This window comes from Oryctolagus cuniculus, chromosome 2 (assembly GCF_051225735.1).
Source record: "Oryctolagus cuniculus isolate XC-2025 breed Fujian yellow rabbit chromosome 2, ASM5122573v1, whole genome shotgun sequence".
In the NCBI taxonomy this organism is placed as follows: domain Eukaryota; kingdom Metazoa; phylum Chordata; class Mammalia; order Lagomorpha; family Leporidae; genus Oryctolagus; species Oryctolagus cuniculus.
Window position 1 is genome coordinate 140,290,540 of NC_142868.1, and position 121,896 is coordinate 140,412,435.

General features: G+C 39.1%; 1 protein-coding gene across 10 annotated transcripts; it reads right to left on the reverse strand.

Annotated features, from left to right (window-relative positions):
• Positions 1 to 59,160: 59,160 nt before the first annotated feature.
• Positions 59,161 to 121,084, reverse strand: ETAA1 (ETAA1 activator of ATR kinase). Of its 10 annotated transcripts, XR_011386606.2 has the most exons (10): positions 120,715 to 121,084; positions 119,178 to 119,303; positions 118,839 to 118,915; positions 113,943 to 114,055; positions 111,748 to 113,699; positions 106,811 to 106,908; positions 104,700 to 104,724; positions 70,681 to 71,019; positions 69,400 to 69,558; positions 59,161 to 59,589 (listed from the first exon to the last, which is right to left on the reverse strand). XR_011386606.2 is itself a non-coding variant. In XM_070069032.2 (8 exons), the coding sequence occupies exons 1-7, from the start codon at positions 120,935 to 120,937 to the stop codon at positions 104,704 to 104,706; spliced, it is 2,610 nt and encodes an 869-aa protein (XP_069925133.2). In that variant the 5' UTR covers positions 120,938 to 121,084; the 3' UTR covers positions 70,141 to 71,019; positions 104,700 to 104,703. The 10 variants fall into 10 exon arrangements, 6 of the variants coding, with proteins under 6 accessions (XP_069925133.2, XP_089182485.1, XP_051693681.3 ...); XR_016229318.1 differs by lacking the exon at positions 106,811 to 106,908; XM_070069032.2 differs by lacking the exons at positions 59,161 to 59,589; positions 69,400 to 69,558 and having other exon boundaries at positions 70,141 to 71,019.
• Between the last annotated feature and the right edge of the window lie 812 nt (positions 121,085 to 121,896).

Consider the following 121,896-nt stretch of genomic DNA (forward strand, 5'->3'; position numbering starts at 1 on the left):
TACGTGTAAAACTAAACACTACGGGTAAAGAGAAACCAGAGGAAGTAGAGGAAAGACTTGTATCAATGTGCATTTATGGATATAATGAGGAATAAAATGGAAAATGCACAAGAAAGTAAAACTCAATATTTCAGGGAAATTTCACCTGCCTGTAGACCTAGAACTGTCTGTATTCAGAGTGCTTCTAAGGACAGTGTTCTGGAAATTCATGAGAGATGTCTCCTAAGGAAAAATCTCCCTTTCCACAGATGACCTGAAATCTTCGGAACTTTCTGAAGTTTTCATCTCTAGTCCCTCTCACTTCAGCCCAGTAATTGCACATTGAAAGAAGGACACACTTCAAATCGCAACCTTACCAATCCAAGTCATTCTGGTAGAACTGTGCTTTCTCATGCATGATCAAAGCAAATACGCTGGGGCTGGTGCCATAGTGCAGGTTAATCCTCCACCCTGCGGCACTGGCATCCCATATGGGTGCCGGTTCTAGTCCCAGTTGCACCTCTTCCAGTCCAGCTCTCTATTATGGGCCCCTGCACCCACATGGGAGACTGGGAAGAAGTACCTGGCTCCTGGCTTTGTATCAGCGCAGCTCCAGCCATTGCAGCCATTTGGGGAGTGAACCAACGGAAGGAAGACCTTTCTCTCTGTCTTTCCCTCTCACTGTCTGTAATTCTATATCTCAAATAAATAAATAAAATCTTAAAAAAAAGTAAATACCCCAAGTTGCCCTTTCCTATGTGACTGAAGACACCAACTCTTCCCAGGGTTTTTGAAGCCTGATGGTGGTAGCAAGGGCAGGGGGCAGAGGGGGAATGCTCCTGTGAGGGGAGCTCGGAGTGATGGGAGCATCGCATCAGTGGGGACATCAGGATGCAAGGTGTGTGACTTTGCATCTGGCTCCTTTTATCATCCACCGTCACAGGCCCATGGGGAGGATGCTTTGTCTTACCAAAGCATACTCACTGCTTTTAGCTAGGTGATGCATTTCATAAAGAAGTACCAGTGGTTCGTTCTCTCTCTCTCTTCCCTCCTTCCCTTCTTCCTTTCCCTTTACCTCTCTCTCCTTGTCTCTGTAACGCTGCTATCAACTAACTAACTAAATAAATCTGAAAGCAAGAATAGACTATGGAAAGGAAAGACCAATTTCTTTCTGTCTAGCAAATTTTTTTTTTTTTTTTGACAGGCAGAGTGGACAGTGAGAGAGAGAGACAGAGAGAGAAAGGTCTTCCTTTTTGCCGCTGGTTCACCCTCCAATGGCCGCCGCTGCAGCCGGTGCACCGCGCTGATCCTGGCAGGAGCCAGGATCCAGGTGCTTTTCCTGGTCTCCCATGGGGTGCAGGGCCCAAGCACCTGGGCCATCCTCCACTGCACTCCCTGGCCATAGCAGAGAGCTGGCCTGGAAGAGGGGCAACCGGGACAGAATCCGGCGCCCCGACCGGGACTAGAACCCGGTGTGCCGGCGCCGCAAGGTGGAGGATTAGCCTATTGAGCCACAGCGCCGGCCCTCTAGCAAATATTTCCTGGATTTGATCTTTGCAATCTTTAAAGAGCCATCAGGAGCCTCCAAGCTCTTCTCTCTTACATCCCATTTGACAACATAGTTAATTTAACACATAGTTTTCAGTTTCTAAAGTGTATGCTGCACCAGGCACAATAGATGCAAAGATAACTAAAACAACCTCTGCCTACTGGCAACTTCTAACTTAATAAGGAATATAGCTATATTGTCAGACAGTTGGAATGGTTTCTTCAGTTTGTGGCTGTAAGCATCCGCCTAAGGGATGTGTTAACAGAGCTCTCACACATCTTACTTATTTTTATGAGAGCAAGCGTACTTGTGCTCCTGTCTACTGGTTCACTCCCCAGATCTTCGCAATCGCTTGAGCTGAGACAAGGTGAATCAAGGAACTGGGAACTTGATCCTGGTTTCCATGGCAGGAACCCAATCACTTAATCCATCATCTGATGCTCCCCAGGGTCTGCATTCACAAGAAACTGGATTCGGGAACTGATCCAAGAACTAAACCCAGTTACTCTGATGCAGGATATAGGTGTCATAACCTGCATCCTAACCACCAGGCAAAATGCCCATCCCTCTCATATAATTTTTCTTTTCTCCCCAGTTGTTTTCAAATTCCTTGAAGGTGGTGTCTGGGTTTGTGCTCCCCTATGTCTCTCCTAGATGATGTCCTCAATAGCTGATAATTGAAATGTGTCTAGTTACATAGTTTACAATGAATTCACTTAATTATTGTTTTTTAAATATATGTTTTATAGTTTAAACCTGAAATCACTAGAAGAAAGGAAAGGGGATCGTGAATTCAGACTGAATGGCAAATTTATTACCTGGCATGAACATTGCCTCTTCTCTGAAAGACCAAAAATACTTAATTGCTTCAGTAAAAAGACCTCCATGTTGTCCTAATTTGGAAATACAACTGACTATTCATTACAACAATGTTGTCGAGTGGCCAAAAATGTGTGTGGCATTTATTGTGATCTTACACATTACCATCTATGGTAAATCAGAAAAGGGGCACAAGTGCTGCCATCAATGTTTAATGATGTATGAAATAGCTGCCACTAAAATGTACCATTAAGAAAAGCTGAAACCGGTGCCCAACAAAGACCTGATGAAATATCGAGATCTTTGTGGTCAAGGCAATGTCTCCCAGTTTGGAAACGGATGAGCATCAAGCACCCTTACAGCATAAAGAAACTAAGATAAATTCATGGAGGTGGAGAAATGGCGGGAATGCCGCTTTTGGAAAAGGAAGTGATTGGTGGAACAATTAAGGCTTGCATCTGTGTGAGTTCATGAAGCCTCTTGCTACCTAGTACAGTCATGGCTTGTTTTTAAATCTTCAGTTTCGTTAATCCATTGAAACAAAAGCTAAAATTTAGATAACAATCAAAAATCCTCATCATCCAAAGTCATCTTTATTAGTTGGAATTGCAATAAGCAGATCTTGGATCCTTGAAAGAAACGCCAACAGCAAAACTCCTATTACTATTATTTCTCTGCTTTTATAAACATAAGCTGGGAACCACAATGATATCTTTGGTTTAAAATGCTTAGTGCTATGGCATCAAACTTCTCAGGATCATTCTAATGAGTTCCTTATAGTAAACTATTTAGAAACTACAAAGGATTTTATATCCTCCCAGGAAGATTATATTGTTCTTAAAAAGAAAAATGATGTGAAAGGATTATAAAAGTCTGTTTATGCTTGCTTAGTAAAAGGAGAGTTTTAAGGTCTATTTCTTCATAGTTTTCACCAAATTGATCACACATCTTGTCTTGGTGTATTATGGTCCTGTGGACTGCCACTTCTGTTACATGATACGGTTGGAGTAAAAGTCTAAGATAAAGTGTCTAGGTAATATAAGAATATCTCTTAATCTTGTTCTGTTGCTTTGTGTGGATGCTGTTAATCAGCAAGGGACACAGTCCCTTTCCCTGAGCTTTTAAAAAAGTTTGGTGAGATGGGGAGATGGGGCACAACCACACAAGTTCAGAGAGGCAGATCCAGAAAGGAAATACCTCGTTCTCTTTTCCTTTTCCAAATGACTTACACATATCAAAAGTACCCTAGTGTGGAAGAAAGGAGGACTATATGTTGAGTCATTCAGGAAAGTTAGTGGATGTGAAATTGATAGTAGCTCTGAAGGAGCCAGCTTTTGCAACCAGAGAAGGAAGCAGAAGGACGTGAGAATGGAGAGAATTCTGAGCCAAGGGGCAGGGGGCTGTGTCTGACATGGGCTCAGTTTCAGATGGAAAGGGGAACAGTACAGCAATCTAACGTTCTGGAGCGGGTGATGGTGGAGCATGGGGTGGGATTGTTTACAACACAAGCATAAATTAGGATAGATAGAGATCACCTTTCTTGTCAGGCTAAGGATTTAGCATTTTATCCAAAGTCCAAGGTATTATCTTTTGCTAAGGTATTTCAAGATTCCATTGGTCAATAGCAAAAGAATGTTTAAAACTGTTTATCCCAGAGGTTAAAATGTTGGCTGCTATTTCAAATATTTCTCCACCAGACAAATGGAACATTTGAATCTGTAAAGGAGGTACTTTCAAAAAGTTTATGGAAAATGGAATTAAAAGATAAGTCTATTTTGCTGTAAAAATTCTTTGAAATTCAAGCATATGAGGGCCTTCTCAAAAGTTCCTGGAAAATGTGTGTTATGAAGAAACTATGCATGGATTTCAAACTTTTTACACCAAAATAAACTGATCTTTTAATTCCACTTCCCCATGAACTTTTTGAAGTACCTTTGTTCTTTTTTGTCACTGTTTATATCAAGTGCACTCTAATTTATTTATTATTTCATTTGGTTGATTTTTAAGTAGGGCTGGTGTATATTAACTCTAGTCAAATTGGTTGGTGAGATGGAAAAGATGTCTGAATGTTTTCGTGACAAAAAATATATTTGGAGACTTGGGTAGATATCCCAAGTGGAAAGCACACAGGGTATTACTGGTTTTTATTTTCTATTTAGGTTCTCTATCACAATTAAGTACCCATTAAAGAGTGAACCACTAAAAGGAAAGCTCTGATTGTAAATTATTTTATGGGAGAGTCAGTTCTGGCCCAGGTGAAAGTACCAGAAAATACAGTGTCCTTTGCTTGTGACTAACAAATGCTATAAACCCCCTCTTCTCTTTATTCTACTCTTCAGTTTTCCCTGTGAGGAAGTTCACTTTAAAGAAATATTTATTTTACTAGGAGTATCTGAATTGAGCCAAATTGTTAAGGCAAAGTATGTTAGAAAGTAATTGATGGACATCAGGCCGGCGCCGCGGCTCACTAGGCTAATCCTCCGCCTAGCGGCGCCAGCACACCGGGTTCTAGTCCCGGTCGGGGCACCGGATTCTGTCCCGGTTGCCCCTCTTCCAGGCCAGCCCTCTGCTGTGGCCAGGGAGTGCAGTGGAGGATGGCCCAGGTGCTTGGGCCCTGCACCCCATGGGAGACCAGGAAAAGCACCTGGCTCCTGGCTCCTGCCATCGGATCAGCGCGGTGCGCCGGCCGCAGCGCGCCGGCCGCGGCGGCCATTGGAGGGTGAACCAACGGCAAAGGAAGACCTTTCTCTCTGTCTCTCTCTCTCACTGTCCACTCTGCCTGTCAAAAAAAAAAAAAAAAAAAGAAAAAAAAAAGAAAGTAATTGATGGACATCAAAGGATATATATTATCAGGTTATCAAAGGGCTTGAATGATTTCATGGTTAGCACTAACTGGAAGTTTTTCATTTTTGCCCCATACAAAGGGAATCCAGGTGTTCACAGCTGCATGTAGGTAAGTGCTCAAGGGCTATAAATCTGGCCAGTATTAGACAGAGTTAGCCTTGCAGGTTTTGCTGGTGGTTGCCACCCAGCTCAGCGTCTTTTTTTTTTTTTTTTTTTTTAAGATGTATTTATTTATTTGAAAGTCAGAGTTACACAGAGAGGGAGAGGCACAGAGAGAGAGGTCTTCCATCTGCTGGTTCACTCCCTGGCTGGCCGCAACAACCGGAGCTGCATGGCTCCAAAGCCAGGAGCTTCCTCCCAGGTCTTCCCACATGGGTGCAGGGGCCCAAGAACTTGGGCCATCTTCCACTGCTTTCCCAGGCCACAGCAGAGAGCTGGATCAGAAGAGGAGCAGCCATGATTCAAACCGGCACCCATATGGGATGCCAGCACCACAGGCAGCGGCCCCAGGTCAGCATCTTTTATCTACACAGATCTAAAGTATCTGATATTTGTTCCCTGTGCAATAGTTAATTCAGAATTAAGGCTATTTCTGTGTTTTCTTCAGAATTCAATTAAAGTTAAAAACAGAGGCAAGTTTGTACGCTTTAAAGTTCAGATCTATGAACCCGACATCCATGTTCTTCCTATTCTACATTCCTTGCTTGATTCATTTCTCTCACCCCTCTCCTCCAGTTTTCTCCCTCTCTTTTATTTTTAAATTTTTCATCATTAATTACATTTATTTGAAAGACAGAGAGACAGCATGCTCCTATCCACAGCTTACTCTTCAAATGCCCCCAACAGCCGAGATTGAGCCAGTCTGAAGCCAAGAGCCAGGAACTCTATCCAGGTCTCCCATAAGGATAGCAGGAATGCGCAGCTTGAGTTAACGTTAATTAACTTGAGTTAATGTGCTCCTGCCTCCCAGGGTGCACAGTAGCAGAAATTTGGAACTGGAAATGGAGTAGGGACTGGAAATCAGGATTCCAGTCATCTTATCTGGTGTTCCTAAGCCCACCCCTCACCGCTTTTCATTCTACTGGTTTTCCACTCTTCCTTATCCTAACCTCTTGATGTAGCCACCTGAGAGAAGAGAGAAAATAAGCCTAAACTTTTCTTCTTAAATTTTGGGAGTCAGTTGTTAGCAGTCTGGTATAGAATCACCAAAAGGGAAGACTGCAACTTTTTCTCCACCCATAGAATTCCTCGTATCTGACAATTTTCACATTGCTAAAGTTGCCATTTAATGCTTTCTTGCCTCCTGACTCTATCTAAATCTGTGGAGCTCATAAGCCAACATATTACTTTGAACAAAAGAGCTTTATTATCTTCCATAAAATCCTTAACTCCCTAAATTCCTAAACTATATCTGGATTCAGCCAACATGTCCATAAACTCCTGAAGTTTTACTGAGCTGTAGTTCAGTGTTTTCACATCTTCTGCCAATCTTTAGCAATCTTTAGCCAATTTTTTGTAGCCTCCAGGTCAGCATACATATTCCAATATTTTCTGCTTTACCAACTGGCACAAACTCAAGGAGGGTGAGGTAGCATTCAATAGCTACCTCTACTAGTTACGTTTCTTTTCACTTAGTGGTGCCAAATGTTTTAAAAATCAGACTTTAAAATGCTGATAAGGGGAACCTATGGTCCTTAGATGATCTCCAAACACGAAATCCTTACACTTGGAGCTCTCTGCCTGTTACTCCCATGTCATTTCTTGTGGATGTTGCAGAGAGCACACAGCAGGGAAATTGAGAGAGTGCTTGCCAAGGTTCGCCCATGCCTGAGACCTCAGCTGCCGACCAAGTGTTCAGGTACCCTGGGGATATGAGTACATGCCTTTGGGGATCATTTGGTATTTCCTATCCATATTTGGTATAGTCTGCTCTCCAGAAATCCCTTTAATATGTGTAATTAAATGTATATGAGTGTTTTCTTCCTCTTCAGTTGAATTCTTTTTATTTAAGATTTATTTATTTATTTATTTGAAAGGCAAAGTTACAGAGAGAGAAGCAGAGAGAGAGAGAGAGGCAGAGAGAGAGCGAGCTTCCATCTGCTGTTTCACTCCCCAGATAGCCACAACATCAAGGGCTGGGCCAGGTTGAAACCAGGAGTCAGGGGCTTTATCCAGGCCTCCCACGTGTGTGCTTTGGCCATCCCCTGCTGCTTTCCCAGGTGCATCAGTAGAATTTCACTCCTGAAGTTTTGTTACACAGATGAGTAAATTATAAAAGAAACCCATGTCCATGTAATCTCTTTAATGGACAATATACCTTTTCACTCTTAAATCTTAATCTCTGAACTACATGCTCTTCTCCTTTTAATTTTTTTCTCTACTTCCTCAGCCTCCCACAAGCATAGAAAGAACTTAGCGTCAGAGATGGGGACAGGAAGGTTGGTCAGTAAGCTTGATTCCCCTCTGTGTTCTCACCCAAGAATGGGGGAACAAGGCCATGCCCAGGCCTTTAAGAAAATGAGAAGCACTTTGGGAAAGAGCTCCCTACCCAGAACTAAAAGACAACATTAAAGTTCATGGGCACAGACGCCAGCTTTCTCTTCTAATCCACAAACACAGACCATCAGGGCGAGGACTGAAGTCCTGACACCCTGAGAGGAGTTGTGCAGAACCTGGCACCACACACCATGGCCCCTCTCCCTACCTCTCTGAATCCTTCAAGGAGGATCACCTCATTCCATTTTCTGAAGAATGGTCAGAAAGGTGCTCCAGTTTCCACCAATTCATGCATAAAGAAACCTGGTTTTAACAAACAGGTAATCTGTTCAGGACTCCCCTAGTAACCAGAGTAGAGATGATGGAATTAGGGAACCCAACTGTGAGACATTGACGTCCTAGGATACAGCACAATCCTGGCACACTGGTCGTCTTAGGACGGACACTGGTTCTGCTTGACACCAACCTCTTTGCTTAACCTTCATGTGGTACTGGCCCAACTGTTAGCTCAAAGTTGTGATAGTATTTGACTTGTCAGCATAAGGACAAGCACATCATAGTTCCAGAAAGGCTCTTGCTGTGGTGGGTCTGTGAGTCCTTGCTCCTCTGTTTTGCAACTCTTTCCCTTCCTGCTGTGCTCATAATCTGTTATTCCATGAGTAGCCAGCAGCTGAAGGCAGGTTGATTCTCTTTCTTGGGCTGCTGTGAGTGTTGGATGCCTTAAGGCCTTGTGGGGTGTTCTGCATGAGGAGAAGAAGCCAGGTTGCATTAGGAGTCAGGTCTCTATCTTATTTCTGGTAATTAGCTTAGGAAGAAAAGGATTCAAATCTCTAAACCTACCATCACATCTTATGATTTCTTTTTCATGCTAAATATATATCCTATTCCTTAACTGAATTTATATCCATAATTTCACATGCTTTTCATAAAAAGGGACTGCAAAGTGGTATAAGCTTCATGCTCAACAAGCCCACATCTGCCTCTGTGAGTCCCTTTCTTGCTACCCACGTTTCTTTCTCCCTGCCCTGGATGGGGCTTCCATTTATCTCTCTCTCTATATATATATATATACATATACTCTCAGTAATAAGTTTTGAGCAATCCCTTAACACTTGTGTATTTGTTTATAAGTATAAGCATAAAGAAGTTACATGCAGAACATAATAAATGAAAATTCAAAATACAGTACTAATAACCAATGGTAGAAATTTTAATGGTCTTTTTTTTCTTCAATAGACAATCATAGGAACAGTCATTGGTCCGCACTACTAGTAAGGCAGATTTGGTCTAAGTGGTTTCTTGATCTGCCATTTCTCTTTTTTTTTTTTTTTTTAATTTATTTGAAAGGCCGAGTTACAAAGAGGGGGCTGTGAGAGAGAGAGAGAGAGAGAAATCCTCCATCTGCTAGTTCACTCCCCAAATACCTGAAACAGTCAGGGTTGGGCCTGGCCAAAGCCAGGAGCCAGAAACTGCATTCGGATCTCCCAGATGGGTGTCAGGGACCCACATACTTGAGTCATCACCTGCTAGCTCCCAAGGTACACATTAGCAGGAAGCTGAATCAGAAACAAAACTGAGACTCAAACTCAGGCACTTCAATAAGGAATGGAGCATCCCAAGTGACAGTTTAACTCATTGTACCACAATGCCTATTTACCCTCATCTCTTTTTTTTTTTCCAAAGATTTATTTATTTGAAAGAGTTACACAGAGAGAGGAGAGGCAGAGAGAGAGAGAGAGAGAGAGAGAGCGAGCTTCCCATCTGATTGTTCACTCCCCAAGAGCCAGGAGCTTCTTCTGGGTCTCCCAAGCGGGTGCAGGGGCCCAAGGAGTTGGGCCATCTTCTACTGCTTTCCCAGGCCATAGCAGAGAGCTGGATCAGAAGTGGAACAGCTGGGACACGAACTGGCACCCATATGGGATGCCAGCGCTTCAGGCCAAGGCTTTAACCTGCTGCGCCACACACAGCTCTGGTCCCACCCTCATCTTTTTAAAAAGTTTATTTTAGACCAGGCTTTTCTAGAACTAGATATACAGTGATACTGCAGGGATTATTCAGAAATCTATTGAATGTTATACCTTCTTAAAATTGTAGCTCTTCTTCCCAGCCCCCAATTAAAATTTCCTTGCAGCAACCTCATTGATCTAATTGATGAAATTTGTAATAAATTAATATTACTAAGGTAGAATTTCAGAATATATTTTTGAAAGTAGACTATTATTAAAATATTTAAAATTTGCTTCTATATTTATTACACTTATTACCTATTAGAAACCACTACAAAAATAGCTGATGGGCTCAGCTATTCTAAGGGGCTAAGAGCCAATAATTACCTAACACGTTATCCCTCCAGAGGCATATGAATCTTAGCCAACATTTCTTGAGAACTTTCAGGAATACTGTAGAAATCACTAGGGTGGTAGGATCAAACAAGGTATACTGGTAGGATCAAATAAGGGTATGGAAGGAGAGAGCTTTTGAAGACAGTACCAAGACTCCATTTCCATGTGCTTCTGGAGCATGCTACTCTTTAAGGGTCCTCTCTTTCAGATACAGTGGGATGAACTCAAACTTTCACTTAAGACAAGCAGGAGATGCGACTGTTGAAGTAGAAAGATGGCTACTATATAACATTACAAACTCAGGTCTCATCCCAGTTCTGCCACTTACAATGTGTGCTTTGGCAAGTCACTGTCAGGACCTCAGTCCCTACAGTAGGAATCTCAGATCTCTTTGAAACACAGTGGGGCAATGTAGCCTTGAGCTCCATTTCAGCTCTGTGGGCTGTTCTTTTGGTGGTACAGTGTTTCTACAGGATGCTAGAGAGGTCTGTGGACAGGGTTAGTGCCTGAGTTATAACTCACTTTGTCTACGCCCATGTGGGGTTTAGGCCAAATGATTCCACCTTCAATTTGTGTTTAATCTCACAAACAATTTCCTTGTTATTTAATGACTCTGATGCACATGTGTCTCTACATGGGAAGTTTTAAAGCCTTTCACATGGGCAAGTTCTAGTCTGCCTGCCTAGCCCTGAATTAAATTAATAATTAGCCATACATAATGATCTAGGTATTAATCCCTGAATCATAAGATTGAAAAACTCCTTGAGAGGATTTCTATTGTCTCTGTGTACTCTTGTTTTCCCCTGCTCATATTAAGATGCTCATTATTGAGTGTGTGCTCTCTAGCTTCACCTGTAAACACCCTCCCCATCTTCCACAGCAACTTAAGTGAGGTGTTCGCCACACAATCTTCTTGCATTTACCTGATCACACCCAACTTTGCTGTGCATTGCACCTCTCACAGGCTGCCCAGCTCCTCCCTTGTGGTCTCATGATTCTTGGACATCACTGTCCCTACGTTGATACCAAATGCCTTTACTCTTAAGAATGCTTTCCTTTTCTGCCTTTCACTTCTTTCTACTTCTCCCATGTAAAAGGGCATCTAGGATCTTTCTAGTCTTAGAATCACTGCACCTTCTTAGAATCATTTTCAGTGACACAGTTAATGTATTATTCTTGAGATGCATCAAGTTCTCCTTATAAATTGATAATGCATGCCACTAAAGGCTTCTTCAGTGTTCTGCCTCTAAGAAAACGACCTATTGTGCCAAAACATTCTTGCCTGACCTCTGAATCACTGAACACCAAACCACAACCCATTCTTTCTCCTAAACCAGGGTATCCAAGTACCTTTCCTGCATAAAGGTATGTTGACATGATGTGAGGTTGGAGTTTAACTTCCACTAGTAAATATTCTGAAGATGAATAATAAAATGGATTATTGAGATAATTGCAGCTGCATGGGACTGTGTAGAAAGGCCCCAAAGGAAAGTCAGAAGGCTGCCAGCTACCTATGATGGTAATTAACTTACAAAGTGCTGGTGATGGGAGGGCCTGCCCATGGCTCTTCCTCTCCTGTGCTTAGAGAAAGGGAAGCTAGAGGAATGGGTCAGGAGTCTGGGACAGGTATAATTCTCCTTCCCTAGAACAGCCACAGAAGATGAAGCCACTGCATAGTTGAGATCCCTGCTTCTTTGAATCTACCCAGCACATGCACTGGGAAGTCAGCAGTGGGAGCTTGAGCCTGGTTATTAATTTTAGTAGAAGCAGGTATTTATCGTTTTAAATGAAATCTATGGAAAAGCAACAGAGGGATAATCATTTGTTTCTAATCATCGTCCTTAATTTGTTTTAACCACTAGAACAGGCCCAAGTAAAACTGAGGCAGAGATTTCAGGACCCAGTGGGAAGCCACCTTGGTGTCAGCTACTATTTATTGAGTACCTACTATGTACCAGTACTCCAATATTTAATCAGTCCTCAGCAAAGTGCAGGTTCCAATACTTGCCCTCAAAGAGTTGTTCTGAGTGCTTCAATGATGTGACATATCACACAATATTGGACACTTGATCTGCCCTCAAAATTGGCAGTAATTACTTTGTTCTTATTTCATCATCACAAAAAAGCCAGTGAGGTAACAGGCATCCAACCTACAATGTCATTTGGCTCCTCTGCCTAATACCTTCAAGGTCTCATGCACAGAAAATAATAATAATGCTACTGAATTTGCAACAGGCTACAATTTACATAATGCATTTACATATGTTATCTTCTTTAATATTCAAACGCTACTTTTGAAGTAAGAATTAGTTTCTACATTTCAGAAATGAATATTTGAGTTGGAGAGCACTCAAATGACTTGTTCAAGGTCACACAATTAACACAGGCCTCAAACCTATCAGAATTCACTGGTGAAAAGACTATGTTCTCAAAGTTATGGCTGTGATGGCATTAAGTTTGCCTTCCATTCCTAATCCAAAATATTTCTCCCTCATTTAAATAGTCCTAGAATCTTCCCACTAAGAGCACACATTTGATATCTTGGACTTCCAAAAGGTTCTTGTATACATGATAATATTCCCCGAGGGATAGGTGACATAATAAGCCATACTTCAAACTTTTCTAAATAACGCATTCACATATTTGTGATTGTATTAGGTTCCTGTGGCTATTGTAAAAGACTACTACAAACTTCGTGTCTTAGAATCAACAAATTCATTATCTCACAATTCCAGAGGCCAGAAATCCCAAATCAGTATGACTATATTAGGGGTGGGGATGTCAGGGATCCAGATTCTTATCTCTGAACACAAAAGAATTGGAGGATAAGACATGGTTAGCAGAAAAATAAGATTTATTAGCAAATCAAAAGAACATAGTTAAGAGGAAGTATGGGCACACTTTAAAGTGAGTTGCAATCCATGATGTTCAGGGTCATCCCTTTATGTGATCTGTGTCTGGGCAGAGTTTTCCAGGAGAGGATAGATACTTCAAGGAATTTGGTGACAGCCCTACTTCTGGCTTTTTTAGGAACTGTTGGAAGTATCATGACATCAGGTGCATGACTGGAGTGGGAATAACAGCCATAGTAACTTATTATAGTGGTATTATAATTGGCTATAGGTCATCAAGGGGACACAGTCAGCAGCCATGTTGGAAATTTTCAGCAGGTACTGGCTGTGGGAGGCAGCTTTGCTGCAGTTAGGTTTTCAGGCTGCCAGCCATTGGAGGAATTTTAGAGTTGGCCCGGGTGGTGAGGGTATGCTGACGTCTTTCCTCCAGCTCTCTGTCTGCTCTCTTTCTATAACCTTACCTGGACAACTGAACCAAAATCAGGGCCTGGCCCTCTGAGATTGTCAGGAAGAAACTGCTCTTCCCTCTTTCAGCTTCTGATGGCTGCTACAACTCATAGGCTTGTAGTCCTGTAGGGTTAGGGAGAAATGAGAAGTGCTTGCTCATGGATATGTTTTTTGGGAGAGGGGGCTGCAGTGATGAAAATGGTTTAAAATCGACAGGTGTGATGACTATACAACTCTGCATATTAAAAAAAACCCCGTATTGAATCGCACACTTTAAATGGGTAGATTGTATGCTGTGTAAATTTTATCTTAATAAAGCTATTTAAAGTGAATATGATAGAGCTATATGAACCAATAAAGATAGCTGTTTTTGTCTTTTTAAATAAAAGTTATAGAATGAACAGTTTAAATAAATATATGATACATTTCAGTGTTTAGAATACAAGGCATATAAAGATGTGCACATCTAATAACATATATACACGTGTGTGTGTGTGTGTGTGTGTGTGTAGAGGAAGAGGCAGAGTGAGAGAAAGAGAAATGGGAGGTGAACATGCCATCCTGGATAGTCAACTCTTGACAGTTGGATTGGTGGAAGGGTGGAAAGGGGATTTCACTTATTATTCCCAATCATTAGGAAGATGCAAGTACTGAAAAACTAAAGGAAAAAAGAGAGAGATTACTTTGTCTGCACATAACAAGATGTCTTTGGCTTTCCCTTACGGCTGCTGCAAACGTGATGGAGCAGCTGGGACTCGAACCCATGCCCACATGGGATGCCGGCACCACAGGCAGTAGCTACCCCAGTGTACTATGCAGTGACAGCCTTTGCATGTCTTCAAGAAGTACTTCTAGGGCCGGCTCTGTGGTGTAGCGGGTAAAGCCACCACCTGTGGTGCCAGCATCCCATATGGGCATGGGTTCGAGTCCCAGCTGCTCCATTTCTGATCCATCTCTCTGCTATGGCCTAGGAAGGCAACAGAAGATGGCCTAAATCCGTGGGTCTCTGCACCCATGTGGGAGGCCTGGAAGAATCTCCTGGCTTCCGGCTTCGGATTGGCCCAGCTCCGCCTAGTGCAGCCATTTGGGGAGTGAACCAGCAAATGGAAGATAGCTCTCTCTCTCTGCTTCTGCCTCTCTGTAACTCCACCTTTTAAATAAATAAATACATTTTTTAAAAAAGAAAAACACTTATTCATTTAGTGGCTAAATAATAACAATAATAAATTAAACCCTATCACCCAAAGATAGGCATTGTTCCCATTTTGGTGTCTAATACCTCTTTAATTTTTTTTCTCTTTCTCTATCTCTCTCTCTACACACACAAACACACACACATATGTAAGAGTATATATGCAGAGGTGTATATGTAGTATGTATCAATAGGATGATATTGTATTTCTTTTCTTCTAACCTGCTCTCTCAAAATCATGGAGATGCAGTGTCAATGGATATGGATAAAATCTTTCTTTTAATGGCTACATTGCTATTTCATTCTTTTTATTGAACCAGTTCCCTGTTTACAGACACTCATGTTTTCCCCTATTGTAAACGGTGCTGCAGTGACCCTTGCTCTCCCTGTGTTCTGACACCATGGTAAGAGAGCATCCATCTCTGTGAGATAAAGTGACATTGCCAGTCAAGCAAAAAGATCCACCAATGCTATGAGACATTTACAATTATCATAAATAAAAATCAGAATTGCTCTTGCTTTTTTCTCCATGAATATTTTTTCTCTTTCTCAAAAAAGTAACATTTTTTAAATGTTTAAATTTATTTTTTAAAATGTTTTTTAAATGTTTTAAACATGTTTTAAAATGTTTAAATTTTTAAAGGAAAAAAAATTTCAAAAGGAATCCTTTCAGGTAAGGGAAAAACTGAAACCATGAATTCAAAAGACATATTAAAGGGAAAAAAAACCTCTCCTTCCTGATATTAATTTCCTGCATTTAAAAATAAAAGTCCATTTCTTCAGTTGTTTTAAAAGGGAGACTACCATGTTATTTATCCTGAAAAGAACAGATTACATTAAGGCCTGACACAAATTGACAAAAGCCAGAGGATTCAAACTGAGCACTGTCCCTGTATCCCTAACTCAAGCATTTTAAAGAAAAAAAAAAAGTTTTAAGGAAAAGATTGTGCTCCAATCAAAGCATGCCTTTAAAGAATATAGTAGTAACTCAGTAGGAAAGTTAAAACTGTATCTAGCCTTTCATGCTTTCATTGTGAGAACTGAAAACATTTCTTTATGAACACACTAAAAAAGCATAATGGGAGAGACCTCGCTGAATTAGTGGCTGGGGAGAGTAAGAATCCAGCCAGCCTGACACACAGAACAACCCTGCATCTGCAAAGGCAGAGAGGAAGGCATAAACTACCTTGTAATTAACCTGCACGGAAGTGACTGCCTATATCCCAGGAGTGGAAGAGAGCTAGGAGGGAATACACTGTAGGGAATCTGTGCATGTCCTTATCCTAATGACCATTAAATATAACAGAAGCCATTTATTCTCCAAGCCAGTCTTTCTGAATGATCATTTGTACTTGAACTTGCCGTTACCCAATGCTGTCTTCTGCCAGTTGTCTAATCTTTGCCAATTGCCTTCTAACACATCATTTGTAAAGGGCCCACTCAGATTTACCATACTTTCCTTCTTTCAATCTTCACCACCTTCTTGTGCTTCCCACCCCTTCTCAGCTTCCCACCCACACCCACAGCTGAAACTGCTAGGTCCCCTGGGAATCCTGTCAACACAGCAGATTGTAAAGAGTGGTGGAAGAGCCCTCTTATCACACATGATAAGACCACTTGTTAATCAGTTAATCCAAAGTTACTTCAAGTGGGGACTGATTTAAAATGAGGCTATACTTAAACATTTATTTTAATGCATATCCACTTGGCATCTGTTGATGAAGGGATGAGGGTGCTTCCTGCTGTCTGGACCCTCTGGAGTTTCATGGCATCTTGTATAAACCATATCCACATTGCATTTCTACAATTTCCAGCCAGGGGTTTCTTCGAGAAAACTTAATGATATTTGCAAAGCAATTTCACTGCCAAAAAGCTGTCCACATTCTTTACAGCTTTTTCTAAAAGATTTTATGGTTGTCTTACCCACCCCTATTTCTACTGCCTACTTTCTAAAAACTTTACCCCTTAGGGCCTGCATTATGATGCAGCAGGTTAAGCCACTGAGATGCCAGTTCTTGTCCCAGCTGCTCCACTTCCGATCCAACTCCTTGCTAATGGCCTCTGAAAGCAGTGGATGAGGGCCCAAGTATAAGAGCCTCAGCCACCCACGTTTGAGACTGGAACAAGCTCCTGGCTCCTGGCTTTGGCCCAGCCCAGAGCTGACCATCACAGCCATCTGGGGAAGCGAACCAGCAGATGGAAAATCTCTCTCTCTTTCTCTAACTCTGACTTTCAAAATAAATAACTAAATCTCAAAAAAAAAAAAAAAAAAAAACAAAAATAAAGTTCATCCCATCAAGTCTTTCCAAAGCACTTAGCTTTGCCTTTCATAGATTCATAAAAAAGACATTCATATTTTGACTGATAAATGGCATCACCCTATTTAAAAGGGCAATGACAAACAGGTTTGGAAACAAACTAAAAATACCACTGGTTCTTGGTGTGTACTACGTTCACCTGGTAGGGAGCCACTAGCAATCATCTTATAGTGGGTTTTATGGAGAGAGCAGTTGCTAATCAGTTTGGTGGGTCTGATTTGGCCAAGCAACTAAATGGATACTAATTAAAAACACTTCTCCAGCGGGACAGGCATTCAGCATAGCAGTTAAGAAGCCTCAGGCATGCCCATATCCAATATTGAATGCCTGGTTTAAGTCCTTGCTCCTCTTCTCATTCCAGCTTCCTGCTACTGGACACCCTAGGAAAAAGGAGATGATGGGTCAAATTGTTGGGTCCCTGCCACCCATGTGGGAGACCCAATTTGAGTTCTGGGCTCCTGACTTCAGTTTGGCCCAGCCCTGGCTGTTATGAGCATTTAGTTAGTGAACAAGTAGATGGAAAAATCTCTCTCTCTCTGCCTTTCAAATTAAAAAAAGAAAATGTATCTTTTAATTGAGAAAGAATATGGTAAAAGTTACAATATCTTTTTAAAAATAACCTTCTACAGATCCCCCAAGCTATATATTTTGGCATCTGAGCAATTTATGATAACCGCTAAAGAAACCCGTGACATAGTTGATTGCCATAAACTTACTTTGTGACCAAAGTAAGGGTACTATTGAAAGGCACCAAGATAGCTTGGATGCTGTCCAATTAAAACACCTACTAGTCATTAAGCACCTGGAAGATGTGCTGTGTCCTCAATGACTGCTAGTTCTGACCATTGAGAGCTCACGTTCTGGACTTTACTCACAAGTGATCAAGCAATGTTCTGCTGTTTCTTCCAACTTGGAAAGTTTTTATGAAGCCATACATGTGCCTAGAACTTCCTCTCATGGGGTCCATGAGAGATTCAAGTGTTTGTGCTTTCCCTCGATAGGAGTCATCACAGAATTATCATTGACACACAGACTCTCATGGGCAATAGCAAGAAGACAACAGTAAGGGAGGCCGGCATGATAAGCTATACATTAAGTATGAATATATGACATATAGTATACATTTTTATATGCTACATTAAAAAACAGGTTTACTGCACATAACTTTCAACCACATATATTCTCTTGTCTTTTTCTCCAAGCGTCCTGCATGTTTTAATTTTTAAACCTGAGGATGATGCTTACTTTTATGCTTTGCTTAGTTTATATAAACCAGAGCATGCTTTTCACATGCAGCTTCTTGTTTGCAAATAAACCCAGCTGTTGGAGGGCACCGCATATCATCTAATTACAGAAAATAATCGTGAATATCTTTTAGTATCCTCCTGTCCTACCCTGGTTTCCAACTGATTGGATTTTAAGGGCCTCTTTCATTTCAGGAAACATTTATTCCGTATTACTTTCTTTCTTTCTTTTTTTCTTTCCAACTCATTCTAAAAGAGTGTGCCATTGGCAGCTGGAGAGCCCTTTTCAGTTCTCCTCTGACAGACCACAGGGAGGCCACGGCTGAAGGAAGGGAAGCCGTGGCCATCTGAACAGATGAGCGCAGACTTTTATTTTGAACTCCCTCTAAAGGGAGACAGGACCCAACAGATTCAAACACTTGCTTGGAAAAAAAGAAAAAAGAAAGCTCCAAACTACTTTACAGTGTTAGCCCAAGCTCCCGAATGCCAAGTCCCAACCCATAATAAATTTTATTGCAATGTTATAAACTCCTGAAAAGAGGAACTTGGAATAAAGTGCTGACACAAGCCGTGAGATCCGTGCCACTTCATTCTTGTGGGCTCTGTCCTGACATCAGCACACGTCTAGGGTAAAACCCCAAAAACTAAAAAATTGTTTTGCCCATCAGACAGATTCTTTGATTTTTCTCTTAAGCTAATTTTAATAAAAAGAACTGGGGTGGGGGAGGCCTCATCAAAGACGAATCAGGACTCTTGCAAACAATATATGACTGGGTGTGGATGCTCATGGTTTGGACCTCAAAGACTTATTTAGCCAAAGTTAAATTCATCTTGCAAATAAAGCAGACCTATGGGGGGAGGGTTGTGGGATGTGATTATTCATTTAAATGACAGTTTTATGTACTATAATTATAGTCATTAATGTAGGCACAATTACTTTATCATACATTACCCGGATCAAAGAAGACTTCTCAAGAATCAGTTGTCAGCATATAGAGTCAATACAGAAATTAAACTAAATAGCAACTGGAAAATTTTGCTTAAATGATGCCCTAGAGGTTAAAGCAACAATAAGTGGAAGTTGCAGAGTGAGAAAATTAAAAAGACACACTAGAGGTCACTGTTGCTGCTTGAGCAGAAGTTGTATCCATATATACATGTGTTCATATGTAATAACACTTTATATATGTGTAAAAGAATATACTTATGTTATGTACTCTGTGTGAATGTTGGCAAAACACTAAAAAGGTTGGTTCCTTCATTAAGCTAAAAAAGTATGTCATGGTATTTTATTTTCTGGAGGGTATGTAAACAAATATTTACAGGTAGAATATAAAAGCAAGTCAATTTTCATATCATATCAAATACTTCATTTCTGGTGAAAAAAGTCTTGTAACTAGTTTGTACATTTTTAAAACACCTTTCATCTCTATATTCACTTAGATCCAAAAGCAGAAGTAATTGAGAAATCCCGGTTGCCATGCTGTTTCTTATTAGGGGAAGTGATCCCACCTCTTAGCACTGTACAAAACTGTGAGATTGTTAAATAGGGATAATATATTTAGTCCCACCTTTGAAGCTGTATGGGGAAAAAGTTTTTTAGGTACAGTAAGTCTGAAAAATGTTGGGACAGGCATGGGAATTGTTAGTAAAAGATTTCAACTCTACATACATAAAAGGAAATTATTTTAGGAAAATAACTGTTCTCCCTGGTGGGCCATTGTAAATGTAATGAATCTAACAGAAAGAATTCCCTTCTTTGTAGCTCCCGCAGGAGACTCAGGATCTGTCTGCCTCCCACCAAGACTTCAGGTGCTCAAAGGTGCTCAATGATGCATTTTGTTCATAGAGAAGCAGCAGATCCTTCCCAAAAACTCACAACTAGCCCTGAGTGAATTAACAGAAAAAATTAAATGCTGAAAGGTGTACCCCAAGAAGAGCATCATCTATTCGCAAAGAAGGAAATCCATAAGTGCATTAATGCCCATCAGTGTTCTTGTTAAAGTGTTAGGGTATAGGAATTGGTACGAGAAACAGCAGCCCAGAGTCTGAGGTTCCAGCGTAGGTCTTGACATTGTGTTTGCAGAACTTTCTTGCTTTCTGTCCCTTGCACAGAAAACATGCACTTGTTTGATCGCGCCAAGCCTACCAAAAATGAAAAACGGAGTGAGGGGCAGGAAACTGCTCTGTACTTTTCTTTGCTGAATTTGTACAGGACTCTCCATTGTGTTTTTGGTTTTGTCCACATAGATGATCACAGTCCTGGAAATGATTAAAGTTCAAAGAGTTGGGTAATAACTTCAGTAACTGGGTGCTTTCTACAAGTTCCCCAGGCATGGGCAAAATAGATTTTGAATTTAATTTGAGTATTTCAATGGAGAACTCCATATTTCTAAGAGTAGTTTCCAAGTATCCTTTGTTAAATTAGTGGTTGCAGTGACAGAAGGCCATTAGGCGGCTCACAGCCCTAACAGGCATCAGAAGTGCGTGCTGTGCCAGTGCGACACTTGGTGTGGAGAACAGTGTATATGATGGACTGGGTGCCTTTACTGTCCAGCGTGGGTGAAATGGGAAAGGTCTTGAGTGTTCCAAGGCTGATTTTCTCCTTGTTAAAAGGATATAATAATTTCTGCCTCTCCAGGAAAGATGATACAAGTTACTGGTTGTAAAGTGGTTGGCAACCAGGCTGAGCATGGGAAAAGCTTTAAGTAAATGTCAATGGTCATTGTTGTCACAGAGGAAGTCCATGGAACTCCTGTTGGCCTCTCAAAGAGGGACCAGTGCTGTGTTTACATTTACAAGCAGTTTTGCAACAACAACAGCAACATAAGAAAACAGCAGTTGAAGACAGCAGCTTGTTGTTTGAGGCAGGGCAGGAGCAGAGGCAGAGAGGCTGAAACAGGTCTTAATTAACAGTTGTGTTTCTGTTTTCCAGTTTTGGTATACAAAGTTAAACTTGGACTTTAGGGAAAATAGGACACTTTACTATTATAACATAAAACTATTACCATACATTCTTTAGTTAAGAAAATTGAATACATTTTGTTAACCAAAAAAAAAAAAAAAAAAAAAAGACGCTAAATATGTTTGAGTTTTGCGCCTTGTAACAATTTTTTGAAAATGCCCTATTATCCACAGCCTGGTTGGAGGATTGGGTGTTCATTGAAGTCAGCCACATTTAAGAGCAGCCGCACAGCTCTTACAAGGTTGAAAACCACTGCCCTCACTGGCTCTGGTTGCAATTATAATATGCAATACATTTTGTTTTAAATGGAAGCTTTTATAATGAAATTTGGAAGCCAGCGTCATTTCCCTTCCTTTGCTTACTACAAAAAAGAGGATTTGAGGGTAGACAATAAAGAAAATAGCAAGGAACTATTATGTGACCTTGGGCAAATCTCTACAGTGGCTGAGCCTTGTACGCACACACACACACACACACACATACACACCCGCATTCTTAGTTTTTAAATTCTTTTGCAAAACTATGTAAGCAAAAAGTAGAATGGAGAGTTGGCAGTTCCTTGATTATTTTGAATAATGGTTATATTGACCAAATTGAATAATTGTTACCAAATTTTCTCATTAGCCAAATTGCTAAGTCTTCAATGGAATCTTACTTAAGAAGTACTGCCTAGAGTGGGAGAAATGAAGAATTTCTTTCCCACGTGGGTATACAAAAGAGCTATGAGCAGTTCAACCAGGAAAGGATTCTGGGGTAGAGAATGCCATAGTTTCATGTTCTCCTCTTACTGCAATGGAAGCACTGGAATTGCCTTTTAGACTAGATTAAAACATTTTTAAAGCCCTTGTTCTCAGCCACACCCTGGAACACTGCTTCTGAGTTGCTTTTATTTTATTAACATTCTGGGTCAACAAAACAAGGGTTGGGCAGAAATACAGTAAATGTCTACCACTTAACAAAAAAAAAAAAAAAAAAGAGGTTTCCCCAAATGGATTTTTTAAAAAGTTCCCTCAGTCAGTAATTCCGCTATGCTGTCCATAGGCAGTTGTTTGACTCTGGAGTGTTCATTAGGTGCTGGTTGTGGAGGCAAACTGGTTACGCTTCCATAACATGGAAGGTAAATGTTGTGCAAGTATAGCTGAGGAGATAACCAGGGTCCTGCCTGTTGTGTTGGGTATGCTATGAATGACTTCCGTCCGATACTTGTTTTTTCCCTTTGTTGACAACAATGTTGCCACATTAGGGACTTTCATGGCACAATTAGACTTTAATAATAAATGCAATGTTGCAGCTCTCCAGGCAGCTCTGCAGAAGAGAGACACTGAGTGACAAAGAGGTAGTGAGGAGGAGAGGTCAGTGCAGGGAACTCCTTCATAAGGGCTCGGGGATAAAGAAACACTGGCAGTCTCAGAGTGAAGAGAGAGCAACAGAAAGGACTAGAGAGCTGACATCCACTGTTACGTTTTTTGCCTAATTTATTAATTTAGTGTTTTCCTTTGCATGGAGAATTCACTGCCAAAACACTTCCCACCAGAGGGAGATGTCTGTGGCTTCGTATAGAGGAAGGGATTCCTTCAATGCCTCTGACCCTTTCTTTCTTTTTTTTTTCAGATAGTATTTAATTGATAAATTGAATAATATTTTATGCTTTTTATTCTACTATGGTAACTTCTTTTTTGCTTTTATTTTTACAATTTTTTTATTTATATAAGGTGAACAAATTTCATTTATTTCATATATATGTGTATACACACACACACACTTAAGAGCATAGTGACGTTTCCCACTCTACCCTCCCTTCCTGCCCACACTCCCACCCTCCTTCCTTCTTCCTTTCTTATCTTTTCTTTTAATTTTTACAATGACATACTTTCAGTTTATTTTATAATCATAAGATTAACCCTCCACTAAGAATTCAACAAATAGAAGAAGAAAAAAAAAAAAAAAACACTGTTCCTCCACAGTAGAAACAAGAGCTATAAACAATAATGAACTCTCAAAATGTCAGTTTTGCTAATCTACACTACATTATTTGTACTCTATTACTTACCACAGGTCAGGAAAAACACAGTATTTGTCTTTTTTGGACTTTCTTATTTCACTAATTATAATAGTTTCCAATTGCATCCATTTTGTTGCAAAAGACCATTTCATTTTTTGTAATGGCTGAGTCATGTTCCATAGTGTATAAAACTACATATTCTTTATCCAATCATTGGTTGATGGGCATCTAGGTTGATTCCATATCTCAGCTATTGTGAATTTAGCTGGTATAAATGTACTCTTCCTTTGGGCAGATTTCATTTCTTTTGAGTTGATTCCCAGGAGTGGAATGGCTGGGTCTGTGGTGGATCTGTTTTCAGATTTCTGAGCAGTCTCCACACCGTCTTCCACCATGGCTGTTCCAGTTTACATTCCCAGCAACAGTGTATTAGGGTACCTTTTCCCCCACATCCTCATCAGCATTTATTGCTTTTTGATTTCTATATGAGAGTTATTCTAACTGGGGTGAGGTGAAACATTGTGATTTTAATTAGCATTTCCCTGATGGCTATTGGTCCTGAGCATTTTTTATCATGTGTCTGTTGGCCATTTGTATTTCATCTTTTGAAAAATGCCTACTCAATGCTCCTTTGCCCATTTCTTAGCTGCACTGTTTGTTTTGTTAATGTCCAGTTTCTTGAGCTCTTTATTAGATTCTGGATATTAATCCTTTATCAGTTGCTTAGATTGCAAATATTTTCTCCCTTTCTGTCAGTTGACTCGAACTGGCACCCATATGAATGCTGGCACTGCAGGCTGAGACTTTACCCACTACACTGCAGTGCCAGCCCCTCTTGTGTTTCCATATTAATTTTAGCATCGTTTTTTCTTGACTCAATCCCTTTCTATTTCATGATTTCAAACAAGTCACTTCTCTCCAGACATTAGAAGTTTATAGTGCAATAAGGAAAATGTATTGGAATGTCCTTGAGAGTCTTGTGCTGAAAGAGAAATGGGGTCTCTGGACTCAAGCAGTGATGTAGTTGCAGGACTACTTTGCCAAAGTGCAACCTCTTTCACCAGAGGTTGAAGGAAAGCTCAGTCTTCTCCAGTGCTTCTCAAAACTTTGGCCACTGGCACAATGTTGTCATCAGAACCACTGGGAAGCCTATTTGGAAAGTTGCACTGCCTGGGGTCCTACCCAAGACCTGCTGAATTGTCATCTCGGGCTTGGAACCTTGGAATCTGATTTCAATCAACTCCCTGGTTAGTTTTTATTTTTCTGGTACAATATCTTTGTGAGAAACATTGCCAGTTCACTACCAGCACTTAGTTTTAACAAGAGCTCAGTTCTTGGTTTAGTGTGGACTTTCTTGGCATATGGATAGAGCAGATCTAGGTCCCACTCTTGTTAAAGGACATTGAGAGAAAGCAGGTATTTTATGGTTTACTCCACAAACCTCATTTTGAAACAATGGAGTAAGAGTATCAGCGATGATCTAGGAAGTTTTAATTAATTGGGCAAAATACAGGGAGACATCCATTGACCACATCTGCCATAGCAGTCAGCAATTAGAGGTACAATCCTAACAGTCAGTGAAATAAAATGATAAGGTAGATTGTTATCAGCTTGTTGATTTTCTTCAGGTTATCTGTACACTCTGAATAATTATTTGAAAGCATTATTTTCAAGTCCTAAGTTTTAGCTGTTTTTACTGCCATTGTAGTTCTCATTGCAAGAGACACAGAACTTTCCACTCTCTTAAGATTGTTAAAAATCCTCATATAGCACCCGGCATCATGGCATACCAGGTTAAGCCACTGCCTGTGGTGCTAGCTTCCCATATGGGTGCCAGTTCATGTTCCAACTACTCCACTTCTGATTCAGCTCCCTGCTAATGGCCTGGACAAGCACTGGAGGATGGTCCAAATGATTGTGCCTCTGCAAACACAAGGGAGAACTGGAACAAGTTCCTGTCTTTTGGCTTGGGCTTGGCCCAGCCCCAGCCATTGTGGACATTTGGGGAGTTACAACAAGATCTCTCTCTCTCTCTCTCTCTCTCTCTCTCTCTCTCTCTGTGTGTGTGTTTGTCTGTCTATAACTCTGCCTTTTGAATAAATTTTTAAAAAATCTTGACATAGGAAGCACTAGGATACTATATTTATGTGTGCCAAAGGGCACAAAGTAGGATGCATCAAAAATCAAATATTAAGTTGCTCACTTCATACTCTATACCCTGTCAGATAAATGTGTAAGAAGACTAAAATTTTTTCAACTTTTATTTAATAAATATAAATTCCAAAGTACAACTTTTGAATTATAGCAGCTTTTCCTCCCAAAACCTCCCTCCCACCCACAACCATCCCATCTCCCACTTCCTCTCCCATCCCACTCTTCATCAAGATTCATTTTCAATTATCTTTAAATACAGAAGATCAACTTAGTATATACTAAGTAAAGATTTCAATAGACTGCACCCACAAAGACACACAAAGTATAGAGTACTGTTGGGGTAGTTTTACTATTAATTCGCATAGTATAACACATTAAGGACAGAGGTCCTACATGGGAAGCAGGTGCACAGTGACTCCCATTGTTGATTTAACAATTGACACTCTTGGGGCTGATACTGTGGCTCACTTGGTTAATCCTCCGCCTGCGGCGCTGGCATCCCATATGGGCACTGAGTTCTAGTCCCAGTTCTCCTCTTCCAGTCCAGCTCTCTGCTGTGGCCTGGGAGGGCAGTGGAGGATGGCTCAAGGTCTTGGGCCTCTGCACCTGCATGGGAGACCAGGAGGAAGGACCTGGCTCTTGGCTTCAGATCGGTGCAGTGCCGGCCATGGCGGCCATTGGGGGGGGTGAACCAATGGAAGGAAGACCTTTCTCTCTGTCTCTCTCTCTCTCTCATTGTCTATAACTCTACCGGTCAAATAAATTTTAAAAATTGACCCTCTTATTTATGACGTCAGTAATCACCTGAGGCTCTTGTCATGAGCTGCCAAGGCTATAGAAGCCTCTTGAGTTCACCAACTCTGATCTTATTTAGACAAGGCCATATTCAAAGTGGAAGGCATTTGGATCTGGCTGAAGAGCCCACGAGAGTATTTTAGGCATGGAAAGCCAAGACACTCTGGCAAAACAAACAAACAAACAAACAAAAAACAACTAAATGAAAGATCTCTGTGAGTGAGATCCCAGTGGAAAGAACAGGCCATCAAAGAAGGAGGTACCTTTCTCTGAAGGGAGGAGAGAACTTCCACTTTGACAATGAGCTCAAAGAGGGCTTTCAAGGCCTTGGCAACTCATGACTTGAGCCTGGGGAGATTGCTGACGCCTTAAACAAGAGTGTCAATTTGTTAAGTCAACAACAGGAGTCACTGTGCACTTACTCCCCATGTAGAATCTCTGTCCTTAATGTGTAGTTCAATGGGAATTAATGATATGACTAGTGCTCAAACAGTATTTGGCACTTTGTGTTCTGTGTGGGGGCAAACTGATGAAATCTTTACTTAATATATACTAAATCAATCTTCTGTATATAAAGATAATTGAAAATGAATCTTGATGTGAATGGAATGGGAGAGGGAACGGGTGGGAGGGAGGTTATGGGGGGGGAAGCCATTGTAATCCATAAACTGTACTTTGGAAATTTTTATCTACTAAATAAAAATTTAAAACAAAGTGGAAGTTCTCTCCTCCCTTAAGAAAAAGGTACCTCCTTCTTTGATGGCCTGTTCTTTCTGCTGGGATCTCACTCACAGAGATCTTTCATTTAGGTCATTTTTTTTTTTTTTGCCACAATGTCTTGGCTTTCCATGTCTGAGAAATTCTCATGGGCTTTTTAGCCAGATCCAAATGCCTTAAGGGCTAATTGTGAGGCCAGAGTGCTATTTAGGGCATTTGCCATTCTATGAGTCTGCTGTGTATCCTGCTTCCCATGTTGGATCATTCTCTCCTTTTTAATTCTATCAATTATTATTTGCAGACACTGGTCTTATTTATGTAATCCCTTTGACACTTCATCCTATCTTTTTGATCAATTATGAACTTAAACTGATCACTTTAACAAGTTAAGATGGCATTGGTACCTGCCACCTTGATGGGATTGAATTGGAATCCCCTGGCACGTTTCTAGCTCTACCATTAGGGGTAAGTCTAAGTGAGCATGTGCCGAACTGTACATCTCTTCCTTTTTTATTCTCACTCTTATATTTATGTGTGCCAAAGGGCACAAAGGAAGATGCATCAAAATTCAAGTATTAAGTTGCTCACTTCATACTCTATACCCTTTCTGTCACATAAATGTGTAAGAAGACTAAAAATTTTAAATAAATATATATCTAGGTTAAGGAAAAAGCATACTGCACAAAAATTTCATTTTTGTAATGCTCAATGAGATAGGAGAGAGGGATATTTATAGTTCTGCAGATGACTTAATAATCACTGCAAAAGGAACTCATCCATCCTTCCAACTGGCTTGAAAGGAGTTTGAAACCAATAAAATATATTTGTGTCCAAGCCTAGAGTGGAGTGCAGGCCCCATATAACAGACCTGAGACATACTGGCCCAAGGAGCTTAACTGATGTCAAATGTAAACCACTTTTCAAAAGCATGTTATCAGGTCCACATCAGACTATCCATTTTGATAATCTCATCCCATTTTTCATTTTATTGCTGAAAGGAGAAATAGATTAATGAGAATCCAAATCCCCTTAGAAAGAAAACCTTCCTTATAAGGCATGCCTGAAGAGAGACTTGGAAAACTGACTTACTCTGCCTTTGTTTTGCCAAATAACATTTAGATCATTTATACTTGAAAAATTCTTAACCCAGGTCAGTGTGGCCTACCAGATTAAATATGGATGGGAAAAAAGAAACAAGATGATGATGATGATAAGGATGATGATAATAATGCATTTTAGGTAAGCTACAAATCTCCAAACCCTGATTTACTTGTGTGTATGATGGACATTGGGGCAAACTCCTCTGATCCAGCTCAGATACAACAATAACAAAATGGCTTCACGTTGCATTTGCAAATGGCGTACCACATAAAAGAAGCTTTTGTTGAAGGAGCATTTAAAATGTTCAGCTCCTAACTATACAAGATACATTCTTCCAAGTACCCCAGAAAAATAAGAGAAAGCATTCACATAGAATGATCACTGAAATAATTGAGTGGTTTGTGTCAGCACAGGAGGAGACATAATATTGACATCATTTTACAGAAGAAGAAATGAGAGCCTAAAAGAAGTATTCTTTGTAATTTCAAAATAAGCTGCCTCCATTAGTTCTTCAGCACAGATATGACACTGCAACATCTTCAGGACGAAACTCTTTAGATGTCCAAAGTTGAAATAAGAACACAGCTCTCCAGATAATCAGGCCAAAAGATTTCATTTTAAAGAATGGGAAGTTCTGCTTTGAAAAATTCTATTTTTATAATCAATTGGGTTCTCAGTTGAGGTGGAGTGAAATGTTGTTGTTTCTTTCCAAATGTTACTGCCCTCTGGGAAAAGGTAAACTGTACTTCTTTCTAAACAAGTTTATTACCCAAAGGTTAACTTAATCTACCCCAGGCACCAAAGTCATTTTCAGAGACTGTCACTGCCACCAAAAGCCCAAGTTTTCAACAAGAAGCCCAATTTGGATGATTCCAGGGTTGCAACACCAGCTCATCGCTGTCACATTCCACCTCCAGGTCATCACAGTGCCAGGCTCCTCTCTATCCAGTGAGGAACCACTTAGGTCATCAATATCACAGGAGTTCCTAAAAGACTTCATTGCCTTCAGTGGAGAGATTGGATATAACTTCATTGTTTACCATAAATAATTGGGGCAAAAGATGCATGGTTCAAGAGCTGCACAAATTTGCTGGATTATGCTCTATGGATGTTATTAGCAATGCTGTTTTTGGGCATTCTGATGTCTGCAGCTAGAACCATAGAATAGATGTCTTTCAGCGACATTTCCATAGTACATGGGGAGGCAGGTCATCAGGCATACAGAAGATGGTCCATAGGCTTTCACACTTTGTCCCCATCTTGGATTGCTTTAAGCACATACCAAAAAGCAGTCTTGGCCAAGCAGACTCCTTCAAACAAGTTATGAATCCTCTTCTGTACCCTAAAGAATGGGTTGTGAGGCTGAACTCTGGCTCACCTGGAGGGCAGGGGCTTGGACGCTTTGGCAGGAGGGGTCATGTGTGCTCTCTGCAGGGTGAGCTCTTTGCCCTGTAGTTTGGTAAGTCAAGGTGTTGTGCAGGTAAAGCCCTCCTCACTAAGCTGCTTCACAGCAAATTCAAAACCACTACGACACAGTCACCAGGGCAGAAGGAAATTAATTAAGACTTTGTACTGACATTTCCCTTGGAGCTCACACCACCCTCTAGGAAGGGCCACACATCACTCTGTGAGAGCAGACACAGCTGTGGGAGCTGTCTAGACCTGCTGTGATTAAAAAGCACTCAGCTGCCTTAGCGTTAGTTGAGTGTGTTTTCTTATGTCAGTATTGTCTCCTAATTTTAACATGACTGACTTGTCAAAGTTTTTTTTTCCTGTCCTGCTTATGAAATCATATATCTTCTTTTTCTGGTTTCCTATTATATTCCATTGTATGGCCATGCACAGAATCAATTTTCTTTATTAGGTTTGTATGTTTTCTTTCCCATACCATGCAATAGCTATAATGCATAAACATATGTTTAGGCACTCTGAAAAAATATTTTTAAAATTAAAATGCCTTACGTCCATCAGAGGCATGCAGTGCTGAGATGTGCCTGAAGCTCCACATGGGGGTTATGTATTATGTGGAAGACATCCCTGTGGTTATTATCCACGCTCCATACTTACTTTTGAGAGTGAAGCATCTTTGCCACTAAAATAGCATTTTAATTTTGTCAAGACACTACAAGCTATTAGTGACCAGAGTCACAGATCACTTGCCAATTTTGAAATTTTAAATTAAAGTTATTTTGTAATTACTATTCATGTGCTTCCCAAATGACCAAAGTTACTCTATTGGAATATCTACTTAATGCCTCAAAGAAATATTTGCTCTCAGGATGAAAAATATTATATTGCAGAGCAATATGTTATAGCTGAATGATGGTCCCCTTGATATAATTAATAATGCTTAATGAAAATTGTGGGGTCTCTTCAGCTCTCTGGATTTTAGGGAGTTGGGTGTGCAGGACATGGAGTCCCACGGCAACAATAAGAACAACACAAGCCTTGCAGATATTCCTGGCTTGAGAGGGGATGACAAGTACTTGTTATCCAGTCCTCAAAGCTCCTTCCTTAATTAATTTAGATATTCTCCCCTTAGTAATTGGTTTGGATGTTTTATTCCTTTCTAAAATAACAAGAAAAGTCACTTGCACACAAAATAAACAATATTACAAAAGGATAGAACTACAGTAACATGCCAACATTAAGCACCAAGCCACTTAAGGCTGCAAAACTCAAGGGGTCTTCCTCTCTCTCTCTCTCTCTCTTTTTTTTTTTTTTTGACAGGCAGAGTTAGACAGTGAGAGAGAGAGAGAGAAAGGTCTTCCTTCTATTGGTTCATGCCCCAGATGGCCGCCACGGCTGGTGCGCTGCACTGATCGGAAGCCAGGAGCCAGGTGCTTCCTCCTGGTCTCCCATGCGGGTGCAGGGCCCAAAGACCTGGGCCATCCTCCACTGCACTCCCATGCCATAGCAGAGAGCTGGACTGGCAGAGGAGCAACTGGGACAGAACCGGCACCCCAACAGGGACTAGAACCCGGAGTGCCGGCGCCGCAGGCAGAGGATTAGCCAAGTGAGCCGCGGCACTGGCTGGGGTCTTCCTCTCTTAAAGCTCCCTCCTGGCTGCTGTGGCAAAAGGTTTCTGACTTAAATAAGCTTTGTTTCACTCAAAAACAAGACTGCAATACTCTGAGTATATAATTCTTTTAAAATTTTTATTAATAAAAGAGAACAGATTTCATGTGTTTTATATAGTTCTAAGAAGATAACCAAAATACCTTCCTTCTCGTCCTCTTTTTCTAACTCCCTCCATCCCCCTCTTTATTTCTTCCTATTTTTTCCTTTAATTTTTGCAAATACATAATTTCAGTCCACTCTATAATCACAGGCTTAATGCACCACTAATCATAATATTCAACAAGTAAAAAGTATAAAGAGCATAGTTCCACAGGAGTCTAAACAAGGACTGAAAACAACAATCAAATCACAAGATGTTTGTTTTGTTCCTATATATTTTGGTATTCTATTAGTTGCCACAAATTAAGGCAAACATAAGGTATTTGTCTTTGAGATTGGCTTATTTCACTAAGTATGATCGTTTCCAGTTGCATCCATTATGGTTTTTTTTTTTTTTTTTTTTTTTGGACAGGCAGAGTGGACAGTGATAGAGAGAGACAGAGAGAAAGGTCTTCCTTTTCTGTTGGTTCACCCCTAAATGGCCACTGCGGCTGGTGCACCGCACTGATCCGAAGCCAGGAGCCAGGTGCTTCTCCTGGTCTCCCATGTGAGTGCAGGGCCCAAGGACCTGGGCCATCCTCCACTGCACTCCCAGGCCATAGCAGAGAGCTGGACTGGAAGAGGAGCAACCGGGACAGAATCTGGCGCCCCGACTGGGACTAGAACCCAGTGTGCCAGTGCCACAGGTGGAGGATTAGCCTATTGAGCCACAGCACCAGCCTCCATTTTGCTCTAAAAGACACGATCTCATTCTTTTTTATGGCTGATTAGTACTCCTATATATATATATATATACATACATATATATATAGGAGTGTATGCATATATATATACACACACTATATAGTAGTGTATATGTACTATATAGTATATATAGTACATATATATAGTAGTACTATATAGTATATATAGTATATATATAGTATATATAGTATATATATAGTATATATAGTAGTACTCCATTATATATGTTATTATATATTATATTATAAGTATATTAATGGAGTACAACTCTGCATATACATATATATGTATATGTATATATGTATATATATATATATACACCACAATTTTTTATGTAGTCATCAGTTGATATACATCTGGATTGATTCCATATCTTAACTATTGTGAATTGAGCTGGTATAAATATGAAGGCACAAATAACTCTTTCATATACTGATTTCATTTCTTTTGGGTAGATTCCCAGGAGTGGAATGGCTGGGTCTGTGGTGGCTCTGTTTTCAGATTTCTGAGCAGTCTCCACACCGTCTTCCACAATAGCTGTTCCAGTTTACATTCCCAGCAACAGTGGATTAGGGTACCTTTTCCCCCACATCCTTAACATCATTTATTGCTTTTTGATTTCTATATGAGAGTTATTCTAACTGGGGTGAGGTGAAATCTCATTGTGGTTTTGAATTGCATTTCCCTGATGGCTATTGATCCTGAGCATTTTTTATCATGTGTCTGTTGGCCATTTGTATTTCATCCTTTGAAAAATGCATTTTCAAGTCATTTGCCCATTTATTAACTGCATTATTTGTTTTGTTGTTGAGTTTCTTGAGTTCTTTATGAGATTCTGGATATTAATTCTTTATCAGTTGCTTAGATTGCAAATATTTTCTCCCATTCTGTCAGTTGCCTCTTCACTTTGTTGAGTGTTTCCTTTACTGTGCAGAAGATTTCTTAGCTTGATGTAACCCCATTTGTCCATTTTTGCTTTTATTGCATGTGCCTGTGAGATCTTGTCCAAGAAGTCTTTGCCTTTGCCAATGTCTTGCAGAGTTTACCCAATGTTCTCTTCCAGTAATTTGGTGATACTGGTTGGAAATTTCAATCTTTCATCCACTGTATTTGATTTTTGCATAAAGTGTAAGGTACAATTCTTGTTTCATACTTGTGCATGCATAGATTCAATTCTCCCAACACTATTTGTTGAAGAGATTGTCATTTCTCCGGGTATTTATTTTAGCTCATTTGTCTAAGATTAGTTTTTGTGGCTTCGTGGATTAATTTCTGGGGTTTCTATTCTGTTCCATTGGTCTCCATGTCTGTTTCTGTGCCAGTACCAGGCTGTTTTGATTATTACTTCCCTGTAATATGTCTTGAAATCTTGTGATTTGTGATGCCTCTGGCTTTGTTTTTGTTGTTTAAGATTGATTTAGCTATTCAGGAGCTCTTGTTTTTCCATATTAATTGTAGCATTGTTTTTTCTAGATCTGAGAAGAGTATCCTCACTATTTTTATTGGGATTGCATGGAATCTGTAAATTGCTTTGGGTAGTATGAACATTTTAATGATATTAATTCTTCCAATACATGAACATGGATGATTCATTTTTGTTTATGTGTTTGTGTATGTGTGTGTGTGTGTGTGTGTGTGTCTTAAACTCTTTCGTTAATGTTTTGTAATTTTCATTGTAGAGTTCCTTCACTTCCTTGGTTAAATTTATTCCAAGGTATTTAAATTTTTGTCACTATTGTGACTAGTACTGATCTTACAAGTTCTTTCTCAGTCATAGCATTGTTTGTGTATATAAAGGCTACTGATTTTTGAGTGTTGATATTGTACTCTGTGACTCTACAAAACTTTCAGTAGTCTCTTAGTAGAGTCTTTTGGTTCCTCTATATATAAAATCATGTCATCTGCAAAAAGGGATAATTTGACTTTTCCCTTTTCATTTTCTATCCTTTTGATTTAATTTTCTTGTGTAATAGCTCTGGCTAAAAACTTTCAGAGCTATATTGAATAACAATTGTGGAAGTTGGTATCCTTGTCCAGTTTTGGATCTTAGTGGAAATGCTTTCAACTTCCCATTCAGTATGATTCTGGCTGTGCATTTGTCATATATTGCCTTGATCATGTTGAGGAATGTTCCTTCTAAACACAATTTGTGTAACATTTTTACAAGGAAAGAATGTAGTATTTTAATAAATGCTTTCTCTGCATCTATTGAGTAAATCATACAGTTTTCATTCTTCAGTTTGTTAATATGATGTATCACATTTATTGATTTGTGTACGTTGAACAATCCCTGCATACCAGAGATAAATCCCACTTGGTCGAGCTGAATGATTTTTCTGATGTGTTGTTGGATTCAGTTAGGTAGGGATTTTTGCAACTATGTTCATCAGGGATACTTGTCTATAGTTCTCTTTCTTTTTTGTATATTTTTCTGGGTTTGGAATTAAGCTGATTCTGAATTCATAGAAAGGGTTTGGGAGGATTCCCTCCCTTTCAATTGTTTTGAATAGCTTGAGAAGAATTGGAATTAGTTCTTCTTTAAAGATTTGGTATAATTCAGCAGTGAATTCTGTTCCTGTGCTGTTTCTTTGTTGGGAGGGTTTTTATTACTGATTCAAGCTCCATCTTGGTTATTGGTCTATTTAGTTTTCTGTGTTTTCATGACTCAATTTTGGTAGATTGTATGTGTCTAGAAATCTCTCCCTTTCTTCTAGGTTTTCCAGTTTGTTAGCATATAGCTGTTTATTATAATTCCTGATGATGCTTTTTATTTCTGTGGTATCTACTGTTACATCTCCTTATCTCTCATTTTATTAATTTTTGTCTTCTCCCTTTTTTGTTATTTATGCCAATGTAGTATCAATTTTTTTTTTATTTTTCCAAAAAGCTAGCTCTTCATTTACTGATTGTTTTTAAGATTTAATTTTTAAAATTTACTTGAAAGGTAGTTAGAGAGGAGGAGAGACAGATAGAGAGAAAATCTCCTATTTGGTGGTTCACTCCCCAAATGGCTACAACAAATGGGGCTGGGCCAGGCTGAAGCTAGGAGCCCCAAGCTTCTTCCTGGTTATCCCAAATAGGTGTAGAGTCCCAAACACTTGTGCTATCTTCCACTGCTTTCCCAAGTGCATTATCAGGGAACTGGATTGTAAGCTGAGCAGCCAGGTCTGGAACTAGTACCCTTATTGGATGCTAGTGTTGTAGTTGGAGGCTTAACCTACTATGACACACCAGCCCCCATTTAATTTTTTTTGTGTGTTTCAATTTTGTTTATTTCTTCTCTAATTTTAATTATTTGATTCCTCCTACTAATTTTGGGTTTGTTCTTGTTTTCCTTGGTCCTTGAAATGCATTGTTAGATCCTTATTTGATGCTTATGAAATTTCTTGATGAAGGCATTAATTGCTATAAAGTTTCCTCTTAATACTGCTTTTGCAGTATTAAGTTTTGATGTTGTCATCTTCATTCAAATTTAAGAATTTTTTGATTTCCCTTCTGATTTCTTTCTTTGTTTTCCCCAAAGAAACCATTTATTTAGTGAGTACTGTCGCTCCCCCTCTTCGTGGAGGAACGACGCAGGACCCTGCGCTGTTCTTTCGTCTGCTCGGCCCTCCCCGGGTTTGCTGCTGGTTCTTCCCGGGTTGGCTACTGTCCCTTCCACCTCCGTGGAAGGGCAGTTCCCCCTGGCCACCTTCCCCACTTCCGCAGGGGAGCGGCACACCGCCGGCCGGCTCTTCTCGGGGGCTGCACAGGTGTTCCTTCAGCTAGATGTTCCCCTTAGATGTTCCCCATAGATGTTCCTGGTGCATGCCGTCTCTCTCCTCCTCCATAGTCCTCCTCCGCCAATCCCAACTCGGCTGCCCACACGCCGAGCACGCCGCTCTCCTCCAATCAGTAGCAAGTCCTACAGTTCATTGGTTGAACTGGAGGCAGCTGTGCGGAAGCCGTTCACTTCTCTCCCAGCGCCACACTGTGGGAGAGCAGATGCATAGAACAAGTCTTAATTCCAGCAACTCAGTCTAGTCCGGTCTGCTCCCCACAGAGTACAAATTTCAAAAGCACAACTTTAGGGAGCTCTGATTTCTTTTTTGACACACTGTTCATTCAGGAGCATGTTCTTCATTCTCCATGTGTATGCATATTTTCTAGAGTTTCTTAAGTTGTTAACTTCCAGCATCCTGCCATTGAGGTCAGAAAAGATGCATGGTATGACTCCAATTTTGTTTAATTTGTTGGAAGGTCTTAATTTCACCTTCTTTTAGAATTGAAATCTGTGATGAGTACAATGTTCTGGGTTGACAGGTTTTATTTTTCTTCTTTTAGGACTTGGACTATGTTTCCCCATTCTCTCCTAGCCTGTAGAGATTCTGATGAGAAAACAGCTGTCAGTCTGTTGGAGATCCTCTGAAGGTAATCTGCTGTTTCTCTCATGCACATTTTAGAATCTTTTCTTTATTAAGTCTTAATGCTGAAGCTTCACTATAATGTGTTGTAGTGAAGATCTTTTCTGGTTATGTCTAATAGTAGTTCTATGTGCTTCTTGTACTTGGATGTTCTTATCTTTCTCCAAATTAGATAAGTTTTCTTCTATCATTTCCCTGAATAGGCCTTTTAAAAAATATTTATTTATTTGAAAGGTAGAGAGTTACAGAGAGGCAGAGGCAGAGAGAGAGAGAGAGGGAGAGAGAGAGAGATCTTCCATTCACTGGTTCACTCTGCAGATGGCTGCAATGCTGGAGCTGAGCCAATCTGAACCCAGGAGACAGAAGCTTCTTCCAGGTCTCCCACGTGCGTACAGGGGCCCAAGGACTTGGGCCATCTTCTACTGCTTTCCATTCTACAGCAGAGAGCTGGATCAGAAGTGGAGCACGCCGGCACTGTGGTGTAACGGGTAAAGCTGCCACCTGCAGTGCCAGCATCCCATATGGGCGCCAGTTTGAATCCTGGTTGCTCCACTTCCAATCCAGCTCTCTGCTATGGCCTAGGAAAGCAGAAGATGGCCCAAGTGCTTGGGCCCCTGCACCTGTGTGGGAGACCCAGAAGAAGCTCCTGGCTCCTGGCTTCAAATTGGTGCAGCTCCAATAGATGTGGCCAGTTGGGGAGTGAACCAGTGGATGGAAGACCTCTCTCTCTCTCGTCTCTCCTCTCTCTGTGTAATTCTGACTTTCAAATTAATAAATAAATATTTAAAAAAAAGTGGAGCAGCCTGGACTTGAACCAGAGCCTATTTGGGATGCTGGCACTGCATGCGGTGGCTTTACCCACTACACCTCAGTGCCACCCCCACTGAATAGGTCTTTTAATCAATTTTCTCTCCCATATCTTCAGGAACTCCAAAGACATATTTGTTCTTTTGATCATATACTAAAAATCTCAATCACTATTTTCAAGTTGTCTAATTTTTCTTCTTTTTTGTCCAATTGAGATATTTCTAGAGATTTGTCTTCCAGCTTGGATATTCTTTCTTCTGTCTCATCAAGTCTGTTGTTAAGGCTTTCCACTGTATTTGCTACTTGCCATTTTGAATTCTTCACTCTAATATTTCAGTTTGATTTCTCTTCATATCTCTATCTTCCAGCATAATTTTTCACCCATGTCATGTATGGATTTCTTTATCTCACTGAATAGGCCTTCTAATCCATTTTCTCTTCCCACATCCTCAAGAACTAAAAAGACACATTTATTTGTTCATTTGATAGTGTACCATAAATGGTATGACCAGCTGCCTAACCGATAGGAGTTGGTCAGTGCTCTACCTTGGAAAGTTGACTCTGGACACCATGATAGAGAGAGGGGAAGGAAAGAGCTTCATAGACCTGAGTGTGTGCCCTGCCCTCCTTCAACTCTCCAGGCCATACTTAGAGTCAATGGGGACCATGGATTTATCCCTCCAATAAACTCCCCCAAGTTGTGCATGGGTTGCAGCAGCCTATACCTGCCTTACCAAGATGATGTTTCCTTTCTGCTGGTGCCAGCTGCATTGCTCCAAGATGATGTTCCTCTAGCTACTAGCTACATGAGGCACTGGTGGTTTCCTACTCACTGCTGTGTGATTGTAATGGCCTTGCTGCTCCACACAGCATCTCTTGTCTTTATTTAGTATTTCCACCGTAAATTTCTCTCCAACTGTCCTCTGGAAATGCAATTCCTCTCCCTTTCTTCTGTTATCTCCCTGAGGTCAGAATTACAACTTCCCTTTTTTTTAAAATTTTTTTTTTTGACAGGCAGAGTGGACAGTGAAAAAGAGAGAGACAGAGAGAAAGGTCTTCCTTTTGCTGCTGGTTCACCCTCCAATGGCCACCGCGGCCGGTGTGTTGCGGTCAGCGCATCGCACTGATCTGAAGCCAGGAGCCAGGTGCTTCTCCTGGTCTCCCATGCGGGTGGAGGGCCCAAGCACTTGGGCCACCCTCCACTGCCCTCCCAGGCCATAGCAGAGAGCTGGCCTGGAAGATGGTCAACCGGGACAGAATCTGGTGTCCCAACCAGGACTAGAACCCGGTGTGCCGGCGCCGCAAGGCAGAGGATTGGCCTATTGAGCTGCAGCGCCGGCGCACTTCCCTTTTTTTAAACATTATTATTCTGCCGTCTTGAATCTGCAACATTATTTTTCAAGTTTTCAAGTGTGAGCAGTAATTAAACAACAAAGACTTATTTAATTAGCTTTATGACTTACAGAACTTGTTCAAATGATAAGCAAATATTGCTTGGGTTATACTGTCAAAGGCATTAGATGAAGATTTATCTCAATTTAAGGCATGTTTCTCAATAAGTGCTTCATTTGCCCCAACTAGAGCATTTAATTCCCTTATGTTTGTTGATTATATATAGTTGTTTAGATGAATCCTTGGTAACTACAAAATCATTAAGAATTTTTTTTCATAATACAGATTGGATATCTATCTTGTATCCAAAGGCCATGAAAATGGTTGGGGTATGAAGAACAACAAAATGGTCTTGCTTTCAAAGACTTACTGTCTATTAATGGAAATAGATGTAAAAATAATTGTAGAGGAAATACCATATATGGGCTGGCCTTATGACATAATGGATTAAGCAGCTGCCTGCAGTGCCTAGTATGCCATATAGGCACAGGTTGCTCCACTTCTGATCCAGCTCCCTGCCAACGTGCCTGGGAAAGCAGTGGAAGATGGACCGATTCCTTGGGCCTGTGCACCCACGTGGGAGACTCCTAGCTTCTGGCTTTGGCCTGGCCCAGCTCTGGTAGTTGCAGTTATTTGAGGAGTGAACCAGTGGACGGAAAATATAGATAGATAGATTGAATGATTTAAGGCATGTATCTATCTATTTACCTATATAGATAGATAGATTTAAGAGATGTTTATATATATATATATATTTATATATATAATCTAACTTTGCCTTTCAACTAAATAAACTAATTTTTAAAAAACACCATACTGTGTGTTGTAATATATATGTCTCACATGCAACTGTATAAAAATAGCCTATATGAAATAATGAATGATTTCTTTTTTTGAGAGAGTTCAAGGAAGAAGGAAACTTAAGTAGGAACTCAAAATATGGATAGAAGCATGCTAGGGTCACAAGAGGAAGATGATGTGCATATATGGAATAACAGAGGACTGTGGAAGAATGAAACCAGAAAGAGAAAAAGGAAGTGGGGGAAACCCCACACACACACATTGCGGGGAGAGAAAGACCCCCCCCCACACACACACACCTACACACAGGGAGGGGGGGCGAGAGAGAGAGAGAGAGAGAGAGAGAAAGAGACTTCCAGCTTTTTCAGTGTTACCAGAACACAGGCAGGGGGATGAGGCTGTCTGTGCTGTCAAAGGGTAAATCATGAAAAATCTTTTATGCAATACTAAGAAATGTGCCTTTTATTCTATAGGCAGTGGAGAACCATGAAAGAGGTTTAGGCTTCAAGAAAGATTATTGCTGTGGTATTCTGGAAGCAGGATTATGGATTTGAAGGGAGAGAGACTAGGATCAGAAAGACTATTTGGGAGGTCTTATCGAGTCCAAACAGAAAATAATGTAGCCCTTAACTAGGAAAACGGAGACAGAGGAGAAAAAAGATATGAAAAGCAGACTTGATAGACTGATTTTGGAGAACCAGGATGACTTAGCAAAGAATCTCAATGCAAGATTTAAGGGAAGGCAGCATACAAAAAGCAAGGAGCAGAGATAGTTTTCCAATTTTTTTTTTAAATTACTCATCACCAGAAATAGCAAGTTTTTTCAACTAATACTCAGATAATGATTTCATGTTCTGCTTTATTCTAAAGATAGGGAAGTGACATGCTCCATCATGCATCACTGCACTAGGCAGTTTCCTGGGGGAAAAGTCTGTATTCTCTGCTGGATGCCCCATAATGGCAGTCAGAAATTACAGTTGATAGAGTTGGGTCACAACTGGCCCAGCCAAAACAATGGGCTACAAAGAGGAATATTCAGTAATCATTCGGTCTATGTGATACTGTCCCTATACTCTCTAAGCCTACAAGAAAGTCATACACACACATACACACACATAAATATACAAAGAGATATGCACAAACACATCAGAGCAATTCAAGGAGTAACTTCATAGATATGATTGGTCATTTCATCTGTAAATGTCATGTCCATAGGAACTAAGATGTCTCAACACTGGGAAACCGTTCACCTCCAGCACATATTTTGTTACAGATATGTTCTTTTAAGACAACATTTGTTAGGGGAAAATTTTCTCCTAGATATATCTCTAATGTCTGTCTTTCCTGCTAATGCTGTTCCAAAAGTCTTAAACTTTTGCAATGCAAATATTCCCTGAAAATAAGAGCATATATAAATGTATATTATATATAGCTATAACTAGATATTATAATGTATTTTACATAATTTACCTCATTTAATCTTCACAGTCATCTACAGGCATATACTGCTATCACTCTCAATTTTCAGCTAAAGAAACAAACACAGAGAGGTTAAATAACTTACCCAAGGACACATAGCTAGTCCTGACATGGTTAAAATCCTGGGAGTCTGGCTGTTTACCCAAATGACCCTAATACTTTCTTGTTTGGTTCATTTGGATTTACCTACGGCCTTTTACACAAAATCACAACTCATTTAACTGTAATTGCCAACTCTGTCACTGGTTCAAATCTACAATTGAGTGATTCTATGCAAATATAGAAAAGCCTAAAACAATGAGATTGTGCATTCCCTGTCTGATGACTTTACACCAGATCTAGCTAAACTGCATGAATTATCATGGCTACAATCATCCTTCTTCTGTGGATGCTGAAATATAATTAATTGCTCTTTCTGGAAGAGATTTTAAACTGAAAACAATTAAACAAAAAGAGAGACAGAAGATTTTCTAGCAGAAAATAAAAACTACTCGGAAAACCAATAAGATAGATACATATTCCCATGGAACAAACTCAGAGGTAAAGCGCACCATCCTTGCTTTGTAATAATCTCCTGAGTCAAATGGTCATGAGCATAGCCTTGTGCATATGCTTGGGACTCCACCCGTGTTCACTGGTGCTCATAAAATGTTTGGGTTTGAATTAGGACATTTACAGGACAGCCATGGGTTTCTGTTGTGGAGGACCACATTAAACACGTGATGTGTGCCAACCAGTCCTGTGGAAATATCCCTTACATGCCATGGTGAGTCTTGGGTTCTTGTAGAGGCTCCTGCGCTAGCTAAAGTTGTGTGATGGGACCAGCTGCTTGGTTTCTCTTGGTCCAGTTTCTCTCTCTCTTTTTTTAAAAGATTTATTTATTATTTATTTGAAAGTCAGAATTACACACAGAGAAAAGGAGAGACAGAGAGAGGTCTTCCATCTGCTAGATCACTCCCCAGTTGACTGCAACAGCTGGAGCTGCCCTGATCTGAAGCCGGGAGTTTCTTCCAGGTCTCCCACGCGGGTGCAAGGGCCCAAGGATTTGGGCCATCTTTTACTGCTTTCCTAGGCCAAAGTAGAGAGCTGGATGGAAAGTGAAGCTGGTGCCCATATGGAATGCTGGCACTGCAGGTGGTAGCTTTACCTGCCAAGCCATAGAGCTGGCCCTGGTCCAATTTCTGTAACCATGAAATGACAACACTGATGTTGATACCTGCTCTATTTTCCCAGAAGAATATGGCGAGACTTAGAGCTAAAAACAAATGGTTTTTTAATTCAGATATGGTTAATATAATGCCTATAATACAATCATTTATAGAAATAAGTTAATAAGTGGTTGCAGGAATAATGATCCCAGAGTAAGACTTTATAGGAAGACCTCATTTCTTAGCACAATGACCCATTGTGATATCGACCTGGGTTCTTTGCCTCACTTGCAAATAGAAATTGACAAGAAGCCAATGTTGAACCCAGACAAGGTTTACTGGGGATCTTACAGAAGGAAAACAGCACAGCAGGAAGAGCTCCCATGGTTGGCTCCCTAGTGGGAGCCAAATAGATGTTTTTAATGGATTGGGAAGGTGTGGCCATGTCTTCGTTTTCTCTGGCTCGTCCCCTCCAGCAAATGGAACTTAATTTTGAACCTAACTTGATGTTTTGAGCAGTCAAGATTGCTTCACACGATGTGCTGGAAATGGTGGTGGCTCACCACCACCACCCCAGGAAGGTCATGTATCAGTCACAAGGGGCTATTCTGGGCCAGTGTGAGGGTTGGGGACATCCCTATCAGGGCAATGGTTGGGGTGGGAGGGAGAGGGGAGTCTTTTGTGATTAGGGTGTGGAAGTACCTTGCCCTAATTGGTTTGGAGTTGGAGATGGACACATGTTCAGGTGGGAAATAGATACACATGGGTTGGGAGGGTCTTTATTCAGTGAGTTTTGTTTCTATTCTGTCTCAATTGCTTCCCTAGATTGGATATAAGAACTGCCACTGTCCAAAAGGTGGACACACACTAAAAACCCATGATGCAGTCACAGGCCATGAAAATGTTTGTAAGCACATCAGAGAAGATCAAAACTTAATTGCAGAAAAAAATAGTCAACACAGATTTGTACTGAAAAACACTGCAGCGGGGGACAGGGACTTTGGAGAGAAGAAACAAGAAGAAATTTTAAACTAAGCATTAGCTTCATACTAGAACACACCAATCCAGAGACACTGTGAGCCACTTTATTGAACAGTGTTTATTTTGAAAGGTTTGTGATGCCAATGCTCTTTCCAGTGCACCCCATTTCTGATGTGCTTTTATGTACCTGACACCCACTATGGGCTGACAAACATCCAGATATGGAAATGGACATTAGCCATTTGTATGCACTGTAGATTTATTTCTTGGCAACTTTTTTTGCTCCCTTAATTGAAAATAAACTTAACTGGGGTTGGTGTTGTGTTGTAACTGGTCAAGCTGCTGGCTGAAACACCAGCATCCCATATGGGCACCAGTTCAAGTCCTAGATGATCCACTTCCAGTCCAGCTCCTTGCTAATGAACCTGGGAAAACAGTGGAAGATGGTCCAAGGTCCAAGTGTTTGGGCACCTGCAGCCTTGTGGGAGACTTGGATGAAGCGCCTGTCCCCCGGCTTTGGCCTGGCCCAGCTCTAGCTGTTGCAGCCATTTGGGGGTGAACCAGGATGGAAGATCTCTCTCTCTCTATCTCTTCTTCTCTCTCTCTGTAACTCTGCCTTTCAGATAAATAAAATAGATCTTTATTTCTTTAAAAAAAAGCAAGCTTTACTTTTTCAAAGCTTAAGTAGTCCCCTAGACATCAGAGTGTTATTAATAACTACAAATATAGCTCCTTTAGTATACCTCTTCCTTACATCACAGCTTTCAAATGTAACATGTATTTGAACTAAGATTCGGAGAAATGTAAGAACATGAAAACAAACATACTCACAAAAGAACATAACAAGCAGGAAAAAGGAAAGAGAATTTTGAAATCTTCCTAGGGTATACTGAATCCCCCATGCTCTATTTTCGCAGGTTAACAAAAACCTGGTCTCTTGTAGGTGTTCTGATCTAGATGACTGACTTGCCATCAGTAGCAGACCCGCTCCTGGATGTCATGCCCATTAATGAAATCTGGGCGTGCACTCTTAAACAGACCTGGTCCCTTGCGTGATGGGCAATCATCAATCATCCATTGTCAGTTATTTCTGTCCCAGTGAGTAAGCCTTTATTTAAAGCATAAAGTAAGAATGTTGCCAGACCACAGGAACAAGCCCTGAGCTGTTTGCAGGTGCTGCTAGTCACAGCTGCCAATTAAGCCCCTGACATTTCCATATTGGCCATGAGGCACAGAATGTGCTCTTAACATACCAATTCTGTAAAAAGAAAATCATAAATCTGAGATTATCAATATATGTGTCTTTTCCTTTCCCCCATAGTTGCAAAATTAAGCTCTAAAAAAAGGGTTGCTTTAGACATGGAAGAAAAAGAACCAGAAAAATTCTAGTGAACGGAATTATTAAGATGCACACATTGTTTTTTGTAACTGGGAAAGTGGCTGGCATTTCAGATGTGGAAGTCTTCCCTGATGCCTAAATCTACATGGCACACTCCTTTCAGGATTTTGTCTTTTAAAAATCATTTTCCTACCTTTCATGCTTACAGTTTTTTTCTTACTATGTGACTCTGAAATTCTACTTCTTTTCTCATGTAATGTAGTATTAAAACTAGCTATTACCATCACATTGTGTTCCTTTCACTGATTGGGATTCAAAATGATTCCAGTTCACAAGTGTGTCTTGTGTTTGAAGAATTTCATGAAATCTTCCAGAGACTTTTTATTTAGTCTCAAATGTAAAAACATGAAAGAGTGTCTTCCAAGGCAGAGGTCGTATTGTACTTTTTGCATTCCCACATTTCCACGTTAGAGGATAAAAGTATTGAACCACTCTCAGAGGATTACAGATATGGTGGCTGTGTCCACATACTAGACATAAGCAGGAGAAAAACAAGAAAAAGCTGCATGTAACTCCAGAAATGTTTCATCATTTTTAATTGATTTTCCAGTTCCTCTAGATACAGGTAGCTCTTGATAAGAAATGAAATGTGGGAGCAGATGTTGTGGTGTTAACAGGTTAAGTTGCTGCTTGGGATGCCTGCATCCCACATTGAATGCCAGTTGGAGTCCCAGATACTCAGCTTTGGTCCAACTGCCAGCTAATGCATTCTGGCAGGCAGCATAGGATGCCTCAAGTGCTTGGTTCCTGCCACTCATATGGGAGAACTGGTTGGCGTTTCTGGGCTCCTGACTTCAGCCTGGTCCAGCCCTGGTTGTTATGGGCACTTAGGGAATGAACAAGTGGATGGAAGACCTCTTTCTCTCTGTCTTTCAAGTGCATGAAATCCAATAAGTAAATATTTTAAAAGAAAATAATGAAGTGTGACAATCACAGAAATCTTGGCTAAATTACTCTTTCTCATCAGACTTTAGAAAAGGAAAAACATGTTCTATATAGTTTTTAGGTTGTTTTGACAAGAATTAGATCAAAATCATCTATGATTATGAGTCTTTGTTTAACAGGTCGAGCAACACACTTTGATATGAGACTCTAGGTCTTCTTTTTTGTCCTCTGTCCATCTGGCTAATGAAACAGAGTTACTTCCATGTTCTTTGGAATCCCACATTCCCACTAATTTCAGAGACATCTGCTGAGGAAGGCAAAGTTGACAAAGCCAAGGTATCTTTCAAATAAACTTAGCTGATGACTCTGGCAGTGACCTTCTCCACACCCCCCCACCCCAGGCATGGTAATAATTTTACATTATTTTCATGCTTCTGAGAAGAGAGAAACATTGCCATTGTTTTTGAGAGAAGTTCAGTAGATTTCCATTTTTTAAAAGGAGAGAAAATGTGTTCCTTCCATCTACCTAATGAAAAACTACAAGAGTTCTTTTAATAAAAATATACTTTTCCTCTATAAATTATATTTTTTTAAAATTTACTTTATTTATTTGAAAGGCAGAGTACAGAGAGAGAGGGAGAGAAAGATAGAGATCTTTCATTTGTTGGTTCACTGCTCAAATGGCTGCAATGGCCAGTGCTGGGCCCAACTGAAGCCAGGAAACAGGAGCTTCTTCTGGGTCTTCTACATGAGTGCAAGGGACCTAAGCACTTGGGCCACCTTCCACTGCTTTTCCCAGGTCATTAGCATGGAGCTGGATCAGAAGTAGAACAGCCTGGTCTCGAACGGGCATCCACATGGGATGCTGGCATTGCAGGCAGCAGCTTTACACTCTAGGCCACAATGGCATCCTAGTACATTACGTTTATAGTAAAAGCCACCCTATCAACATACTGAATGGTCAAGATCTCAAAAAAAGTGAAAAATTTTAACATTAATTAAGAACACATGTGTTTGAAATGAGGACAAGATGATATGATGGCACAGAGTGGCCCCGAGCCCTTGGGCTACATGAACATTTATCATTTAATAGAGCTGAGTATGCTGTGCTGTGGCACTGGCCTTGGACTGCTCATTTGGTTCCGCGTCTGTCCACAGGCTTCAGGATAAAAGGGTGAGAAGGAAGGGCTGGCCTCACCTCAGTAATGCTCTGTCTCAATCCCCACTTGGCCCCTAGTCTTCCCTGTGCTCTGAGTGTAGTCACAGTGGCAGTAATCGTGATGAGGACAGTTGCAATGATAGCAATGGCAATCACCATTATGTAGGCAGACTTTGATAATTGTTGAGGACAATAGATTCTGCAGCCAGTCTGACTAGGTTTTAATCCTGGCTCTGGCACTTGCTAGCTATGTGATCCTGGTCAAGTCACTGAATACTTTTGTGCTTCTATAAAATGGGGATAGTAATTAACAGCAGATACCTCACAAGTACTTCAAATGCTTAGACCAGTACTTGGTGTGTTAAAGAAATGTTAAAAACAAACAAAAAACAAAAAAACAAAAAAAAAACTGGGGCCAGCGCCATGGCTCACTTGGTTAATCCTCCGATGCAGCGCTGGCATCCCATATGGACACTGGATTCTAGTCCCGGTTGCTCCTCTTCCAGTCCAGCTCTCTGCCGTGGCCCAGGAAGGCAGTGGAGAATGGCCCAAGTGCTTGGGCCCCTGCACCCACATGGGAGACCAGGAAGAAGCACCTGGCTCCTGGCTTTGGATTGGCGCAGTGCCGGCCATAGTGGCCATTTGGGGGGATGAACCAACAGAAGGAATACTTTTCTCTCTGTCTCTCTTTCTCACTATCTAACTCTACCTGTCAAATTAAAAAAACAAACAAACAAACAAGTATTCATAGTACATGCTATGTACACAGACAATCTTATTTAATTCTAATAACATTTTGCTGCATATAAACTATTGTTGGTTTTATTTGGGTAAGTAAACAGGCTGTGCATGGTTAAGTTAACCTTCCCAGAGCTTCCAGCCAGCAATTTTGCCAAATGGTGATTTTTTTTAACCCAGGTTTATATGACTTTAAAACCTTTTTTTTTTTTTTTCATCTTTTCCCCAGGCTTCCTATCCTAGGTAGTCATTTCACAAATACATTCCATGGATCAAAAGAAAAGGCAAAGGGATGAAGGTAATAGAGAGAACATCAGACATGTCACACAATGCAAGAATTCCAGAGTGTAAAGGCCTCAAGAAATCGTATAAGGACAGGGCGAGATAAACATTTCCCAAAGTCACTGGGCCAATTAAGTCATCACACATTAGCTCTTGAAATGATTAGCCACTCATTTATTTAATAGATGTGTACATCTCTCATATCTCTGCACGAGGGTAAGCAGCATCCTGGGTAGCCACTTAATAACAGGCTAGTTTTGGGGCTGGCACCATGGTGTAGCGGGTTAACACCCTGGCCTGAAGCGCTGGCATTCCATATATGCGCCGGATCGAGACCCCACTGCTCCACTTCCAATCCAGCTCTCTGCTGTAGCCTGGGAAAGCAGTAGAAGATGGCCCAAGTCCTTGGGCCCCTGCACCCACATGGGAGACCCGGAAGAAGCTCCTGGCTCCTGGCTTTGGATCAGCCCAGCTCCAGCCATTGCTGCCAATTGGGGAGTGAACCAGCGGGTGGAAGATCTCTCTCTGCCTCTCCTCTCTGTATAACTCTCATTTTCAAATAAATAAAATAAATCTTAAAAAAAATAAGAGGCTAGTTTTACATAAATTTTGTCAAAAAAAGAGGTACATGACAGCATTGGGAAAAGATCAGTGAGAAGAAGGCCAGTGTTTTCATGGTGGTTAAAAGTTTTGTGGTAAATTCTGGTGCTTCTTTCTCTCACTTGCCTAGATCTCTCAAACCAGAGAAAGTTGGTCATGGAACAAGGCAAGGGCTGATTGTCCCAGGCTGGGTCTCATCAGAATAACTGTGTCTCTTGTGGTTGTTTTATCCAGGATATCTGGCATTGCTGGTGCTGTTAAAATTATGATGTTACGTTTCAAATGTTTCTAAAGCCGAACCACACAAGGCCTTTCATTTCCTTTCTGCCTACTAAGATTATTTTGGCTCCAAACATGCAAAGCAAGGCATTATGCAAGAAATTAATCATTTCAGAGCAAAGTAGCTACTGAAAAATTGCCAAACACCATAAACATTGGTCAAAATGGAATCAACCATTTGCACTGAGAATAATTGAAGCTATGGATTCACTTGGGGTAACTAAGCAACTTTTCATTATGAATTATAAAGCTTTTCAAACATAAAATTATATCTGAGAGCAGTGCATTACCTAAAAGGTTTCGATAAGCAATGAAGGGAGCTTTAAAATATGCAGTAGGGATCAATCACCCAGCTGTATAGCGTTACGTATACTTTGTGGCATCACCTACATTCCTTGATAAACAATGTCCCATAACCTCTGAGCATTCCCATTATTTTCGTCAGCATCCAGACATAAGAAGTGACAAAAATGTCAGATGATGTTTTATTTACAATATAAAACAAGTTCTTGTGGAAGTAGACATTCTACGACAATGGAGGTTTATGAAGCACATTTCCCAGCACCAAAAATGATTCACATGTTCCAAGGAAGATATAAAGCTTGCTGTTCATGATGAATTTTAATTGGAACGGGCATGAATTTCTTTCATTTGGAAAATGACATGGCCTGCTTCTATGGCTGAAGGACAGTTGACTCTCCCTGACAAAATAGAGAAAAGTGTGTAGTTGAAACAGACCTTTTTGACTCCCAAAAGATGCTTTCTAGTTATCTTGGTGTCATCTGCCAGAACAAGTACTCTGATGTTTTTACTGTCATCATTTTGTGGGAGACATTTTCATCAGGTTCATGAGAAATGAAACCCTGGATTTAGACTCAGATGCAGGACAGTTCTGCCTTCCTATATTCTGTCACTGAAAAACATTTTAAACTTTTTTTGAAAAAGGAAATGAGAATAGCAATTGGGAAAATAACCCGATGATAGGGAAGAACTCTCTACCTTGAATTAGCTTCAGACTTCTATTCAAGATGCTGCAGGATAGGCAGAAAGCAGCAAAAAAGTTCACTGACAATTACAGATTCTCTCCTCTTTGACAGAAGAGAGCCTGAAATGGGGTCCATCAATGCTGACGAATGTTAGGTAGAAGGGAAAGGGAACTAAAAATAGAAAAGTTAGAAAAGAGCAGTTAAAGGCAGCAAGGTACATGGAGACTGGAAAGGTTAAAAAAAAAGAGAGAAAGCTGGATATATGAAAATGGAGTTTCAGGACTTCATGTCATTTGCAAAAGAAAACCACTTACCAACCTTAAGGTGATTCTAGAAATAGTTTGCTTTAGTAAGGTTTAACCTAGAACAATGGACATCCATCCTGTGCCTATGGAGTAAATTACCTCTCTCAGCTAGGAGAAATAGAGTGGCTGTAGCAAGCCACTTTGGAACTTGATATGAAAACATCAATTTGCATCATAGAATGTTGGCCAGTCTACCTTGTAGGGGTGGATGCTTTATAGATATACAAATTGATTACCTCAATTACCAAAATCAATTTTCCAGAATAGAGTGAAATATGGAAATGTATCTCAAAAGGTCATTTAAAATTAGCCTAAATGACTCAGTCAGTCCTGCATTCAGATAGCACCTATATAACTCCCTCTCCTGTATCTGCTTATAGCAGATCTGTGGCTCAAAGCACCCAACTGGAACTTGGTAAAACAACAATAAAATTGCATTGCTCCCTGTGCTCTCATGAATCTCTTAATAAGCTCACCTGGTACAGTTCTTAGTACAGAACCAAGGTCTGATCTGGCAAGTAAAAGGCTGGAAAATTCATGTTTGCTTATTTTTTTTTTTGAATTGAATAGGTGTTAATTGTGGCTGCCCCTTTTTTGACTGGCTTGCCAGGTACGTTTTTGCATATGTTGTGTATGTCATATAAACATATAAACTATTCTCCAGAGATGATATCCATTTACACACGACACAATTATGTGTGTGTGTGTGTGTGTGTATCACCAAACACAAAAAATATACACAGACTTTTTGCTGTCTTAAAATCCTTTCAGATTCCTTAGATAATTTTCTTTACATGTTTCCATCTTACCTGATGGCAAACCTCACTTCATTCTACACCAGTCTAATTAATTTGACAGGACTGGAAACTTGTTCTTCCTGTTTACACTTATTATTCATCTCTTCAGAATGCCCTGTAGGGAGGACAAAGCACGATAAAGCAGTATTTACCAAATGCCTCAATGCTGAATGCCCTTTTAGGCTGATGTAGCATAATGCCAGCAGTGAGAAGATCTGACTTGAGGGCAGCCTAAGAAAAATGACATGGTCTAGAACATCATCAATTGATACAGGTCTTGAAAAAGTGAACAATGTCCATTTTCTCCTGCAATATTGCAGTTGGCTCTGGGGACTCCAATTTATCCCTACTAAATCTGAAATCTTTGCTAAAGGAATGGCAGAGATACCGTATTTTGCAAGAAAAGCCCTCAGTCTACAAAGGCAAATGTGGAGATAATCTCAGGATTTTGAAGCACTGCAGATATAACCTAAAACACATAAGAAGGGGTGAGTTGAAATGCAGAATGGATCCATGCAAAAGGAAGAGCTTTTCTTTTAGGGTTAACTTTGAAAATTTCCTTAGAGAGCAAACTTTTGATAGGGGCAAAGATTCTTACAAGATTGGTACAGGTGGGTAATTAAAAAAATAAGAGTGAATTTATCTGCATACATTATTTAAATACCTAAAGCATTTCTCTGCTTTAATGATAAATTACGATCAGTAAAATCTGTTGGCTGCCTTCAAGCTAACTAATGGATCGCTAATCAGCAACAGTCGAATCATCCTAGCTGAGGTGGAATAAATATCTCCAAGGATGCTGCGGCTCTTTTTTATGGTTTAAACCATAAAGATGCCTGTACATATATTTGCATTCCTCCACTACATGAATGTATGTGGATATATGCACACATGCGCAAATGCATGTGTTAAAAACCCTAGTCTTAGACACCTTCTTGTCTGACCAGGATGGCTCTATTCCCTTTGCCTCTTGTATAAGAAAGATTGTTTCTGGAACTAATTAATCCTTAAAGAGATCAGCTGATACATCTCATTGTTAGTGATACATTTTTAATTGTTCATTTTACTCAAGCACCATTTGAACACAAGTCAATTTGCAATTTCATTAGAGAACCAAAAAGGCCTGGGGTCTATTCTTGGGTTTTTAAAAAAGATATAAAAAGCAGGCAAAATTTCGCAAAGGATGTTAATGCTCTAATTAATTTTATATATCAAGCAAGAATTAATGCATCCTGCTATTTGAGCAGAAGTCTTCTTGCCAAGAAATGCATTTTGTCATAGCTTCCCCTGCAAAGCTTTACAAGCTTTGCAGCCAAATACTCTGGCAACTAATGACGAGCTTTGAAGCAACATTCACAGACCATTTGCTTTGATGACATTTGGAGGCCTTTCTCCCCTCGTTCCAATTCTATTGTAAGTAGAGTACACATGCCAACAGCCTTTGAAAACTAATCAATATGGTAAGATTTGTCAGGTTGCAGCTGACTAGTATCACATCTTTTAACTCTTTTCTTAGCTGACTTATAGGCATTTTTAAGTTAAACCTTATGAAGGGAGTTGGGTAGATTATCCTTACCACATTCACAGGCGTGCTAGTGTGACATGGCTCTTTCTTCCATATTTTAACATCAAAAGCTCATAATCTGTGTAAGTTAACCTTCCATAAAACTAAAATTATATGGTCATCATCCATAATCTGATGATTGATTACAGCTGTCATAAAGTCACAAATTGTGAATGTTTACTACAGTTGTACCATGAAAATTATTGCACAGTTTTTAAAAATCCATCTAGAGAAACAGACAGTTTACATGCATAGGTTGCAGAACTGAAGCATACATGTTTTCTTTGTGACTTTTAGCTCTCTTAAAATCAATGTTAAAACCCTTAGGTCTGATTTTTCATTTTAGTGTCTTTGTGTAATGTGCCTCAACCATACCTCATCTAATTTAATAAGATGCAAGCTGAGGAAGTACTTAAGTTACTTATCAAGGGTTTCAGATGACACATTATTATTGTATTCAAAAGTCAATATTTGCTAATCATGTTAGTACAGGAACTGTTCCAGGCCTACAATTCTTAAATTGCAGAGATATTTAAGATTAATTAAACCTATCTCCCCTGGTCCTCTCTTTGTACCTCCAAGGAATGAGTAAATCAATGACATCCTTAACAAGCACAAAGAGTCAAAGCTTCCAGTATAGAAACCACTAACATATTTTAAGCCTCTGGTCGCATCTGTATACAATGGTTGAGACTTGCCATTTCTCCACAGTTTAAGGAATATTTACATGTTTTGAGAGCAAAGTTCATGGATTCGCTAATGTAATTAGAGAAGAACAACCAGTTCTGAGCATAGAGCATGGAATGTTTTATTTTTTAAAGCCAGGAGATGCTGAAATAACATATGGCCTAGTTTCTTTTTTCTTGTTATATTACAACTTGGGAGTAAATTTGTGGCAGCCAAAGTTGAAAGGCCACTCTCCCCTTATCAAGCTGGCATGATGAGAACAGGTGAGTAGGCCCACACCCCTAAACAGGTTATATTCTTGGAAGCTTTTCCAGTGATCTCCTGGTCCCTTTTTTTTTAATCCTGGAGCTGAGAGAGCCAACGTTCAAAGGCCAGGATTCCCTTTTCTTTTAGACAGTAAATCCATTCGTTATACAAGAGCTATTTCTAACCTAATGTAATGTACGGAGCCCAGGACTTAAAGTTTGAAGTCTCATTAACATATATTGACTAGGAGAAAACTGAAAAATATAGAACTTCCATAATGACTTATAGCAGCTGCTAATTCAGTCCCTCAGGCAGAAAGACTAGTGCATTAACCCAATATGCCACCTACGATATATTTACAGGTAGTTAGTGAAAACAATAATGCTATGCAAACTGAATATCTGGAACATGAATCAATATAGACCAACTAATTAGATTATAAATGCATCGATTTTATTTTGAATATGTCCTCAAATAGAGTCTGCAAGTAAGCATACTGAAATGGGGCTCTTAAAACTGAGAGAAGTGACAATTAGATTATTTTCTGCCACTCTCCAATCAATCCAGAAGAGTTAGGTAAGATACTCTGATGCATATTCTATATAATCAGGATGACACATCCAATTAATATTCCAATTACTGTTGAACTATTAGCAATGCCCAACTCTGGTGTCTTGCAGCCTCCTAACAGCGATCCAAGAACCTTGTGTCATCTTTTGTATTCACTCAATTTAAAATGGGACAATTTTCCCTTTAAAACATTTTTATTAAAGATTGTTTTATGCATGGATTTAACATCCTAATTGATTTAAGTGGACTCTCAGAATGAGTTGCTAATTCCTTCTGTTCTTTTCTTCACTGAAAGAGGTCAGCAGTTCTGATATTACTTATAAATTTAAATGCCAATTTTTAGCATGGTGAGTTATTATTAAAATAATAGATATTCATCTTCATTAAAAACTCTATTCACACTGTAAAATCCAGGAATCTAATAATTTAATAAACTAGAGTACAAATGAACCGGAGTTGTCAACCTCATCTTAGAAAACATAAAAATCATGCAATCATAGAAATGAAAGTGACTTTGAAGGAAAACAACACTGAGATGTTCCCATACTTCTGAATATTTTCTCAACTAAAATTTGCCTTTCGTTTTGGAACTCACCAAACATAGGTATAATAATTAGATAATTCAAGTTTAAATGTGAAAAGTGTTCCTTTTCTCATTCTCTAAACTATGCCAAACTGAGGTAATTGTTTGTTGAGGATTTCTTAGGTGTTCTTTTGTTTCTTCTTTAAATTAAACTTTCAGTTTGAAAAGCTAAGCAACTGGATTGAAAATGAGTATAATAGAAGAATAAAGAAGCCTCCCGAGGGACAACTAGTCAGACTCCTGCCTTAGGGCCTTAGCAATTTCTGTTCTTTCTGCCTGGCACCCTTTACCCTCAGAAGCCACCTGGCTTGCTCTTAAAGGTTCTTCTGGTTTCTGTGTAAGTGGCAGCCATTCAGTAGTACTTTATTGACCACCTTATTTAAAACAGTAACCCCATCACTTTCTATCCTCCACTTCTTCTGCTCTACTCTCTCCAAAGAATTTATCGCCATGTATATACATTTACTTATTTACTTATTTCTATCTCTCCTCACTAGAATGTAAGCCCTACAAGGGCCAGAATTTTATTTTTTCCCACTGTTGTGACCATAAAATCCAGGAAAATGCTTGATGTATGCATAATAGATACAATATACACTTAAAATATTTACATAATATATACAATATTTACAAATTGACATAATATGTGCTTAAAAATATTTCTAAATAAATGAGAGAATGAACCAACAAAGAAAATAAAAGTCAACGAAGTAGGAGAGAACCCTAGAGGTATCTCAGAAGCTAAAAGAAAAATGTGTTTGAAAATGGAGAATGATCAATTATGTCAATTGTTACTAAGAGTTCAATTAAATGATAAGGCAAATTGAGCATCATGTTTGGTATCATGAGAGTCCTTGCTGAATTTGAAAAGAATAGATCCAGTGTAGTGGTGAAAGCAGGGGTCAGGATGATCAGGGTTGAAGAAAGAACAGGTAAGGAGGTGGAACCATTTAATAGATAATGGATTTGAGGGATTTTATTGTGAAGAAAAGTAGAGATATAAGGCATTAGCTGAAAGGGACTGTAAGATGTTTGGCTCATTTTTGCTTTGGATTTTTAAAATGGTATACTAGTTATCTTCTGCTCTAATAATGCTGCTTAACAGGCATCCACAAAATCTCAATGGCATTTGAAAACACACATTTATTGTTTCTTTGTCTGGAGCAGTGAGGTTGGTGGCTCTACTCCATGTCTAGATCTAGGCTCCCTCAGCTGGAGTGACCAGGATAAGTCAAATATATTCCACCTTTCATCCTCCAGCAGACTAGTCTAGTCATGTTCTCATCTACAGACTAGGATACAACACATAAATGGAAATAAGCAAGTCCTCTTGAGCCTGAGATTCAGCATATTGTCACTTTCTCCTCATTCTATTGACCAAAGCAACTGAGGAAGCCAACCTAGATTCAAAAGGAGGTGTTCTAGGTACTATTATTATGCAACAAACTACCCCAAAATTTAGCAACATGAAATACTCATTTCATTATGCTTATAATATCTTTGGGGTCAGGAATTCAGACAGGATATAGTGGGATTGGCTTGCTCCTCCTTCTAGATGTCTGAAGCCTCAGTTGGAAACATGTGAAGACTAGCAGCTGGGATCGTCTGGAGACATTCTTACTCATGTATGATAGTCATGGTCAGTCATACTTTCCTGAGTGTTGCTTGTCCCTGTTTACACACCTGAAAGCAGGCGACAAAAACTAGCAAGCTTTTTACCCTATAAGAAAAGAAAATATATATTTCACATTAGACTGGAGCCTCCAGGATAAAGAAATCAAACGGACTCTGTCTAGTTAATTTTGAAAAAAAACACTGAAAATGCCTTTGTATATAAAAGTCCTATTACAAAGAATGTATGTGGAAATCCCTATAAGCACAGTGCTATTAGGGGTGGTACCAAATGTTTGAACCGTGATAATCAATGGTTTCTTTTGGGACATTTCTTGGGTAGCTTGGTGTCTAAAACCTTCATGTAGCACTACTTCATAGATGATATTTAACTTTAATTTTAAAAGCCTGTGTTGGGTCTTTGTGGTCATTTGATCATTCAGTTTAACTTCAGCCAGGATATTTGAATGTTATTTTACAATTTCATTTACTTATTTACAACTTATGTCATTATTTTAATAAATCACATTTTGGGTATGGAAAACTTAAGCAGCTGGAGAACAAATGAAACTTTTAAAAAGAGATTTTTCCTTTTCTTATGGATTTTCTGGCTAGACCATAGGAAATAAGGCCACTAAACACAAATTAATATCTGTTGTAAATTTATATTATATATTTATAATCTCTACAACCATATATAATAAATATATACAATAAATTTTATACAATTTAAATTGTTATGCATTTTTTAAAAGTGGGATTTCTAAAAAATACTTATTTTATTTATTTGAAATACTGAGTTACACAGAGACAGAGGGAGAGAGAGAAAAAGAGAGAGGAAGATCTTCAAACCACTGGTTCACTCCCCCAAATAGTTGCAAAGACTAGGGCTGGGCCAGATCAAAGCCAGGAGCTAGGAGCTTCATCCAGATCGTCTATGTGGGTACAGGGACCCAAGGAGCTGGGGCCTCTTCCACTGCTTTTTCCCAGCACATTAGCAGGGAGCTGCATTGGAAGAGAAGCATTTGTAATTTGACCAGCACCCATATGGGATATTGGCATTACAGGCAGCAGCTTAACCTGCTATGCCACAATACCAGCCTCTCAGTTTAGTTTTTAAAGATAAACCTTCAACTATTTTGTGTTACTTATTAGGTGCAAATGAAAAAAGAAATGCTAAATTCTTGAGAAAATACACTTGAAGAAGATGAATTTTCTTCATGAGTAGGGAAGATGGGGTATTTATATAAATCCCATTAAACATAATAAATATCAATAAAGTATTTTGTGATTTTTGAAAAGTTTTTTTAACAATTTTATGCATAGGTATGCATTATATGTAAGGCAGAATAATTGTTTTATGTAATTTTTAAAAAAGATTTATTTATCTTGAAAGAGAAATAGGCATTCTTCTCAGATCTAGAAAAATGATGCTAAAATTCATACGAAAACACAAGAGAAGCCAAATAGTTAAAGCAATCTTACACTGCAAAAACAAAGCTGGAGGCATCACAATACCAGATTTAAAGACATACTACAAGGCAGTTATAATCAAAACAGACATGTAGACCAATGGAAAAGAATAGAAATTCCAGAAATCAATCCATGCATCTATAACCAACTTATTTTTGACAAAGGAGCTAAAATCAATTCCTGGAGCAAGGACAGTCTCTTTAACAAACAGTGCTGGGAAAACTGGATCTCCTCATGCTGAAATATAAAATAAGACCCTTGCTTTATACCTTACACAAAATTCCACTCAAAATGGATCAAAGACCCAAATCTACAACCGGATACCATCAAATTACTAGAGAACATTGGGGAAATTCTACAAGACATGGGCATAAGACTTTTTGAAAAAGACTCCAGAAGCACAGGCAATCAAAGCCAAAATTGACAAATGGGATTACATCAAATTGAGAAGCCTCTGCACTGCAAAAGAAACACTCAACAAAATGAAGAGGTAACCAACAGAATGGGAGAAAATATTTGCAAACTACACAACTGATAAAAGGTTCATATCCAGAATTTATAATAAGCTTAAGAAATTCAACAACAAAATAAACAATCCTGTTAAGAAATGAGCAGAGGATGGGGCCAGTGCTGTGGCTCACTTGGTTAATCCTCCGCCTGTGGTGCCAGCATCCCATATGGGTGCTGGGTTCTAGTCCTGGTTACTCCTCTTCCAGTCCAGCTCTCTGCTGGGGCCTGGAAAGGCAGTGGACGATGGCCCAAGTGCTTGGGCCCTACACCCACTTGGGAGACCAGGAGGAAGCACCTGATTCCTGGCTTTGGATCGGCGCAGCGCGGCAGCTGTGGTGGCCATTTTGGGGGGTGAACCAATGGAAAGAGGACATTTCTCTCTGTCTCTCTCTCTCTCTCACTGTCTAACTCTGCCTGTCAAGAAAAAAAAAAAAGAAAGAAAAGAAATGGGCAGAGGAGTGAACAGGCATTTTTCAAGAGAGGAACTTCAAATGGCCATAGACACTTGAAAAATGCTCAGGGTCACTAACCATCAGGAAAATGCAGTCAAAACCATAATGAAGTTTCACCTCACCCCAGATAGAATGGCTCTCAAACAGAAATCAATAAACAACAAATGCTTACAAGGATGTGGGAAAAAAGGTACCCTAATCCACTGTTGGTGGGAGTGTAAACCAGTACAGCCACTGTGGAAGACAATATGGAAAAACCTTGGAAACCTGAATATAGACTTACCATATGACCCAGCCATCCCACTCCTTGGAATTTATCCAAACCAAAAGAAATCAGCATATGAGTGATATGTACCCCCATATTCTTTGCAGCTCAATTCACAATAGCTAAGATATGGAGTCAACCCAGTTTCATCAACTGAAGACTACATAAAGAAATTATAACTTACATATATTATGGCATACTATTCAGCTATAAAAAAACATAAAATCCTGTCTTTTGTAACAAAATGGATGGAACTGGAAATCATTTTACTTAGTGAAATAAACCAGTCCCAAAAAGATATCAAATGCTTTCCCTGATCAGGGTTAACTAATAGAGTACCTAAAATGTAATATACTGGAATTAAATGGACATTTTGAGAATCAATGATCGTTTACAGCCCTTGACTCTTCTGTTGAGGAACAGTGTTTTTTTTTCTCCATACTACTTGTTGAGCTCTTATTTAGTGTAGTGTTCATCTTATGATCATTAAGTAAACTGAAAGTAGATTTCTGTAACAAGAGTGGGAACGGGAGAGGGAGGAGGAAGAAGAGTTGGAGCGTGGATGGGAGGAAGGCAAGTATCATTATATTGCTAAAGATGTATATATGAACTACATGAAACTTGTATAACTTAAATTTTTAAAAAACAGAGAGAAACACAGAGAGAGGAAGAAACAGAGAGAGAGGGATCTTCCATCTGCTGGTTCACTCTTAAAGTGGCTTCAGTGGCCAGCACTGGACCAGGTCAAAGATAGGAGCCAGGGTTTCACATGGGTCTCCCAGGTGGGGGACAGAAGCCCAAGCACGTGGACTACTTGCTGGCACTTTTCCCACGCCATTAGCAGGAGCCAGATTAGAAGTGGAGCACCTGGGACATTGAACAGTGTCCATGCAGCCAACAACTTTACCCACCATGCCACAATGCTGGTCCCTATTTTATATAAATTTTATAGATGTGGAGACTGAGGATCAGAACATTTAAATGATTTAATTTCACAAAGTAAGAAGATGGCAGAGACGGAATTTAATCCAGTTTTTATTGTACCCAATTAAACAGATTATATGTTTCTCAAAATATGCCAAAAATTATACATGTTTATATATAGGAATGCGACCATACAGGTCAATCTTATGTAATCTATAATCACATATCTAATTATCTGTATGTTTACAAAAATGAATAGTAATTATATAGATTTTAAGCAAAGTGCTCACTTTTTTAAAAAGATTTATTTATTTATTTTAAAGAGTTACACAGAGAGAGAAGGTGAGGCAGAGGCAGAAAGAGAGTCTTCCAGCTGCTGGTTCACTCCTCAATTGGCTGCAATGGCTGGAGCTGTGTGGATCTGAAGCCAGGAGCCAGGGGCTTCTTCCGGGTCTTCCACATGGGTGCAGAAGCCCAAGGGCTTGGGCTATCTTCTACTGCTTTCCCAGGCCATAGCAGAGAGCTGTGGATTGGAAGTGGAGCAGACAAGTCTCAAACTGGCACCCAAATGAGATGTTGGTACTGATGGTGGCCGCTTAATCTGCTGCTCCACAGTGCCAACCCCACACATATTTTAAGATATAAACATATGCCTATTTTCCAGCTACCCATAAAATTTCCATTTGTATTTGAAAATATATTTGCATTTGGTACATATTTTTATTTAAAATTTTTTTTATTTCACAGGTAGAATCATAGACAGTGAGAGAGAAAGAGACAGAGAGAAAGGTCTTCCTTCCATTGGTTCACTCCCCAAATGGCCACTACAGCCAGCACTGCGCCGATCCAAAGCCAGGAGCCAGGTGCTTCTTCCTGGTCTCCCATGTGGGTGCAGAGGTCCAACCACCTGGGCCATTCTCCACTGCCCTCCTGGGTCACAGCAGAGAGCTGGACTGGAAGAGGAGCAACTGGGACTAGAACTCGGCACCCATATGGGATGCCGGCGCCGCAGGCAGAGGATTAAACAAGTGAGCCATGGCACTGGCCCTAAAATTTTTTAAGAATATAGATAATAAACATGCCTTTATATTTTTTGAAGTTGAACAAACATAGAACCTTAGTATTCAAATCTGGCATTTTACCCACTCTGTTTTTGAAGATAATGGAATTCAGCAGTTAAAGTTCCATGAAAATTTATAGGAGGAACCAAGACAGAGAAAATGGTGTTTATTTATAATATACCCTTGACTTCAAAATTTTGTTTTACACAGTGCTATGTATAAGACTCAGCCATAGAATCAGGAGCAAAGAAATTAAGAATAAAGTCAGCTAAAGTTAGAATGTGCTTGAGTGGAAAGGAGATGATAAATATATGTAAAAGCAGGGAGGGTCTCTAGGATTAATTTATTTCTAATCATCATCACATGATAACTATGTACAGGCAATGGCAAAGCAATACAAAGCAAACTATAGAAACTCAGGCCTATACTCATAAAAGACAAAAATACTTTTTTATTTCCAAAAAGTAACTTTAATGTCTATAATGTAAAATTTAAAAAATTGTTTCATAGTAATTTGTTAGTGTCTTAAAGCCAAGTGCTTTTGAACTCTATAATTTTAAGATACCATTCTTTGAATTGTTGTAAGATGAAGGAACCACTTAGAAAGTTTTGGGAAGAAACTACTACATTATAGATGTGTAATGATTCTAGGACATACTCTGATTACAGAAATGAAAAAATGGGTGTGTGTGTATTGCAGGAGTAGTGAGTTTCAAAATCAAGGGGAAAAAGTAAATATTTTACCTGAACCACTTAGATTAAGAGAAAGATGTATTTGGTGCATAGCACTCACATGATAATAAGATTTAACAGAGAGTGGAACTCTCAGTGAGTTACAATTAAACAAGCAGTTAATAATCTCATGTACAAGTGGTTAACAAGCAAACAATCACAGATTGCCTCCATCACCACTCAGTGCACAGAGCATGAGTCAGAAGACATTATTTCAGCACCACTGAAGGGGAAAGCCATATTGTGCTTAATTCTGGTTGACTTATTGCAAATAAGGATAGTAGAGAAAATGAGAAGTTTAAGGCAGAAGGTAGATAAAGTTATTCAGTGACTCTAGGAAATTAATTACGGAGGAAAAACTTAGAAACTAGGTGTGCTTGTGATGACCTCATTGAGGTAAACAAAGATGACAGCCATTGCAAAGGTGGACACCCTGAAGGGATCTGTATTTATAACAACTAAAAATGGAAGCATAAAAGTCCTCAAGAGGAGCACACATGAGCAAAATTTAATTGATATTTCTCATGTATCCCCTGATGTTAGTTAATATTGGAAAGAACAGTCTGAGAAGCAATTAAAGTGAATGCTAACAGTCCAAATGTAGACTTGATTAAAAAAATCAGTGAGATAAAATAAACTCATGATGAAGGCTCATTTCTTAACATGTTTTTTCATTTGGATTTGTGTTCACCCTGAATGGACACTTTTTACTACAAGATAAAAGAAACATGTTCATATTATCTGGTACTGGTATGTGATTTCAGGCTCCAAATTGACTTTATTACCAACTAAGTTTTAATACAGGTAAGTTTTTGTCTTTGTGTAGACTTAGGCTTAAAATATTACATGGACTGCAATACCTAAGTAGTCAGTAACAACTGCAGTTCAGACCCCACATTTCAGCTTTACACTTTACAACTTTACACCACACTTTACAACTTTCAAACTCACGAGCCCCAGAACAACCTTTGACATGAGACCTCTGAAACATTCCTCAGGTGTCTGTCTGCATCCTCTCTCTTTAAAACTATTTACATCGGGGCCAGCACCATGGCTCACTTGGTTAATCCTCCGCCTGCGGCGCCAGCATCCCATATGGGCACCGGGTTCTAGTCCCAGTTGCTCCTCTTCCAGTCCAGCTCTCTGCTGTGGCCTGGGAGTGCAGTGGAGGATGTCCCAGGTGGTTGGGACTCTGCACCCACATGCGAGACCAGGAAGAAGCACCTGGCTCCTGGCTTTGGATCGGCGCAGTGCTGGCTGTAGTGGCCATTTGGGGAGTGAACCAATGGAAGGAAGACCTTTTTCTCTGTCTCTCTCTCTCTCACTGTCTGTAACTCCACCTGTCAAATAAAAAAAAAACACCATTTACATCTGGATCTAATTGATTTCACCTTTGGGTGAAACAGAACAGAAGTGGAGGGAGAAGAGAAGTAGAGAAGTGCTCAGGCTTTAAACTCAGAATAAATATGAACAGTAGCTACAGAAAACATTAATTTATGTAAGATGTTGATCATGAGAGCTCTTCAGAATATTTCTATGCTTGTCAGCACAAATGGCTGGCTCAAATCCTAACACTTGAGAGGCAAATTTGGATGATATTTCAGAGAATCATATAGCTGAGAATTTAACTGGAAAATAACCAAATGGAGCCCAAATGCTCTTAAATTTCACCATTCCATGATTCCAAGTAAGGTCAGCAATTCCACTACAGGCTCTAACTAACTAATTGGGCAAGTACACAAAGATTGTTTGTACACATATGCATTTATAATAATGAAATGTTGCAGAAAGATTGGAAATGGTCTCAATGTTCAGCAGTTAAGTTGTGTTAAATAAAGTATAGTAGTACCATAAAATGGAATTCTGTAAAGACTTCAAAAGGATATCATGATTATTATGTAGAATTTTTTCTTTAATGCCAGGAAGGGTCAACACTAGGAAACTGAAAAGGGGTCTTCAAAAAGTTCATCGAAAACACATACTCTGATGAAACTATGAATAGATTTCAACGTCTTGGGTACCAAAATAAACACCTTTAATTCTACTTTATCATGAACTTTTTGAAGTTCTCTTGTATAATTTCCTGTGTTCTCTTTGCAATAATATGCAAATATAAAAATATTTTTGATAGACTAAGTAATGCCCCCTAAAATAAATACAGGCAAAATGACCACGGAGGCAAAGCTTAGAATGATCTATGCAAAAACCAAGTAACCAGAGGACAGAAGAGGCAAGGAATGGATTCTCTTCTAGACATGGCAGAGGAGTACAATCCAACAGGCCCTTGATTTCAGCGCAATGAAACTGCTTTGGGATGTCTGGCCTCCAGAACTGTGGGAGAATAAATTTTTGTTGTTTTGTGTCACCAAGTTTCTGGTAATTTATTGCAGCAGGCACAGGAAACTAATACAGATTTTGGTAATAAAGATGGGGTATTGCTAAAACAAATACATAAACACGTGGAAGTGGTTTTAGAATTGAATAATGGGTACAGGTTGAAAGAATTTTAAGATGCATGATAGAAAAAGCCTAGATTGTCTTAAACAGACCATTGGTAGAAAAATGCATGTTGAAGGCACTGCTGGTGAAGGCTAAAAATGAATTGAGAATCATAATAGAGAATCATAATAGAGAAAGCATTTATTATTTTGGAATATACATAGTCATAAATAGGATGCTGATGGAAATATGAATGTTAAAGCTGCTACTGGTGTGGGCTTAAAAGGATATGAGAAACATGATTTTGAAAACTTGGGGAAAGGGAGTTCTTGTTAATAGAGGCAGAAAGTCTAGCTGAACTATGTTCTACAGTTGTATGGAAAGAACTTGTAAGTAATGATCCTGAATAATTAGCTGAGAATATTTCCAGGCAAATATTGTTGCAGGCTGGCTTCTTTTTTGCTCCTTATAGTAAAATATGCAATGAAAGTGGTACATTGTGGGAAGAATTGTTAAATATAAGGAAATAAAGACTTGATGGTTTCAAAAATTCTTAGCTTATCAGACTGTAAAAGTCACCAAAATTAGGATATTTCCTGTATGTTCTGGAGAAAACCCTTTGCTGAAGAGATTAGGTATATTACTCGTGGAAGCCTTCAGTCATCTTGGCATAAGCAAAAAAACAGAGGTGAGTGATGCAAAAAAAATTGGGGACGGGGCGGAGCCAAGAAGGCAGAATAGTGAGGGTGCGCACCGATAGTTCGGGAAAATTTAGTTTAATAAAAGTGGAGTTACAGTAGCCTCAGAAAAAGGATCAGAAAAAAATTGCAGAGGAAACTCTTCCGGATCTAGTGGCTGTGACTCGGAGGACCTATGGGGAGAGCAAGGTCACCCACTGCGCGGAAGCCGAGCCGCGGGAGCCGCAGGGTCTGCATGCCAGTGCGGGAAGGGTAGTGGATGTGACACAGACGACCAGTGGAGAGAGCAGGGACACCCAGGGCTCCGAGTCCAAACATCGGCGCTGGAAGGGGAAGTGAGCTCAGTAACCCGAGACATTGGCGGGGAAACGGCGGTCAGAATCTAGAGGAAGCAGGCTTGAGGCGGGAAAGTTCACCAGACTGACTACAGGAGAGAAGGAAAAAAAAAAAGTTTCTCTCTCCGCCAACCTTGCAAAGGCAAGCAAGAGACAAAGAGGAGGCCCCACTCTGGATATACATAACAAAAGGGTAGAGCTAAGGAACTAAGGCGCTACAATTCAGTAGCCTAGGCAACCCAGTGTGAGTCCGCAGGAGAAACTGAGCCTACACAGACTCTTTGGGTAGAAGCCAGAGATCGGAAGCTAAATACCATCAATTCTGCTCAGCCGTGCGGTATAACTTACCTCCTGAATAAAAAAATAAAATAAAGAAAGAAAGAAATTAAAAGAGAGATTTACCATGCATAACCTGAGGGTGTCACCTTTGCACACCCGTAACCCGTAACCCGGAAGAACGAAGCAGAGCTCTCAGGCCACACCCATCTCAAGCCTCCAAGGCTCCTCCAACAGCAGACAGTCCACTTAACACAGACATAGTATAAAAAAAAAAAAAAAAAACACTCACAGTGAGGGAAGAAGAATTAACAATGCCAAGCAACAAACACAAAAATCGAGGGAACAAGATCAACGATGACACTACGACGCCTCCAAATAAACAAAACACCCCAAGCCGAGATTATGAAGATGATGAGATAGAAGAAATGTAAGATACGGATTTCAAAAAATTTATGATAAGAACATTTAGAAGTTTTCAAAAGCAAATCCTTGAACTACAGAAATCCTTATTGGACAGGATTGAAATCTCTCTCATGAAAATGAAATTTTAAGGAAGAATCAAAATGAAACGCAGAAACTAGTAGAACAGGAAAGTGTGATAGTGAAGAGAAATCAAAATGAAATGAAGAGCTCAATAGATCAAATGACAAACACATTAGAAAGTCTAAAAAACAGAGTCAGTGAAACAGAAGAGAGAATATCAGACTTAGAAGACAGAGCACAGGAAAACATACAGTCAAACCAAAGAAAAGAAGAGGAAATTAGAAATCTAAAAAATATTGTTGGGAATCTACAGGATACTATTAAAAAAACCAACATTCGAGTTCTAGGAGTTCCTGAAGGCATGGAGAGAGAGAAAGGATTAGAAGGCCTTTTTAGTGAGATACTAGCAGAGAACTTTCCGGGTTTGGAGAAGGACAGAGACATCCTAGTACAGGAAGCTCATAGAACCCCCAATAAACATGACCAAAAGAGATCCTCACCACGGCACGTGGTAATTAAACTTACCACAGTGAAACATAAAGAAAAGATCCTAAAATGCGCAAGAGAGAAACGTCAGATTGCTCTCAGAGGATCTCCAATCAGACACACAGCAGACTTCTCATCAGAAACACTATAGGCTAGGAGGGAATGGCGAGACATAGCACAAGTGCTAAGAGAGAAAAATTGCCAGCACAGAATATTGTATCCTGCTAAGCTCTCATTTGTGAATGAAGGTGAAATAAAGACCTTTCATAGCAAACAGAAATTGAAAGACTTTGCCGCCACTCGTCCAGCCCTGCAAAAGATACTTAAAGATGTGCTACACTCAGGAACACAGAAACACAGCCATCAATATGAAAGAAGGTAAAGGAAGAAAACCTACCAGTAAAAGAGCATAAAAGCTCAAAGCATATACTAGAAAATATCTTTGGCAAATGGCAGGGCAAAGTCACTATGTATCAATAGTCACATTAAATGTTGATGGACTTAACTCTTCAGTTAAAAGACACCAATTGGCTGATTGGCTTAAGGAACAAAACCCAACTATTTGTTGCCTACAAGAAACACATCTCTCTAACAAAGATGCATGCAGACTGAAAGTGAAAGGTTGGAAAAAGATATTCCATGCCAACAGAAATCAAAAAAAAAAAAACAGGTGTAGCCATATTAATATCAGAAAAAATAAACTTTAATATAAAAACTGTTAAGAGAGACAAAGAGGGGCACTATGTAATGATTAAGGGTTCAATTCAACAGGAAAGTGTAACTATTATAAATGTATATGCACCTAATTACAGGGCACCAGTTTATTTAAAAGATATGTTAAGGGACTTAAAGGGAGACTTAGATTCCAATACAATAGTACTGGGGGACTTCAATACTCCACTCTCAGAAATAGACAGATCATCCGGACAGAAGATCAACAAGGAAATAGCAGATTTAATCGACACTATTGCCCAAATGGATCTAACAGATATCTACAGAATTTTCAATCCTACATCTGAAGACTTTACATTCTTCTCAGCAGTGCATGGAACCTTCTCTAGGATTGATCACATACTAGGCCATAAAGCAAGTCTCAGCAAATTTAAAAGAATTAGAATCATACCAGGCAGCTTCTCAGACCACAGCAGAATGAAGCTGGAAATTAGCAACTCAGGAAACCCTAGAGTGTATGCAAACACATGGAGATTGAACAACATGTTCCTGAATGAACACTGGGTCATTCAAGAAATCAAAAGAGAAATCAAAAACTTTCTGGAAGTAAATGAGGATAACAACACAACATATCAAAACTTATGGGATACGGCAAAAGCAGTATTGAGAGGCAAGTTTATAGCAATAGGTGCCTATATCAAGAAATTGGAAAGGCACCAAATAGATGAGCTTTCAGCACATCTCAAGGACCTAGAAAAACTGCAGCAAACCAGACCCAAATCTAGTAGGAGAAGAGAAATAATTAAAATCAGAGAAGAAATCAACAGGATTGAATCCAAAAAACATTACAAAAAATCAGCCAAGCGAAGAGCTGGTTTTTTGAAAAAATAACCAAAATTGACACCCCATTGGCCCAAGTAACTAAAAAAAAAAAAAGAGAAAAGACCCAAATCAATAAAATCAGAGATGAAAAAGGAAACGTAACAACAGACACCACAGAAATAAAAAGAATCATCAGAAATTACTACAAGGACTTTGTGGGGAGCAACTCGGACTAGACTAAGTTACTCGAATTAAGACTTATTCTATGCATCTGCTCTCCAACAATATGGTGCTGGGAGAGGAGTAAACAACTTCTACGCAGCTGCCTCTCGCCAACTTGAGTGATGACCTGCAGGAGCTGATCCTGCTCCTGATTGGAGGAGAACAGCGTACTCGGCGTGTGGGTAGCAGAGTTGGGATTGGTGGAAGAGGACTATAAGGGAGGAGAGAGACAACATGCACCAGAAACATCTAAGGGGAACATCCAGATAACATCTGAGCCGCCCCTGAGAGAGCCGGCCAGCGGTGTGCCACTCCCCCGTGGAAGTGGGGAAAGTGGCAAGGGGAACCGCCCTTCCACGGAGGTGGAAGGATCGGCAGCCAACCCGGGAAGGACCAGCAGCAAACCCGGGGAGGGCTGAGCAGACAAAAGAACAGCGTAGGGTCCTGTGTCATTCCTCCGCGAAGAGGGGGAGCGACAGGACTTGTATGCCAGCAAACAGGAAAATCTATCAGAAATGGATAGATTCCTGGACACATGCAATCTACCTAAATTTTGAAAGGTGGAGTTACACACAGTGAGAGAGCAAGAGCAAGAGCAAGAGCAAGAGAACTCCTTCAGGTTGATTACTACCCAAATGCCCATAACAGCCAGGGATGGGCCTTGCCAAAACCAATGACCAGAATTCCATGTGGGTCTCCCACATGGATCCATGTACTTCAGCCATCATTGCTACATCCCAAAGTATGCATTAGCAGAAAGCTGGATGGAAAATGTATAGGGTACTGTAGTTTCTATACCCATTATTGTCAAATGATTCACGTGCCTAGTTCTGTCCATTGAATTGTTTAAAGAGTGACACATGTCTCTTAATGTGGTAGAACATATAACCTCCCATTCAGAACCCTTGCTAACACACTTTCTCCTCTGGTACAGGGATTAGCAATGTCTAAAATTACTTGCTTTTCCTGCATGGGTTTCACAGAGGCTAGATGAGCAGAAAAGACTCTGCCAATGTGTGCTGAATATGTAGCATGAATAAGAAATATACTTACCTTTCCTCAATTGTGAGATTTTGGGGTTATTTCTCTTGCAAGACAACTGGCCTTTCCTGACAGATATATCTTCTAAGACATTGTGATAAATACATCTGGGGTATATACACAGAAGTGGAATTGCTATGTATATTTCTTTTTTTTAAAGATTTTTTTTATTTGAAATACAGAGTTACAGAGAGAGGCAGAGTGAAAGAGAGAGGTCCTCCATCCACTGGTTCACTCCCCAGATGGCTGCAACGGCCAGAGCTGCACCGATCTTAAGCCAGGAGCCAAGAGCTTCTTCCGGGTCTCCCATGTGTGTGCAGGGGCCCAAGGACTTGGGCCATCTTCTACTGCTATCCCAGGCCATAGCAGAGAGATGGATCAGAAGAGGAGCAGCCAGGACCAGAACCAGCACCCATGTGGGATGCCAGCGCTTCAGGCCAGGGCTTTAACCTGCTGCACCACAATGCCAGCCCCAACTATGTATATTTCTATTTTAGTAAGTACTCTTCAGGATGGATGCCCCAGCCTTTACTGCTTATATCTCCCATCCTTATCAACATATCAAGTTTGTAAATTGTACCAGTTTCATTAATATAAATTTATCTCATTGTTTTAAAATCAGAGGGATGGGGCCGGCACTGTGGTGTAGAGGGTAAAGCCGCCGCCTCTGGTGCCAGCATCCCATATGGGTGTTGGTTCAAGTCCCGGCTGCTTCACTTCAGATCCAGCTCTCTGCTATGGCCTGGGAAAGCAGGAGAAGATGGCTCAAGCCCTTGGGCCCCTGCACCCACATGGGAGACCCAGAGGAATCGCCTGGCTCCTGGCTTTGGATCAGCACAGCTCCATTGTTGCCAATTGGGAAGTGAACCAGCAGATGGAAGACCTCTCTCTCTCTCTCTCTCTCTCTCTCTCTCTCTCTCTGCTTCTCCTTCTCTCTCTATGTAACTCTGACTTTCAAATAAATAAATAAATAAATCTTTAAAAAAAAGCAGAGGGATAGATACAGACAGGAAGAGAGAAAGGAAGACAGGGAGTGAGAGTGCCCATCTCTTTGTTTACCTACCAAATGCCCTCAATGGCCTGGCCTGGGCCAAGGTTGGAGCTGGGAGCCAGGAACACAGTTCAGATCTCCCACATAGGAAGCAGGAACCCAATTCTTTGAGCCACCACTGCTGCCTCCCAGCATCTGTACTGTCAGGAAGCTGGAGTCAGGAGCCAGAGCCTGAAATTGAAGATGGTTACTCTGATGTGCACATGGGCATCTTAACTTCTAGGTTAAATGCTGATTCTTTCATTGTGTACTTATTTGCTTTTGTCTGCTGAAATTTAATTTAAGCAATCATTATGCTCACTGCCTTTTTGGTTTTGTTTTCTGAAATTTTTTTTCATTTATATTCCTTGTCTACTTTTCTACTGGTCACTATATTTTTCTTGTTGTTTTGTAGGATTTCCTTTTATTTTATATATAAAAATTCCATCAGATTTAAAAATTACAGCTTCCTTCTCTCATTCTGCCATTCATTTATCTACTTGTCTTTCCACAATGATCTTAACAGAAATCTTCATGTGATGTAATGAAGTGCATCGATTTTACGTCTCATATTTTGTACTTCTGAATTTTGTTCAATTTCCACTGTTAGGCCACAAAGAAGTTTGTATATATCCTATTCTTTTTTTTTTTTTTTTGACAGGCAGAGTAGACAGTGAGAGAGAGAGAGACAGAGAGAAAGGTCTTCCTTTTTCTGTTGGTTCACCCCCCAATGGCCGCTGCGGCTGGCACGCTGCAGCCAGCGCACTACGCTGATCCAAAGCCAGGAGCCAGGTGCTTCTCCTGGTCTCCCATGTGGGTGCAGGGCCCAAGCACTTGGGCCATCCTTCACTGCACTCCCGGGCCACAGCAGAGAGCTGGACAGGAAGAGGGGCGACCCGGACAGAACTGGTGCCCTGACTGGGACTAGAACCCAGTGTGCCGGCGCCGCAGGCGGAGGATTAGCCTATTGAGCCACGGCACCAGCTGTATATATCCTATTCTAAAAACAAGAATGTTAAAATGCTGAATTATTAAATGCTTGCATGATGTGATTTCTTATAGTATTGTTTTTCCTTTTGATACTTAAACTCACTATTTCCAGGTACCATGAAAGTATTTATTTCAATTAATTCTTACAGGATCGCTTTGGGGAAGATATCACTGGAAACGCAATTTTTCAGAGAACTGAGCCTCAAAAAGCTATGTAAATTTCCTGTTCACAAAGCTAATCAGCAACAAAATCTGGATTCCCAATATGTGGTCTGCCTTTAGAATCCATTGGCTAAGCCATCCCGTTAGATGCATTATTCTTACCTGTCCCTGTCTTCACAGTCACATGTGATTTAGGCCCTTCAGACACCTCATGATCTTCATGTCAGGCATATTCTGCTAAAAATGCATCTCTTTGATGTTTTCAGGTGAGGGGAGTACTTGGGAACATACTTTCCTCCCTTCTTCTTTTGAGAATTTCTTCTCATTCTTCAGTTAAGCTTACCTCAGATGACAGTTCTGCTGAGAACCATTCCTTACCAGTCCCTCCAACACCAGACCAAGTTAGTACTGTTGAATTGGTTCCATTATAGCATTTTATATTGGGTTGTGTTTGCTTCCACTTCTGCAGACTTCCCTATAGACTTTATGTTCCTTGGAATCCTGGAGAGAATATAAAAATTATCTTATTAAAGTCTGTTTCTCCAACATATACTACTAAAACATCTATAAAAACAGGTAACTCTTTGAATAAATTAAATAGATTTAGTTTCCAAACATTAGAAACACAACACTTTAAAATATACTGTCTGACGTCACTTTGGTTTATTTCCTCAAGATTCAAGGACCTGTGTGTAGGTGGTGATACCAAGATTTTAAATGCAACTACTCTGTGGCCAGCGCTGCGGCTCACTAGGCTAATCTTCCGCCTTGCGGCGCCGGCATACTGGGTTCTAGTCCCGGTCGGGGCACCGGATTCTGTCCCGGTTGCCCTCTTCCAGGCCAGCTCTCTGCTGTGGCCCGGGAGTGCAGTGGAGGATGGCCCAAGTGCTTGGGCCCTGCACCCCATGGGAGACCAGGAGAAGCACCTGGCTCCTGCCTTTGGATCAGCCCGGCGCGCTGGCCGCGGCGGCCATTGGAGGGTGAACCAACGGCAAAGGGAGACTTTTCTCTCTGTCTCTCTCTCTCACTGTCCACTCTGCCTGTCAAACAAACAAACAAACAAAATTAAATGCAACTACTCTCATCCCAGAAGCACTCTGGTGAGACAATGAATAATCGTGCTTCAGGAACTTATCATTCCATGTTGAATTGCCAGTGTCCTTATTACTAACTTCTCATCTGTCTTCAAGTTGACCCAAATGATGATCATTTTGCTGCAATTTGTATCTTCACGCAATGCATGGAAGAATAGGAGAGGTATTAACAAGTTAATTTTCTATTTACACTAGAAAATAAGGTAGTCAGGTAGACTGGAATTATAAAGTGAAAGTGCAATTTGAGGATTATGTTTAGATTTTATACATCTGTCTCCAGCTAATATAAATAAAGTATTTAATTATATATACATTTTATCTATATAACTATGAAAGATGTCAGAGATGAGTGTTTTGGGTGCAGTTTATTTTTTTGTCCCCTTACACATGGGATTGTGAACACACTGTTAGCATGAATCACAACATATTATTACATTCAATATTACTCCTACTTATTTAGATTTTCTCCTTTTCTGAGATTCCCAGACCTTCTCCTCCTTGCCATTCATTAATGGTGCATCCTTCACTTATGACCCTCCTGTCTCTGTGCTCATTGCTCATAATCATCTGCTTCTATGCCTTCAATTCTCACTACCCTTTCTACCCTTCATCTCTCTCAGAACTCTGAGCTACATTTCTTGTGTGCCCCAGTTGGGAGGTACAGAATGGGAAGAGGCTACTTCTAGACAGGGAGGAGAGCAAAGTGATGAGAGTTGACAATGATGATGATGATGATGAAAACAACAATGACTATGTCAATTAGTCATAAATGCAGGAAAGCCAAAGCCCTATTCAAGATAGTTAAGGAATGGTTTCTTGTATTATTTATGTAATCCTGTGAGAAGAATCAACATCAGACTATGAACATTAAACTGTTGCTGTCTGTAGACAGTTTACTGTTCTGTGTGCAATTTAATATTTATAATTGAGCACACACTACATAGAGACTATAATCCCTGTATCTAACTCTCTAAGTCCCACTCCTTGTATATTAAAGAGAGCAAAATATAGTCTAACCAGAGATAATCCTGGAAAGGCCAATAGAAGTCACACAGAAATGATTGTGTAGAGGATTTATAGGACAAAAGAGAGAGAGAGAAGTCCTAACCCATTACACACTGTAAAGAAGAGTGCTTAACAAAATAGAGGTTAGATTAATACCTAAAAGGTAAAAATGAATGTAATTTTTACACTGTGTCTAATCCTGCTCTCACTCTCTGAACCATGTCTCTCTTTGAGAATAAAGCAGACAGAGAGAACACAAGGCAAGAATACAGAGGGAATTAAAAACAGGGGAGGAAAAGGAGGTGAAAGACACTGATCAATTAATCTTCCTGCTTTTCAGATCAGAGAAAGCTTTGGCATTCTGTGATGATGAATCAATGCTGCTGACAGATACATCATGTTAGATTCTGAACAATCTAATTCGTCCATCAACAAAGAAAGTAAGTAATTACCAACTTTTTGGAAGGCTTAAAATATACAGGTGGGAATACCACACAAGTACTGGTACTACATTATCTGACTCATCCTGTTTAAAGATTTAGAACTATGTTCTAAGTTGATCAACACTGCTGGAAAGGATTACGATGAGGGTGAGGCAGACCAGTTCCTCTTAGGAGAGAACTGCTTTTTAACTATCAAAAATAGAAAAAAAAAAAAACACACACACAAAAATCTTTGAAGCCTTATTGTAGTTCTTAGGATGTGGCTATGAGCTAAGGGTAAATATAGAGAGCACAAAATTACTCTTCACAATAAAATGGGAAGATTTTTTAGTTTACAGGGACTAGAGTGAGAAAGGGATCGAGGAAGTCCAGAGATGAAAGGAGAAGATGGACAATTACATTCAAGGAAAAGTTACAAAGTGAGAAATTCCCAATAGCACAAAAAACTAAGGAAATTGTAAGAACAAGAATGTTTAATGATAATCTTATCTATTGTATAAATATGAAATCAACAGTAAATATCTATTATGGGGAACTACCTTTGACAGCTGTCTTTGGATTATGTTTTGGAAAATTTAAGACAGGGAGAACAATCTAGGTTCAATTAAGGGAACAGAAAGAAGCTGCCACGAAAGGTCAGAGATAGATCAAAATACAGTAGAAGCCAAAAAATCCAAACTAGATATAGCTATAAAAAAATAAGTCCCAGAAGATCCTTAAAGATATTGGAAGGGCCAGCATTGTGGCCCAACAGGTTAAGCCATCATATTCGATGCTAGCATCCCATATGGGCATCGGTTCAAGTCCTGTTTGCTCCACTTCCAATCCAACTCCCTGCTAATGTGCCTGGACATGCAGTGGAGGACAGCCCAAATTCTTGAGCCCTTGCACCCATGTGGGAGACTTAGAAGAAGCTCCTGCCTCCTCACTTAAGATGGCCCAGCGCTGAAGTGTTGGGGAGTGAACCAGTGGATAGAAGATTGATTTCTGTCTCTCCCTTCCTCTGTAATTCTGATTTTCAAATAAATATTTATTTCTACTATATAAATATTTATATGGGGCTGCAAACTAAATTTTCCACCATAGTGAGAGAGAGGGGACTCAAATTGCAGTATTTAATGTTAAAATTATTTAAGACTACAAGATTAGGGCTCACTACTAATTAATAAATGCATAAATCAAAAATTCATTTGACATTTCTCATTGTTTAAAATAGCTTAGAATGGAAATAAGTTCATTACACAACAACAGAATGATAATTATTAAAAAATGGTAATATATGCTAAGTATTTAAGATGAAATAATAAAACTTTCCTATGTTAAGATGAAAAAAATTGATACAAATTGTGTACACAGTATGACTACAACTCTGTATTTCATAAATTCATCCTAAGAAAGCAGGGATGGTAGATCCTATGAAATTTTTCAGTGTATCCCCACAAGTTAATAAAATCAAAGGAGAAAAAATGCATACATTTCCATAGATACTAAAAATACAACAATCCACTCTTGATTTTTAAAACACATTAACATAATAGATGGATAGTTCCTTAACAAGATTTTCTACCTGACGCTCAAAGCCAGGATCTTGCCTAATGTTGGAAAACTAGATACATCCTAATTAAAGTCAAGAACAATTTAACATTGTTCAAGCAGTACTAAGTGGCCAACCTAATAGGATAGAGAAATAGCAGAAAATTCATAAATAACCTAGGTACACATCAACAAAGAACTGATTAAATAAGTAACAATAATAATAATAAAGACCCGTATAACTGAATACCAAGAAGCATTTGCAGCTAAGAGGTTTTCTCCATAATGTTTGCAGACTGCTTCTAAAGGAAGAGAAGTCAATCATAGTAAAGGAAAGATGAGTAGGGATCTGGATTTCTGAGATGGGAGGAAATTTTTCATATAAACTCCTTTTTACTGTTTGGATTTACAACTTGTATATGTTATATTGCAACAAAAAAGTAAGAATTAAAATTAAAAAACCTTCAGAGATCAAAAATAGGACAAGAGACTAAATGTTCAATAGAATATAGATTATATAAACAATGGTACTGTACTTTATGGGATTTTATGCCACTATTAAAATTTAATATAAAGTTAAAATAAAAATAAAAGTTAAAGTTAAAATATAACAGATGTTAAATTGTTCAATGGATATTTGTTGAAAGAATAAATTAATGGATCCAAGCAGAGGTAGAAACATGATATAAAACTGTGTATATTAAATAATCAAAATTATACAGCATCACCCAAATATACAGAGGGAGAAAAATGCCAGAAGAAAGGACACAAAAATGCAATAAAGACATATTCTAATTGGTGGTATTACAATGTACAGTTAAATACAATAACTTCTATTTTGCTTCTTTTTTGAAATTTATATAATAAATCCTATTACTTTAAGAAGAAATATATTCTATTTCCTTTCTGAAGAAATATGGAAAAAAGCAAATAAATCACTAGCAAAAGGCAATTCATGCAGACTCTACAGTATGGACACAATTTCCTTAATGTTCAACCTAGACCCAACTGTTGATGCTGAGTTTTCCTTGCAAAATAAACATCCAGCCAAAAGCAAAACACTGATAAAACTGAGCTAGATCTGATTTATTCTAAAAGCAGAGACTTGCCCAAGGCAAAATTCCTTAAGAAAACATTCTGACAGTTAAAGAAGGCTCTGTGCTTGTTCTTAAACCAGGTGAATTTTCATTCATAAAATTCTTTCCTGCTCCTATTACAATATCATGATAGAATTAAAAACTGCTGCCTTTGTACTTTTAAGTAAGAACTTACATACTTTGTAGGAAGTAAGCACAATTAATGTGTGAAAAATTGTAAATATATTTGAAGTCAATTTGATTAGAAATCAACTCATTAAAATAAAAGGATTTTGCAGCCTCTCTAATACATATTTAGATGTTTGTGCTATTACTAGTCTATGGCATGTAAATTTGTTGTTGGTTTCAGTGTTCACTAGTGATTGATGAATTTCACCTTATATGCCAGATCTCCCATTCTACTTAAGCCCTTTGCTGTATGGTTAGTACGCTTAAATATTTTTCACAATACTGCACATCATTTTTATATAAATCAATGCTCTGATTTTTCTCTTCATAATTTATAAACAATATATACAATATATATACCTTCTGTATTTGAATTATCACATTGTGAGAAAAATGTTTCCAAAATTTTGAGAGAAATGAAACAATTTCCAAACTCCTTATTTCCTTTTTCTTTTTAGTACATTTTTCAAATTCTCAATAATCTATATTTTTCTTACTCCCTTCTCACACACTTCTTAGCCAATATATCTGTATTTCCAGACAGAACAACCTAACACAACATTTAAGTCCCGCTTCACTTCCTTGCTCATTATGCTCTTTCAAATGGCTTGTTTTCTACTCTTGGTCTGAATTGTTTGTGCTGAAGGTTTCCATGTGGTGGAAGGTAAGTGATCAGCTGAAGCTGCACACATCTCAAAACTTAACTGAAATTAAAGAATCCACTTACAAGCTCACTACATAATTATTGGCCTTGGCAAGGCCTCCATTCCTCATTGCATTGGGCCTCTCTGTATATTGGCCTAAGTATCCTCCCAACTGGCTTCTTCCAGAGTTATTAAAGAGAGAGAAGGAGAGAGAGAGAGGGAGGGAGGGAGGAGGAGAGGATGTAAAGCACAGGATGTGAATATAGAAGTGAAATTTATTGGGAGTCATCTTGGAATTGGCTACCATAGTTATCAAACGTAGAAGCCTAGACTGAGTTCCAGCTTCTCCTGGAATCTTTGTTTAATCATTTCTCCTCCATGATTTCTCTCCTCTTAGAACATCTTTAGGATAAATTCTTTACCATAATTAGCTGTTAATGCTGCCATATTTTGAAAATTTTTGTTTCTTTCTCTTTAAATAATCTTTCCCAGTGCAAGAAAGCTCCTAAGTACAGTAACCAAGACTCATTCCAATTAGGAAATAAACTTATTTCATAAATACTATTTCATTTTTAGCAATATTGGGCTTAGGACAGTAAATATTTTAAATGAGTGTATACACATGGAAAGCTTTGCTTTGAACACTGGATGCCATTAAAATTATCCAGGGAGCTTTTGAAAAAATATTAATGCCCAGGTAAATCTCCAAATGGATATTACTATTCATTTAAATGCTTCCCAAGTGATTCCAGTGGGCCATCAGTCAGTGACTTAGAATAACTCCTGCCCTGAACATATGATTAAGAGGTTCCTACTTTGAATTATGGCTACTCGTTCATTATGACAAAATCCCACTAAACAAAACATGTGTTTTTTTATATAGTTCCCTTAATTAAAATAATTGGGACACTTATTAAGTATACATAAGCCTATTAGTGAATCTAGTTTTATTCATATAGTCTTTTCTTCATACTCTGTCAGAAACAGGAATATGCATAAGTACTTTTCTAAAATATATAATTATCATGTCATCTAATAAAATTAAATCAGTAAATGTAACTAATAAACAATTTCCCGAGAGACATAAAATCAACTAAAATGGCTATGACTGCAATTTTTTTCAATAGAAAAAATTAAAATTTATAGTTCCAAGATTGCTTTCAATCCAGCCATTTAGGATCTGTCTGGAGAGTACTTATCAATTTCACTTCAAGTTCTAAAACCTCTTCCTTTCTTTTACAAGGTCCATAAGGTTGGAAAATTCCCTTCTGTTCCTGCAAAGGTCCACACTTTCCAACCACAATCCACAATCCTGAAAATAATGGAGTAAAAAAGGATACTTATGATACAATAGAGCTTGTTCAAAGACATTGCTTCTGTGGCTTCAGACATCTTAAGGAAAAGAGATTCTTTACTGCCTGGTTAGAAAAATCAGCTGTTTTCAATTGCCTATTTAATGGTGTTAGTTTTAGTTCTTTCATCACTCTAATTCCCATCCTCTAATTTGAAGAAATAAGTTGTGTGCTCATTTACCTCTCAAGAATAAGATGTTTCTGGGGTAAAAGAAGCTCTTTTGGAAATACCAGCTAATTCAAGTCAGGGCTTAAATTTAAGAGGCAGATTCTCAAACTAGGTCCATATCCTTTACATTTTTTATAAAGCAATTATTTGGAACCTATACCACATCTAATCAACATCTTGTAACAATTGCACCAATTCACACTGAAAGAAAGTAAGACTGCTTTCTTCAGCATGTTATATGCAACTGTATTTCTAGAATCTTTCCCAATGATCACACTATCAAACAAAAAGTATATGATTGTTAAAAGTAAACCAAGAAAATATAAAATTGAAACTCTCAAAGACAAAATAAGAATTCTGCATCATTGCTGTTCCTGATTAACAGAAGAAATACTGCTGAATTAAAGAAGGCTGACAATAGTGTTTAATAGTAGGCCAAAATAGAACTCACACAGAATATTTTCTTCTGCATTAAAAAGGGAATGTAAGGGGCCGGCACTGTGGCGCAGTAGGTTAAAGACCTGGCTTGAGGCGCCAGCATCCCATATGGGCGCTGGTTCTAGTCCCAGCTGCTCCTCTTCAGATCCAGCTCTCTGCTATGGCCTGGGAAAGCAGTAAAAAAAGGCCCAAGTCCTTGGGCCCCTGCACCAACGTGGGAGACCTGGAGGAGGCTCCTGGCTCCTGGCTTCGCATCGGCGCAGCTCCGGCCGTTGCGGCCGTCTGGGGAATGAACCAGTGGATGGAAGACCTCTCTCTCTCTTTCTCACTCTACCTCTCTCTGTAACTCTTTAAAATAAATGAAATAAATTTAAAAAAAGGAAATGAAAAAGTTCTCCTCTATACTAAGAAGCATAAAAGTCCAGTTTTTGACCCACAGATGAAATGACACCATAAATTTTGATGTTAACCTTACTCCTAAGCCTTAGGTCAAACTGTATCTCAATTTCTTCTCCTAAGTGACCAGATTCTTTTGGGTTCAAGTTTTATAAAATTAAAAGTTTTAAAAGGGACTTTTGTATATTTTCTTTAAAATCAACCCTAAATGTTAATTATTGTTTCCCACTGAAATCTATAAAAATGCAGTAAGTTGTTCTGTTCATGTAACTGTCCCAAAATTGTTGTATAAAATGTTAATTAAGTCAAATAAAACTATTAGTCTGCAGGCAGGTCCAGAAAACAAGTGCTCTAATTGTCCATTCAACTGATGAATGAAAATACTTGAGTCTGGCAACATAGTCCCAGGACTACTGATGTGTAATATATGAAAGTACAGGTTTTTAATCCATGTGCTAAAGATAGGTTTTCCCCAAACTGTTGAAATATAATTTGTTACAGAGCAACCATGTTACTTAAATTCATGTATTATATATTTTAAGCCTAAACATTTGATTAGTTAAGAAAACTAAGAAAAATAATTGTGACTTAATTAGTGAGAGGTCAGAAACACAACTGAGAGCTTCTTAAACAGGTGAAAGCAAACAGAATTCAAATAGAATTGTTTCAAAATTGAATTTCCTGAAATATGCTTTAATAATCTCTAAATTGGAATAAGCCAACAGGTATAATTTATACAGTGTTGAATATAATGTCACCAAAGAGTTGGCATCAAAAACGAAGGTGATTCTGGAGTCAATATTTCCTCAGTTCATTCCTGGAAATCCCTCACATCACAAAGAGAGGTAATAACGTTGGGCCTGTGCTTAGCTGTTATGATGGAGGGGTGTGTAGGATTGGAAGCTGGAAGAATACTTGTAGGGCTGCAGGTAGACGAGACATGTTTTACTTAGCCAACACCCCAACAACTCATGTGGGGGCCTGAACTGCCTAAAGAACAACTTCAAAGCTTTGGGAATTCATCCCTCAATTTTACAGCCACGGGTGAGAGTACATATCTTCTTGCTTGTGGCAGCCAACAAGCTACAGAAGAGAGGTCTGCTTGCTCTTGGTGGCCCCTGAGCTACATGCAGCAAAGAGGCTTGCGTCCTGCTCTGTCCTAAGATTCTTATATATGCTTTTCAGACATATATGACTGGCAGGCAGTCAGGGAGTTACACAGCAGAACAGTATCAGTTATTGGGCCTGCTGACAAGTTGAAAATGTGTCATCTTCAGGGCTTGCCTAGTTGCCATCACACCAGTTGCCACAGAGGTACAGGTAAGGGAGCATAACAGCATGGAAGCTTGATATCTTGCATGTCACTGCAAAAGCAGAAAGGGCACGCTCTTGGCTGTAGCAGCCTTTCCTTGCTGTCTCCATAAATAACACAAACTTTTCTGGGGCAAAATAGTACTAAAACCACAAACTTAAAAAATAAAAATATAGGGTTCCTGCAAGAGTGGAGATCAAGGCGGGATGTATGCAAAACAGGGAAACAACACTGTAGCTTTAGATTTCAGAAGCAATCAACAAAATACACTTCTTAGGGAAAAAAGGGGCATTCTCTAAAGTGTAAAATCCAAATGCTTGTTTGAAACAACAAAAATAGGTTGCAGGTACTGGAGGCAAGAACTAAACCTGGACCTAGTTTACTTCTGAGAATTGAGAAGATGTCTGTAGGCAAGCTGTTATGCAGATGAGCTATCTTTACAGAAAGAAGACTTCTGTAGAAATTGAGCACAGAGATATGGCACTGTGCAAAACTTTTATAGTTCATATCCTCACTGATTAGAAAAAAATAAACATTACACAAACTGATATACAAACTTCTGAGTCTTCAGGATAATTCTAGATAACATGGAAAATAGCTCTGAAGTCTTCCATATGCAAAAGTTCTGAAAATAACTGATCTTGAAGAAAATCACCCACTTTTAAGGTGAGTAATTAAAAAAAAAAAAGGAAGTGTCACTAGAGTCACACAAATATACTATGAGGAAAATGGGAAAAAAATAAGAGAAATAGCTTCCAAATAAACAATATTATAAAGAAAAGTGTTCTACAGGTCATCAAAGAAGGAGGTACCTTTCTCTGAAGGGAGGAGAGAACTTCCACTTTGACTACGACCCTGTCTAAATATGATCAGAGTTGGTGAACTCAAAAGGCTTCCATAGCCTTGGCGACTCATGACAAGAGCCTAGGGTGATTACTGATGCCATAAACAAGAGTGTCAATTTGTTAAGTCAACAACAGGAGTCACTGTGCACTTACTCCTCATGTAGGATCTCTGTCCTTAATGTGCTGTACATTGTGATTTAATGCTATAACTAGTACTCAAACAGTATTTTTCACTTTGTGTTTCTATGTGGGTGCAAACTGTTGAAATCTTTACTTAATATATGCTAAACTGATCTTCTGTATATAAAGAGAATTGAAAATGAATCTTGATGTGAATGGAAGGGGGGAGGGAGAGGGAAAGGGGAGGGTTGTGGGTGGGAGGGAAGTTATGGGGGGGAGAAGCCATTGTAATCCATAAGCTGTACTTTGGACATTTATATTCATTAAATAAAAGTTAAAAAAAAAGAAAAGTGTTCTAAAGGAGCAGAAAAATTGGAACCAAATTTTTCAACAGAAATATAAAAATGTTTAATCAAGCAGTACCCTCTAAGGATAGAGAAGAAATCACAAGATGACAAGAGACTGAATATAAGTTCACCTGCAAAGTGAAAACAAAAAACAAAACCATCATAAAAATTAAGGTAAAAGATTATGGAAAATATAAAATTTGTAGAAAACAAGAGTAAAGTAAAGGAAATTACATTGAAATAATGTGGTGGCTGGCACCGCGGCTCACTTGGCTAATCCTCCACCTGCGGCGCTGGCACCCTGGGTTCTAGTCCCAGTTGGGGCGCTGGATTCTGTCCCGGTTGCTCCTCTTCCAGTCCAGCTCTCTGCTGTGGCCTGGGAAGGCAGTGGAGGATGGCCCAAGTGCTTGGGCCCTGCACCCCATGGGAGACCAGGAGAAGCACCTGGCTCCTGGCTTTGGATCAGCGTGACGCACCGGCTGCAGCGCGCCAGCTGTGGCGGCCATTGGAGCCATTGGAGGGTGAACCAATGGCAAAGGAAGACCTTTCTCTCTGTCTCTCTCTGACTATCCACTCTGTCTGTCGAAAAAAAAAAAAAAAAGAAGTTGTAGGGAATCCTACAACTTTTTAGATCCTTAAAGGAAATAAACATCATTAAGGAAATAAAGCAGGTAGGGAAAGGGCCTAAGAATTCTACACCTACTTAAACATGACTTTTTTTTTTTTGACAGACAGAGTGGACAGTGAGAGAGAGACAGAGAGAAAGGTCTTCCTTTTGCCGTTGGTTCACCCTCCAATGGCCACTGCGGCCGGCGCGCTGCGGCCGGCGCACTGCGCTGATCCGATGGCAGGAGCCAGGTGCTTCTCCTTGTCTCCCATGGGGTGCAGGGCCCAAGCACTTGGGCCATCCTCCACTGCACTCCCTGGCCATAGCAGAGAGCTGGCCTGGAAGAGGGGCAACCGGGACAGAATCCGGCGCCCTGACCGGGACTAGAACCCGGTGTGCCGGCACCGCAAGGTGGAGGATTAGCCTAGTGAGCTACGGCGCTGGCCCTAAACATGATTTTTTTAAAAAGCAATATATTATAACCAGTATAAGAACTCAGAAAATATTGTTCCTGTTTGACTTTGTGTAGTGATCTATTTGAATAAGAAAAATTATAGAAAAGATGATTGATGATAACACTGTCTCTATTAATACTGAATACTGAGTAAAAAAATGTAGGGTTCAAGTTAGAAAAGATCATTATTGCTATATGTCCTTGAAGCACAGAAATAGTATAGCAAAAATGGAAAAGGAGAGAGAATGAAGATGAGAAGTAATATAACTTTTCCAATTTATTTATCCTTAATAGTTTCAGGTCAAAGCACATCACTAAAAGCTAACAAATCATTGGCAGAGTTATAATTACATATGTAAAGATTAATAACATGAAAGATAATATATTCAACCCAAAGCAGATGACAGAGGAGAGGAAATGAAGAAGGGCAAAATACCAACTTTGTCATTACTTATGGTAAAAAGTTAGGTATAAGAAATTGGGAAATTCAAGATTAGAGTTTTGATGTTCTGTTACAAAGATACTTAATAGAATAAAAATATAACATTCCTAATTATCAGAATAACTGAGTAAGCATGCATATAGGTGGAGAAGAGGCTACATGTAAAATTTCTAAGAGGCCTAAAAGCAAATCATAAAGTGATATAACTAAATACATTTATTATAAGCTAAAAGAGAAAAATTGTAACAATCTAGTTTTGCACATCTTAGTTGGCTGTATTCTGGAATTTGGCAGAGTCTGGACCACCAGATTGGCAGATTATATTTATAGCCAGAGAAAACGAAGTGAGGTACAGATACAGCTCTACTAGTTACAGTTCACATCTGTATTACTTGAGCTTTGTTTGAACAACTGATTACTTAACAGTAGCTGAGAGATTTAACTTTCAGACTGTGTGATCTGTCCATTGCTCAAAGTCGGGTCTTGAAGTCTCCTAATACTGTTGTACTGGAGTCTATATCTCCCTATAAATCTATTAACATTTTGGCTGGCGCTGCGGCTCGCTCAATAGGCTAATCCTCTGCCTGCGGTGCCAGCACACGGGGTTCTAGTCTCAGTTGCTCCTCTTCCATTCCAGCTCTCTGCTATGGCCTGGGAGTGCAGTGGAGGATGGCTCAAGTCCTTGGGCTCTGCACTGCATGGGAGACCAGGAGAAGCACCTGGCTCCTGCCATCAGATCAGCACGGTGCGCCGGCCGCAGCGCGCCGACCTCAGCGCGCCGGCCGCAGCAGCCATTGAGGGCTGAACCAACGGAAAAAGAAAGACCTTTCTGTCTCTCTCTCACTGTCCACTCTGCCTGTCAAAAAACAAAAACAAAAACAACAAAAAAAACCTATTAACATTTCTTTTAAATAGCCAGGCACCCTGTAATTGGTTGCATAAACATTTATTTTAGTCATATCTTCCTGTTGAATTGATCCCTTAATCATTATATAGGGCCCTTCTTTGGCTTTTTAACAGTTTTTGTGTTAAAGTCTATTTTGTTTGATATTAAGATGACTACACCAGCTCCTTTTTAATATCTGTTAGCATGGAATCTATTTTTCCATCCCTTTACTTTCAGTCTGTAGGTATGTTTGTTGATCACATGTGTTTCTTGTAGGCAGCAATTAGATGGACCTTGTTTTTTAATCTATTGGGCCAGTCTGTATCTTTTAATGAATGAGCTGAGGCCATTTACATTCAAGTTGACTATCGATAAGTAATGAATTGGCCCTGCCATTTTTCCATAAATATTCCTATTGTTTGTTTGAATTTCTTTTGTACTTTTACTGGGGAATTTTCTGCCTTCACATTCTTTTGTAATGATGGCTGTATTTCTGTGTTTCTGTGTGTGGCACATCTTTAAGCATGTTTTATAAGGCTGGACGAATGGTGACAAATTCTTTCAATTTCTGTTTGTCATGGAAGGTATTTATTACACCTTCATTCATAAATGAGAGCTTTGCAGGGTATGGTATTCTGAGTTGACAGTTTTTTCTCTTAAGACTTGGACTGTATCTCGCCATTCTCTTCTAGCCTGTAGGATTTCTCATGAAAAGTCAGCTGTGAGTCTAATTGGAGATCCAATGAAAATAATGTGGCATTTCTCTCGTGCACATTTTAGAATCTTTTATGTTTTACTGTGAAAAGTTTGACTACAATGTGTCATGGTGAAGATCTTTTCTGGTCATGTCTGTTAGAAATTCTATGTGCTTCCTGTACTTGGACATCCCTTTCTTTCACCAAATCAGGGAGTTTTCTGTAATTCTTTCACTAAAAAGGTCTTCTAATCCAGTCTCTGTTTCCATGCCTTCAGGAACTCCTAAGACCCATATATTGGGTCATTTGATAGTATCCCATAAATCTTCAATACTGTTTTTAAATTTTCTGAGTTCCTTTTTATGCTCTGTCAGATTTCCAGAGATTCATCTTGTAACTCAGAAATTCTTTCTTCTGCCTACTGAATCTGTTGTTCAGGCTTTCCACTACATTTTTTATTTGATCTATTGAATTCTTCAGTTCTAATATTTCGTTTTTATTTCTCTTTAAAATCTTAGTTTAATGGGAACATTTTCATTCATATCATGTATGGATTTCTTTAATCCATGGATTTGCTTCTGATTACTTTTAAGTAATCCTATGATCAATTTTTTGAATTCCTTTTCTGGTATTTCTTCAATCTCTTCATCTTCACATTCTAATATTGAAGTGTTGTTGTGTTCCTTAGGTGGCATTATGTTGTCTTCCTATTCTTGTCTTATTGAACTTCTACGTTTATTTTTGGGCATTTGCAGAAATACTTGTGTTTTTTTTTTCCTCTGATTGCTTTTATTTTAGACTGTGCCTCTCTGTCTTAGTAGAGTTTCTGCTCTTTCAATGAATACCAAGAGGAATGAGCTGGGTGTGGCCAGGGAGCTCTATTCAGTGCTCCATGGTGAGGTGAATGTTAAAGGTCACACCCAAGTTGGGCATGGTAAATTTTTTTTTAGCAGAGGGGAGGGTTTGACCAGCTCTGTTGGCATATTCTCATGCTTACCTCCTCTCCTCCAAAGAGACCTATGCCTGAGTGCTAGCCCCAGCGGGTGTGATACATAGTCATGCTGCCACAAGAACCACACAAAGGATCTGTGCAGTCCTCAGTGTGAGCAAGGATCCTGCACTAATGACCCTCTCTTGGCAAACAGGGAGCTCTGAACATGTGGAACCACCCACAGTGACTTCCCAGAGACCCAGCCACACCCTGCACCCTTCCACGCAGCCGCAGTGTTTCACAGTCCTAGCACACAAGATTTCCACAATCACAAGTGCCCAGCCCCCTGTCAGTTCTCCCAGCCTTACTCAGGCATCTCTCAGCTTGTTGCTGGGTGCACAGACACAAGCTGGCACAGTTGTTACATATGTCCAAAATAGCGTCTGCCCTCTCTCAGCTAGTTACAGGATGCCAGTGCAAGGTAGTCAGGGAGAAAGAAACATGCCCCCTTTTTTCTCTTGTAGGTTGGCAGGTACACTGTCTCTCCACAGGGCTCCAAGCTGGATTCATGCCAGGCTCTCCCAACAGCTTTTTTGCCAGGCTTGGGCTGCTGCAGTCTGGTATCACCTTGCTCTCCAAAGCTGGTGCTGAGGCTGTTGTGTGCTGGGTTCCTGGGTTGTGTATATATGTAAATAAATCTTTTAAAAAATTAAGGAAGAAATCAACAAAATTAAATAAAAAATACAGAAGATCAGCAAAACGAAGAGAGGGTTGTTTGAATATACAAAATTGATACACCATTGGCTCAACTAACAACAAAAAAAGAAGAACCCAATCGATAAAATTAGAGATGAAAAAGGAAATGTAGCAACAAACACCACAGAAATAAAAAGAATCATCAAAAATTACTACAAAGAGCTGTATGCTAACAAATTGGGAAATCTAGAAGAAATGGATAGATTTCTAGACACATACAACCTACCTAAAATAAGCCATGAAGACACAGAAAACCTAAACGGACAACAACAAAGATGGAAATTGAATCAGTAATAAAGACTCTCCCAACAAAGAAAAGCCCAGGACCAGATGGCTTCACTGCTGAATTCTACCAGACATTTAAAGAACTAACTCCAATTCTTCTCAAATTATTCAAAACAATTGAAAGGGAGGGAATTCTCCCAAATTCTTTCTATGAAGCCAGCATCACTTTAATCCCTAAACCTGAAAAAGATGCAACTGAGAAAGAAAACTACAGACCAATTTCCCTGATGAACACAGATGCAAAAATCCTCAACAAATAATCTAGAAAATCAATTCCAACAACACATCAGAAAGATCATCCACCCAGACCAAGCGGGATTTATCCCTGGTATGCAGGGATCGTTCAACATTAGCAAATCAATCTATGTGATACGTCACATTAACAAACTGCAGAACAAAAAACATATGATTATCTCAAAAGATGCAGAGAAAGCATTTGATAAAATACAGCACCCTTCATGATGAAAACTCTAAGCAAATTGAGTGTAGAAGGAACATCCCTCAACACAATCAAGGCAATTTATGACAAACTCATGGCCAGCGTCCTGTTGAATGAGGAAGTGTTGGAAGTATTCCCACTGAAATCCAGTACCAAACAAGGAAGCCCATTCTCACCATTGCTATTCAATATAGTCCTGCAAGTTTTAGCCAGAGCCATTAGGCAGGAAAAATAAATCAAAGGGATACAAATTGGGAAGGAGGAAGTCAAACTATTCCTATTTGCAGAGGACATGATTCTATATATAGGAGATCCAAAAGACTATACCAAGAGACTATTGGAACTCATAGCAGAGTTTGGTAAAATAGCAGTATATAAAATGAATACAGCAAAATCAACAGCCTTTGTATACACAGACAAGGCCAAGGCTGAGATTGGGCTACTAAGATCAATCCCATTCACAAAGCTACAAAAAAAATCAAATACCTTGGAATAAATTTAACAAAGGATGTCAAATATCTCCATGATGAGAATTACAAAACATTAAATAAAGAAATAGAAGAATATACAAAAAATGGAAAAATCTTTCATGTTCATAGATTGGAAGAATCAATAGCATCAAAATCTCCTTTCTTCTGAAAGCAATTTACAGATTCAGTGCAATACCAATCAAAATACCTAAGATGTTCTTCTCAGATATAGAAAAAATGATACTGAAATTCATTTGGAAACACAGCAGACCTCCCATAGCTAAAGCAATCTAATACAATGAAAAAAAAGCCAGAGTCATCACAATACCAGATTTAAAGACATAATACAAGGCAGTTATAATCAAAACATCCTGGTACTGGTACAAAAACAGATGGATAGACCAACGGAACAAAATAAAAATGCCAGAAATCAATCCAAACATCTACAACCAACATATATTTGACCAAGGAGCTAAAACCAATCCCTAGATCAAGGACAGTCTCTTCAATAAATGGTTCTGGGAAAACTGGATTTCCACATACAGAAGTATGAAGCAAGACCTCTACCTTACACTTTACACAAAATATCCACTCAAAATGGATTAAATATCTAAATCTATGACCTGACACCATCAAGTTATTAGAAAACATAGATTCCTGGACACATGCAACCTGCCTAAATTGAACCAGGAAGACATCAAAAACCTAAACAGACCCATAACTGAGACAGAAATTGAAACAGTAATAAAGGCCCTCCCAACAAAGAAAAGCCCAGGACCAGATGGATTCACTGCTGAATTCTACCAGACGTTTAAAGAAGAACTAACTGCAATTCTTCTCAAACTATTCAGAACAATCGAAGAAGAGGGAGTCCTCCCAAATTCCTTCTATGAAGCCAGCATCACCTTAATTCCTAAGCCAGAGAAAGATGCAGCACTGAAAGAGAATTACAGACCAATATCCCTGATGAACATAGATGCAAAAATCCTCAATAAAATTCTCGCCAATAGAATGCAACAACACATCAGAAAGATCATCCACCCAGACCAAGTGGGATTTATCCCTGGTATGCAGGGATGGTTTAATGTGCGCAAGACAATCAATGTGATACACCACATTAACAGACTGCAGAAGAAAAACCATATGATTATCTCAATAGATGCCGAGAAAGCATTTGATAAAATACAACACCAGTTCATGATGAAAACTCTAAGCAAACTGGGTTTGGAAGGAACATTCCTCAATACAATCAAAGCAATCTATGAAAAACCCACAGCCAACATCCTATTGAATGGGGAAAAGTTGGAAGCATTTCCACTGAGATCTGGTACCAGACAGGGATGCCCACTCTCACCACTGCTATTCAATATAGTTCTGGAGGTTCTAGCCAGAGCTATTAGGCAAGAAAAAGAAATTAAAGGGATACAAATTGGGAAGGAAGAACTCAAACTATCCCTCTTTGCAGATGACATGATTCTGTATTTAGGGGACCCAAAGAAGTCTACTAAGAGACTATTGGAACTCATAGAAGAGTTTGGCAAAGTAGCAGGGTATAAAATCAATGCACAAAAATCAACAGCCTTTGTATACACAGGCAATGCCATGGCTGAGGAAGAACTTCTAAGATCAATCCCATTCACAATAGCTACAAAAACAATCAAATACCTTGGAATAAACTTAACCAAAGACGTTAAAGATCTCTACGATGAAAATTACAAAACCTTAAAGAAAGAAATAGAAGAGGATACCAAGAAATGGAAAAATCTTCCATGCTCATGGATTGGAAGAATCAATATCATCAAAATGTCCATTCTCCCAAAAGCAATTTACAGATTCAATGCAATACCAATCAAGATACCAAAGACATTCTTCTCAGATCTGGAAAAAATGATGCTGAAATTCATATGGAGGCACAAGAGACCTCGAATAGCTAAAGCAATCTTGTACAACAAAAACAAAGCCGGAGGCATCACAATACCAGATTTCAGGACATACTACAGGGCAGTTGTAATCAAAACAGCATGGTATTGGTACAGAAACAGATGGATAGACCAATGGAACAGAATTGAAACACCAGAAATCAACCCAAACATCTACAGCCAACTTATATTTGATCAAGGATCTAAAACCAATTCCTGGAGCAAGGACAGTCTATTCAATAAATGGTGCTGGGAAAATTGGATTTCCACGTGCAGAATCATGAAGCAAGACCCCTACCTTACACCTTACACAAAAATCCACTCAACATGGATTAAAGACCTAAATCTACGACCTGACACCATCAAGTTACTAGAGAACATTGGAGAAACCCTTCAAGATATTGGCACAGGCAAAGAATTTCTGGAAAAGACCCGGGAGGCACAGGCAGTCAAAGCCAAAATCAACTATTGGGATTGCATCAAATTGAGAAGTTTCTGTACTGCAAAAGAAACAGTCAGGAGAGTGAAGAGACAACCGACAGAATGGGAAAAAATATTTGCAAACTATGCAACAGATAAAGGGTTAATAACCAGACTCTACAAAGAGCTCAAGAAACTCCACAAAAACAAAACCAACAACCCACTTAAGAGATGGGCCAAGGACCTCAATAGACATTTTTCAAAAGAGGAAATCCAAATGGCCAACAGGCACATGAAAAAATGTTCAAGGTCATTAGCAATCAGGGAAATGCAAATCAAAACCACAATGAGGTTTCACCTCACCCCGGTTAGAATGGCTCACATGCAGAAATCTACCAACAACAGATGCTGGCGAGGATGTGGGGAAAAAGGGACACTAACCCACTGTTGGTGGGAATGCAAACTGGTGAAGCCACTATGGAAGTCAGTCTGGAGATTCCTCAGAAACCTGAAGATAACCCTACCGTTCGACCCAGCCATCCCACTCCTTGGAATTTACCCAAAGGAATTTAAATTGGCAAACAAAAAAAAGAGGTCTGCACCCTAATGTTTATTGCAGCTCAATTCACAATAGCTAAGACCTGGAACCAACCTAAATGCTCATCAACGATAGACTGGATAAAGAAATTATGGGATATGTACTCTTTAGAATACTATACCGCAGTAAGAAACAACGAAATCCAGTCATTTGCAACAAAATGGAGGAATCTGGAACACATCATGCTGAGTGAAATAAGCCAGTCCCAAAGGGACAAATACCATATGTTCTCCCTGATCGGTGACGACTGACTGAACACCAAGAGGGAAACCTGTTGGAGTGAGGTGGACACTATGGGAAATGGTGGCTTGATCAGCATAGCCCTGACTGTTAATGAACAACTTAATACATTATCCCTCTTAGTAGTTTTTTTATCTGTTCTACTTAATATGACTGGTTTAGTTCTGTAATTGATGCACAGTTATTCTTAAGTGTTGAAAATTAACTGAAATGTGATCCCTGTTGAACATGGGAGTGGGAATGGGAGAGGGAAGAGATGTATAATTTGGGACATGCTCAGGCTGACTTGCCCCAAGTGGTGGAGTTGGAAGCATACCAGGGGATTCCAATTCAATCCCATCGAGGTGGCATGTACCAATGCCATCTCACTGTTCCAGGTGATCAGTTTCAGTTCACAGTTGGTCATGGTGGAGGGACTGGGAGTCAAAGGGAGCACATAGACAAGTCTAGTACCTGCTAACGCTAACCAATGGAGTAAATAAAGGGGAGAGTGATCCAACATGGAAGTGAGATACTCAGCAGACTCATAGAATGGCAGATGTCCTAAATAGCACTCTGGCCTCAGAATCAGCCCTAAAGGCATTCGGAGCTGGCTGAAAAGCTCATGAGAGTATTTCAAGCATGGAAAGCCAAGACACTCTGGCAAAAGATCTCTGCAAGTGAGATCCCAGTGGAAAGAACAGGTCATCAAAGAAGGAGGTGCCTTTCTCTGAAGGGAGGAGAGAACCTCCACTTTGACTATGACCTTGTCTAAACAAGATAAGAGTCGGAGAACTCAGAGGGCTTCCATAGCCTTGGAAACTCATGACTGGAGCATAGGGAGATTACTGATGCCATAGACAGGAGTGTCAATTTGTAAAGTCAACAACAGGAGTCACTGTGCACTTACTCCTCGTGTAGGATCTCTATCCTTAATGTGCTGTACATTGAGATTTAATGCTATAGCGAATACTCAAACAATATATTTCACTTTGTGTTTCTATGGGGGTGCAAACTGTTGAAATCCTTACTTAATGCATACTAAACTGATCCTCTGTAAAAAAAAAAAAAAAAAAAAAAAAAAAAGAAATTATCAATTCCCAACTTGACTCTCACTGGGATTAAACATGACAATAGGTCTGCTCTGATTTCATCATCATTTAAAAAAGAATCATCTATTATTTTTCACTTTATGTTTCTGTGTGGGAGCAAACTGTTGAAATCCATACTTGATGTATACTAAGCTGATCTTCTGTATATTAAGATAATCGAAAATGAATCTTGATGTGAATGGAAGGGGAGAGGGAGTGGGAAAGGGGAGGGTTGTGGGTGGGAAGGACGGTATGTGGGGGAAGCCATTGTAATCCATAAGTCGTACTTTGGAAATTTATATTCATTAAATAAAAGTTTAAAAAAATAAAAAAAAAAACCCACAATGAGGTTTCACGTCACCCCAGTTAGATGGCTTTCATACAGAAATCAACAAACAACAAATGCTGTGAGGATGTGGTGGAAAAGGTAAGCTAGTTCTCAGTTTTCTTTTGTGTGTGTGTGTGTGCAAGTTGTTGAAATCTTTACTTAGCATAGAGTTGGTCTACTGTGTACAAAATTAATTGAAAATGAATTTTAATGCAGAATGGGACTGGGAAGGGGAGAGGAAGGAGGAGGATGGGTGGGAGTATAGGTGGGAGGGTGAGTACAGTGAGAAAAATAAATATATTCCTAAAGTTGTACTAACGAAATTTGTATTCCTGAAAAAATTATTAATAAAAAATGAAAGTGCATAGTTTCACAGCTTCATATCATTCATTAGAAACATCTAGATGTTCACTTTCTCTTAATCATGACGTTTGGAGACAGTATTTCCTGTTTTTCATCCACCACCATTCAGTAGAGTTTGCTGTAAATATGAACTATGGTATCTAATAAGGAAAGATATTCTAGGATTTTTCCATTATGTGACAAAGAATAGCCATTCAAAGTAAGCCAGCACTAGAAATAACTCTGCTCAGAAGGGAAATTTGAGTGGACACTATAAAGCAATAGATCCCGAGACTGTACTCAGAAAGACTGAACTGGCCAAATATCTCTCACATTTCAAAATAGTAACAGCAAACAGCTAAATAAAAGTAAATTATATTCCACTATTATCACCACTCTAGAGAAGCATATAGGTTAAGTGTGAAGTTGGGAATTTTGTTTGGATTGACATCCCCATGGCTTATTTTCCACTTGTTCATGTCTTATTTCTTAATTTTTCTTTACCTTTTCCCCCCTTGTTCTCACATATTCATTTATATAGCTATATTCTCATCAGTCCTTAGGAACAACTACAACTATTTCAGTAGTCCTTAGATAGCACTGCAAAAATCTGTAATTGGCCTGATAGAGTAAGAATATAAAAACTGACCCAGCAATTCCTCTTTACTGAGAAGAAACAATGTTCCTCAGTGTCAGTAGCAATCATTCTAATTTTTGATAAGGATTTTCTAAAATGTATTCGTTGCAATATCTTTAACTTTTCCATATTGTATCCTATTATAGATCTCCTTATAACCATCCTTAATTCATACTGTTCAATGTAGGAATTCTGGTCTGATGCTTCTAATTGTTGAACAGTATATTCTTTAGCAACGGTTCTCAAATTGTAGTCTTCAGACCCCCTAGAAGTTTCCAAGAAACTTTTTTAGAGAAACTGCAAGGTCAAAACTATTTGTATATGTATAATACCACTATAATATTATTTGCCCTTTTCACTGTGTTAACATTTACACTAGTGGTTCAAAACCAATAGTAGGTAAAACTACTAGTGGGCTGGCGCTGCGGCTCACTAGGCTAATCCTCCGCCTTGCAGCGCCGGTACACCGGGTTCTAGTCCCAGTTGGGGTGCCGGATTCTGTCCCGGTTGCCCCTTTTCCAGGCCAGCTCTCCGCTGTAGCCCAGGAGTGCAGTGGAGGATGGCCCAAGTGCTTGGGCCCTGCACCCCATGGGAGACCAGGATAAGTACCTGGCTCCTGCCATTGGATCAGCATGGTGCGCGGACTGCATCGCACCGGCCGCGGTGGCCATTGGAGGGTGAACCAACGGCAAAGGAAGACCTTTCCCTCTCTCTCACTGTCCACTCTGCCTGTAAAAAAAAAAAAAAAAAAACCTACTAGTGGTTCAAAAGTCATAGAAAGTACAATTACTGACATTGCATACAAATCAAAAATAGCAACAAAATGGACAGGTATTCATTATATTCTTCACTGTCATTCACTTGCACTTAAAACAAAGATGTACAAAAACTTTCTTTGAGAGGGAGACACACCACTCTCATCTGCAGGTTTATGTCCCAAATGCCCATAATGACTACAGTTGAGCCACACTGAAGCCAGGAGCTGGCAACACAATCCGTCTCCCACATAGGCGGCAGGAACCCAGTTACTTGAGCCATCACTGCTGCCTCCCAAGGTCTGCATTAGCAGGAAGCTGGAGTCAGGAATCCAACCATGAGTTGAACTCAGGCACTCTGATGTGAGATGTGTACATCTTAACAGAGTCTTAACCACTAAGCAAAACAGCCATTCCTTAAAATTTCAACTCTTCAGAATATGTCCTTTGGATATTGTGTGAAACCAAATGGTAAGTACACACAAAGCCCTTCTGCTGCATATCAAAGTGAAATGGTTGTCTCTTGGAGCAGTACTTGGTATAACCTGAATTAGTTTGATATGTTTTTACATGGGATAACAGTTTTACCTAAAACATGGATGACAAAGTAGAGTTATTCAGAGTTGGGTGTTTGGCAGGAGTTTTCTGAAAAATGAGCAAAGTTAACCACATGAAAACAACGGGCATTATTTTTGCCAGGCATAAAATGCAGTTTAATGCAAAGATTACAATTTTATAAAATATGTACAAGCCACAGTGAATTTGAAAGTTATCAGCACATTAAAGATTTTTGAAATTGATAATGATAGTGTAGAAAGGTGATTATATAATAAAATATTTCAATCAACATGAGGAAGATCTGAAAACTCAGTATTTTTCAAATGATCATGATGCTACTTTTCATGCATAAAAGATCAAATTATAGCATATTCCAGTTGGTTTTAGTGTACCATAATATAAGAAGCTCCCTGATTTGGCTTCAGATTCTACATTGCAAGTAATTTTTTCCTAAAAAAATTTTTTTAACTGACACATAAAAATAGTGTATATTTATGGCACATACCACATGATATTTTGGTATTATGTAAATCTTGTAGAATGTTCAAATTAAGGTAAGTATAAATGTCTCCTCAAATACTTACTATTTCCTCATGGTGAAAATATTAGAAATCCATTCTAGATGTTATTTTTAAATTTTAATTAGTTTTTAACGGATTCAATGTGCTTTGTAGACACAATTCTAAGAACGTAATGATATTCCCTTCCTCCTTCCCTCATTCCACCTCTCCCCCACTCCCCGCCACCAAAATTTAGAAACAACCAAGATGTCCATCATCAGATGAATTGATAAAGAAAATGTAGTATATATACACAATGGAATATTATTCAGCTATAAATAAAAGAATGAAATTCTACCATTTACAACAAAATGGGTGCAACTTGAGTACATCATGTGGAGTGAATAAGCCAGACCCAGAAACTTAAATACTTCATATTCTCCCTTACATGTGGGAGCTGAAATTAAAAAGAAAAGAAAAATGAGAGAATTGTCTATGTGTATCACTATTGCTGCAAATATAATTTTGTAAAACTTTGTTTTATATCTTTGTGAAACCAGTGGTTAAGAATGTTATATTTCTATAGTGTTAATTATCTGTGATTACTTTAAAATGGACTGTATATGGGTGAAAGGGTCATTTTTTTCATTCAATTATTGTTTATCACCATTGTCTATATTTCCACTAAACTAGGGTCTTTTTGCTTTTTATTTGTTAAACTTCTTATTTGTCAAAGCATTAAGCCTTTTTTAACTGTACTGTAAATTTAAAATATGTTATCTCAAAAACTACAAAAAAGGAAATAGATAAGGAAGGAGAGTGGTAGGGTGCATCAGTTCCTGGCTTATTTTATTTAACACGGCAGCTTCCATTTCCATTGATGTTGTCACAAATTTCAAAATTTCATCCTTTTTATGGTTGAGTAGTGTTCCATCATTATCCATTCATCAGTTTATGGACATTTAAGATTATGTCCATTTCTTTGCTATTGTGAATAGTATATGAGAATGCAAATATTTCTTTCACATGTTTTTGTTTCCTCTGGACACATGACCAGAAGAGGGACCACTGGATCATACAATAGTTCTAATTTTAATTGTTTGAGGCATCTCAGCACTGTTTCCACTGATGTCTGTACTAGTTTACATTACCATCAACAGTGTGCAAAGCTTCCCTTTTCTCCACATCCTCACCAGAACTTATTTTGTTGTCCTTTGGATAAATAACCATTTTGACTTTTCTGAGGTAATGTCATTGTGATTTTGATTTGCATTTACCTGATGTTAGTGATGTTGAACATTTAATCATATATCTGTTGGCCATATGTATGTCTTCTTTTGAGAAATGTCCAATAGAATTATTGCCAATTTTAAAATCAGATAACTATAGCCAATGTTGTTGCAAAGTAGGATAAGCTACAGCTTGCTACACCGGCATCCCATATCCATACTTGAGTGTGGTTTGAGTCCTGATAATGTGCCAGGGAAATCAGTGGAGTATGGCCCAACTGTTTGGGTCTTTGCCTCTCATATGTCAAAGAGATGGAAGTTCCAGGATCCTGGCTTCAGCCTGACACAGCCCTGGTCATTGTAGTAATTTGGGGAGTGAACCACCAGATGGGATATCTCTGTCTCTCTGCCTTTTAAATAAATCTTTTTTTTTTTTTTTTTTTGGACAGGCAGAGTTAGTGGGAGAGAGAGACAAACAGAAAGGTCTTCCCTTGCCGAAGGTTCACCCAAATGGCTGCTACGGCCGGCGCACTTCGCCGATCTGAAGCCAGGAGCCAGGTGCCTCCCCCCGGTCTCCCATGCAGGTGCAGGTTCCCAAGAACCTGGGCCATCCTGCACTGCCCTCCCGGGCCACAGCAGAGAGCTGGACTGGAAGAGAAGCAACCAGGACAGAACCGGCACCCCAACCGGGACTAGAACCCAGAGTACCAGAGCCGCAGGTAGAGGATTAGCCTAGTGAGCCGTGGCGCCGACCTTAAATAAATCTTTTTTAAAAGCATATTATGGGCCGGCACCACAGCTCACTAGGCTAATCCTTTGCCTGTGGCGCCAGCACACCGGGTTCTAGTCCCAGTCGGGGCACCAGATTCTGTCCCGGTTGCTCCTCTCCCAGTCCAGCTCTCTGCTGTGGCCCGGGAGTGCTGTGGAGGATGGCCCAAGTGCTTGGGCCCTGCACCTGCATGGGAGACCAGGAGGAAGCACCTGGCTCCTGGCTTCGGATCGGCGAAGCATGCCGGCTGTAGCGGCCATTTGTGGGGTGAGCCAACGGAAGGAAGACCTTTCTCTCTCTCTCTCTCTGTCTAACTCTGCCTGTCAAAAATAAAAACAACAACAAAAAAGCATATTATTATTTTGCTACTGAGTAGTTTCCTTTTATGTTCTGGATACATAGCCTTTGTGAGATATACAGTTTTCAAATACTTTCTCCTATTCTTAGTTGTCTCTCTGTTGATTGTTTTCTTTGCCATGCAAAATATTTTTGTTTTCATAGAATCTTATTTGTCTATTTTTGCTTTTGTTTATTTGTGGGGTCTTATGAAAAAAAAATCCTTGTCTATTGTAATCTCTTGAAGCATTTTCTCCATGCTTTCTTCTAAGAGTTTCAGTTTCAGAATTTGTATTTAAGTCTTTAAATCCATTTTGTGTTTGTTTTTTTAATATGGTGAGAGACAGAGGTCAGTGTCATTCTTTTGCAAGTGATTATCCAATTTTCTCAGCACCATTTATTGAACATGTTGTCCTTTCTCCAATTCATGTTCTTAGCACCTTTGTGAGATATATAGTTGGCTGTTGGTGCAATGTATAGTTCACTTCTAGGTCTCTGTTCTGTTCTACCTGTCTATACATCTGATTTTATGTTAGTACCATAGTGTTTTAATTACTGTAACTTTACAGTATATTCATATTTTGAAGTCAGGTAGCATAATGCCTTATAATCTGTTCTTTTTTGCCCTAGATGATTCTGCAGGTGGGCATTGTGATACAGCAGGTTAAACCAAGCTTGGGATGCTCACATCCAATATTGGAGTGTCTATGATTAAATCCCATCTCTGTTTCTGAGCCAGATTCCTGATATTGTGCCTGGGAGACAGCAAATAATGGTCCAGGAACTTGGATTCCTGCCACCCTTATAAAGAGCCAGTTTGGGGCTTCAGCTGGGCTATTGCAGGCATTTGGGGGAGTGAACCACTGGATGGATGATCTCACTTTTCTCTGACTCTCCCTTTCTGTTACTTTGCCTTTCAAATAAATAAATAAAACTGTAATTTAAAAAAAGGATTGCTTAGCTTTTGTGGTTCCCTAAGAAGTTTAAGACTGCTTTTTCTAGTTCTCTGAACAATTTTATTGGTATTTGGTAGAATATATAAATCATTTGGGGGCAGTATAGACATATTAGCAATATTGACTCATCCAATTTATGATATCCTCCAAATTTTTGTGTCCTCTTTTAGTTTCTTTCTTCTGTTTTACAGTATTCATTGCACAGACCCTTCACAACTTTGATTAAATTTATTCACAGGTATTTTACTTATCTATTGGTAGCTACTGTAAATGGGATTGCTTTCTTGATTTCCCTTTCAGGTAATTCACCATCAACTACAAAAATATCAAGTTTTGTGTGCTTTTTATTCCACAATTTTGCTGTACTTGTCAATTCTATTATTCTTGGAAGAATCTCTAGATTTTTTTTTTTTTAAGATTTATTTTATCTATTTGAAAGACAGTGTTACAAAGAGAGGTAGAGACAGAGAGAAGGTCTTCCATCCACTGGTTCACTCCCCAGATGGCCGCAAGGCTGGAGCTGTGCTGATATGAAGCCAGGAGCCAGGAGTTTCTTCCGGGTCTCCCACGTGGGTGCAGAGGCCCAAGCACTTGGGCCATCTTCTACTGCTCTCCCAGGCCATAGCAGAGAGGTGGATTGGAAGAAGAGCAGCTAGGACCAGAATCAGTGTCCATATGGGATGCTGGCACCTCAGGCCAGGGCATTAACCTGCTGCACCACAGCGCTGGCCTTATCTCTAGGCCTTTTTTTTTTTTTTTACAGGCAGAGTGGACAGTGAGAGAGACAGAGAGAAAGGTCTTCCTTTGCCGTTGGTTCACCCTCCAATGGCCGCCGCGGCTGGCGCACTGCGCTGGTCCAAAGCCAGGAGCCAGGTGCTTCTCCTGGTCTCTCATGGGGTGCAGGGCCCAAGCACTTGGGCCATCCTCCACTGCACTCCTGGGCCATAGCAGAGAGCTGGCCTGGAAGAGGGGCAACCGGGACAGAATGTAGTGCCCCAACAGGGACTAGAACCTGGCGGAGGATTAGCCTATTGAGCCGCAGAGCTGGCTCTAGGCTTTTCTATATAAGATCATATCATCTGTAAACAGTGATGATTTGATTTCCTCCTTCCCTTCCCAATTCAGTTGCCTTTTCTTTCTCATCTGATGGCTCTGGCTATGACTTATACTACTATGTTAAGTAAAAGTGGGCATCCTGGTCTTGTTCTCTCACAGAGAAAGCCTCCAACTTTTCCCCATTTACTGTGATGTAAATTATTAAAGTTTGTAATATACAGCCTTTATTATGTTGAGGCATGTTTCCTCTCTACTTAGTTTGTTCAGAATTTCTACCATGAGGGGGTTTTGGATCTTGAACCCCAATAACAGAATATTTGCTTTTAATATTGCTTCAAAGTTCCCATAAGCCTTAATTCTTTTCCCTTTCTCTTTTATCTCCTGTTTTTCAAATATTATTTGAGTTCAGATATATTTTTCTGTTTGATCTACTTTGTTAATGATCACTTTCATCACACCTTTAACTTCAATTATTGTACTTTTCAACTTTAGGATTTTTTATTTTTAAAATGACTTCAAACTATCAAGTTTCTCTGATAGAGTACTGACTGGCTTCCCTTTGTTTTCCTGAAGCTCATTGAATATTCTGTAAAGTTATTCTGAATTCTCTGTCCAAGAGTTTGCACATATCAGTTGCTCTACAGTCAGTTTCTTATACCTTATTTTGTCCATTACATGAGGTTACTGTTCTCAAGTCCTTGATGATCATTTCCATATGACAACTGCAATAAAGGATTAGATATTCATTCCCATTAAATTCCATTAATCTGGCTTTGTTTTGTGCTGTTCCTATTAATTCTAAGCATACTATTTTCTCTGAGTCTATGTTGAGTATTTCAGCACTAGATGGCACCCTAAGTCTAGGTTTGCCACAAGTCTGTGGTTAGTGTGTTGTCATTGTCAGAGTCCCCATACCAAGTTTATCCCAAATGTGCAGTTTGTGTGCTATTTAGAAGGAACTGGTAGAGTGACTAAAAAGTATAGTCCATCCAAACAAGTCTCAACCTGAAGCCAGGGTGAGCCCAGATTCTCATCATTAGTCACCAGTGTATGGTCAGACATTGCAGGATCCTGCTTGTGTCTGGGCCTTCTGGGGGAAGAATTGGTCCCTGCCTCCCATGCAATGACTTGGTACCTACCTCCTTCTTCCCTAAGTGGACAATGACTCTACACTGGGGTCCTGGGATAGGGGGAAGAAGTGGTGTGAAATCCATGACCAATGTCACAGTACCAAGTCACATCCAAGAGTCCACAGTCTGCTAAGAATAGTGTACCATGTAGGGAAGAGCAAGGTCTATGCTACCATCACAGGCCTGATGCTATAGTGCACTTGCAGTCCAAGGCTATTGTTAACTAGCCATCATTTAGGCTTAGGTCACAGGTCTCAAGATTGCATCCTATGGCCCCAGGCCTAGAGACAGGGCCTGTTGGGATTCTCCCAGTATTGGTTCTGTTCTGGAACTGAGTTTCCAGGCAAAGTTGTGTGTTTCCTTTTCTCACCCCCAGTGGACAGAGTGTTTCTCTAAGAATTGGATGCTGGGGGAAAGGTAATGAAGGAGCCCTTGGGTTCCAAGGCTGATGCCAAGTCACACCTGCAAGGACCAGTATAGAATCAGGGTATACCCCAGGCCCACACAGCAAGGCTGCTAGTGATGCTAGGCAAGACACAAATATGTCCCATCAGGATGCAGATCTACAGACTCCATCTGTGAGTGCTGGCCTAGTGTGAGGGCTGCTGGATTTTGTCTTGTGCTGGGTTTGACCATGGTGGGCTTGACACTGAGTTCCTAGGCAAGGTCCTGTGCTTACTTTCCTGTTCTACTCCTCAGGAATTGAAGTATATTCTACTGTCTCTCAAGAATTAGCTAGTCCCATGAGAAATCTCTTTTGGAGGTAATTCCTAATTACCCTCAATGACCTAATTACCTCCCTCAAGGCCCCACTTCTGAAGATCCACACCATCTATGAATACTATTGCCCTGAAGGACCACACCTCCAAGTATACAGACTCTTGGGTCACCTAAACCAGAAACAGACCACATAAGGCCTGAAGATTTATTCTAAGTTTTTAAAAAAGAGTTTGAAGTTTTAGCTCTTGAATTCACTTTTTTTAAAAAAATTCCTGTTTTTAAATAATTTATTTGAGAATTATTTGAGAGGGAGAGACAGACAGAAAGATCTTCCATCTGCTGGTTCACTCCCCAAAATGGCCACAACAGCTGGAGCTGAGCCAATCTGAAGCCAGGTGCCAGGAACTTCTTTTGGGTCTCCCACATGGGTGCAGGAACCCAAGCACTTGGCCCATTTTCTACTGCCTTCTCAGGCCATAACCAGAGAGCTGGATTGGAAAAGGAGCAGCCAGGACACAAACAGGTGCCTATATGGGATGCCAGCGCCGCAAGCGGAGGCTTAGGCTACTATGTCACAGCTTGAGCTCCATGAATTTAGTTCTATGATGCATTTTAATCTTTTGTATATGGTGTGATGTGGGGGTACAACTTAATTCTTTTGCCTGTGCCTAACTAGTTGTCCCAGTACCATTTGTAGATTTCTTTCCCTCATTGACTGAATTTTGGATCCTTTTTTTAGATCTTAAAAATATGTTTTGAAGACCAGTCATCTTAATTTTGATAAAAGTCTTGTTCATCAATTTGTTGTTTTATGGATTTCTTTTGGTGTTGTACCTTAAAATTTTTAAAAATTGTGAATTCAAGGTCACAACAGTTTTGTTTTCTCATAGATTAATCACTTCAAATTTTGTTAGCCCTTTTTGGCTTTTGTAAGATATTAACGTTTCTGGTTTATCCCATACAGATGTCAATTTTTACAGCACATTTTTTTTTTCCCCTGAAGATCCTCTATTGAATTACAAAGGCACAACTTTGAAAAGTAAGGAGTGTACACATTTGTGTTTATTTATAAATCTGTTTTGGGGCCAGCGCTGTGGAGCAGCAGGTTAATGCCCTGGCCTGAAATGCTGGCATCCCATATGGGCGCCAGTTCTAGTCCCGGCTGCTTCTCTTCCAATCCAGCTCTCTGCTATGGCCTGGCAAAGCAGTAGAAGATGGCCCAAGTCCTTGGGCCCCTGAACCCACATGAGAGACCCGGAAGAAGCTCCTGGTTCCTGATCAGTGCAGCTCCGGCCATTGCAGCCATTGCAGGAGTGAACCATGGGACAGAAGACCTCTCTCTCTCTGCCTCTCCTCTCTCTGTGTAACTCTGACTTTCAAATAAATAAATGAATCTTTAAAAAAAACATCTGTTTCACTCATCTATTTATGCCACTGTCTTAATTTCTACACTTTTATAACAAGTCTTACAATCAGATATTGTTTGCCTTCAAATTTATTAATTTTCTGGTTGTTTTGGAAATTCTAGGTCCTTTCCATTTCCATGTGAATTTTAAAATGCTTTGGTCATTTTCTATTTTTAAAATAGCTGGTATGATTTGGATTGTATTGGATCTTAGAGTAACTTAGGGAAAACATCTTAACAATATTGAGACTTCTGAATCTCTTCATTTATTTGGGTTTTTAAAATTTTCTCTTGGGGCCGGCGCCGTGGCTCACTTGGTTAATCCTCTGCCTGTGGCGCTGGCATCCTATATGGGCGCCAGGTTCTAGTTCTGGTTGCTCCTCTTCCAGTCCAGCTCTCTGCTGTGGCCTGAGAAGGCAGTGGAGGATGGCCCAAGTGCTTGGGCCCTGCACCCACGTGGGAGACCAGGAGGAAGCACCTGGCTCCCGGCTTTGGATCGGCACAGTGCCGGCCATAGCAGCCATTTGGGGGGTGAACCAACAGAAGGAAGACCTTTCTCACTGTCCCTCTCTCTTTCTCTCACTGTCTATAACTCTACCTGTCAGATAATAATAATAAAAAAATTCTCTCAGCAATGTTCTATAGTTTTCAGTGTACTGCTTTTTTCCAGCTTTTTTTTTTTTTTTTTATTTACCCCTTAGCACTTCATGTTTTGGAAGGTATTATAAACAGCACTTTTTCCTTAAAATCTCACTTTTATCTACACAGTCATTTATGAAGTCTAAGAGAAGGAAAAGGCCAACCCTGCTGTTCTGGTTTTGAATTCCGCAAGTGAACGTACAGGGTAATAATTGAACAGCATGATCAGATTATAAATTATTGCCTACACCAATCAGTGCTGGACAAATTTAAATTGTTCCTAAAAAGATTTTCTAACCTTCAATAAAGCTAAGATATTTGAAACCAAATAGCCTCAGGTGGGGGCAACACAGCATCCCTGCCACCAGAATCTTTCTAAATTTGTTCAACATTTAGTAGGTAGCCAATGAATATTTCTAAGTCAGGTAGACAGAGATAAGTAAAATATCTCTGCTCCAATTTAAAAGTTGGTTTTAACAGGGTAGTGTATAATGATATAAGGTAGTATTTCCCATGATGTGTTACATATTTACATATATACAACTGATTTTGTAGTAAGTAACCCAATTATTCCTGAAATCATAGTAGCCTGTTGACATTAGGAAAAAAGTAAGGAGAGATAGGCTTTACTCTGCAATAGTCTCTTTGCTGAAATAATGGCATTACTGTGATCAGTCTTTCTCAGATGTATAAACAGCAGCAGAACTTGAGCTGGAAGAGAGCTGTCAGGCCTACCAGTTGCCCCATTTCCCTGTGGAGATAGATTCCCTATAGACTTCTGGAAAGAGCCAAGCTAGCAAAACTATGCAGGCCATCCTCTGCCTGCTCAGTCATAGGCTACTCAACATCTACTATTTCCAACACTGGCTAAAGTAAGATGAATTAGAATAGGAGAGGAAAGTGATGAACAGGAGCTATCTTGGAAAGACAATCATGATCAGCTTCACATGAGCTGGGCTACTCTATCCCCCACCATCCAAGAGCTATAAAACTTCCTTTTAAAGAGAAATGAGTCACTTAGAGAAAAATATGTAAGTAACACTACAAGCTATATGAGAATATGGCAGACTTAAGAAAACAGCACAAAACTATAAGCTGTAAAATACTATATAAGACATATATAACTGAATGTTACATAAGGCATTTAAAGAATGGCCCATGAAAGATCTAAGAAATAAGTACCATCATGACCAGAGAGAAATCAGTTACAGTGATGATGGTCAAGTATGACTTTCAAAGAAACAAAGTCATAAGGCCAATTCCAAATGAACAGACAGATAGGCTAAAAGCACTCTAAAGAAAACAAGTGGTAAGCAGAGAAGAGCTTAAGCAAAGATAGACATCCAAAGTGGAATCAGAAGATAGTGAAGGCACTTCAGAAAAAGATAACTCAGCTCTTCATTTTCTTATATAAACTTACTTGTATTTACTTGCGTTATAATGTATTCTTGCACAATACAGGTTACCCAAAATGTGAATGTATGAAAATACCATTCACAAAATCATATAGACCACATAAACAATAACCACTATATTATCATAGCTCTAAGACACTGAATAGTGGTTAACACCATACAACAGTGTTTCATATCTATAAATTTTCTTAAGTTTCCTAAAGCCATTTAGGTGGAATAAAGCATCCTTACTTCCTTATGTCCTCTGGTTAGACTTCTATTACAGGATCAGCAAATTCCAAACAGGTAACAAGGGAAAAATAATAGAGAAGAAAACATTAGTAAAGTGAGTATATTTGTCAGCCTTTCATTGCTTTATCTAACATATCTGAGAGGAACTACTTAGGTAGGCAGGTTTACTTAAGGTTTATACTTTTGAAGGTTCACAACTCCAGATTACTGGCTCCACTGATCTAGCCTCTGGTGAGGGTGGTAGCTGACTGAATACAAGTAAAGGAAAGATCAAATGGCAAGTCATGAAGCAGAGAGACAAGGTGAGCACAGTTTTCCTTCATGCCATTGTTTCAATCCTTACTATGCCACAATGATTTGATTATAGGGCCTCTACTCTAAAACCTAATCTTATCACAAACTTTATAAGAGACTACCATTGAAACCATAGTTCAATTAAGTTCCATTCTTAATCCATTAACATAATAGTTTTGAGATTAAGACTTTACACATGGGCCTTTAGGGGAGAACTCAAATTATTTTGCAAATCAATACAGTAAATAAATTAACAGAGGAGGAAACTGAATAATGACAGGAAAATCAGAAAGAAAAGTCTCATTTTTGTATCCTGGGAAGATTTTTTTAAAAAAAGGAAAAATGAGCATTATTATTATATAGTACTTAATGTGCTTTTAATTTTTAATTTTTTGTTTTATTCTACAAAATAGTTAATGCTCCCTCAAACAAGTTATTTAGCATACTAATAATCTGAAGCAAATAGTAGACTGTCGGCCGGCGCCGCGGCTCACTTGGCTAATCCTCCACCTGCGGCGCTGGCACCCCGGGTTCTAGTCCCAGTTGGGGCGCTGGATTCTGTCCCGGTTGCTCCTCTTGCAGTCCAGCTCTCTGCTGTGGACGATCTCTCTCTTCTCCTTCGCTCTCATCTCTCTCTGCCTTTCAAATAATACGAAAATATATGAAAGTATTTTTTAAAAGACAGCTACTGGCCGGCGCCACGACTCACTAGGCTAATCCTCCGCCTTGTGGCGCCGGCACACCGGGTTCTAGTCCCTGTCAGGGCGCCGGATTCTGTCCCGGTTGCCCCTCTTCCAGGCCAGCTCTCTGCTGTGGCCAGGGAGTGCAGTGGAGGATGGCCCAAGTACTTGGGCCCTGCACCCCATGGGAGACCAGGAGAAGCACCTGGCTCCTGGCTTTGGATCAGCGCAGTGCGCCGGCCACAGCGGCCATTGGAGGGTGAACCAACGGCAAAGGAAGACCTTTCTCCCTGTCTCTCTCTCACTATCCACTCTGCCTGTCCAAAAAAAAAAAAAAAAAAAAAAAAAAAAATAGTAGACTGTCTAGATGTCCAAAGAAATCATTTTGATGCAGAGAAGCTTTTTATAACTTTGAAAATAACAGTACTATTTCACCTGTATAATAAAACAGTTGCACCAAATGATATCTAGTTTCTGCCAGTTCTAAATTGATTCATATTACTTACATATCTAACCCATATCTCCCATTTTTAGTATTTTTCCTAAAAATGGTCTAGTTATTAAAATATGTCACATTTTAGAAATAATAAAATTCAAATCCAATTCAGACTAGGGATTAAAAAATAATAATTTCCTTAAAAATGAATTGAATTCTTTTCTGCCAATTGTCTTCTCAGGAATATGGAAATACTACCTAGAATTTGGAAATGAATATATAAAAGCCTTAAGCAAAAGTTATTAAACTAAAAATAGTCTATACTAACTTAGTAAATTAGAACTTTGTAATAGAAGGACATTACAAAAGAAAATTAAGTAAATTATTTTTAATGATCCTTTTTATTTATAATATGTAAAAATGTAACTGTTTTCCTCTGTATTCTAATACATAATTGTTAACTTTCCTGAATTTCCAAAACTTCTATGTAATTACTCTCACATACATCTCAAAAAAAAGTTTTCAATTTCTACTTAAACACTTATTTATTAAATAAAATGTCCATGCTTTATAAGTTAGCATTTAATTTCTCACAGAGAAATAAAGAAAAAATTATTTCCTATCACAGATAGTTTTCAGAGTCTTTATAAAGTCTTCCAAGTAATACTTCATTAAAGAAATGAAGTGGGAGTTGTATTTACAGATGATGCCTGTGCTTTGGTCATTCTTCGAACCAGTGCTTCTTGTCTTTTTTTCTGAATTTCTTCAGGAGAATACTTTCTGTTTTTCTCATTTTCCTCTAAAAGTAATCAAAATGTCCATGTTAGTTTTATAGGCCATTAAGTCATTCTGCATATGAACTTTAATTGTTGCTTTATTACTCAGATTTGCTACATTGTTTGGTTATTTAATCACACTAAACTACCAATACAAGATTCCAATACATAGACATAAAGCTCTTGGTCACAAAAAAACCAATCTACCCCTATTTGTTGCACTCTTTTCAGAATGAGGAAATTAAATATGATTAAAAACTATGTTGATTTTGATGCCCATCAAATAATTATCGTTGACAATGAAATTAATTCATATAACCTATGAATAAATATATCTTGAAAGTAAACACACTGGGACTTTAAATATTATATAAATAAAAAAAGACTATAATCAATTAATTGGCTTAATATAAAAATGGGTATTAATACCTCAACGTGTACTGTTACTGTAATATAAGCTAATTAATATTCATACCTATTTTTTTCCCTGGGGAGCTTCAATGTTTTCATTTCAGCTGTCTCAGAAAAATAATTTAGACTGATAGAATGAATCTCTGATGTGAAACTGCTCATTTGTGTCTCACTCTTAAAGAGATTATATTTTTATTTGAAGGATATGTTTTATAGAAACTTTATATTTCCTCACTTAAATGATATTTTAAGTTTAAGACCAACACTAATATATATTTAAGTGAACTTTTATTGGTAAAACATTCATGTAAAATGTGCTTTCCAGAGAAGGATCTGCAGCAGTGCCAGAAGAAAAATATTTACTGATCTAGAATAAGATACAGAATTTGCTATAAGACATTTTTCTTGGTAACTAAGACAGATGTTTCTCCAAATATATCATGTGCCTTACTTTCCTTTGTTGGTATAATTAAAAATGGGACTGGAGATATTCAAAGTAAGAAATAAATTTTTCAAATAAGTCCTCAGATAATTCTGTTATCTTATTTTCCAAGCTAGTAATCTAACACACAGCTATTTTTTCTGTACAGAATCTTGAATATATTAGTCTGACTAATTAGCCAATATATTTTTTTTTTCTTTTTGACAGGTAGGGTGGACAGTGAGAGAGACAGAGAGAAAGGTCTTCCTTTGCTGTTGGTTCACCCTCCAACGGCCGCTGCGGCTGGTGCACTTCGGCCGGCGCACCGCGCTGATCCGAAGCCAGGAGCCAGGTGCTTCTCCTGATCTCCCATGCGGGTGCAGGGTCCAAGCACTTGGGCCATCCTCCACTGCACTCCCGGGCCATAGCAGAGAGTTGGACTGGAAGAGGGGCAACTGGGACAGAATCCGGCACCCCGGCCAGGACTAGAACCCGGTGTGCCGGCGCTGCAGGCGGAGGATTAGCCTATTGAGCCAAGGCGCCGCACTTTTTTTTTTTTTTTTAAAGATTTATTTATTTATTTGAAATGCAGTTACACACAGAGAGAAGGAGAGGCAGAGAGGCAGAGAGGCAGAGAGAGAGAGAGAGGTCTTCCATCTGATGGTTCACTCTCCAATTGGCTGCAATAGCCGCAGCTGCGCCGATCTGAAGCCAGGAGCCAGGAGCTTCTTCCGGGTCTCCCACATGGGTGCTGGGTCCCAAGGACTTGGGCCATCCTCTACTGCTTTCTCAGGCCATAGCAGAGAGCTGAATGGGAAGTGGAGCAGCCCAGGCTCTAACTGGTGCCCATATGGGATGCCTGCACTGCAGGCAGTGGCTTTACCGGCTACACCACAGCACTGGCCACGCAACTGCCCTTCATTTAACTCAATGTATACCAACAATACACAGAAAAGCCTCAAATTGTTGCAAGTTACTAAGCATATGAGGCCCTTCTTAATCGTTAAAGTGTTGGGTTCATTTTTTTTTTTCTGTAAAGGGTCAGAAAATATATTAACTGTAAAAGGTCAAAGGTCCTGCTATCCTAACTGATCAACTCCACCACTATAGCAAGAAAATAGTCATGGACAATGCATCAACATGATAAGCTGCTTTGAAATAAAATTTTATTAATGGAAAATAAAATAAGAATTTCAGGTAATAATATTTTTTGATTTTTTTCCCACCACTTTAAAGCATACAAAACCTTTTTAGTGTGTTGACTATACAAACACAGGCTACAGTCTGGATTTGGACATGCCATGGTTTGCCAACTCCTGTCTTAAATCAATGAAAGTTAAAAGGACTTTTTTAGGTATTTCCTAGAAAGCAGCTTGCTAAATATCAAAATAAAATAAAGTACACAAAACAGAAAATATTGACGAGGGTAATATTAAGAGATTAAATACTATCAATAAACTTAAAAGCAAAATTGATAAAGCAAGTTAAAAAGTAAAGCATCCACTAAAAATTTCAGAGAATGGGATCCAGCGCTGTGGCACAGTGCCTAAAGCTACTGCCTGCAGTGCTCGCATCCCATATGGATGCCTATTTTGAGTCTTGGTTACTCCACTTCGATCCAGCTCTCTGCTGTGGCCTGGGAAAGCAGTGGAAGATGGCTCAAGTCTTTGGGCCCCTACACCCTGCCTGACTCCTGGCTTTGGAATGGCCCAGTTCTATTAAAAAAAATAGCAATTTCTCCTGATAGAATGGTTATACAAAAGATAACATTTTATTTCAAATTATTCTATACTGTTTTCATTCTTTCCAAGCAACTAGTATATTACCTCAGTAAGTTTAAAAAAGGGGGAAAAGAATCACTTAAACAAGAAAGTTGTAGCAGTAATGCCAACAAAAGCAACACTCAGAATCTAAATGACAGAAAATAATAATGCTAAATGAAACTAAAAACTCCCTCACCATATTAGCATTGATCTACATAATAGATAAGAATCCTAAAATTAACTTCAAATGAGAGAGACTGATTAAGAAAATCCGTAATTACAAGCCAGCATAATAAATGCTGCAACGGAAGTTAGCACCCCAGAGAAAATGAATTTAAATCATTCTAGGTAGGTAGAAACACATTGTATTTTAAAGGACAAATGGAAATTGGTCAGGTAAATTTGGTGAATGCATATGCAAGTGCTATGTCTCTGGTGAAAGAAATAGGAAGTACAAAGACATGAAGCTGTGGGAAAGCACAAGCATTAAGAATCACAAGTAGTTACATATTCCTTTGCAAAAAATATACTAGTATCAGTGAACAACAGATTTTTCACATTATATTACATGATGTTCAGTTAAATATTTATTCAACATCTTCGAAGTGCCAGATGCTGTGTGAAAGGCCAAAGGATTCACTGATAAGGGACAACAGTTTCTAAATATTTAATTGCAACCTGTGAAAAAAGGAATTAAGAAATTATGGAAAATAAACATGAAGACTCACAGACCCTCCAGAAGCAAGTATATTGAAATGTAAGAGTAAAAAAGCACCAACAAAATAGTGAAAGTTGAGAAATGAAATGTTGGAAGTAGTTTTAGTCAAAAGGAATAATAGCATACTGTTAAGATTTAAGATTCTAAATTAAGAAAGAATCTAAGAGATGGAAAGATTGCTGGTATAGCTGAAGCTAAGCAGGTGAGCAGGAAAAAAAGGGAAGGTTAAAGAGAGATAATCCAGGACTCTGTAGATCACAAAGTGTAGATTTTATTTGAAATATTATATGAAGCCACTGAAAGTGTTCTAATAAGAATACCATGTTTGCCTTTCTGGTTCTAAAATATTATTCTGCAATTAGAGACTAAAAAAGAGAACACAAAAAATAACTGCAGTATTCAAGTCAAAAAATGTTGGCTTGAGTAAGCATGGAAGCAGTAGAGAGAAAAAACTCTTGAAATATAATTTTTGAGATTAGAAATAATGGAACTTATTGATGGGATGGAGAATTGGGGGAAAGAGGAATAAAAAATAAGAAATGACAGACCATATCAAATGAAAACTCAAAATTCTAACCATTACAAGTAGCACTGAGTTTTGCTTTGTTTTGAAGATGTATTTCTTTATTTGAAAGGCAGAGTGAGAAGAAAAGACAGAAAGGAGCTCCTTCTACTCACTGGTTCACTTTCTAGATGCCCACAACAACAGGGGCTAGGCAAGGCCAAAGCCAGGAGCCAACAACGCCAACAACTCTGAGTCTCCCATGTAGGTGATGGAAGCTGAGAGACTTGGGTTGTCATCTATTGCTTCTTAAGTGTATTATTAGGAAGCTGGATCAAAGGCCCAGAGTAGCTAGATTCAAACCAAATGCTCCAAAATGGGACACAATCATCCTAAGTAGGGGCTTAACCTATTGCACCTCAACACCAATCCTCATTGAGTTTTATATCAGATATTATACTAGTAAGGTTTTTAATCAGAATGTTCTGTAGTACAAATTAGAGAGGAACATCAGGCCTGCAAGCCATGTAAGGGCAGCAAAATCATTTGGTCTGGCCCTGCCAAGGCAACTACAGGTGGGACCTGAAATTCAGTAAATCTAAAGCAGGCTAATTTTAAGTTGATAATTTTATATGGCCCTTGGCAGAAAAAAGGTTACCCACCACTACTCTAAACTATTGTTCATCTCATTGTTTTGCTAAAAGTTGGAGTAAGATTATTCAAGTTTCAAAATAATGAAATATTTAGTAAATAGAATCTTAAATCTTACACTGTAATGCATATATCTAAAACTATGATTTTCATGGAAATAATCCATAAATCATTCAATATTTACTAAGTTTCTACTTTATGCTAGTCATCATAATAAGTGCTAAGAAAGAATCTGATGTAACAATTTGAAAAATGATCTACTTGCCCTTAGTATACTATATTTTAATTATTTGCTTAAGAATTCTAGTTAAATACTAGTTTTTAACCTTATATGTTATAATCAAAACTAATTTTACTACTTGTCAAAATATTTTTGGAAAATTATTACATACATACCTTTTGAAGATTGTCTCAAAGATTCAGAATATTTCACCAAAGATTGTTGTTGATCTGGTTCCCCCAATAATGGACTGACAGCTTTCTTTTTCTCTGATCCTTGTGTAATTTTGGTATCAGACACACTTCCTGCCATACAACTTCTGTTAAACTGAGAAAGAATCTGAGAATTTTTCATCCTTGTAAATGTGTATTTTGAAAATCTAACGGTCTCATTAAAGTTGTTCTGGGGCTCATCCATAATGGTCATAGTAGACAGTTGTTGAGCATTTTTCTTATAAGTAGAAACTTCTGTAGTCACAGGATTTGAAATCACATTCAGTGTTGAACTTCTGGGTAAAACTGATTTGAAACTATTCATTGGTATTGGTACAGCAGTGTTATTCCCAGAGACACGCAAATTACTTGTCTGAAGATTTGAGTTCATTGTCAAATTTGTTGTGATGTTTAAAAAACTTGGAGAATTTCTATACATTTCCCCTCTGTCCACCTTTATTGATTTATTTATCTGTGAGCTACTTGTCAAGGAAGATGTTTGCAATGAAATGCTGCCCAGATTTAAATGCTTTGATTGTACCACCTGATTTCCTTTAGATGTACTAAAGCAGTTTCTGGTTCCATGTTTAGAACTGTTATTGATCTCAAGTATACTTTCTGTTGTCTTGCTATTCTTCCTAATATCTTGCTGCTGAGTTAGTCTTTCAATATCATCACATGCTTGGTATAACATATCATCATCTACATCATCTGATTCCCAGGTATTCTCCAATTGATGACATGTCTTAATAATTTCATTGGCAAATGATGGATCATTCCAGTCATCAAAGAAAGAAACAATCTTTGATGCATTAGCTTGATGTGTGTTAGTAATGCTGGTTTCTTGTTCATTAGAGTATCTTCTATTTAAAGCAAATTTCTTTTCAGAGGGATTGACATTAGAAGTAAATTTAGTATCACTATCTTCCTTTACTTTTGTCAGATTACATGTAACTGTACAATCTTGAAATTTGTCTTCAACAACAGTTTCATTGAAAGAGTTTTCAAATTTCATTTTATTTCCAGTGGATGGCAATTTGCTTGATTTAACATTTAGATCTGGTGAAACTCTATGTTTTCCAGAATCTATTAATTCTCCACTATGTGTCTTGGAAGGAAGGTTTTGCAATATTTTTGAATCTCTTAACAGATCATGTATACCTGTATTGGTTCTTGACTTACTTTTACTATTTTTACTAATAAAGACACAAACTTCCTTTTGATTAGTAACCTGGGCACTTTTTAGAACAGGGAATTCAGGCCTTTCAAGATTTTGCATAACAAAAGGTTCATTATCTAGTAAGCTTCCCCAATCATCTTCAAAATCACTGGTAGTAAATGCATCAATGTGCTCACTAGAAGTTTCTGGCTCCATGAAACAGGTAGTCACACATGATTTTGTTGTTATGGGAGTATCTAGTTCAGAAAGTGATCCTGTGCTTTTATTTGGCAGCTTTTCATTGACCAGAGTTTCAATAGTAATGACTTTCTCCGCTTTCAAAGCACTTTTCTTTCCAACCATAGTATTACTTGTATTCAAACTGGCATCTGACAAGTCTTGGCTTAACCGTCCACTACATTTCTGGGTAGAACCATCAAAAATGGCATTAAAGTCTGCTTCAGCATTTTCGTCAACTGACTTCTGACTGCTGTTTTGATTTTCTACCACAGATATCCTGGTGTTTACTTTCAGTGGCTTCTTTATTATAGCATTATTGATTTCAGGAATTATATCACATAATAACTGCATCTGTTCATTATCTTTATAATTATTTAAAGTCTCTGTTCCTGAAATTGTCTGCATAAAATCATGATTCCTTTTGTTTTGTTCTTGAATTACATCTAATTCTTCCATATTTTTATCAAATTGTTTAGCCAATTTCATAAGTTCTTTTTCTCGATTTTGTGTTTTGAGCCTATTAAACAATATTAAAAAGTCATAACTAAGAAATATGCTGTCATTATACTTTTCATTTAACATACATTGATATGTTAAAACTTCAAAATCTTAACATTTATAATTATTTTAACTCCAAAATTTTGTTATGTCAAAACTAAGGGAATATTATTAATCAATTAGATATATTCACAAAACTATGAGCATTATTAAAAATATTTGCTTCATTGTATCTCATAAAATCTGAAAAGTTTAAACTCACTTTGTACAGCTGAATTTTACTCTTGATTTTCCTTTTGCTACACTGGGAGTACAAGGAATAGCACTTGCACCAATCCACACGCCCAACATGGAGTTTGCTGTTGGTTTTTCATCCTATGACACGGGTAGGGGGAAAAAACATGTAAAAGTACCAAAAAGAAAAAGGAAGAAGATGGACATAAAAATCAAGGTGGGGGTGGAATTAAAACTAAGGATTTTGAATTATTTTCCTAAAATAATACATTCTGGTGCTATGATGGTTACCAAATTCAAAGCTAATGAGAAGTTGGGGGATGGCAATAACAAGTTGTCCTAAGTGTTCCATTTGTTTCAAAGAGTGAAGAGAGTTGGGAGTTCCTGATTTTTAAAAAAATATTGTTTTAAGAATATTTTATCTAATGCATGTTTATAGTAAAAGCATGTTTATATCAAAGAAAATTGACTTATTTCAGTAGTTATAAAAGATTCACAAAAATCAATATTGGAGACAGTATGGCAGAATCAGAATAAAAAATAATCTTCATCTGAGTTGGATAATTCATGTTGACTTGAATTGAGAACACTGATGTAGAATTAAAGTCAAGTCTGACAGATAATTGCAAGGTCAGAACTAATGATAAAAATGAGGCAGGAATAAGAACAAAAATAAGTAGAGAAAGCAAAAAAAGGTTAGCCAGAATAAAATCTAGAAAACAGGCACTTTAAAACTTCATATTTTTGCTATTCCTTTCAGTTACTTGATCACACAAAAAATTTAGAGAATGAGCTTGATGATTACAAACCAAGAATAAAGTCAATTAACCATTTTTAATTCTATTTTTATAGTAAATACCATGCAAGATAAAAATAACCTTATCACTGGATGAGAGGCAAAGACCCTTCCTTTTTTTCTTTAATGATTCATTTATTTATTTGAAAGGCAAAGTTACAGAGAGAAAGGCACAAACACTAAGAGATCTTCCATCCACTGATTCACTCCCCAAATCGCTACAATGGCCAGAGATAAGTCATGCTGAAGCCACAAGCCTGGAACGCCATCCCAGTCTGTCCTTTGTTCATACGGAACGTGGGCATCACAGAAAAGTGACTTAACCTGCTGTATCACAACACTGGCTCAGGACTCTTCTAATGAAAGTTCATCAGAGGGGTCTGTGAAATCACTGGTCTGGCCTTGCAAAGTAATCAGGCAGGACTCAAAATTCAATAAATCTATAGCAGGCTAATTTTTAAGTTGATAGTTTTGTATAGCATGGGGATGATGTTATAAATATCCCCATGGCCCTTGGTGAAAAAAGGTTCCCCACATCTGAAATGCTGGTGTATAAAGAAGATGCTAATTTACATTCATTTACTAAAAGGTTTATTGCAAAGACCCTTACTATTTGCACTTTAAAATCCTCAAGCAATCAAGAAACAGGTTTCTTAGAATCTACTTGAACTTAGTTGAATTTTGGACTGCAAAACACTTAAGAAAATCAACAATTTCATTTTTAGATACAATATGTATTCTCCCTTTTGCTTCAACAAGAATATTGAATTTAAAGAAAATAACGTTTTTTTAGAGAGAAGTATCTTCCATCTGCTGCTGGTTCACTTCTCAAAGGCCTGTAGTAGCTAGATCTAGGCTGCAGCTGAAGTCAGGAGCCAGGAATTCAAACAAAAATTTCCCACATGGCTGAACTCAAATACTTGAGCTATCACTGCTGTATTACGGGGTCTTCATTAGCAGGAAGTGGGAATTACAAGCTGGAGAAGGACCAAACATGGTCCCAGAAAAATACATTCTTAATGATTTAATTATGTACTCTACCCAATTACTAAGTAATTTAAAATTCATTCAATTTCCTGAGAATTAAATTATGGAAACTTTATTTGCCCAATTTTAAATATCATATACATATCCTAAGTATGTTTATATACTATTTACAATTATTATTTTTAAATATTTCTATATTAAAATTTATATAACTTAATGACTCCTAACTACAATCCAGGTTTTGCATAGGTATCTAAAATTACTTCATTTCATTCTAAATAGTATACTATGTATATATGATGGAAAGATATACTTCAACTTCAAATGAAAGATACTGTATTAAAAAGTATTCCTGCAGAAAGTTAAATATCTATCCAGTTGAAATGGAAGTGCATATTATAGAAAATGCCATGTTTTAAAACACTATGGGTAGATTAAATGACATGAAGATAACTTACCTAAAAATAAACAATATGAATATTTGTCCATCTGAAAACATGACAAACATTTAGAGACCTTGATATTAGCAAAGATTTATATAAGGATGCCTTAAATGTGGTCAGTTGAGGGGTCAGTGTTGTGGTGTAATGGGTGAAGCTACTGCCTGTGACACTACCATCCCATATGGGTGCCAGTTCAAGTTCCAGCTGCTCCACTTCTGACCCAGCTGCCCACAAATAGCCTGGGGAAATACAAAAGATGGCTTCTGCCACACATGTGGGAGACCCAAATGAAGCTCTTGATTTCTGGCTTTGGCCTGGTCCAGCCCTGGCCATTATAGTCATCTGGGGGAGTGAGCGAGCTGATGGTAGATCTTTCTCTTTGTAACTCTGACTCCCAAATAATCAAATAAATCTTAAAAGGGGGGGGGGCAGTTGAAGAGGGTAACATTTTTTAAACCAACTAATTTAACATACTTTCTCTTTTATCCATTTTACCATTTGATACTGTTGCCATTTCTTTATGTGAGGTATTATTTCCAGTCCATTTAGGTAGAGTCCAATAATTTACTCAATCATCTTTTATCACTATTTAGGCTAGCCAGCCCAAACACATTTTATTATGTTTCTTTCAAGTGAAATCCACAATTTGTGATTTATTGTTAGCTTGTAGAGTAAGTACTGTACAAATACTACCTGACTAATGAACAGTATGTAAAACAAATTTCTATGACATGCCAAAGGCAGAACATAGAGCTAGTAGTAACAGAGTTCTTTTGAATGCACTGGTCATAAGTGTAATATGTTATATCTGCTAGGAAAAACTACTTCCTGTCTGCTCCACCTGGAGGATGGTGATTCCTTGTAACCACATTTTGGGCCAGTGTCATCTTTCTTTTATGGTTATATATAATAACCAACCAAGGGCATGTTAAGGAAAAGTATCACATTTCCTTCAGAAAAGACACTAAGTTAAAACTGGATGATCTCCAGCTGGCACTGTGGTGCAGCAGGTTAAAGCTCTGGTCTGAAGCACCGGCATCCCACATGGGCACCAGTTGGGAGTCCCGGCTGCTCCTCTTCTGATCTAGCTCTCTGCTATGTCCTGGGAAAGCAGCAGAAGATGGCCCAAGTCCTTGGGCCCCTGCTCCCATGTGGGAGACTGGGAAGAAGCTCGTGGCTTCGGATCAGCCCAGCTCCAGCCGTTGCGGCCATCTGATGAGTGAGGCAGCAGATGGAAGACCTCTCTCTCTGTCTCTACTTCTCTCTGTAACTGTCTTTCAAATACATAAAATAAATCTTTAGAAAAAAAAAGTACTGGATAATCTCTAGATTTAGGAGTTGTTGAATAAGAAAAATAAAGAAAGGAGAAAGTAAAGCAGCTATGAGCAGTTTCACCTGTTGTGTTCATATTTCTTAGTAATAATTAGAGGTCTAAAAGGATAAATGCTATTAGAGTTACTAGATTGCTATGTGTTGAATAACTGATTTAAAAACTTATTTCTATTCCACTTAAGCAGTACGACTGAAATTAAAGTTAAAAAAAACTTGATGATAGTTGTATTACAGCAAATAATTTAGCCATCATAATGAACACTCTTAAAATAACCTTATATTTATATTGCTATACAGTTTATAAATAATCTATCTAATTTAACTTACATGATCCAATGAAGACAATAAGTAATACTTCTGGTTTATGGCTAAACAAACTGAAGATGTGAGAGTTTATGTAACTCATCTATAGTCACACAGCATAAGAAGCTTAAAAAACACTATATCTAAAACCAGTGCTGCTTCAGTGATTTTTTTTTTTTTTGATAGGCAGAGTGGACAGTGAGAGAGAGACAGAGAGAAAGGTCTTCTTTTTCCGTTGGTTCACCTCCCAATGGCCACTGCGGCCGGTGCCATGTGGCCGGTGCACCGCGCTAATCCGAAGGATTTTACATATCAGTATGTGGTAAGATCAGTTTTAATAAGAAAAGCTGTACTATAGATAGTAAACAAATACCAATCACAAAAGAAGTCGTAAAAGTTTAAATTTGTATTAAATGTCTTATTATTTTAGTAGCTTAAAAATGATACAACATATGAATACATTTATGACCAAAAAAATCAAATTCTAGCCAAAAATCAATAAATTTAAACTTATACTTATAAAAATGGTCAGCCCTCCATGAGTCCAGAGCCACAGATTCAGCCAATCACAGACTGAAAATATCTGAAGGAGAAAAAACTGTTTTTTGTACTGAACATGTACAAACATTTTTCTTTGCCATTTTCCCCCTAAACAAGACAGTATAACAACTCTGTACATAACACTTGCCTTAGTATTAGGTTACAAGAAATGTAGAGATTTAAAAGTACCTAGAGGAATGTACCTAAGTTATATGCACACTCTATGCCATTTTATATAAGGAACTTGAGCATCTTTCGTATTTGGCATCTGTAGGGGTTCTAGAATCTATCCTCAGTTCTTACTGTGATTACTGAGGAAATACTGCTACTATCAACTTATATTATGTTCCTTTACTCAAAACATGCATTTCAGAAACAGAAAAGGTGAAAGTCATCTTTGCCGTACTGTTTTTGGAAAAGAAAATGTAAAAAAAAAAAAAAACATTTTTCATATAAGCAAATTAGAGGATTTGGTGGTACTTTTCACTGTTATAAAATAAACTACAGAATTAGTAATATTTACCTGAGGAGCAATTCGATTAACAATATGTGAAATCTCATCACTATCTGTGGTGTAAATCTGTTTTTTTCTTCCTTTACCTGAAGAAACAAAAACATTTCTATACATTTTAAACAAATAAAAAACACATTTAAAAATAGCTACTACTTTCCAGAAAATGATTTTTATTAGCATAGTTTGTGTGACTATGCTTTCTGACATCACATAAAGAGATAAAATCATATATCATTCTCAAAACCATCGCAATACAAAAGTTCCTGACATTACTTGATTGAAAATCTAGTTACCTCCTAATCATTTATCAAATACTGATGCACATAAAAAATGTTAATGACAAATTACCTAACTGTTTTGTCATTGGAGAATTCTGATCCCAAAAGATATCATTCTGTCCATCTGGATCATTAGGAGAACTGAATGTAGAAGACAAGTCCATTTTCAGCATTCTTGTTGGTGTCTCATATCTTTCTATATAAAATATGATTAAAATAACAATTGTTGCATTTTAAAGCACCACTCCTGTACTTCAATATACCCCAAAGTCAAAAAGTTGCTTAGACTCCCTTATGGTATAATGTAAACCTGTCTCCCAGAAACAACTGGATTATTTTAACTACAATTGAAATGTCTCTTTCAAAATCAAATTTGGGGGCCTGTGTTGAGCTACTACCTACAACACCAGCACCTCATTTGGGAGCTGGCTCCAGTCACAGTTGTTTCACTTCTAAGTTAATGCACCTGGGAAAGCAGCTAAGAATGGCCCAAGTGCTTGGGGCCCTGCACCCACAGGGAAAGCCTGGATAAACTCCTGGCTCCTGGCTTCTGTCTGGATTAGCTGCAGCCATTGTGGCCCTTTGAAGAGCGAACCAGTGGATGGAAGATTGATCTCTTGCTCTAACTCTGCCTTTCAAATAAATAAATCTCTCTCTAAAAAAAAAAAAAAAAAAGAAAAAGAAAAGCAAATCTGACTTTGTAAATGGTAAATATCTTTAGATAACCTAGTACCTTTATGAATGAATAATACTGTATAACAAAACCACTCCATTTATTGGCGTGCTCCAAGCATTGTGGAACCACCTGCAATTTGTAGATATTTTAAAATATCAGAAAAATATCTCAACAGAAACTGTGTAGCCTTCTTTCATTAACTCTTCCCAACCTACATTAATCATTTCAAACACTGGAAGTTTCACCTATAATCATTTAAATTTCAACAAAGATTCGTTTTCGTTACTTTAATGGGAGTAAATAAAAGTAATGATACTTCTATTTTAAAAACACACTGTAGCAAAAGGCTTTTGTATGAGTTCCAGTTTATAACATTTACTAGAAATCATTTTAGATAGGACACCCCAAAGTAATCAGGTTGAAAGGAGCCCTCCGGGGGTTCCCACTCTGAGGTAATTTTACCCACAGGCACTTCCGGTTTATTCCCAACGAGGAGACGCAGGCCAAGGCTTTGAAGAGACCAGCCCCCTGTGTGACTCCCTCTCTGAAGCGAATTAGGACACACAAGTTTAAGAGAAATAATTCCCCTACGAATAAGCTGAGCGTAACAGCCCTATCGCGTTTCTCCAGCTCCGCCACAGCTGGTAACTGGAAGAGCAGCCTAGTAATTAGCCGTCCGCCCCCGAACAGGTAAACCCCACCACACACTCCCGTGGCGGGGACGAGGGGGTGGCCAGCCCTAACTGGGAGGTGCTCAGCCTCGGGGGGAAAAGCCGTGGAGGAGAGAGACAGGGTTCTTCTGGGGCTCGCAGGGGAGAAGCCCAGAGAACACGCAGTGCCAGAGCCACCCCCACCCCCAGTTTGCCGGTGACAAGCGGGGCTGTGGGACTCAGCGCCGCGGCCCAGGCGAGGCGCACTGCCGACGTCTCACCCTTGGGGGTACTTTTACTGCACCCAGCGGCTGCTGGACGCTGCTCTCGCTGCCGCACTGGTGGGCCAGGGCCCTCTCCAGCCACGCGGGACCGGGAGCCGCGGGCCGACTTCAGCCGCCTCCTCCTGGGTTCGACCACCGAGCCGCAGTCCTCAGCCGCCGCTGTTTTGAGCGGCGTGTTCTTCGGGGCAGGACTGTCCCCATATTTCCTTCGTCGACTCATGACTTGCGACCCCCCTCCACCAGTCACTTCTTTCACATTTTGTCACGGGAAGAGTAAAACAACGGCCCTTACAAACCGGAATCCCCGCCAAAGGCCGCCGCCATTTTGGCCGGTGGGGCGCGCGTAAGAGGCGGCCGCTGATTGGCTGCATCCGGACGAGGGGTGGAGCTTTCTCAGCCAAGCCCGGAGCTTGCTTCGGAGGCGGGGTCTGGGCTCAGACTCCTCCGGGTTGGAAGTGATTGGCTGAGCGGTGGTCCAGCCCGGCTAGCTGAGAGTGAGAGTTTGTATGATGGGAAGAAGGTTTAATTCGCTAACAACTGTTTATTGAATTTACAACTATAATTTCATATGAATTAGATTCAGATTACTGTGGGTTTTAGTATTTCTCAAGAAGAGGAAGTATAAGGTATAGATTAGGAAGAAATTTTATATACTTTACATAACTATTATAAGGTGCATGGGAAAATTAAGAAAAAAACCTAGGAAAATAGTGAAAGATTTATGGATTTGAAAGGCAGAGTGAGAGAGAGATCAGTCTTCCATTTCCTGGTTCATTCCCCCAAATGTCCACAACAGCCAGGGCTGGACCAGGCCTAAGCCAGGAGTCAAGCAGTCAAGAACAATTTCTGGATCTCCCATAGGGATGGCAGGGACCCAAGTACTTGAGCCATCAAGACTGCCTCCCAAAGTGTTTATTTAAAAGGATGATGGATTGGAAGACGTGGGGGGGACTCAATGCCAGGACCTCACACTGGGGATGCAGGCATCCCAAGTGCTGACTTAACCTGCTGCACAGCAACATCTGCTGATGAAAAATTGTTAATAAATAAACAGACTTGCTGGGAACTCAATCAGTATTCAAAGATAACTGTGTTTCAATGGATTAGTAACAAATATGAAACTAATTTTTTAAAGAAACGTGATTTATATTCCAATGTCAATTCTTCCCAACTTGATGT

Bases quoted from the DNA above. Each gene is read 5' to 3' on its own strand.
- ETAA1 (XM_051837721.3), bottom strand. From the start codon at position 120,937: ATGAGTCGACGAAGGAAATATGGGGACAGTCCTGCCCCGAAGAACACG. The intron at 118,916-119,177 runs GTAATTTGTCAT...TTGTTTCTTCAG, and splicing joins TCCAATGACAAAACAGTTAG to GTAAAGGAAGAAAAAAACAG. The intron at 113,700-113,942 runs GTGAGTTTAAAC...ATTGTTTAATAG, and splicing joins GTAAAATTCAGCTGTACAAA to GCTCAAAACACAAAATCGAG.